The sequence below is a fragment of the Bos taurus genome, chromosome 19, assembly GCF_002263795.3.
Source record: "Bos taurus isolate L1 Dominette 01449 registration number 42190680 breed Hereford chromosome 19, ARS-UCD2.0, whole genome shotgun sequence".
NCBI lineage: Eukaryota > Metazoa > Chordata > Mammalia > Artiodactyla > Bovidae > Bos > Bos taurus.
The window spans coordinates 10,296,409-10,440,587 of record NC_037346.1 but is presented as its reverse complement, the minus strand read 5'-3'; the positions used below and the strand labels follow the sequence as shown (position 1 = coordinate 10,440,587).

At 45.6% G+C, this 144,179-nt stretch overlaps 1 protein-coding gene, 1 non-coding gene and 1 pseudogene across 7 annotated transcripts; 2 read left to right on the top strand and 1 right to left on the bottom strand.

Annotated features, from left to right (window-relative positions):
* Positions 1–36,208: 36,208 nt before the first annotated feature.
* LOC539693 (adenylate kinase 4 pseudogene) lies at positions 36,209–37,243 on the top strand (annotated as a pseudogene).
* A 36,185-nt stretch (positions 37,244–73,428) lies between these two features.
* YPEL2 (yippee like 2) lies at positions 73,429–141,299 on the bottom strand. 6 transcript variants are annotated; one of them, XM_024980450.2, is made up of 6 exons: positions 141,196–141,299; positions 131,752–131,976; positions 117,176–117,489; positions 83,235–83,278; positions 82,113–82,221; positions 73,429–78,232 (listed from the first exon to the last, which is right to left on the bottom strand). In XM_024980450.2, exons 3-6 carry the CDS (start codon positions 117,290–117,292, stop codon positions 78,143–78,145), a joined length of 360 nt encoding a protein of 119 aa, XP_024836218.1. In that variant the 5' UTR covers positions 117,293–117,489; positions 131,752–131,976; positions 141,196–141,299; the 3' UTR covers positions 73,429–78,142. The 6 variants fall into 6 exon arrangements, with proteins under 6 accessions (XP_024836218.1, XP_024836217.1, XP_059734234.1 ...); XM_024980449.2 differs by lacking the exon at positions 131,752–131,976; XM_059878251.1 differs by lacking the exons at positions 131,752–131,976; positions 141,196–141,299 and adding an exon at positions 124,964–127,189.
* TRNAE-UUC (transfer RNA glutamic acid (anticodon UUC)) lies at positions 109,133–109,204 on the top strand. The gene has a single exon. It is a non-coding gene; the product is annotated as a tRNA-Glu (tRNA).
* Positions 141,300–144,179: the final 2,880 nt, after the last annotated feature.

Here is a 144,179-nt window from a genome sequence, read left to right as displayed (position 1 = left end):
TACTATCAATTCCAGAAGGAGATGAAGTTAAATCTCCAACTCGTAACCTACTCCTAAGTACAGCACTAATTTATTTAGAATGAATCTGACTTTTAACTTACCTTGCAGAAAACAGAGCAAATTAACCATACAGATTCACTTACGTATTATAGATTTGTTTGTAATGAAAAAAAATGTATAGATAGATATATACAAACACATGCATACATCTATATACACACACACATATGCACACGGAATTAACATTATAAAATTAGTGGGTTATTTTGTAATGAAACCACAGTAAGCAAACAAAATTTTTGAACTGGCACCCAGGTGCACCTTGGACATTTCTTTAAAATTCAAATTAATTTCTTATATTTCCATCATTTTGCCTAAGCAAAGAAGATATTAATTTGTCATTTCATTTAGCTCTTCTCATTTCCAGCCTAAGAACAAAGCCCAAACTCTAAATGTTGGTCCAGAAATGTGCCCTGAGATTACTAAACAGTGTTGCATAAAATACTAATGTTATTTATTTCTGTAGCAATTTTGCCATGCAACTACCTGGAATTTAATGCCAACTTCCTCGATATTTATGTACCCACGCCAATTTCCTTGGTATTTTTATACCCAAGTGAACAGAGTTCAGTATTGTATATGGTACCTTCTGAATCAAAAGGCCTTTCTTCAGAAAAGATTAAAAAACCATGAAAAGAGTGTTTCAGTGCCGAGTCTCATAAACCTGCAAAAACATGAAGGAAGTTGGGGGAAAAGGCAACTGGGATGTGAGACAGTGTCTTTACTTATGCCATGCCTAAATTTGTTCTGTGTGTGTGTGTTTTAAAATTTTTTACTGAAGTATAGTTGATTTACAATGTTGTTTTAGTTTCCAGTGTACAGCGAAGTGATGCAGTTATACCTAAATTTGGATCAACAAGTTCCCTTAGGAAGTGGGGTGGGTGGGTAAATTAAGAGTATGGGATTAACAGATATACAATATCATATTAAAAACAGAGGGACTTCCCTAGGGTGGTTAAGACTTCATCTTCCAATGCAGGGTGTGAGAGTTTGATCCCTGGTCAGAAAGCTAAGATCCCACATGCCTCATGGTCAAAAAGCAAAACATAGAACAGAAGTAATATTTTAAAAATTCAACAAAGAATTTAAAAATGCTCCACATCAAAAAAATCTTTTAAAAACTGAGTGCATAAAAAACAAATCTAAAATAGATAAACAACAAGAATTTATTGTACAGCACAAGGAACTATATGGAATATCTTGTGATATCCTATTTTGCAGAAGAATTGGAAAAGAAAGGAATATAGATATATACATATATATGTATAACCAAATCACTGTGCTTTATCCATGAAATTAACATGTCAACTCTACCTCAATTAAAAAAAAGCCATTTTGATATTTGGCAAAACTAATACAATTATGTAAAGTTCAAAAATAAAATAAAATTTAAAAAAAAAAGCCAAATTTCCTTAGATGGTGTAAGAACAGTGTCCAGCACTTAGCAATAGTGCTTGAGTCAAATATTTGTTGACATTTTTAATAAATGATGCTGCTTAAATGAAAGTTAGTTTGCATATAAGTGAAAAATTGGATGTATAATGTAAAAAATTCCACTTTTTGTTATTGATTAGAAAATATTAAAACTAGAAGGATTATTAGAAGTGACTTAAGTTGCTTCTTATACCTCAATCATAAGCAAAAACTTTCCATAAGTCATTAAAATCAGACAGTACTTATGTTTTCAAAAAATGAAAGGCAGTTTTATTGTTCTATGTATCCTTAATTTTGGTTCTTCTACCTGATTAGAGTTTCAGTTACAGTTGCTACATAATAAATTACCCCTCAAATTTAGTGACGTAAAACAATTATTTGCTTTTGCTTGTGACTCTGTGAGTCAGGAAGCTGACGAGAGCTCTAGGGGGCACTTTTATCTCAGGCTCTCTCACCTGGATGCAGTTAGCTTTTGGCTGGGGCTGAAGTCATCTGGAGACCCGATTGGATCCAACATGAAAGATGGCTCATTCACATGTCTGGCAGTTGCTGCAGGCAGTCGTCTGGGAGCTCAGTTAGGTCCTGAACCATTTGCACATGATCTCTCCAGCAAGATGGTCTCAGGGTTTTCAGACTACTTCATTGGTAGCTGACTTCCGGCAGAGCCATGTTCCAAGAGAACCAGGAGGAAGCTGCAGCACCTTTTATGACCCAGCCTCAAAAGTTGCATACCATCACTTCCTCTGATTTTTATGGGGCAAAACAGTCACAAATTCGCCTAGATTCAAAAGGCAGAGACATAGAGGCTACCACTTAATGGGAAAACTATTAAAGAATTTTGAGGCTATGTCTTTAAAATCACCACAGCCACGTTAGAAAAAGGGTAAGCTATGACCTTACCCTTTATGAGACTTACTAAGGTAAGCTATGACCTTACCCTTTATGAGACTTTTCATTTGATTTGGGGCATAACTATCTCTAGGTTACAGTTTTTACACTTTTTATTATAGAGAATTTTAAACATATAAAAGCACGCAAGGACTTCCCTGGTGGTCCAGTGGTTAAGGTCCATGGTCTGGGAAGCTTCCACCCACCACAGGGCAACTAAGCCTGTGCACTGAGCCTGCGCACCTAGAGCCTGTGCTCCACAACAGGAGAAGCTGCTGCAACGAGAAGCCTGTACATCCCGATTAGAGAGCAGCTCCCACTCACCACAACTAGGCAAAGCCCAAGTGCAGCAACAAAGACCCAGTGCAGCTAATGAACAAACAAACAAAATCAAACCTGAAAGTTAAACTTTCAGTCACCAACTCGTGTCTGACTCTTCACGACCCCGTGCACTGCAGCAGGCCAGGACTCCCTGTCCCTCACCATCTCCCAGAGTTTGCCCAAACTCACGTCCATTGAATCGGTGATGCCATCCAACCATCTCATCCTCTGTCGCCCTCTTCTCCTTCTGCTTTCAGTCTTTCCAAACATCGAGGTCTTTTCCAATGAGTCAGATCTTTGCATCAGGTGGTCAAAGTACTGGAGCTTCAGTATCAGTCCTTCCAAAGAGTATTCAGGATTGATTTCCTCTAAGATTGACTGGTTTGATCTTCTTGCAGTCCAAGGGACTCTCAAGAGTCTTCAACACCACAGCTCAAAAGCATCAATTCTTCAGCACTCAGTCTTCTTTATGGTCCAGCTCTCACATCTGTACATGACTACTGGACAGACCATAGCCTTGACTACATGGACCTTTGTCGGTGAAGTGATGTCTTTGCTTTTTAGCACACTATCAGGGTTTGTCATAACTTTCCAGCCAAGAAGCAATTGTCTTCTAATTTCAGGGTTTTATTTTTTTTTTTACTAAAGACATCTTTTACTTGTTTGTCTACCAGGAAGCAATAAAAATCCATCTGTCTACACTACAGATAGTGGACCCCCCACCCCTAGTGCTGGATCCTGGGGTCTCAGGATACTAAAATCAAAGCACTGGTATTTAAGGCATCAATTCTTTTTCTTTTTTTTTTACACAATGTATCTTTTATTTTTGTGATTCTGGAATGTACATTAAAGTGTCTCATTGTATTTTTATTTTTTATTTTATTTTTTTGGTACATATTTTATTTTATTTTATTTATTTTTGGGGGGGTTCTTTTTTAATTTTTTTTTTTACTTTACAATATTGTATTGGTTTTGCCATACATCAACATGTATCTGCCACAGGTGTACACATGTTCCCCATCCTGAACCCCCCTCCCACCTCCCTCCCCATACCATCCCTCTGGGTCATCCCAGTGCACCAGCCCCAAGCTTCCTGTATCCTGCATCGAACCTGGACTGGCGATTCGTTTCTTATATGATATTATACATATTTTAATGCCATTCTCCCAAATCATCCCCCACCGACAGAGTCCAAAAGACTGTTCTATACATCTGTGTCTCTTTTGCTGTCTTGCATACAGGGTTGTCGTTACCATCTTTCTAAATTCCATATATTATGTGTTAGTATACTGTATTGGCGTTTTTCTTTCTGGATTACTTCACTCTGTATATAATTTCAGGGTTGCATTAACAATCCAGTGATTTTAACATTTAACAATCCAGAGCCCCAAAAGAGGAAATCTGTCACTCCTTCCACCTTTTCCACTTTTATTTGCCATTAAGAACTATCATATAATCCAGAAATCCCACTACTGGACATACACCCAGAGAAAAACATAACTCAAAAAGATATGTGCCCCCCAATGTTCATTGCAGCACTGTTTACAATAGCCAAGACATGGAAGAAACCTAGATGTCCATCGACAGAGGAATGAATAAAGACGATGTGGTCCATGTATATAATGAAATATTACTCAGCCATAAAAAGAAAGTGAAAGTGGAGAGTGAAAAAGTTGGCTTAAAACTCAACATTCAGAAAACAAAGATCATGGCATCCGGTCCCACCACTTCATGGGAAATAGATGGGGAAACTGTGGAAACAGTGTCAGACTTCATTTTTCTGGGCTCCAAAATCACTACAGATGGTGACTGCAGCCATGAAATTAAAAGACGCTTACTCCTTGGAAGGAAAGTTATGACCAACCTAGATAGCATATTCAAAAGCAGAGACATTACTTTGCCAACAAAGGTTCGTCTAGTCAAGGCTATGGTTTTTCCTGTGGTCATGTATGGATGTGAGAGTTGGACTGTGAAGAAGGCTGAGCACTGAAGAATTGATGCTTTTGAACTGTGGTGTTGGAGAAGAGTCTTGAGAGTCCCTTGGACAGCAAGGAGATCCAACCAGGCCATTCTGAAGGAGATCAGCCCTGGGATTTCTTTGGAAGGAATGATGCTAAAGCTGAAACTCCAGTACTTTGGCCACCTTGTGCGAAGAGTTGACTCATTGGAAAAGACTCTGATGCTGGGAGGGATTGGGGGCAGGAGGAAAAGGGGATGACAGAGGATGAGATGGCTGGACGGCATCACTGACTCGATGGACGTGAGTCTGAGTGAACTCAGGGAGTTGGTGATGGACAGGGAGGCCTGGCGTGCTGCGATTCATGGGGTCGCAAAGAGTTGGACACGACTGAGCGACTGATCTGATCTGACTGATCTGATCTGATAAAAAGAAATGAAATTGGATCATTTGTAAAGACATGGATGAACCTAGAGACTGCCATACAGAGTGAAGTCAGAAAGAGAAAAACAAATATTGTGTATTGATGTACCTATGTGGAATCTAGAAAAATGGTATAGATGATCCTATTTGAAGAGCAGAAATAGAGAATAAATGTATGGACACCAGGGGAAGAAGAGAGTGGGATGAACTGGAAGACTGGGACTGACGTGCATACACTATTGATACTATGTGTAAAATAGACAGGGGTTCCCTGAGGGCTCAGTGGTAAAGAATTCACCTGACAATGCAGATGAGAGTTCGATCCCTGGGTTGGGAAGATCCCCTGGAGATGGAAATGGCTACCCACCCCAGTATTCTTGCCTGGAGAATTCCAGGGACAGAGGAGCCCGGCAATCTACAGTCCATGGGGTCACAGAGAGTTGGACCCGACTGAGCAACCAACACTTCACTTCATAAAATAGATAACTAACGAGAATCCACTGTATAGCTCAGGGAACTCTAATCAGTGCTCTGTGGTGACTTAAATGGGAAGAAAACCCCCAAAAGAAAGGATATATGTATATATAGAGCTGATTCACTTTTTTGTACAGTAGAAACTAATACAACATTGTAAAACAACTATATTCCAATAAAAATTAATTTTAAAAATACAAAACGTGGTATTTTATTTCAAAGATTCTTTCTCCACTTATTATCTGGAAGAGCTCCATAAAGAGGAATTTTTCCTTATCTGCATTTGGTTACCCAAGGACTCATTTAGCACAGGAAAAGCAGAATGGCAGAACAATGCTTGGTTCATTCCCTATGTTTTCCAGGATTTAAAACAGTTAGTCGATTACTTTATAAAATTCAAATAGGAATTTATTATGCAAAAAAAAACCTTTAGAGGGGATAGTGTATATACATCAGTGGCTTTTTGTTTTGTTTTTACATTTTAATGACATATAAAAATAAAATCTAGGAATTCTAAAATTGGCAGTGGTGTATGGCCCCAGGGAACATTCTGTCTAGTCAAGCACACAAAGGAAGATTTTGGGAGAGATCTGGAGAACTATGGAAGTGGTGTGTATGAATATTTGAGAGACATGGTTGATTATATAGAGATGATGTGCGTGCATGCATGTTCAGTCGCTTAAGTCATGTCCACCTCTTTGCGACCTCATGGACTGTAGCCCACCAGGCTCCTCTGTCCATAGGATTCACCAGGGAAGGATACTGGAGTGGGTCGCCATGCCCTCCTCCAGGGGATCTTCCTGACCCAGGGGTCGAACCTATGTCTCTTATGTCACCTGCATTGGCAGGTGGGTTCTTTATCATTAGGGTCACCTGGGAAGCCTCATGAGGACGACAGGGGTATCAAAATGCTTGGGGTAATTTGGATGAGTTTATAGACAAATAGGCAAATGAAAAAAACATGGCAGTTTTTAACAAAGGAAAAATGCAGACTGTGTGAAAAAGGAGGTATGGTTGTCGATACTACTTGGCTTATCTGTCAACAACATTTGCTTGGTCATAATAATGTAAAGACTGACTTTCAGTTCATTTCTCTTTTATTGGCCTTGCCACTCAGCTTTACAGAATCTCAGTTCCCTGACCAAAGATTGAACCCAGGCCATGGCAGTGAAAATACTAAATCCTAATACCACCAGGGAACTTCCTAAACATTGACTTTGATATAACAAAAAGTATGCAGATGACACCACCCTTATGGCAGAAAGTGAAGAAGAACTAAAAAGCCTTTTGATGAAAGTGAAAGAGGAGAGTGAAAAAGTTGGCTTACAGCTCAACATTCAGAAAACTATGATCATGGCATCCGGTCCCATCACTCCATGACAGATGGGGAAACAGTGGCAGACTTTTTTTTTTCAGCTCCAAAATCACTGCAGATGGTGACTGCACCCATGAAATTAAAAGATGCTTATTTCTTGGGAAAAAAGTCATTACCAAGCTAGACAGCATATTAAAAGCAGAACATTACTTTGCCAACAAAGGTCTGTCTAGTCAGTTCAGTTCACTACAGTTGCTTAGTCATGTCCAACTCTTTGCGACCCCATGAATCGCAGCACGCCAGGCCTCCCTGTCCATCACCAATTCCCGGAGTTCACCCAAACTCATGTCCATTGTGTTGGTGATGCCATCCAACCATCTCATCCTCTGTCGTCCCCTTCTCCTCCCTCCTTCAATCTTGCCCAGCAGCAGGGTCTTTTAAAATTAGTCAGCCCTCTGCATCAGGTGGCCAAAGTATTGGAGTTTCAGTTTTAACATCGGTCCCTCCAATGAACACCCAGGGCTGATCTCTCTTAGGATGAACTGGTTGGATCTCCTTGCAGTCCAAGGGACTCTCAAGAGTCTTCTCCAACACCACAGTTCAAAAGCATCAATTCTTTGGCGCTCAGCTTTCTTTATAGTCCAACTCTCACATTCATACATGACTATTGGAAAAACCATAGCCTTGACTAGATGGACTTTTGCTAGCAAAGTAATGTCTCTGCTTTTGAATATGCTGTCTAGGTTGGTCATAACTTTCCTTCCAAGGAGTAAGCGTTTTTTAATTTCATGGCTGCAATCACCATCTGCAGTGATTTTGGAGCCCAGAAAAATAAAATCAGCCACTGTTTCCACTGTTTCCCCATCTATTTGCCATGAAGTGATGGGACTGGATGCCATGATCTTAGTTTTCTGAATGTTTAGCCTTAAGCCAACTTTTTCACTCTCTTCTTTCACTTTCATCAAGAGGCTCTTTAGTTCTTCTTTACTTTCTGCCATAAGGGTGGTGTCATCTGCATATCTGAGGTTATTGATATTTCTTCCGGCAATCTTGATTCCAGCTTGTGCTTCCTCCAGCCCAGCGTTTCTCATGATGTACCTTGCATATAAGTTAAATAAGCAGGGTGACAATATACACCCTTGACGTACTCCTTTCCTGATTTGGAACCAGTCTGTTGTTCCATGTCCAGTTCTAACTGTTGCTTCCTTACCTGTATACAGGTTTCTCAAGAGGCAGGTCAGGTGGTCTGGTATTCCCATCTCTTGAAGAATTTTCCACAGTTTATTGTGATCCACACAGTCAAAGGCTTTGGCATAGTCAATAAAGCAGAAATAGATGTTTTTCTGGAACTCTCTTGCTTTTTCCATGATCCAGTGGATGTTGGCAATTTGATCTCTGGTTCCTCTGCCTTTTCTAAATCCAGCTTGAACATCAGGAAGTTCACAGTTCACATATTGCTGAAGCCTGGCTTGGAGAATTTTGAGCATTACTTTACTAGCATGTGAGATGAGTGCAATTGTGCAGTAGTTTGAGCATTCTTTGGCATTGCCTTTCTTTGGGATTGGAATGAAAACTGACCTCTTCCAGTCCTGTGGCCACTGCTGAGTTTTCCAAATTTGCTGGCATATTGGGTGCAGCACTTTCACAGCATCATCTTTTAGAATTATCTGTCTAGTCAAGGCTATGGTTTTTCCAGTATTCATGTATGGATGTGAGAGTTGGACTATAAAGAAAGCTAAGCGCCGAAGAATTGATGCTTTTAAACTGTGGTGTTGGAGAAGACTCTTGAGAGTCCCTTAGACTGCAAGGAGATCCAACCAGTCCATCCTAAAGGAATTCAGTCCTGAATATTCATTGGAAGGACTGATGCAGAAGCTGAAACTCCAATACTTTGGCCACCTGATGGGAAGAACTGACTCACTGGAAAAGACCCTGATGCTGGGAAAGATTGAAGGCAGGAGAAGGGGATGACAGAAGATGAGATGGTTGGATGGCATCACCGACTCAATGGACATGAGTTTGAGGAAACTCTGGGAGTTGGTGATGGACAGGGAGGCCTGGCGTGCTGCAGTCCATGGGGTTGCAAAGAATTGGACATGACTGAGTGACTGAACTGAACTGATTGATATGCTTGGGTTTCCCACATGTCCCAGTGGTAAAGAATCTGCTTGCCAGGCAGTAGATACAGGTTCAATCCCTGCATGAGGAAGATCCCTTGGAGAAGGCAACCCACTTCAGTATTTTTGCCTGGTGGTTACAGTCCATGGGGTCGAAAAGAGTTGGACACAACTGAGCGCACACTTACACACACATACACACATTGCATGTATAAATATAGTAATTAACCTTAAAAAAGGATATATTGTCCATGTAATATGAAAAATATAGAAAAAAGAGAGCTGCAAAGTAAAGCTTACTCTAAGATCAGAAAAAAACACACACAGAAATGTTTCTGTTTATATTTTACCTGTGGGTTTAACAATGATCTCTTTCATCCACTTATAGGGGCTTTCTTAAAAAATCAATATTTTTCTTTGCTTCCAGTACATTCTCAATCATAATCACTAGCTTCCAAGTCCTTCACAGCTTATTTCAAGTCACTTTATCTTATCATCTCATTCCTAATTCTAAACCTGATTTCAAGCTGAATCCTCTTCTGGAAATGGCCTACCAATCGAACTTATCTCTCTGAACTGCCCCAATCCATCATGGAGTAGTGGTTAAGGGCTTTGAGCTCTGGAATCCAGCAGACCCAGTTTCATGCCTGCTGGGCCACCTGGGGATTGGATGATCTTGGGGAAATTACTCTGTTTGCCTCAATTTCTCCAGTTCATGAGGATAGTATTAGTAATTATTCCACAAGTGCAGAGGTTTAAAGAGGCTTTCCAGGTGGCTCAGTGGTAAACAATTCAACTGCCAATGCAAGAGATGACAGAGACTTCGGTTTGATCCCTGGGTCAGGAAGATCCAATGGAGGAGGGCATGACAAGCCAATACTCTTGCCTGGAGAATCCTGTGGACAGAGGAGCCTGGAGGGCTGTAGTCCATGGCGTCACAAAGAGTCAGACACCACTGACTGACTGAGCACAGCACAAAGAGCACCGACCCAGCTCTCAAGGACTCAACTCCACTGGCTGGGAATGAAGGGAAGAATAGGATAGAGTTAAAGGCAAAGCCTTCAGCAACACACAGACCTGGCATACAGTCACGGCCTCCCTAGAAAGATGACAGTAAGGAAGGATGTACTACAAGCGATTTCCTCCAAAAGGGTGAGCTCGGGTAACCACAGGGCATTGGGCAGTAGCCTGGAATAGCAGTCCCAGACTCAAAGTCCCAAGGAGAGAAAAAGGAAGAAGAGGATTCTGCAGAGACAACACAGCCAGATGAAACCACGTCTCCTTACTTCCCCCTTATCTATGGGGCTATCCTGTACAGCAGTCCCCATCCCTTTTGGCACCAGGGACCAGTTTCATGAAAGACAATTTTTCCATGAATTGGGGGAGGGGGATGTTTTCAGGATGATTCAAGCCCATTACACTTATTTTGCACTTAATTGCTATTATTATTACATCAGCTCCACCTCAGATCATCAGGCATTAGATACCAGCTAAAACAGACTTCATCAGAGCCAGGGGGGCTGTTGATGCAACTGATGCAGGTCGGCCTCTGGAGTGCAGAAGAACAGAAAGTGGGTCTGGAGGGAAAGATGGAGATAGTCAGCACTGGGGTTCAGATCCTTGCTCTGTAACTCCCAGCTGTGTGATCTTCAACAAGTCCCATAAGTTCGGTTCCTTTGATAAAACAGAAAGTGAGGGTGATGGTGTTAGTCGCTCAGTCATGTCCAAATCTTTGCAACCCCATGGACTGTAGCCTGCCAAGCTCCTCTGTCCATGAAATTCTCCAGGCAAGAATACTGGAGTGGGTAGCCATCCCCTTCTCCAGGGGATCTTCCCGACCCAGGGGTCAAACCTGGGTGTCCTGCATTGCAGAAAGACTCTTTACCTTAGGAAACAAGAATCACAAGGAGATGAGGCCCATGAAGTACTTGGTGTGGCACTGCCTTCACAGGAGGAGGGACTCAGAATTTGCCAGACAGCCTTGACAATCCCAGGGACGGGGGAGCCTGGTGGGCTGCTGTCTATGGGGTTGTACAGAGTCGGACACGACTGAAGCGACTCAGCAGCAGCAGCAGCAGCAGTGCCCAGCTCTAATAACCAGGCTTCTGACTTGTTTCTGAGAACAAGTTGCCCCCCTCCCCATATCCCAGGTGGATCACTGGATCCAGGTTATTTTCATTGTGCCAGCGGCCCTTTGTTATTTGCCTAATCCGAAGCCCTCTAGGAACGACATCTTGCTGTGTGCTTGTAGGTAACCATGGAAACCTGCTGCCTTCCTCAGGTGACTAAAAGACAGGTTGGTAACAGCCTGATGACGATGAGGGAGAGAGAGGCTGAGAACAAAGACTTTCAGGATCCAGGTAAACAAAACCGTGACTTGGGGGTTGAATATTTTAATCCCTCTAGAGAGCAAGCACCCAGCTCTTCATTGGGGCACCCCTCCCTCAGGCCACAGTGTACATAAGATAGAGTGTCTCTAAAGTGCAAGGTAGGGCTGGAGGACTCTGTGCCATTCTGGCTGCTGCCTTGCGGTGAGCTCTGCAGACCTTGCAGGCTCTGAGGGAGCCATTTTGTTTGAAACATTCTCTTCAGCGCCACTTCTTCTGAGGCTTTGGTTCAGGAAACCAGGAAGCAGAATGGAACCAGTTTATAATTTTAGAGAAAGGAAGTATATTCATCTCCTCAGGCTGCTGTAATAAAGTAACACAAACCGTGTGGTTTCAGCAACAGCTATTTATTGTCTCACACTTCTGGAAGCTAGAAGTCTGAGACCAAGGTGCTGCAGCATCGGTCCCTTCGGAGAGCTGAGAGGAACATTCTGTTCCCTGCTAGCTTCCGGTGCTTTGCTGGTGATCTTTGGCATTCCTTGGCTTGTAGGAATGTTACCCTGATCTGTCTTCATCTTCACATGATCTTCTTTGTGTGTGTGTGTCTCTGTGTCAAGCTATCCCTTTTTTAAAGGATGGCTGCTGCTGCTGCTGCTGCTAAGTCGCTTCAGTCGTGTCCGACTCTGTGCGACCCCATAGATGGCAGCCCACCAGGCTCCCCCGTCCCTGGGATTCTCCAGGCAAGAACACTGGAGTGGGTTGCCATTTCCTTCTCCAATGCAGGAAAGTGAAAAGTGAAAGTGAAGTCGCTCAGTCGTGTCCGACTCTTAGTGACCCCATGGACTGCAGCCTACCAGGCTCCTCCGCCCATGGGATTTTCCAGGCAAGAGTACTGGAGGTGGGGTGCCATTGCCTTCTCCGTTAAAGGATGGCAGTCACGTTGAATTAGGGCCCACCTTGCAAGTGCATACATAGCTGTTCAGTTGTGTCTGACGCTGCCATCCTATGGACTGTAGCCCACCAGGCTCCTCTGTTCATGGGATTTTTTCAGGCAAGAACACTGGAGTGGGTTGCTATTTTCCTCCTCCAGGGAGGGATAGAACCAGTGTCTCCTGTATCTCCTAAATTGTAGGTGGATTCTTTACCCACTGAGCCATTAAGGAAGCCCACCTTAATGACCTCAATTAACTAATTCCATCTGCAAGGACCCTATTTCCAAATAAGATCACATGAAATACTGGAGCTTTGGACTTTGAGATATGAATTTTGAGGAGACAACGCAACCCGTAAAAGGGGAGATGGGTGGGGGAAGGCCATCCCATGACCCATGACACCTGTCCTGGTTCTTAAATAATGGACCTTCTTGAATTTCCTCACTAGCAGATTGCCTGTCAACAAGCCCTTGCTATTCTGGGGTGCGCCTTTTGCCCTACAACACATAGCTTTGCCTGTCTACGTGTTCCCTTTCAGTAAATCTAGTTCCATCTCCAGCTCTCACCGCTGAGCAGACATCTCTGTATTCCTATCTGCCAGCGCTTCTTCTGTTTGCTTGGAGATGGAAATGGTAATCCACTCCAGTATTCTTGCCTGGGAAACCCCATGAACAGAAGAGCCTGGTGGGCTACAGTCTATGGGGTCGCAAACAGTGGGACGCGACTGAGAGACTAACACTTTCCGTTTGCCTGAGGAGACTTCCTCAGAGTTGAGCGTACTCCTCTTAGAATAGGCCTCACCTCAGGGCGCGTGCTAATCTGGGTCCCCACGTCTTTAGCAGGGCCCTGACCTCTGCAGTTACCCGGGCCACACCCAGCTGCATTCTGAGGGAAGTGAGCAATGCTTTTTTGTTATTGTTTTTCTTTTGGCAGCACTGCTCAGCATGTGAGACCTTAGTTCCAGACCAGGGATCATAGCTGAGTCCCGTGCTGTGGTAGCATGGAGTCTTAACCACCAGACCACCAGCAATGTTTGACGTTTGTGGAAGTGAGGACATTCGGATCCAGACAGGCAGGATTCAGAGCCAGGTGGAGAAAGCACAGGTAAAGAGAGTTAGCATGCAGCTTGGCAGATCTAAGTGTGTCTACTACTCCCCCTTGTATGGATCCAAAATCACTGCAGATAGTGACTACAGCCATGAATTAAAAGACACTTGCTCCTTGGAAGAAAAGCTATAACAAACCTAGTCAGTTCAGTTCAGTTCAGTCATTCAGTCGTGTTTAACTCTTTGTGACTCCATGGACTGCAGCACGCCAGGCTTCCCTGTCCATCAACTCCCAGAGCTTGCTCATCCAACCATCTCATCCTCTGTCATCCCCTTCTCTCCTGCCTTCAATCTTTCCCAGCATCAGGCCCAAACCTAGACAGTGTGTTAAAAAGCAGAAACATCACTTGACCAACAAAGATGCATATAGACAAAACGATGGTTTTTCCAGTAGTCACGTATGGATGTGAGAGTTGGACCATAAAGAAGGCTGAGCTTTTGAATTGTGGTGTTGGAGAGTCCTTTGGACTGCAAGGAGATTAAACCAGTCAATCCTAAAGGAAATCAACCCTGAATATTCATTGGAAGGACTGATACTGAAGCTGAAACTCCAATACTGTGGCCACCTGATGCAAAGAGCTGACTCATTGGAAAAGACCCTGATGCTGGGAAAAATGGAAAGCAAAAGGAGAAGGGGTTGGCAGAGGGTGAGATGGTTAGATAGCATCACCGACTCAATGGACATGAATTTGAGCAAACTACAGATAATAGAGGGAGGACAGAGAAGCCTAGTGTGCTGCAGTCCGTGGTGTCACAAAGAGTCGGACATGACTTAGTGACTGAACAGTGACAACCTCGTATTGACGGTCTGGTCCCACAAGGCTGGATTATGGCCCATAAAAAATTCTGCAGAGCCTGAAAATGTAAGCATTCAACATGTTAACTATGGGGACCATGATGGCCATTTACAGACATTTTACTGCTTCCACAAAGTTCCGTGTTGATGACTAAGGAGTTTCAGGGTATGACCCATGAGAACTTTTCATTTTTTCTTGACATTAAGTACCCGCATAAAATTACTGAAACTCTTGTGAAAATGCTGGTATTCTCTGGGATATTTCTACATGGTAGTATAACTGAGTTATAACCATTGACCCAGAACAGGGCTATCAATTTGCAATCTACTTAGATATTTTAAGTGGGCTTCCCAGATGATGCCAGTGGTAAGGAATTCACCCGCAAATTCAGTAGATGCAAGAGACTTGGGTTTGATCCCTGAGTTGAGAAGATCCCCTGGAGTATGAAATGGCGACCTGCTCCAGTGTTCTTGCCTGGAAAATCCCATGGACAGAGGAGCCTGGCGGGGCTACAGTCCATGGGGCTGCAGAGAGTACAACATGACTAAGCAAGTAAGTAGCAGCAGCAGCAAATATTTTAAGTAGTTTTTCTGTAATGATCAGGGAAAGGGTAACAGAGATCTTTTCCTTTCCCTCCATAGAGAGGAGGAATTCTGTGGGTTCCTGAGATTTCAACACTGGGCTAGAACTAGGCCCTCTGAGTGCTAACAATTATCCTACATGCTTCCTAACTTAGCTCAAAAATACCCACACTCTGTGGAACAGGGTCAGGAGCACCATGATCATTTTGAAAAGATAATTTCCTCGGATGAGAAGTGAACCACTTAAGTAGTCATTATGTGCATCCCCTCCTCCCCCTACCCAAAGCCAAAGTGTGATTTGATGTATTTTAGGAACTAAAGTTCAAACTGTGAATTTCCTGTGTAGAAAAAAATAATCTGTCAGAAAGCACTTAGGGAGAGGCAGAGCAGACAGATTAAACAGGTTCGAAGATCTGCCCTTGGTCTCCTTTTCTGTTTTCCTTGACAATGTCATTCAACCTCCAGCTCGAGATGGAGGTCACGCCCTGCCTGTGTCTGGGGCCTCGCTCAGCCTCTGGTCCCTGTGTTCTCCATCACTGGTGGCCTCTGGAAGGTTTGCCTACAGCATCGTGGAAGCAACAGTTCTCAGGGGGAAGGGATCATCTCTATTGAACCCTGCCTCTTCACTTTTTTTCTTGCAATCTCTTTTTCCTCAATGCTACTGCCATCCTGCTGGATATTTGGGCTCGAAGCTGCTAAGTCAGTGGTTCCTAGCCTTTTTTGAAGTCTCAGACACCTTTGAGATTGGACTGAAGTTATGGACATTCTCCTCCAGAAAAAGAAATCTGTGGCTATTCCCACAATTATGAACTCAAAATTTCAGGGGTATTTTAGGCTCAAATTTTCATGAGTTCTTTAGGCTCCCCTATTCAAGCAATCTTTATTTTTCTCTCTTATTTTCTCTCTTATTATAATAACTGCTCAAAAACCTTTAGTGACTCCCAACTGTCAATAAAATAGAATGTGTCCATATTCCCTAACCTGGCACTTAGAACATACCATGATCCAGTTGTAGCCCATCTTTCTAAAATAATATATTAATGTAGGTAATTTCCTGGCAGTCCAGTGGTTGGGACTTGGGGCTTTCACTGTCGGGACCTGGGATTCAATCCTTGGTTGGGGAACTGAGATCCCACAAGCCATATTTTTTGGTATGGCCAAAAAATTAAAAAATAAAATAATGGGTTAATGCAGGTAAACACAGCACACAGTCAGCACTATGGAAGTGTTGGCTGCTATTAATATTGTTATTATTATTATCCTTTGTTTCTGTCCAACTAATCTCTCACTTCTCCCTTCACCTTTGGTGTCTTAGGTTTCATTCTTTCTTTATCTTTTTATTCTCTCCCTACAAACCATTTACTCCCCTTGTGCCTAAGCCCTCCAGCCTTCTCAGATCACAATTCCCTTAACTCATGCCCCCATCCTATAAGAAATTCAATCTCTTCCTCAATATTTCTGAATCAACCCAGGGCTATTTTACCTTCTTCCATGTGAGGCTTATCACCTCCTGCCCCAAAGCCCTTTCCTGCCTTTTTCTCTCCAGGTTCTGGCTGTTCCACAGCTGTGGCCACTCCCCACACCTCATCACCATCGGTTTGCACATAGCCCCTCTTCTTCACGTCCTCACTAACCCCATGTTAATTGCACAGAACCCAGCAGCCAGAGCAATCTTTCTAAAATATCAGTCAGTTCATGTCATGTTGTAACCAAGAACTCTTTTAACAGCTTCCCATCATACCTAGAAGGAAATCCAGATCCTTCCCTCAGCCAGCAAAGCCAGGCCTCATTTTATACCCATGGGCAGATCTAGGTTTTGTGCAGCTTGAAACTTCTACAGCCGAAACCAACACAATTCTGTAAAGCAATTATCCTTCAATTAAAGAATAAATTTAAAATTAAAAAAAAGAAACATACAATTTATCTGGGTTTGGGGGAGTAGACTCTTTAAGAAAAAATATAAAATCACAAATAAAATATTAAATTGAAAGCACATGATCAATATGTGCACTGATTCACAGTTACTGACAAATATGTATACTATTATGAACCTTATAAAAATTAGTTTCAGCTCTGCTTCATTATCACAAATTAATAAACACTATTGTATATTCTAATTGTTCTTGCTGGATAATAAATAAACAACTTATATTAGATTTATACCATTTTAATCTGAATGTAAATTTCTTTGCTAATCCATTTCATATAATGTATCCAAAAAGTTGGATCTCTTTTCCAAAAAATTAAACTGAAAATGAACAGTTATTTAGCATCTGAATGGAAGCGATAATAAATTTCAAACTAATCAGTGAAAAGGCTTACAAGTATTATAAATATCACTGAGTTCAGAAAAATAACAGAATATAATATTTTATAATTAATTGATTAACACAACTATAATACTTTTTTTTACATTTTGGGACTGCTAATTCTTTGTCCCTTCAAAAGACAACACATTTTAATATCATTTGATATTTCATTTCCTAAAGAGAGGGTAGAAAGATAATTCATTCCTCCTCCAGCATAATTGCTCAAAATTTGTTTTTTAATAATCATTTAGAAGAGCTTCTTTCAGCTTAATATTCATTATTATGTAAATTTTAGGATTGAAGTCAAATTTAGCAGATGAACTGTAAGATTTCAGGGCATTTTATGTTTTCTTTTTAAAAATTACTCTTAAGCTAAGAGTTGGACGTGACTGAGCGACTTCACTTTCACTTTTCACTTTCATGCACTGGAGAAGGAAATGGCAACCCACTCCAGTGTTCTGCCTGGAGGATCCTAGGGACGGGGGAGCCTGGTGGGCTGCCGTCTATGGGGTCACACAGAGTCGGACACGACTGAAGTGACTTAGCAGCAGCAGCAGCATTCTTTGATTTGGGGCTTCCCAGGTGGTACCAGTGGTAAAGAGCTCACCTGCAAATGCAGGAGACATAAGAGATGTAGGTTCAATCCCTGGGTCAGGAAGATAGGAGGGCATGGCAACATACTTCAGTATTCTTGCCTGGAGAATCCCATGAACAGAAGAGCCTGGCAGGCTACAGTCCATAGGGTTGCACAGAGTCAGACACGACTGAAGCAACCTAGCCTGCACTTACATTCTTCAATTTGACAATAACTGTTTAACCTGTTTGTTGCTGAAATCCTTATTTTAATGGTAAATTCTGAGAATTACGTCACTTGCATTGATATCAGTATTTCACACCAACTCAGCAAGAACTGAAAATCTTTGGTTCTTGTTTTCATCAACTGGATTATCAGACAATTTAGGAGTGTATTTATAACTTCTATTCAGGTTTTGTCTCTTCCTCCTAATACACAGTACTTTCTGTAGAATCTCTCCTTTTTGTTGCTTTCTACTTCACTTCTCAGAGTATTTACTATTGAATTATCTTCATATTCTATAATTTTCACTCTGGATTTTTTTTCAGTCTTTTGATAATTAAATGTAAAAGATTTCAAAAGAAGATGCCCTTCATATCCATATCAGAGGTCTGTAACTTCTCTCTAATTTATTGTAATGTTGCAAAATGTCATTCTGTTGACCTCATGGTAAATCAGCCTGGGATTACAGGGTCTGCTCCACAGCCTCCACCTCATCATGCTCCAGCCACTTGGCCATTTGCTTCTCTGAACAAGCCAACTCTGTTCCTGCCTCGGGTCCTCAGGGCCTTTGCCCCAGCTGAGCTCTCTCTCTTAGAATGCTCTTTCTGCTGATCGTCACATGGAGCTGAGATTTAAACCCAGTCTGGTCTAGGTTTTGGGGTTCTAGGGTTTGGGGGTTTTTCAACTATGTAACCATTATGTCTATTCATGAATAAAGATTTTAAAAGAAAGCAGTCTTATAAATGAATATTTTATTTGATTATTTTACTTTTTCTTGATCTATTTAGAAAGGTTAAAAATACATAAAGCCATAACATGCACGGTTTTCAATGAATTTTACCAGATAATCAACTATGAAATTTGGCGAATGGCCTATCTCCCGATTCTCTATCCTCCCCTAACCAACCCCCATTTAAGAATGTGTAGCAATGGCTTAAGTGTTGAACAGAAATTCCTATCACTTAGTTATTAGAATGGATTCTCTGCTACACTGCCTACTTGGTGGCTCAGTGGTAAAGAACCTGCCTGCTAATGCAGGTGACATGAGAGATGTAGGTTCGATCTCTGGGTCGGGAAGATCCCCTGGAGGAGGGCATGGCAACCCACTCCAGTATTCGTGCCTGCAGAATCCCATGGACAGAGGAGCCTGGTGGGCTACAGTCCATGGAGTCACAAAGAGTCAGACATGACTGTAGTGACTTAGGATGCACTGCCTACCTAGATTCCTTCTTTAATGACTGAGCACTCAATTTCCTACCTGCTGGGAGAGTTGACTAACAGCTCTCAGAAGAATGTCTCTCCAAGAATTGCCCAACTGTCTTGTCCAGGATCGTGCCCCTGTCCCTGGGGGCAGCCACTTCTAATGACTGGCCAATGATGAGTGGTGAGGGCCAGATGAGGGCGGTAGTAAGGGGTGTCTTTATTTAGGTGTTCAGTGAGCAGATTGTGCTAGGGAGGAATGGGCTCCAGGTTCCAAAAGAGCTAAAGATCCCAGAACAGGTCAAACCCTTCTCCCTCCAGTGGTCCCACCAGCAGCGGCAGGCATTCCAGCGCCGTTGCTCAGCCTCCCTTACAAAAGATACTGCGTGCCTGAGTCTGTGGGGGTGACTACCAAGACTGAAAGAGAGGACGAGGACTCACTGACTCCACGGCGCTGGGTGATGTTGGCCGAAGTTGTTTACCTTCACCTCTAACTGGAAAAATTGAAGTTGCGGGCAGAGGTATTTTATGACTCAGGGCTATGTGCCAGGAACGGTACCATTTAGCCATTACGATGCGAAATAGCTGCATTTTACAAGATGTTTTAGGTTTTGTTTTTATGGTGGCTTACCTACTAAAAGCCAGTCACTGTGCGTGCATTATCTCATCTAATCTTCACAACAGCCCTTTGACACCAGGGTCATATTAAATGATTAAAAAACAAAAGTTTAGAAAGACTAAGGAATTGCCTCTAGGGCTCAAAGCTAGTAAAAGCAAACAAAAAAACATTTAGTAATCGGAAGCTAATTATATCAGGAATTCGCTTGCCTACTGCTCTCCCGTGAAGCTATCAGTCACTTCAGTCATTCAGTCGTGTCCAACTCTTTGCAACCCCATGAATCGCAGCACGCCAGGCCTCCCTGTCCATCACCAACTCCCGGAGTTCACTCAAACTCACGTCCATTGAGTCAGTAATGCCATCCAGCCATCTCAACTTCTGTCGTCCCCTTCTCCTCCTGCCCCCAATCCCTCCCAGCATCAGTCTTTTCCAATGAGTCAACTCTTCACATGAGGTGGCCAAAGTACTGGAGTTTCAGCTTTAGCATCATTCCCTCCAAAGAAATCCCAGGGCTGAACTCCTTCAGAATGGACTGGTTGGATCTCCTTGCAGTCCAAGGGACTCTCAAGAGTCTTCTCCAAGACCACAGTTCAAAAGCATCAATTCTTCAGTGCTCAGCTTTCTTCACAGTCCAACTCTCACATCCATACATGACCACAGGAAAAACCATAGCCTTGACTAGATGGACCTTTGTTGGCAAAGTAATGTCTCTGCTTTTGAATATGCTATCTAGGTTGGTCATAACTTTCCTTCCAAGGAGTAAGCGTCTTTTAATTTCATGGCTGCAGTCACCATCTGCAGTGATTTTGGAGCCCAAAAAATAAAGTCTGACACTGTTTCCACTGTTTCCCCATCTATTTCCCATGAAGTGATGGGAACAGATGCCATGATCTTCGTTTTCTGAATGTTGAGTTTTAAGCCAACTTTTTCACTCTCCTCTTTCAATTTCATCAAGAGGCTTTTGAGTTCCTATTCACTTTCTGCCATAAGGGTGGTGTCATCTGCATATCTGAGGTTATTGATATTTCTCCTGGCAATCTTGATTCCAGCTTGTGTTTCTTCCAGCCCAGCGTTTCTCATGATGTACTCTGCATATAAGTTAAATAAGCAGGGTGACAGTATACAGCCTTGATGTACTCCTTTTCCTATTTGGAACCAGTCTGTTGTTCCATGTCCAATTCTAACTGTTGCTTCCTGACCTGCATACAAATTTCTCAAGAGGCAGGTCAGGTGGTCTGGTATTCCCATCTCTTGAAGAATTTTCCACAGTTTATTGTGATCCACACAGTCAAAGGCTTCGGCACAGTCAATAAAGCAGAAATAGATGTTTTTCTGGAACTCTCTTGCTTTTTCCATGATCCAGCGGATGTTGGCAATTTGATCTCTGGTTCCTCTGCCTTTTCTAAAACCAGCTTTAACATCAGGAAGTTCACGGTTCACATATTGCTGAAGCCTGGCTTGGAGAATTTTGAGCATTACTCTACTAGCGTGTGAGATGAGTGCAATTGTGCGGTAGTTTGAGCATTCTTTGGCATTGCCTTTCTTTGGGATTGGAATGAAAACTGACCTTTTCCAGTCCTGTGGCCACTGCTGAGTTTTCCAAATGTGCTTGCATATTGAGTGCAGCACTTTCACAGCATCATCTTTCAGGATTTGAAATAGCTCAACTGGAATTCCATCACCTCCACTAGCTTTGTTTGTAGTGATGCTTTCTAAGGCCCACTTGACTTCACATTCCAGGATGTCTGGCTCTAGGTGAGTGATCACACCATCATGATTATCTGGGTCATGAAGATCTTTTTTGTACAGTTCTTCTGTGTATTCTTGCCACTTCTTCTTAATATCTTCTGCTTCTGTTAGGTCCATACCATTTCTGTCCTTTATCAAGCCCATCTCTGCATGAAGCCTACCATAATCTTTGTCCAAGGAGCCTGTATGATGAGCTTAAAAAGATCCAGAAACTATCTTCCTATCAGCAGCGACTCGCCTAGTGTTTTGTACATGGAAATGGAATTGAATTAAAAGGTGCTGAGAGATTTCTGTAACACGAGATGTCAACGTGATAGACCACAAACATACTGAAAAAGGCAACACTGACTCGTTTTTCACACCGTGGAAAAGAACTGAAGTCCCATCCTAATTTATCAAACCTTTCTGTTTCTGGCAACAAAGCAGAATTCACAAAATCAAGATTCCAAGGTGATGTGTTTTCCTCTGGCGAAAAGTACAGATGAGTCAGACGCCGTCATTGCTGTTTGAGACAAATGGTCAGGTGGGCTTCTCAGCCTGCGTGAACATCCTTCTGAGCAGCTCCCATGCTGCGAAGCGGGAGTGGGGAGGTCTCGGCTACCTGCTTTAGCTCCTCACTGTATCCCCAGATGCTGACACAGTTCCTGGCACAGTGGGAGAGCTCAGGGTGAATCTGTACTGAAGGTCAATGCAATGTCTAAGGGACGTCTCAGGGTACTGGGAAGGGGAAGAAGAATTAACCTTTGTTGAACCTCCATGGAGCACCATGCTTAGTGCTGGGCTTACAAAGCCGGATTGAGGACAGCTACAAAATGTGCAGGGCCCAGTGCAAAATGAAAATGAGGGATGCCTGCACCTTGTTCAAAACTTTTTAAGAATTTCAGGATGGTGACAGCAGAGCATTCAACCAAGCATAAGGCCCTTCTGAGTAGGAGGTCTCACGTGACTCAGAAGTTGCCCGCTCCAGAAGCCGGCCTCGGGTGAAATAGAAAGTTGCTATTATCCGGGGACTGTGGGTTCAGGGGACAAGACAAAGGCATACTCAGTGATGATTTGATGCTGCATGTTTGGTGAGGATGGCATGGGATGCTATGAGAGCAAAGACTCATTTAGATCTCACACACGTATTTCAATCTCTCTTTTTTCTTTTAGTCTAAAACATTTTTTGAAAGGTTTTTTTTTTTTTTTTGGCTGTACTGTATCTCTATTGAAGCGTGTGGTCTTCTCTCTATTTGCGGTGTTCGGGCTTCTCAGTGCAGTGGTTGCTCTTGTGGAGCGCAGGCGCACTCGGGCTGCAGTGGTTGTGGCCTGCGATCTCAGTTGCCCCGAGGCGTGTGGGATCTTCCTGGATCGGGGATCGAACCTGTGTCTCTCGTAATGGCAGGAGGATTCTTAACCACTGGACCACCAAGGAAGCCCTAGCCTGAAATATTTTTAAAATATCACCTGCTTGGGAATTCCCTGGCAGTCCAGTGGTTAGAACTCGGTGCTTTCACTGCTGTAGCCCAGGTTGAGTCCCCGGTGGGGGAACTAAGTAAGATCTCACCAACTGCAGAGCATGGCCAAAAAAAATTCACCTGTAAACAGTTCTGTTGTAATATAATTCACGTACCATAAATTCGATTCACCCATTGAAGTACAATTCAGTAGCCTTTGGTATATTGATAGGGATATGCAACCATCACCACAATCAATATTAGAACATTTTCATGACTCCAAAAAGAAACCCCATATCCATTAGCAGTCACTCTCCATTTTCCTCCATCTCTCCCAGCCCTAGGCAACCTAATCTGCTTATTGGTTTTCCTATTCTTAGGAGTAGAATTGCTGGGTTATATGGTAATTCTATTTCTGAATTTTTAAAAAAGCAGCTTTATTGAGATGTAATTAACATGCCATAAAATTTACACTCTTAAAATGTACAATTCAGTGGTTTTTAGTATATTCACAAAGTTGTGCCACCACTAATATCTAATTCTAGAACATTTTTATCACCTCCCCCTCCAAAATCTTATATTCCTTCGCAGTCATTCCCCATCTCCTCCTCCTCCAGACCCTGGCAACCATTCATCTGCTGGCTGACTCTATGGATTTGCCTGTTTGGGAAATTTCACATAAATGGAATCATAGAATATGTGGCTTCTATCTCTAGTTTCTCTCACTTGGTATAGTGTTTTCAAGGTGCATCCATGCTGTGACATGTGGATAATCTGCTTTTTATAGATGAGGAAGCCAAGACTCTGGGAAGCTAAGTCATTTGCTCAAGGCCACATAGGTGACAAATGGCAGAACGGTTGGGGTGGCCAACCATTCCAGTTTGCCCAGGACTGTCCCTATTTTAGCCTTGATTGTCTCATGTCTTGGCAAATCCCTTAGACTTGAGCCACCTAGAACAGCTGGTCACCCTAGAAGGATTCAGCCTAGCTTGCCTGTGATACAACTGAAATGGCTGTAAGGGATAAAGATGTCCAGTATCCTTCAAGTGGAAGGAAACCAGCATCTCCTAAAATAATATAGAAAACTCAGACATTATCTCAATATCACCTAAATCAATCTCTATTCTCCTTTCACTTATTTAAGTCTCTTAAAAAAAGATATTTTCTATTTGGCTGTGGCAGGTCTTAGTTGCATCACAGGGCTCTTCAATCTTTGCTGCAGCATGTTCGGTCTTTCTAGTTTCCTGACCAGGGACAGAAGCTGGGCCCCCTGCACAGGGAGCACAGAGTCTTAACCACTGGACTTCCAGGGAAGTCCTCTCTCTCTCTCTCTTTTTTTTTTTTTTTTTCGAAAAGTTTTAAGTTTCCAATTAAGTTGAAAGAAAGAATAGTTCAATAAACTTCCTAAATTCTTTACATGCATGCATGCTAAGTCGCTTCAGGAGTATTCAACTCTGTCTAACTCTATGGACTGTAGCCCACCAGGCTCCTCTGTCCATGGGATTCTCTAGGCAAGAATACTGGAGTGGGTTGCCACACCCAGCTCCAGGGGAATCTTCCCGACTCAGGGATCGAACCTGCATCTCTTATGTCTCCAGCATTGGTAGGATGGTTCTTTAACACTAGTGCCACCTGGGGAGTCCAAATCCTTTACATAGATTTACCAGTTATTAACAGCTTGCCACAGTTGCCTCTGCACGCAGAAACACACACACACACCATATTTCGTTAAAAAGTAGGATGGAGCTATCATGACACTTTATCCTTAAATATCTCAATATGTATCTCCTAGAAAAAGAACATTTTACCAAATACGATAGTACCCCTACTATCACACATTAAAAAATTAACATTAATTCAATAATGTACTTTAATATTTTATCTATATTCAGATTTCTCCAAAGGTCTTTGAAATTTCTTTTCTAGTCAAATTTTACCCCTTCAATCCAGAATCTAAGCCAAGTTTGCTGTGCATGCTCAGCTGCTAAGTCATGTCAGATTCTTTGTGACCCCATGGACTATAGCCCACCAGACTCCTCTGCCCATGGGATTTCCCATGTAAGAACACTGGAGTGGGTTGCCATGCTCTCTTCCAGAGGATCTTCCTGACCCAGGGATCGAACCCACATCTCCTACGTCTCCTCCTCTTGCATTACAGGTGGATTCTTTACCACTGAGCCAACAGGGAGGCCCTACATATTGCAATTGGTCATTATCTCCTCAGTTTCTCTTAGTCTAGAAAAGTCTCCACCTTTTGGGTTTTCCATGATGTTGAATGTTTTAAAGAATCCTAGCCAGTTGTCTCGCAGGTTTTTCTGAATTCTGGATTTGTCTAATTGCTACCTTACGGTTAGATTCAGGTTAAACATTCCAAAAAGAATTCTTCATAGAGGGTATTGGGTACCTGTTAGCGCACAAGATAAGAAGGCTGTCTATTATCTTGTCATTGGTAATGTCAAGTATTAGCTCTCGGTTAAGATGGTGTTTGACCAATCTTTCCATGGTCAAGATACATTTTCCTTTTGGAATTATTAATTAATCTAGAGGATGCTACTTTGAAATCATATGATTATCTTGTTCCCCAACATTCCTTCACTCAAAGACTTTAGCATTCATTAATGATCCTACCCTGAGCCAACACTGGCAATTGCAACTCTCATTCTATCGTTTATCTATATATTAGCTGATATGCTTGTGAATCATTGTGGACTCACAATTTTCTTTTTACTTTTCTGTTAATGTGTTACAATCTATACCATCGTTTTTTGTTTTTGTGTGTGTGCTGAAATTGTCCAAAATTTGGCAATTTTCTAGCTTTTTTTTTTTTTTGGTGCTGAAATTGTCCAACATTTGGCAATTTTCTAGCTTTTTTTTTCTTTGGTGCTGAAATTGTCCAAAATTTGGCAATTTTCTAGCTTTTTTTTTCTTTGGTGCTGAAATTGTCCAAAATTTGGCAATTTTCTAGCTTTTTTTAAAAGCTAGTGCTTTTAAAAAACAAAATTTGAAAGATCTTTATAATAACCTAATGTATATGTCACAAAATCTGGTAGCTTTAGGGGCCATGAAACTTTAAAATGTTTAGAATATACTCATATATTTTTAACTACTTTTGGGATAGTTTGTTAACATAAAATATTTGCTACCTAACTAGTTCAAAAAGAATCTATCAACAGTATCTTTGATTTTCTTAGAAGCTGTATTGTAGAACATTTTCTTTGAAGTTGATGTTGATGTATTATAAATAGGACTTCCTAGGAAAACCAATGAATTTTGATCTTTACATATTATTTGGGTTTGTATCAAGATTTAGAATGTCCTTAGCCCAACTCTTTAAAGAGGCATAGGAAGAGTTGGAAAACTGATACAACTACATTAGATGCCAGAAATTTCATTTCCTGAGCAGTAGTGATGAAGTGTGAGACTAGAAGCAACCTCTAAATAGCCCCAAATAGATAGGATTGGGTTGGGTTGCAAGAAATAGAAAACCAGGTAATAATGGCTTTGCCTCTCAGGGAAATTTTTTTTTCTTCTCAGGTAATAAGAAACCCAAAGGTGGTAAGTTATGGGCTAGTGAAACTGGGGCTTCCCTGGTGGTCCAGTGTTTAGGACCCCGAGCTTCCATTTCAGGGAAACTAAGGTCCCAAACACTCCTCAGTGCAGCCAAAACAAGAGCAACAACACGTGGTTAGTGCTAGCTGCTCGGTGATATCATGGAACCTTCCTTTTTCTTTACACTCCACCGTTCTGTCTCTTGCTTTTGTCCTCATGGTTTTGAAATGCTGCAGAACAGCTAAGGTATTATGTCTGTGTTCTGGGTTAGGAAGAAAAGAGAAGGGATATGAGGTCAGACTGAATCAGTGCCTGTTAGGAAATATTCTTTGAAGCCCCCAGCAGGTACTTGGATTTATGTCTTGTTGGTCAGAATTGGGACATATGGCCCCTTTCCCAGCAAGAGAGTCTATAGTAGAAGAAAGGAAAGGAGAAAGAGGCTTTAAAGAGCTTCAGTAACCAATACACGGGCTTCCCAGGTGGCGCTAGTGGTTGCCTGCCAATGCAGGAGACATAAGAGACATGGGTTTGATCCCTGGGTTGGGAAGATCCCCTGGAGAAAGGCATGGCAACCCACTATAATATTCTTGCCTAGAGAATCCCATGAACAAAGAAGTAAGACAGGCTACAGTACATAGGGTCACAAACAGTTGGACACAACTGAAGTGACTTAGTACGCACACACGAAAATACCCAGCATCTACAGCCATACAAATAGCTAGGCATCTTTAGTTGACATTTCATAAACATGAAAGAGTCAGACATGACTAAGTGACTAATCACTTTCAAACATACATCAGAAGAAATTAACATGGACATACTGCCTCCTATTCATAAAGCAAAAAAATTTTGAGCATCTTCTATGTACTATTATCTCATTAAGAATAAAAAGATGAAAGTGATATTGCTTCGTTTGTTCTCTTTAGAACACACTTATGAAAGTTCCAAGTAGTAAAGCCTAGGACTCAGGAAACAAACAGGTGTGTTCAGTTTTATGTTGTCTCTTTACAACAGATTCAAATGCCAACAAACAAGCATTTAATCACTCTATTGAGATAACTGGCTCAGTCGATGGTCTCCTGTATAAATAATTCTCTTTGTGAAAAAATTTTCCTACACTAAATTCATATGCAGACAGCCTTGCCAAACTAACTTCAGTAGCTAGAATTATTTCCAATGTTTATAGGAACTTATTTATGTTTACTGGGCTTCCCTGATAGCTCAGTTGGTAAAGAATTGGCCTGCAGCGCAGGAGACCCCAGTTAGACTCCTGCGTTGGGAAGATCCCCTGGAGAAGGGATAGGCTACCCACTCCAGTATTCTTGGGTTTCCCTTGTGGCTCAGCTGGTAAAGAATCTGCCTGCAATGTGGCAGACCTGGGTTCGATACCTGGGTTGGGAAGATCCCCTGGAGAAGGGAAAGGCTACCCACTCCAGTATTCTGGTCTGGAGAATTCCATGGACTCTATAGTCCATGGGGTCGCAAAGAGTTGGACATGACTGAGTGACTTTGGTGGCTCAGACGGTAAAGCGTCTGCCTGCAATGTGGGAGACTTAGGTTCGATCCCTGGGTCAGGAAGATCCCCTGCAGAAAGAAATGGCAACCCATTCCAGTACTCTTGCCTGGAAAATTCCATGGACCGAGGAACCTGGTAGGCTACAGTCCATGGGATTGCAAAGAGTCAGACATGACTTAGCAACTTCACTTTGTTTATGTTTACAGAATAGTTATGATCATTTGTATTCTACTAAATGATAATAGTGGAGAAGGCAATGGCACCCCACTCCAGTAATCTTGCCTGGAAAATCCCACGGATGGAGGAGCCTGGTGGGCTGCAGTCCATGGGGTCGCGAGTTTGAGTGAACTCCGGGAGTTGGTGATGGACAGGGAGGCCTGGTGTGCTTCAATTCATGGGGTCGCAAAGAGTCGGACACGACTGAGCAACTGAACTGTACTGAACTGAACTGAAGGCTGCTTTGCAACTGTAACTGGAAGAGTTGAACAATTTTGTGGGAGACCATACAGCCCTCAAAGTCTAAAATATTTATTCTCTGGCCCCTAATAGAAAAAGCTTTATCATTACTTAGCACATATTAAGTGCTCAACAAATGCTTCTTGATTTATTGAATGAATACATTCAAGACTTTGCAGCTGGATCTGAAAAACTAACAGATGAACAAAGTCTAAAAGCAAAGCATTTTATACTTCCCCAGTTTATCTGGTATTTGCCTGTTTGATGGTAGTTTGCTATTGTTGACAAAAGACCACAAGCCTTGCCAGGATCATGTTGGTGCTTTGAGATTCCAGAATGCAAATTTCTCTGGGTCCAGCTTTTCAAAGGGTTGGTCTTTGGGCTAAATATGTCTCACCAACATGTTTTATTTGGCCCACACAATGCTGCTGTTTGTTTTCAAAGCGACATTAGCTGCCAACATTTAAAATAAGGGGACTTCACATAATAATTCAAAGTTCCAGCTTCTCTTTAAAATTTGAAAGATCAGGCAATACAGGTACACATTTTGGTTAGGGCCATAACCACTTGTGGCTGAGTAGCTGTTCCCTTCTTGGATGGGGTAAGTGCCCTCCAATTACCACAATCCCCACTGCTCCTTATAGCCTAACCCTGGGCTGCCCTCATCCAGGTAATTTATCTACCTGGCCCTTCTGCAACACTTGTATCTAGGATCCTTACTCCAGAGGCCTATCATTTGCTACAAAGTTCCCTGAATTACAACACTAGCTATACATTTACTTGGTTTTCCTGGCTTGAAAACAGATTGGTACATCTGAAGACAAAACAGGGAAGAACAGCAATGCTCTTAAGACCATTACCTTCATTCCAACTAGAAGGCTGCCTCATTCTCCCACCCCGCCCCCTTTCCTTTTTCAAACCAGCCTGAAGACTCAACCTGCTTTCCGTTCAGCTCTTGGGCTCCATCCACCCCCTCCATCTCCTGCAGTTGTTTACCTCAAACCCGGGAGTGCAGTCTCCCCAGTTCCCTGCTTCCTGTCTGCCCTGGAAAACAAACACCTTGGCCCTTTTTTGTTTTTAGAGTTTAACTGCTAATCACTACAGGGAAACAGACAGGAAATAACATAAGGAGGAAATTACAAAGCTTAAAAAGCGCTTACAGTTCTAACAGTCATAGTCCTTCTGGAAGTACTCTATTTTTACTCTCTCTTGTTGCATTCTCATAGATGAAGGATTGTAAGGGCCTAAAGTGATACTGAAAGTGAAGTCGCTCAGTTGTGTCCAACTCTTTGCGACCCCATGGACTGTAGCCTACCAGGTTCCATCATCCATGGAATTCTCCAGGCAAGAATACTGGAGTGGGTTGCCATTTCCTTCTCTGGGAGATCTTCCCGACCCAGGGATTGAACCCGGGCCCCACATGGTAGGCATTGTAGGCAGAGGCCTAAAGACTACAGTAAACAAATGGTTTACTTTCCTGATGCTTGAAGGCAGGAGGAGAAGGGGACGACAGAAGATGAGATGGCTGGATGGCATCACCGACTTGATGGACGTGAGTTTGAGTAGGCTCATGAAGGACAGGGAGGCCTGGTGTGCTGCAGTCCATGGGGTCGCAAAGAGTCAGACATGCCTGAGCAACTGAACTGAACTGAACTGAAACAAACGGTGCTGAAGTATCACCTTGATAGCAGAGGAACCGTTAGGTGGCAGCACAGGGCATATCTTTTCCAGTCTTCCCACAACAGGCTGGCAGATGTGAGGCACCCAGTTGTCTAGGATGGGACAACTGAGCACCATATCAGGGCAAGCCTTTGGGCTGAGATCAGGCAGAGGTTAAGAGCCAAGAGGCGCCCAGGCATGCTGTGCCCTCAAGGAGCCAGGTGTGGAATTCTTGTCTCCTGTGCCTTCCCCTGATACGTTGATTAGAATCACACACTTTAAGGAATGATAAGATTCTTCCTGGCTTCCCAGGCGGTGCTAGTGGTAAAGAACCTGCCTGCCAATGGAGAAGACGTAAGAGACATGGGTTTGATCCCTGGGTCGGGAAGATCCCCTGGAGGAGGGCACAGCAACCCACTCTAGGATTTGTGCCTGGAGAATCCCATGGACAGAGGAGCCTGGCAGGCTGCAGTCCATGGGGTCACAAAGAGTCGGACACGGAGGCAACTTGGCATCAGCAAGAATCTTCCAGACCAACATCTTGATTTTATGACAAGTAAATCGAGGTCTCAAGAGATTTGACTTGTCCTAGCTGTCTGCAGTTTCAGTGGTGTCAGCTTATCTTTCTGATCTGTCCCTCTGGTTTAAAAGCATTTATTGAGGTCTACTTAGAAATAAAGACTGATTTTACTCATTTCAAAGGTGAAATGAAAAGGGGCATTTTGCCTCTAACAGAGCAAGACTTTATATAGGAAACAGAGACTTACTGGATACAGGTAAACACAAGTGAGCTTTGTTTCTGCTGCTGCTTACCTAAGCCATCGGGGAGAAAAGTGAGGGCCCCTATTCCAGAAGGGGAGTTGCAGCTCTCAGCCCTCTGGGCGGGCTGGTATGTGCTCCCTTCCGTGGGACCAGATAGTGTAACTGTGACTCTTATCAAGAGTGGCCTAGGGAGACTTCCCTGCCAGTCCAGTGGTTAACACTTCACCTTCCAATCCAGGGGCTGTGGGTTAGTTTCCTGATGGGGTAGCTAAGATCCCACATGCCAAAAAACCAAGACATTAAACAGAAACAATGTTGTAACAAATCTAATAAAGACTTTAAAACATGATCCACATTAAAAAAAAAAAAAAAAAAAAGTGGCCTAGGGACTTCCCTGGTGGTCCAGTGGCTAAGATGCCACACTCCCAGGGAAGGGGGCCCAGGTTCAATTCCTGGTCAGGGAACTAGATCCCGCAAGCCACAACTAAGAGTTTGCATTGGGCAACCGAACAGCCGCTGTGCTGCAATAAGACCTAGCACAGCCAAACTAACTAAATACTTTTTTTAAAGGGATTTTGCTTAAATGAAAAAAAGAGTGGCCTAGCATGGCAGGGCTGGGCCATGCACACCCAGTGCTCGCCCATGCTCTCAAATTACTTCAGTAAGACTACCCATATTCCTAGAATTTAAACACAAATCCAAACTGCACTGTAATAAAAGCATGTCCTCAGGCTCTAAATGGTTTAGAGAGCAGCCTAGTGATCAAAGGATAAGGCCTTATTGGGAAGTAACTTTTGCTTGAAAGGGTCAGGCCTCAGTACAGGAATTTTCCCAGAACTACACCTAATAGAAAGTTGAACTTGTTTACTTTGAAACACCGTACTGGGTGTTATAGGGCCTTGCCACTCAAACTGTGGTCTTCCAACCAGAAGCAACACCTGGAAAAATGTTTGAGAATAGAGAATATTGGGTCCAATCCATCCCTGCTGAATTAGCCTCTCCATTTTTAGCGAGATCCCTTATTGATTCTCCTGAATATTCAAGGGTGAAAAATGCAGCTTTAGGGCACTTTTTAGAAGAAAGATCCAAAACCACCAACACCTCCCTCTACTCTAATAGTCCCTACCTCAAGGAGCTTATAGATGGGTTTAAGAGTTCAAACCACACATGTGAAAAATGTCATGAAAATAACCATTTACAAATGTGTTATTAACACCATAGGGACTGCCCTAAGACATACATTTTGAGAGGGTGCAAGACAATGATTATCTTCCCAGCTGGGTCAGTGGTAGATAATCCGCCCGCAATGTACAAAACTCGGGTTTGATCCCTGCGTCAGGAGGATCTCCTGGAGAAGGAAATAGCAACCCACTCCAGTATTCTTGCCTATGAAATCTCATGGACAGAGGAGCTTGGCAGGCTACAGTCCATGGAGTCATAGAGTCAGACACGACTTAACGACTAAACAACAAAAAGAATGATTACAGGTGAGAGCAGTCACCCTGGGCAGTCTTCCCCAGAGTGGTAAAATTTGGATAAGTATATATGAATGGAAAGGGACAGGGAAAGACCTTCTAGAGGACAGGTCAGGGGCAGATTATAAATTCTAGGCAGTGGCCTCCAGACACTTTATTATCTTATGCAGGTCTCCTGACTCACTGGATCCTTCCAGCCTGCCACGTGTTGCTGTGGCTGCACACACAGCTAATCTTATCTCATGTTACAAATTTTGGTTTAATCAACAGTTTTCATGGGAATTCTTCAAGGGTTCTCACCAACAGGCAAACATTTTTTTCCTTCAGATTCAAAAGGCAACAGGTCCTCACCCCTTTCTTGGATAGTTGGCTGTGATTTCTAACTCTTCTTTTATAATCAGGTAAAAGGAAATTCCTTACATGTACACTCTCCCAAATTGCTGGAGCCTTTAATGTGGTGCAAATCTTCCCTGTAAAGCTCTTAATCAGATCTCATAAACGATTAGCACAGTGTGTTTACAATTTCTCGATGAAGTTAATCATCCTCGAAAGCCAGGAATTAACAGGAAAATGGGAAACGTAGTGGTTTCCCTGTCTTAACATCTAGATTTACTTTGCAAAGCAAAAGTGATAGCACCGAAGATGAAATCCAGAGTTTCAGTGTTTATTTTCCGAATGAGCTGGTATGACTGTAACCCTCTTCTTGTCACACATAGTGTATCCAGTAAACCAGAATTGTTCCCAGAATTAAACAACTCTTTGTGACCCCATGGAGTATACAGTCCATGGAATTCTCCAGGCCAGAATACTGGAGTGGGTAGCCTTTCCCTTCTCCAGGGGATCTTCCCAATCCAGGGATCAAAGCCAGCTCTCCTGCCTTGCAGGCGAATTCTTTACCAGCTGAGCCACAAGGGAAGCCCAAGAATTAAACAGTGGGGATGAGGTGGAGGGTATGAGAGTGCCTCCACTAGATGCCTGTAGGAAACCATGTAAGAAGCCCTCTCTCCCACCCTTATCTCCAACTTCCTGAAGAGGCACAAGTAAACTGGTAGACTCCAGAAGAGAAATATGATCAGTAGGAGGAGATAGTGTTGTCATTGTTTAGTCGCTAAGTCGTGTCTGACTTTTGTGCAGCCCCATGGACTGTATGTAGCCCGTCAGGCTCCTCTGTCCATGGGATTTCCCAGGCAAGAATAGTGGAGTGGGTTTACCATTTCTTTCTCCCAACCCAGGGATCGAATACGAGTCTCCTGCATTGGCAGGCAGATTCTTTACCACTGAACCACCAGGGAAGCTTATAAGCTTTAAATAATTCTTTAGATAATTAAATAATTCTTTAAACCCTTTAAATAATTCATTGCTACTGCTGCTGCTAAGTCGCTTCAGTCGTGTCCGACTCTGTGCGACCCCATAGACGGCAGCCCACCAGGCTCCCCCATCCCTGGGATTCTCCAGGCAAGAACACTGGAGTGGGTTGCCATTTCCTTCTCCAATGCATGAAAGTGAAAAGTGAAAGTGACGTCGCTCAGTCATGTCCGACTCCTAGTGACCCCACGGACTGCAGCCCACCAGGCCCCTCCGTCCATGGGATTTTCCAGGCAAGAGTACTGGAGTGGGGTGCCATTGCCTTTAGACCCTTTAAATAATTCTTTAGAATAGTTCCACCATAAGCTCAAGGGCCCTTCGCCTTGTCTGAGCCCCGTTAGAGGCCCCTGAAATCAGGATGGAGCTGAGTCTGTCGGGTGGGTGTCTGCCTCTTGGCCTCAGGGCTGCAGACTCAGGGCTGACTGAGCCTATCAGTCATCTCTGTCAGAGCCTATCACCAAGGCGCTTGTCACCAGCTGCCCAGCACACGGGGGAAAAAACACTTCCTATACTCACAGAGATAATTTGGGTTGATAGGAATAGCATCAGGGAAGAGAATGGCGTCACCAAATCAATACTTGAGCTTTGCGAATTAATATCTTTCTTGGCTCTGGCTCTCTGTTTATATCCAGGAGGCCATTGCTCCCAGACAGAGATGCTAAATGGAACAGACGTTTCGCTCCAAACAACAGCAAATTCCCTTTCCTTAACGAGGAGTTGACTTGAGGCTTAACATATTAAAGAAAATTCACTTAGTACATCCACTAGCTGTGAATGTTATCATTTTCCTTGTGGCACACTACTAGGAAATAGTGTGGATAAGCTGGGAAAATAAGGAGCTGCATGCCTGGCATGAATGCTGGTCATAAGAACGAATCTTTCTACTCCCATGTTCGTAGTAACACTACTCACCATAGCCAAAACATGGGAGAAACCCACATGTTCACCGATGGATAAATGGGAAACAAAATACAATATATACACAGAATGGAATATTACTTAGCCTTCAAAAGGGAGGGAATTCTTTTTTATAATTTTTTAAAATTCATTTATTTGGCTGCATCGGGTCTTAGTTGCAGAGGTCTTAGAGAGCAAGCAGCTCTCTAGTTACAGACTTAAGTTGCCCCACGGCATGTGGGATCTTAGTTCCCTGACCAGGGATCACACCCACAACCACTGTATTGGAAGGTGGATTCTTAGCCAGGGAAGTTCCCAAAATGAAGGAAATTCTGATACAAGCTACAGCATGGATGAACCTCGATGACATTATGCTAAGCGGCAGGGGGGCGGAGCCAATCACAAAAGCAAAATACTGGATGATTCCACTCATAGGAATCTAATTTCCTGGCCTCAGCACTTACCTAAGCCTTAGTCCATCTCTAGGCTCAATTCTAGACAGGTGTTTCTAACAGCCCATGGGACTTCCCCATCTAAGGTCATGTGCGTATCTTGAAGGCAGTATGTCTTATCTTTCCTCTCAAACCTGTTCTTCTATTACCTACTGTAGTTAGTGGAACCCTCATTTCCCTAGTGGCCCTGGCAATGGGAGTTACTGTTTAGTGGATACAGAGTTTCAGTTTGGAAAGATGAAAATGTTCTAGAGATAGATGAGTGTGATGGTTGTACAACAATGTGAATGGACTTATTGCTACTGAATTGTACACTTCCAAATTGTTAAAATGATAAATGTATATTATGTATATTTTGTCCCAATGGCACAAAAACAATGAACCTTTCACCCATCAGCCAGAGAGCGAGCCCTCCATCTCAAGGGATCTCAACCTCACTGGCTCTAAGGAGATTTCTTGGAAATGTTTGAAGTGAAGTGAAGGGAAGTTGCTCAGTCATGTCCCACTCTTTGCGACCCCATGGACTGTAGCCTACCAGGCTCCTCCCTCCACGGGATTCTCCAGGAAATGTTTAGTAAAGTACAAACAGTTTAACCCTTGACTGAGTTTACTTTTGGACATAAATCAGACTCATAGGGGCTGATAAATGGATTACATATCAATTAGCCATGCAAAAAAACTTAAGATTGCAACATGGTAACAGGCTTTACCAGTTAAGCAGTTTTCCTATCTTTTAAATCAGGGCTTTTCAAACTTGCATGTACATGGGAATCACCAAGGCATCTGGTTAATAATGCAGATTCTGAGTCAGGTTTGAGGTGGAGCTTGAGATTCTATTTGTCTAACCAGCTCCCAGGAGATGCTGATTCTTTTAGGCCAGGAGTCTCATTTAAGCAGCAAGAGTGTAGACCTCTCTTCAGTGAAGATTCCTGTCCACACCTTGGAGGTAACAGTCTCTCTGATAAGAATTATTTCTGGAATCTTGTCAGTCTTTTGCCAACAAAGGCTCAGGCATCTCCAACTCCTTTCCTCTAGCCTGAGCATGAACAATATATCGTGCCCTTATCCTTTAGGTACAGCCAGATCAGCCGCGATGTCCAAAAGCAGGCTTGTGGGGAGGACTGAAGGAAGGAAGAAGGATGGAAGGACGGGAGGGAGGGAGCAAGGGAGAGAGGAGGAAAGGAGGAGAGCAGAGAGGAAGGGGGTGAGGACAGAAAGGGAAGAAAAAGCCCCTGCAGGGGCGGCGGCGAATCTCCGCGCGAGCCCAGGGTGTCAGAGGCAGGGGCAGAAGAAACAAAGTTCCCAGGGCTTCTCCGAGGCCGCTGTCCCGGTTGTCAGTTCGGCCTCCCCCTCCTCTCCGAGGCAATGGCTTCCAAACTCCTGCGTGCGGTCGTCCTTGGGCCGCCGGGCTCGGGCAAGGGCACCGTGTGCCAGAGGATAGCCCAGAACTTTAGCCTTCAGCATCTCTCCAGCGGCCACTTCTTGCGGGAGAACATCAAGGCCAACACGGAAGTTGGTGATATGGCAAAGCAATACATAGAGAAAGGCCTTTTGGTTCCCGATCATGGGATCACACGCCTCATGCTGTTGGAGTTGGAGAACAGGCGCGGCGAGCACTGGCTACTTGATGGTTTTCCTCGAACATTAGTTCAGGCTGAAGCCTTGGACAGACTATGTGACCTGGATCTAGTGATCACTTTGAACATTGCATTTGAAACGCTCAAAGATCGTCTCAGCCGACGTTGGATTCACCCTCCCAGTGGAAGGGTATATAACCTGGACTTCAACCCACCTCATGTACATGGCATGGATGACGTCACTGGTGAGCCACTTGTCCAGCAGGAGGATGACAAACCGGAAGCAGTTGCTGCCAGGCTAAGGCAGTACAAGGATGTGGCAAGACCCGTCATCGAGCTGTACAAGAGCCGAGGAGTGCTCCACCAGTTTTCAGGAACCGAGACTAACAAAATCTGGCCCTATGTTTACACGCTTTTCTCGAACAAGATCACACCTGTTCAGTCCAAAGAAGCCTACTGAGCCTGCGCAGTGGAAGAACCAGGAAGATATGGTCATTTGTTCAACTGTATGTGTAGTGTTGGTGCCATGCCCCAGTTAGCAGCTAGCTGAGATAGCTTGCAGTGTCTTTTCTAGTTTAAATGGTGAACAGACATGAAAACTAATGAATAGAATAAGTTAATGACGAGGCTCTTCTCTGCCTTTCTAAAAGAGGGGCCACCTACATGTGTTTAAGATGTCCCTGCACATGTCTCAAGTTCTTTATAATAAAGGAAGCAACACAGGCTGGAAAAAAAAAAAAGAAAGGGAAGAAAAATGTCAAAAGCAGAAGACTTGCTTTAAAGTCCTCTATAAGAAAAAAAAAAAAAAAGTCCTCTATAAGAATCCTTCGGTGGCTCTGTTGCTTTCAAGCTAAAAGTTCAGATTTCTTATAAAGGCTTCTAGTGGCCTGATGAAATCCTTGTCTACCTCTCCCAGCTCATCCCTTAACATTGCCTCCATCTAGTCTATGTCCAACCATCATGAATTCTGTTCTTCCTTGCCTTTATTTCCCTCAGGTGGTAAAGAATCTGCCTGCAATGCAGGAGACCCCGGTTCAATCCCTGGTTGGGAAGATCCCCTGGATAAGGGAAAGGCTACCCACTCCAGTATTTTGGCCTGGAGAGTTCCATAGACTGTATAGTCCATGGGGGTCACAAAGAGTCCGCCACGACTGAGCGACTCTCACTTTCACTTGCCTTTACAGTTGATCTCCCCGTGATCTGGAACCTTACCCTCTCCTTACATCACCTAGCCCAGGTGTGATCTCTTCTGAAACGATTTCTCTAACCATGTCGCCACTCTCATTTCGCACCCTCTGAGTGAGGTAGTCCTTCTCTGTCTTCACTGCATACAGTGCTATCAGAGCACTTCACAGTCTACTTGAATTGTATTCCCTTCTCTACATCCTCCTACCCCCAGCTCCACTGGACCGTGAGCTCTTTGAGGGATGGGAAGATGTCTTTTGTCCCTAACACGGTGTCTACAGCATACAAAGTACTCAAACAGAGTTTGTTGAAAGAATGAGCAAATGCAGAACTGTGACATTGTGTGACACTTGATGAAGACGTTGCTTAGTTCCTCAAACACCACGAAGCTGCCCTCAGAATGACTTTGCTGAGGGTCAAATACATTGACACCAATTTCTGTGTTCCAGCAACTGCTACCGAACTCCCCTATTCTGATAAATTATACTTCCCCAGCTTCTTCATTTGGAGAAGGCAATGGCACCCCACTCCAGTACTCTTGCCTGGAAAATCCCATGGACGGAGGAGCCTGGAAGGCTGCAGTCCAGGGGGTTGCTGAGGGTCGGACACGACTGAGCGACTTCACTTTCACTTTTCACTTTTATGCATTGGAGAAGGAAGTGGCAACCCACTCCAGTGTTCTTGCCTGGAGAATCCCGGGGACGGGGGAGCCTGGTGGGCTGCCGTCTATGGGGTCGCACAGAGTCGGACACGACTGAGGCGACTTAGCAGCAGCAGCTTCTTCATTTGATAGTATTAACCCTGTATCTTTTCTGCAAGACCAAATGCCAAGATATACTTCACAAGGGGATAATAATACTTTTAATGGAATTTGGGGGAAGGCTAGAATCTCTTTGAATATTAGTATGGTAGTTGAACTCTTTTTTAAATTGAAATACAGTCGATTTGCAATCACACAATTGCACTCATCTCACACGCTAGTAAAGTAATGCTCAAAATTCTCCAGGCCAGGCTTCACCAATACGGGAACCGTGAACTTCCAGTTGTTCAAGCTGGTTTTAGAAAAGGCAGAGGAACCAGAGATCAAATTGCTAACATCCGATGGATCATTGAAAAAGCAAGAGAGTTCCAGAAAAACATCTATTTCTGGATTATTGACTATGCCAAAGCCTTTGACTGTGTGGATCACAATAAACTGTGGAAAATTCTGAAAGAGATGGGAATACCAGACCACCTAACCTGCCTCTTGAGAAATCTATATACAGGTTAGGAAGCAACTGTTAGAACTGGACGTGGAACAACAGACTGGTTCCAAATAGGAAAAGGAGTACGTCAAGGCTGTATATTGTCACCCTGCTTATTTAACTTATATGCAGAGTACATCATGAGAAATGCTGGGCTGGAGGAAGCACAAGCTGGAATCAAGATTGCTGGGAGAAATATCAATAACCTCAGATATGCAGATGACACCACCCTTATGGCAGAAAGTAAAGAAGAACTAAAGAGCCTCTTGAGGAAAGTGAAAGAGGAGAGTGAAAAAGTTGGCTTAAAGCTCAACATTCAGAAGACTAAGATCATGGCATACAGTCCCATCACTTCATGGCAAATGGATAGGGAAACAGTGGCTGACTTTATTTTTCTGGGCTCCAAAATCACTGCAGATGGTGACTGCAGCCATGAAATTAAAAAGACACTTGCTCCTTGGAAGAAAAGCTATGACCAACCTAGACAGCATATTAAAAAGCAGAGAGACATTACTTTGCTAACAAAGGTCCATCTAGTCAAGGCTATGGTTTTTCCAGTGGTCATGTATGGATGTGAGAGTTGGACTATAAAGAAAGCTGAGCGCCAAAGAATTGATGCTTTTGAACTGTGGTGTTGGAGAAGACTCTTGAGAGTCCCTTGGACTGCAAGGAGATCCAACCAGCCCATCCTAAAGGAAATCAGTCCTGAATATTCATTGGAAGGACTGATGCTGAAGCTGAAACTCCAATATTTTGGCTACTTGATGAGAAGAGCTGACTCATTTGAAAAGACCCTGATGCTGGGAAAAATTGAGGGCAGGAGGAGAAGGGGACGACAGAGGATGAGATGGTTGGATGGTATCACTGACTCAATGGACATGGGTTTGGGCGGACTCTGGGAGTTGGTGATGGACAGGGAGGCCTGGCGTGCTGCAGTTCATGGGGTCACAAAGAGTCGGACACGACTGAGCAACTGAACTGAACTGATTTACCATATTATATTAGTTTCAGGTGTACAAAACAGTGATTCAACATTTTTATAGATTACACTCCATTTAAAGTTATTACAAAATAAGGGCTCTGTTTCCCTGTGCTGTACAATATATCCTTGTTGCTTATTTATTTTATACATAGTAGTTTGTCAGCTATACTCTTTTATTGCCCATTTGATCCTAAAATAAGTCTTCAAAATTACAGTGACTTCAAACTTGAGGTCTCTGGGCATCTAGCTATTACTAGCAATTTCCAAACTGTCATGTCTTTGTATATTTCTGTAGATTTTTACATAGATACTGCTTGCTTTATGCAAAGTACTATGTTAAGGGTTTGGGGGACTATCAAGCTACTAATGTCAAAAACTTTGCTGGCCAGTGGTCTGATCTGTGCCGTCTAATTCCATAGCCTCAGCACCTATCTAAATCTTAATCCATCTCTAGGCTCAACTCTGGACAGATATTTCTTTTTTTTTTTTTTGGACAGATATTTCTAACAGCGCATGGGGCTTGCCCATCTGAATGTCACGTGGGCATCTTAAAGGCAGTATGTCATTTTTCTTCCCAACCTGTTCTTCTTCTTTTACCTACTGTACTTAATGGAACCCTCATTTCCTCAGCTGTCCTGGCTACTGACTCTTAACTTCTTAAGTCATCCTTAACTTCTTCCTTTCCCACATCATCTCCCGCCAGTCAGTCATTAGGTCTTATTGGTTGCATCAATCTCTCACGTCTTCCCTGAGCCCATTCTGTTCCCTTTGTTTCAGCTATCAAGGCCTTGTCACTTCTCACCTCCCTGTTGATTTACCGCCTGTTGATTTAGGTGTTGAAATACCTCCCTGTTGATTTCTTTGCCTCCAATCCCTCCCCACAATAACTCTTCCTTCAGACAGCTGACAGAACGTCTTTTTAAAGCCCAAACCTAATATTGTCCTTCTTTTACGTAAAGCCCTTCAACAAATTCCTTTTATCTGTAAAAATAAAGTCCAATGCCCACAGTAAGATCTATGTATGAAGCTCTGGTGACTTATCTCTTACCCTCACCTACCTTTTAAACCTCCTCTCCTGACACTCTCCCTACATACTTCAAGATCTTTCCATACCAAACTATTTACCATTTCCTCACACACCATGCTGGCTCCTCCCTTAACAGATTTTTCAGATAATCTGCAATTTCAGCCTAGAAAACTCCTGTTATCTTCAAGTTCAAATGTCGCCTCCTTTGTAAAGACTTCACCTCCAAGCACTCAGTACATGCTTCTGTTAGGGCACCTTTCCTGTTATAATTATTTTTTCATATGCTCCTAGAAGGTAGGGCCCATGTCTCACTCTGTTTTGTATCCTGGTCTTCGACACTGTACTTGATGCATAACAAGCCTTCCATAAATCTCCAGTGAGAGTCTGACCAAATAACTGAGTGAATAAATAAGTGACTGACAAATTCAGAATAAGAATGATAAGAAATGTGCAAATAAACTGTTGCTGTTTAATGTTCAAAGGACTGAGTCACATTCATTTGGGAGACCAAAAAAGACTTTCATTGATTACAATCTTTCAATGTAACCCTATTTATTTGTTTCTATCTTAAACCAAGATTCACTTAAATCTGGCCACAGCCCCCTCTGTCTCCAACATCTGACCCTAAATGAAATTAGTTTTACTGCAATCTGTCTCTGGTATAAAAGGAGGTCTTTAGTTCATTTTATGCAGCACATAGTAATCTGATTTCTTATAATAATTTACCTATGTACAAATGGAGATTCCTTCTTTCTTCCAAAAAAAAGATTGAAGTGGCAGCCTTGATTATGTGTTCTTACTGTAACTTCTTATATAGAAAGTACCCGTTAAATATTTGTTGAATGAAGAGGTGAAGGATTGCTCAGGCCTGCTGGTATTCTTGAGCTACCTGGCAAGTACTGTGAACTCTTGAGAAGTAGCTGGGTACTTAGTAATCTTCCTACCCCGCATGTCTGATGGCATTTCTGTCTGTTTTCAGCTCATTTGGGTGACATATTCTTTTACACAGATCTTTTGAACCTTGCACATTGACAAACCGCTTCCCAGGTGGCAGTAATGGTAAAGAACAAGCCTGCTGATGGAGAAGACATGAGACTCGGGTTCGATCCCTGGGTCAGGAAGATCCCCTGGAGGAGGGCATGGCAACCCACTCTAGTATTCTTGCCTGGAGAATCCCATGGACCGAGGAGCCTGGCTGGCCACAGTCCATGGGGTCGAAAAGAGTTGGACACGACTGAAGTGACTTAGCACACACGCACACACCCGCTGACAAAGAACACTGAAGGCCTGTGTATCTTCAGGGCTCATGTCTCCTGTGGTCCCAGTCTGCCCCAGTGTGGTTAATGTTTAACCCCTAACTGCTGGCCGAATGTCCATAAATCAGAAAGAGTAGCAAACACAGGCCAACTTAGCTTCGGTTTATTTAGCGACAGGCACTGTGTGGCTCTCACCTTGGCCCTCTCAAGCACCTTAGCCTCCTTTCCAGAAAGAAAGGAGGGATCACAGAGCAGAAGAATCCAATAGGTGGGGCAGTTCCTGAGGGGCCAGATCAAGAAGCACAGTCTACTAACCTCCATGACTTGAGGGCCCGCCGTGCAAAGGAGCCCTGCACAGAAATGGCAATCCAGATCTCTGATTCTGAGGCTTGTGCTCGACCGCCCAGGTGAAAATGCGATATCTGTGTTTTCTGTGAGGTGAAGTGTACCCTCGGAGCAGAATTACTTTACTTATTGCCTTTTCCTTCTATCATGGACAGTTATTGGTTGCTGCCTCTTCCTGAGACCTGTCCCCCAATTTTTCTTTTTTCTTCTTCAGTTTTCTCTTTATCTTTATACCCACAGCTGTAGGAAGGGAGGGCACAGCCTAAAGCTCTCCCTAGGGCTGTCCCCTCCCATACTGCCTCCAGGAAGGTCCTGGGCCCATCCCATCTGTAGGTGGGCCCTCCCACACCTCCAGGGGCCCAAGGCAAGGCCTCAGGAGCCCCCAAAGCCACACTCACTATGACTGTGGGGGTGCTCTGCTCCCAGCTGCCTGGACACCCACCATGCCCCACACCCCACAGTTCTTCACCCTGGGTGCCCGGCCGCACTGAGGGTCCCTGAATTTCAGTGAGTTTAAGCCCATCAGTACATAAGTGCATCCGTTACACTGAGCCCCAGTCACTGCTTTAGGAATGGCCTGCTCCCCGGTTGGCACTAGTGGTAAAGAACCCGCCTGCCAATGCAGGAGATGTAAGAGACCAGGGTTTGATCCCTGCGCTGGGAAGATCTCCTAGAGGAGGGCATGGCAACCCACTCCAGTATTCTTGCCTGGAGAATCCCATGGACAGAGGAGCCTGGTGGGCTATGGTCCACAGGGTCGTAAAGAGCTGAAATGACACAACTGAAATGATTTAGCACACATGCACATGACCTAGAATGGTCTCATCAGAGTGGACCTCCAGAGTGTGTAGGGAATTTTGGGACTTGGACTTTTCTTAGCTCAAATGGTAAATGGTATGTCTTATTTCCACTGCAGCCATTGTGGAAGCTGCCAGAAGAGGGGAAGGGTTGCATCGTGTGGCCACAAATGAATGGATCTCACCCAGGGAAAGCAGACCAAGCAATGGAACCTGTTGTTTGAGTCCTGGACCAAATTGTGCCTGCCTCCCCAGTGAGCCAATAAATTTTCTTTATTGCTTAAGCTTTTCTGAGGTTGTTTTATTTCACTTAGAACATTAAATTTTCTGATAGCTAGATTATAAACTGTGTGATAACAGACGGTCCATCTTGGTCACCCCTGGCACATAGTAGGCATTCAATGAACAAGTTCTGAATGGACACATTTCAACTCCAAGGAATACATGTAAAAGCTCCTTTATTCATTTGACAGCCAAGGAATTCAGTGATGTGTAGGGAAGTAGTGATGTGGATCTAGATGCCAGGATCTCACCCCAACACAAAGCTTTTTCTAACCACCAGGAGGTCTCCAGTCAATGTTGAGGTCTTCGAGGAGGCTCCCAAGTAGTAGTCACCCCCTTTTCTCTGCAGATTTTAAAATCAATCAGAGATAAGACGGCAGTAAGCTAGACAAGGACCAACAATGCCCTTTCTCACTAGTACAGCTGATACTCAGGAAAGAGTGTTAGCCGCTCAGTCCTGTCCTACTCTCTGCGACCCCATGGACTGTAGCCCACCAGGCTCCTCTGTCCATGAAATTCTCCAGGCAAGAATATACTGGAGTGGGTTGTCATTCCCTTCTCCAAGGGATCTTCCCGAATCAGGGACTGAACTCACATCCGCTGCATTGCAGGCAGATTCTTTACCATCTGAGCCACCAGAGAAGCCTTATATTGTCAGGCCAGTGAACACTGAAAAAGCAAAAGAGTTCCAGAAAAACATCTACTTCCGCTTTATTGACTATGCCAAAGCCTTTGACTGTGTGGTTCACAACAAACTGTGGAAAATTCTTCAAGAGATGGGAATACCAGACCACATTTCCTGCCTCCTCAGAAATCTGTATGCAGGAAGAAGCAACAGTTAGAACTGGACATGGAACAACAGACTGGTTCCAAATTGGGAAAGGAGTATGTCAAGGCTGTATATTGTCACCCTGCTTATTTAACTTATATGCAGAGTACATCATGACAAGTGCCAGGCTGGATGAAGCACACGCTGGAATCAAGATTGCTGGGAGAAATATCAATAACCTCAGATATGCAGATGACACCACCCTTATGGCAGAAAGCAAAGAAGAACTAAAGAGCCTCTTGATGAAAGTGAAAGAGGAGAGTGAAAAAGTTGGTTTAAAACCCAACATTCAGAAAACTAAGATCCTGGCAACTGGTCCCATCACTTCATGACAAATAGATGGGGAAACAGTGATAGACTATCTTTTTGGGCTCCAAAATCACTGCAGATGGTGATTGTAGCCATGAAATCAGAAGACGCATACTCCTTGGAAGAAAAGTTATGACCAACCTAGATAGTATATTAAAAAGCAGAGACATTACTTTGCCAACAGAGGTCCGTTTAGTCAAGGCTATGGTTTTTCCAGTAGTCATGTATGGATGTGAGAGTTGGACTGTGAAGAAAGCTGAGCACTGAAGAATTGATTCTTTTGAACTATGGTGTTGGAGGAGACTCTTGAGAGCCGCTCGGACTGCAAGGAGATCCAATCAGTCCATCCTAAAGGAAATCAGTCCTAATTATTCATTGGAAGGACTGATGCTGAAGCTGAAACTCCAGTAATTTGGCCACCTGATGTGACGAACTGACTCATTTGAAAAGACCCTGATGCTGGGAAAGATTGAAGGTGGGAGGAGAAGGGGACGACAGAGGATGAGATGGTTGGATGGCATCACCAATTCAATGGATATGAGTTTGAGTAAGCTCTGGGAGTTGGTGATGGTCAGGGAGGCCTGGCGTGCTGCAGTCCATGGAGTCGCAAAGAGTCGGACAAGACTGAGTGACTGAAATTAACTGAATTGTACTGAACTGTACTGAACCCAGTACTCAAACTCAGAATCTGACAGATCTGGCCACTTAGCAATGGACAGGTGGGCCAGAACGGGCCTACCCTTCCCACCGTGCAGGAGCAGTGTGAACTCTGAAGAGGAAAGAAAGAGAGGCACAGACTTTCCTGGGAAATGCAACAGTCCTATTAAACCACTCTCCCTTTCCAGGTAAGCAAAAGGGAGTGAGTGTTAATTAGGCTTCTTTCACCAGGAAGCAAACAGCAAGAGTAGAAAGAAGATATCCCCCCACCCCCAACACACATCAAGTGTGATTTGATCAGGTCAGTTGTTTCCGCTCTGTTTTCAATCAAAATGGATTCTTTTTCAAAGTGGTGAAATTTGTTTGCTGTTTAAAATATCCTTCTCCATGGAATTAACTCACACACCACCGTAACATAAGGCCCCCAAAGGAGCTGGAGATCTTCATTAAAAATCATGCAAAGTTCAGAGGAAGAACCCAAGAATTCATGATAAAAGGACATAGTTGAGGGCACTCGATGGCAATCCTCCTTGCTCCTGCGCACCAGGCCCATCTAAGGCGTCGCAAGAGCCCTGAAATCTCACACGCTTCCCACGCCGACTGTCAGTTTCTTTCTCGCTGAGCTCAGAGCCACACGGTGCCTATTAGTCACCAGAGAGCAGAGCCAAGGTTTAACTCCTTGGTGATGTAGGGGAAACAGCTTTTCAAATTGGATTCCAGGAAATCTAGGGAAGTATTAGACAGGAAGTCTCGTACAGCGTTCCCAATTTGCCCAACGTCAAGGCTGGAGCTGGAAGCATTTTTCGAAACAATTAGTCAGTTTAGCAATGGGACTGCACATGGTTTTCATTTTATTCACCAGGGCACTCTTTCCAGATCCAGGTTTTTTGGGGGGTTTTTTGCGTTTGTTTTTTACAGTAAACATTTACCATTCACACTTCAAGAGGCTTTCCCCAGAAAACCATTGTTTATAATTTTGAAGTTTCATAGGCAAATTATCATATCAATGGGACAATAATAATTCCCCACATTAGCTAATCATACATGTCAAATTCATCAGGTTTCACTAAAAACTGTGGGGTTGGCTCTTTAATGTGACTCTGAGCACAGTGAGGACCAGAATGCCCTGAACCCAGCATGGATGTCCTCTGGTCTGGCTGCTAAGACAAAGCTTTGATCTCATCTTGAGAGGCTCCCGGGCGGACTTCTTGCTGGAGGTCAGGAAATAGGCTTCCCTGGTCAGTCCTGGGAGAGAACCCACGCTGACAGTGGAAACCCAGATTGAAACAATATGTTCCCAACCTCTCTCCTCAAATGCAAAGCTCTTTTCTCATCTATTGTCTGCCCCTATTTTTACCATGAAAAACTCTCCAATGTCATTTTAGCTATCAATAATTGGCAGTGAGTTTTTGCAATTAACAGCTGCCCAGAATCAATTTCAATGAGCTGCACAGAAAAATCATTGCCAAAAAAGCCCATTTGGGGATTACTCAGCTGCTTACCTGTTCCTCAATCCTTTTCTTATCCTACACGTCATCTCCAGGAAGAATCTGAAACCTGAACCATGTGCCTAAAGGCCCAGTTCTGAGTATGTGGTAGATATTTGAGAAATTCTCTGATCAATGTGTACCTAGAGGAAAGGAATGGGCAGTTCCACAAGGAGCTACTGTGTAATTCATAACAAAGAGCTGACTCATAAGTCCTGTCTAATTTCAGACGAAAGACCCCAGGGAAAGATTTGGGTAAATAAGTTGGCCTTAAAGGAAAGCCACTGAGGATTATTTGTTCCTTCAAAGGAAAGCAATAAAGAATCGCCAACTGTGATGGGCACATCTCAAGCTTTGCTGGTTTATCTCCCTCATCAATAATACCAACGATGGTCTTTTGGGAAGCTGAACTTCCCACCCACCACACCCAAGCCAACTGGAGACATAACTCAAAGCCTTGGTGAGTTTCTCAGCTTCGGAGGGAGCCAACCCTCTAAATGACACTTTCCAATGCTGAAGACCGCAGGGCTGCCAATCACTTGAGAACTAGGAGGCATATATTTTTAGAGACATTCCGTCATCCGGGCAGCCTCGAGTGGATTTTGTTTTTTTCTATCTCTTCTCAGTTCCTTATCTGGTGGGCTTGGGGCAAGAAACCCTCCAACGGCAGCAGCCTGGGAGGAAGTGCTTGCTAAGGCAAGAGGTCGAGCAAGAGGGAGCCGGAGGTACACAAGCTCCCGGAACCCTCAGCTGCTCAGTCTAAGACTCTCCTTCCTGATTCCACCTAGATCTTCTTTAAATCAGCCTCAGCCCAGGAATTATCCTGGGGCCTGGTGTTTACAGCCAAGCCCCAGATAACAGAACCATGGAGATGCCACCCCGGTTTCTATACTGACCAGGTGGTCAAGGATCAGCCGCTGGGCCCAAGGACAACCTGTATTGTTTCTTCGCTGCGCCAGAATGCCTTCGCCTCCAAGACGTCGACCCTATTGTGGGGAAAAAAAAACAGCCGCAGTTGCTATTTACACCCTGAACTGCAAGCTGGGTAAAAATAGCTCTAGCAGCTTGGTCCAGCTTTAAACCCCGCTACAGAAAGACATTATTTTTGGAAGAGAAGATTTTCCTCCCCACCCACAGATCTGAAAACGGTCACCTCCCCGGAGGAGAAGAGGAGAGACAAGCCCACATAAAGGTGAAACGTAGCCCCCTTCTCCACCCCTCCTGCTGGGGACAGCAAGAGCCAGATTAGAAATTCTCTTCCTCCCTAGCAGCCAGGTCAGGCCCGGCACAGACCTGCGGGTGACCTAGTTCAAGGTACAGTGGAAATTAATTAACTTTGACTACAGTGAGAGGAGGCGGCTGTCTGAATCTGGGTGCTGACACCATCTTGCTGACTATTATGGCTGGTAGGTTACTTGTTTGCCTTTCCAAAAAAGGAAGAAAACAGAATTGACCGACAGAGTCTATAAGGCTTCCCCGGTGGCTCTGTGGGAAAGAATCTGCTTGTCAATGCAGGAGACACAGGTTTGATCCCTGATCCAGGAAGATCCCCCATGCCAAGGAGCAACAAAGCGTGCACCACAACTATTGAGCCTGTGCTCTAAAGCCCGGGAGCCACACCTACTGAGCCCATGCGCTGCAGCTTCTGAAGCCCGCGTGCCCTAAAGCCCATGCTCTGCAACAAGAAAAGCCACCGTAAAGAGAAACCTGAGCACTGCAACTAGAGAAAAGCCAGTGCAGCAACAAAGACCCAGCACAGCCAAAAAAAAAAAAAGAGTACATAAGACCCCAAAAGAACAGCTCAGATGATCTACTGCCTGAGAGCTTGGAAATTATCAGGCTTGGTCTGGTCCCAGGCCCCTGACAGCTGGCGGCTGAAACTCTTCCCTCACTTATTTGCAAGCGCTTAGGGCCTGGTGTTTGGGATCCTGGAATTTCCTTCAGGTTCAGGAAGTAGTCTATATGACAATCAGTGGAAGGAAAGTCACCTCTCTTTTCTGTGAAAAGGTATTTGGTAGATGCACGTATGTAGATTACGACACCTTTGTAACTCTCAAGAGATAAATATATATGGATAGTTTCTAGGATACATGAAAAACAGCAGAGAAAAACACCAGATCCATGATGTCATTCAATTGTCCTATCATTTGAAAGTACCCAGAGCTGAGCTCAATAGGTGCTTAATAAATATTTTTAGGAAGGAAGGGAAAGAAATCTTCCACATCCGATCTCAATCTGAACCTCCTTCTTCAGAGATCCAGGAACCAAAACAAATTTTCTACTCTGAAACATGCCTAGGCATGTCTAACCAACTAAAAGAAGGGTGACAAGATTGTAACACGTCAGTCCCCCACTTCTCAGCACCTCCCAGCAACACACATACAGACTCTACCACCTTGACTTCAGTGTCAGTACTGGGGTAGCTACAGGCGTAGGGGGATGGCGGGGTCAAGGCAGAAGAAGCCAAAAAGATGGGGGTATGCTTTGGGGGTATGCAGGGAGCCTGGCTCTCCCCTGGCCTCAGACAGACCCAAGTTTTAGTGCTATCTTTGTCACCCACTGTGTGGCCAAGTCACTTACGTTTCTGAATCTCATTTTTTCCCTCTGAGAAGAGGGGTGATTACACCCCATTGTGGGGGTTGGTGCAGACTAAATGCAGCAGCATACGCAGAATGCGTGCGCATTCAGTGCCTGGTTCAGAGTGAGGGATATGCCGAACGCAGCATCCATGGCATGCCATGGCTAGATTGTTTTTTTGTTTTTTTTTGGCTGTGCCATGTGGCATGCAGGAGTTTTCGTTTCCTGACCAAGTATGGAAACCGTGTTCCCTGCTATGGAAGCTTTGAATCTGGACCACCGGGGAAGTGCCCATGGCCAGATTTTGGAACGTATCCTGTTTCCAGCATCCAGAGGTTGACAAATTCTACTAAATGTCAAAAATCTTAACTCCCTGAAAAAGGCATTCCATCGACAAATTACCGAAAAGTTTCTTCCGCATTATTAGGCCCTTTTGCACCATGCCCTTCATTCTCCCCTTGCACCTTTCTGTAACACCCACTTCCCCAAGCCTTATCAAGCAGCCAGAAATAGAATCTCCCTACTCTGACATCTCTGCCAGTGGGAAGGGCTGGCCAGCCAAGCGGCTGGGTCAGCACCGGCTTGTCAGTTGAGGGAGACCACAGAAATATAGCCCCAGCACCTTTCCAAGTCTCGCTGACTGATGACATAGCTATTTAAGCTATGTGTTCTCAGGGCTCCAAGACTCCCCAAGGACCTGGGAAAGACGGCTGGATATCCTTTTGATCAGGACCGCTTCGGGTTTCTATTTCCAAAGTTGAGAAAGCCAGATAGTGCTGACTGCGGCCCAGGAATGAAAAGAGCTCAGGCCTCTCTTTTTCTCTCTCTCACTGACCTGTGTCCGAGGACTGTGGGCCAAGGTGGCCAGGCTCTTCCCTCCAGTCTAAGTCCGCTCCCTCCTTAGTCAGCTTTCCTCGCCTCCCTATTAATAGCCACTGCTTTGACTGGCTCCTCTCGCAGTCTGATTACAGTTTAATAAGACATCTCGAATAAGGAAGCGGCAGACTTCCTGGACTGCCGAGGGCCGAGAGAGTTCAGGTTCCCTCCCAGAAGGTAGAGGCAAGGTCTTACCTGCAGAAGGACAGAGGCCCAGGTGACCGAGTCACTGGTCCCAGAAACCAGACACTGCTCTGGGGTTTCTGTCTTGCTGAACTGCCTCTGGTTTAGGGCAGGAGACAATCACCCAGGCTACCTTGCATTTTATTGAAGTCTTTATTCCCATGGATATCCCTGGGCAGGACTGAAAAAGTGTGGTTCTTATTCAATGATACAGTAGCAGTAGCTACTCTATCAAAAGTAGCTGGAAAGCTAACTTTGGACTAAGATAGCATTGTGGTTTGGTTAGTTGCTCAGTCGTGTCTGACTCTTGCAACCCCATGGACTGCAGCCCACCAGGCTCCTCTGTCCATGGGATTTCCCAGGCAAGAATACTGGAGTGGGGTGCCATTTCCTTCTCCAGGGGACCTTTCTTACTCAAGGATCAAACCTGAGTCTCCCAAATCCAAAGGTGGATTCTTTACTGACTGAGCCACCAGGGAAGCTAAGTTAGCATTAGTCCCTACCAAGTCATCTTTTCTCTGACACTACAGAAGCAAGGTAGCATACCTAGGTTCAGGTTATCTGTATGGGACAGTGGGCTAAGAACAGATTGAATCCCAGCAAAAAAAATATTTTCATGCCCCACTCCTCCCCCTCCTCTGTCTCTCCCCAGTAAATGCAGACATGCTTAACAATCTTTAGTGTTAGATTCATGCTGATAAGTAATGTATTTGGGTTACCGTGTAATTTATTCCAGCATTCCTGTTCTTCCTGGGCCCTGGAGGGGAAGAACACACAAAATTTAGGAGCAAGGCAACCTGAGTTCATATTCTGCCTCAGTCCCTCAGCTGAGGGGCTATCTTTACTTTATTTTTCTGAGCCTCCATCTTCTCATTTATATAAAAAAATCACAATCTATCCTGAAATGGTTTTATACAAATGAAACTTTGGAAAATTCGCCCAGTACAGTGCCTGGAATATAGTAGGTAGTCAATAAACAGTCTTAATTTTCTTTTCTTCTTCTTCTTTTATATTTTTAATAGTTTCATTTCCATTCTATTTTTCAAAAAAAAATTTTTTTGACCGCACCAAGTCTCAGTTGCTGCAGCAGGATCTTCAGTACGGCATATGTGACCTAGTTCCCCAACTAGGGATTGGACCTGGGCTCCCTGCATTGGGAGCGTGGAATCTTATCCAGTGGTCTTACTTTTCTTTCCAGAAAATAAAAAGGAAGGGAAATGTGAGGGCAAATCAGGGTCATCCAAGTCCCTCAAACCAGCGGGGAAAATGACCAGCATCAAGACCATCTCTGCTATGAAATCTCATAAGAACAAGTAAAACTTTTTTTCCCTTCTCTAGATTCATACCATTCAGAAGTCCCAAAGAGAGGCCCAATCTGGACTGTGATGCATCTTGCTGAGGCCATAGTGAGGAGTCTCCCAGCCCCATTCATCATCCCTCAGGACATTTATCGGAGGTCTCACAGTTGATAAAGGAAGGATGACATCAGGAAGAATGGGTTGACTGTACCCTTAGCTACATTTCAAGGCCCCCTTAGAAGAACCAGGTCAACCTGACCTCATGGGTGAACCCTGCTATCGGCAAGGCCAAAGGACAAACAAAACATCACGCCTTCCCTGGCTTTCAACCTGCTGAGAAATAATCTGACCCTCAAACACCTGCTTATGAGATGGCAAATAATGGTCTCCTTACCCCAGGGCCAGCTGACTTCCCTCGGCAACTACTTCAAGTTCTGGGAGGGTGACAGACTTTGTTCCTGCTGCAGCTTGCTTCCTTCCCGCTTGCCAACAGCCGGCGTATATCTGATGGGAGCCAGCCAGAGCTCCTGGCAGCCCTAAGCGGGGCAAGCCCCAGCATGACCTGCCCCCCAACCAGCACTGAGTGGGGGTTGGTGTGCAAGGAGAGATGGGAGCTAAGCTGACTTTCATTTTCATAAAAGAGCCCAGGATTCCCTGCACCTCAGTAGGCAGAGGGTAGGACTTCCCAGACACCTCTTGGGGAGCGGCCTTTATTTCTCCTTTGGACCTATGCTTGGTATGAACCCTAATACGATTTTATCTCTACATAGATGTTGAGGGAATGAGCACACTGTAATCTATTTACTTGCCACCAATACCATCCTGTTTGAGGATTAACCACCCAGACATCATTCACACCTTCGGTCATGCAACAAATACTTTTGGACATTGCCTTCACACCAGCCCTGTTCTGGGTTCTGAACACATGGTAAATAAAACAATGATGGTTCACCCTAGTGGGTGAACCAGACACAGGATGTGAAAATTAATAAGTACATCATTCAAATCGTAAGACATGCTGGTAGGAGACGTGCTCAGGTGCAGTAATAGAGAAGGACGCACCATTCTCAGTTGCTTCAGTCATGTCTGACTCTTTGAGACCCCATGGACTGTAGCCCGCTAGGCTCCTCTGTCTGTGGGGATTCTCCAGGCAAGAATACTGGAGTGGGTTGCCATGCCGTCCTCTAGAGGATCTTCCCAGCCTGGGAATCGAACCCATGTCTCTGGCATCTCCTGCACTGTAGGCAGTTTCTTTACCCACTTAATCATCTGGGAAGCCCATTAGCACACTGCTGCTGCTGCTGCTGCTAAGTCGCTTCAGTCCTGTCTGACTCTGTGCGACCCCATAGACGGCAGCCCACCAGGCTCCCCCATCCCTGGGATTCTCCAGGCAAGAACACTGGAGTGGGTTGCCATTTCCTTCTCCAACGCATGAAACTGAAAAGTGAAAGTGAAGTCGCTCAGTCGTGCCCGACTCTTAGCGACCCCATGGACTGCAGCCTACCAGGCTCCTCCATCCATGGGATTTTCCAGGCAAGAGTACTGGAGTGGGGTGCCATTAGCACACTAAGACCCCCTAAACCTTGTTCCTGTTAGCTCATGGTATCAGAATGCGGAGAAGCAAATCTACAGATCTGTCTCCTGACTACTTTCATAAGGCACGTAACTGTCCTGTTATCAACTGGACACAGGCCTCCTGAATGCATGGCTTCTCCAGCCTGGCAGAGCCCCTTAAACTGCTGCTGTAAGGACATATGCAGTAAGCAAGGGCACCAGTATAAAGACAAACGCTAATTGAATAGCGTCAAAGCAACATGTCACATACTCCCATCAAGTACAGGATATGAAGTGAAGGACAAAACCAGGAGAAATCACATCGTAGAGCAGGGCTGGTGGGCACTGCAGGTGGGCTGGAGAACGGTATATGGTGATGATAGAGAGCGATAGTGGGGGGAGTTTCCTGGCAGCCCGGTGGTTAGGACTCCGAGCTTTTACTGCCAAGAGCCAGGTCCAGTCTCTGATCAGGGAACTAAGATCTTTGCAGGATCCATTAAAAACAAAAAACAAAACCCCAAGAAACAAAAGAGAGAGAAGAGAGAAGGAGAGCTGGTAGGGGTGAGGGGTGACTGATTTATGACCTTAGAGGAGGTCAGGGGAGGCCACTCGGGAAATTAAGAACTCGATGGGATTTCATTGGAAATTGTCTATGAAGGTCACACACCCCCCACCCCCACCTCAGTGTTCAGCCAAGTTCCCTTCTCTCCGAGTGAAACACTCTAAGCAGAACAAAAGGGAACCTCAGCCAGGGATTCAGTGAAGACCATCCTGGGAGGAGGAAGGGGGCTCCCACACTCGCCTTCCCAATCTCATGCCATGGGCATGTCTCCTTCTCTTCCCTCTCCTGAACCCCATCCCGAGCATCTGTCTGTCCTCTGGCCAGGGCCTTGCTGATGCCACTTGTCTCCGTACAAACTCTTCTTGTTCCTGTCACCCAGCAGGGTCTCATCATGGGGGGGATGCCGAGGAGCCCATCACAGGCTCTCTGTCATTGAAAACTGTTTTCTCCAAGGTCCCCACAGGCCTGTCCCCGAAGCTCCAGAAGCCAAATAGCTCTGACCTGCAATAGATCAAAACTCATCATTCCAGCTAGGCCAGCAGGCTCATTACAGAGTTTTCTTGCTGTAACTCTTTATCTCAGGGTTGTTTTCCTAAATTAGCATCAGCTAGGTTGACATCAATGCCATCTACCACCTGCATTAAGGAGTTGGCCCTCTAGAATGCTGGGGAACCAGCCCAGACATCAGAGCCAGACATGTGTCTGAACCACAGCTCCCCACTTTAACCGGCCCTGAGACCTTCGGCAATTATGCTCTGTGGGCTTCAGGTTCTTTATATGCAAAACGAGGAGGAGGGAAATGCTTACTCTGCAGAGTGGGTGTAAGAATGAGCCAAGAGGGAGGCAAGGTGGATGCGATGTAGCAGGTACACTGCAAATGGGAGCCTTTGTTATGATTTCAGCTATAAAACATCCTCAGGGAAGTCTGGCAGTGCCTCTTGGAGGAAGGTGACTGATTGCTCTCTTAAGAGAGGCGGCCAGGTCTCCGTTTCACCAACCATTTGGCCGCAGCAGCGCTTGAATCTGAGTATTTCTAAAAACCAGGTGAAAAGAGGACACTTCAGGACACGGTAAAAGGCATGGATCCCAGAATCTTGGATTGGAAGGAATTCTGAGAAAAATTCTAATCCAAGTTCTTGCTACCAGGCAGGACTGAATTTCAATTTCAGACAGATGGAAGTCTTTTCCAATACATAGTTGAGCAGGCATTACTCCGCTGCCCTAGCCGTACTGTTCTTGTGATCACACAGACTTTATTATGCACTCAGCCCTTCAATCTTTAATTCAAAAAATATTTTTGGAGCAGATACTATGGGCCGCGTCTTATTCAAGGCACATGGATATGGAGGCAAGAAGGCAAAGCCCTGCCCCTCATGGAGACCAGTTATATGTAGAGATTTTAAAAAGTGGGATAGAAGGACTTCCCTGGTGGCTCAGTGGTTTAGGCTCTGTGCTCCACTGCAGAAGACACAGACGGGTTCAAACCCTGGTGAGGGAACTAAGATCCCACACGTGTGTCAAAAAATTAAATTTAAAAGGAGGGAGAGAGATAGAGAACAAAAGTGATATCAAGAAAATAAAACAAGGTAATGGGTTAGAGTGATGGGGGTGGAGTGGGGTTGGAAGCGGGTAATGGGGTGGGGCCAGTGTAGTTAGGGGGCCAGGGACCTCCTCTCTGAAGAGAAGACATCTGAGCAGAGACGCAGTGGGTGAGGAGGAGGCACGTATGGGAGGATGGGTAAGAGCTTCGTGCATTCAAGGCACAGCAAGATTGTCTGTGTGGCTGTGGTTGGTGAGATTGCAGGTGTGTGAGCAAGTAAGGTTTTGAAGGTTGAACTTTATTGTAACTTCAGGATTTTAAGCAGTGGACGTGCAACACCTGATTCACACTTTGAAAAGATCGTTGTGGCTCTTCTTGGAAATGTGCTGTAAGATGCATGAGTGAAAGTAAGGTGACCAGTTACAGAGCTCATTGCTGGAGTCCAGACAAGGGAAGATGGTGAAAACTGGCCAGATTTGAAATATCTTTTGAGGGCAGAGCTAACAGGACTTACCTGTGGATTAGATATGGGGACTGGGTGCAGGGGGAGGGGGAAAGGGGGGCAGTTGTAAGAAAGGAATCAATGATGACCCTTTGATTTTAAACCTGATAAACTGGGAGAATGGTAGCTGTTTAATGAGATGGGATTATTTGGGAGAAATTACTAATTCCATGTCTTTCTCCTCCTCCAGACTATATATTCCATGAAGACAGGGCCGCAAACTCTTGTTCACAGCTGTGTGCTCAGTGACTGGCACAGTGTCTGGTTTGCAGAATAACTGTCACTTCATGGCAAATAGATGGGGAAAAATGGAAACAGTGTCATATTTTATATTCTTGGGCTCCAAAATCAATGCAGATGGGGACTGCAGCTACAACATTAAAAGACGCTCACTCCCTGGAAGAAAAACTATAACAAACCTAGACAGTGTATTAAAAAGCAGAGACATCACTTTGCTCGCAAACGTCCGTCTAGTCAAAGCTATGGTTTTTCCAGTAGTCATGTATAGATGTGAGAGTTGGACCATAAAGAAGGCTGAGCACTGAAGAATGGATACTTCAGACTGTGATGCTGAAGAAGACTCTGAGAGTCCCTTGGATTGCAAAATCAAACTAGTCAATCCTAAAGGAAATCAACCCTGAATATTCATTGGAAGGACTGATGCTCCAATACTTTGGCCACCTGATGTGAAGAGCCGACTCAATGGAAAAGACCCTGATACTGGGAAAGATTGAGGGCAGAAGGAGAAGGGAGTGACAGAGGATGAGACAGTTGGATGGCATCACTGACTCAATGGACACGAGTTTGAGCAAACTCAGGGAAATAGTGAAGGACAGGGAAGCCTGGTGTGCAGCAGTACATAGGGTTGCAAAGAGTTGGACATGACTTAGTGACTGAACAACAGCAGCAAAAAACAACCACATACCAATATTGAGTATGTAATCAATGCCCAGTGCTGTGCTCCATGCTCTATAGTCATTCTAATTTAATCCTTACAAGAGAAATGTGAGGAGATACTTGTTTGAATCCTCATTTTACAAACAAGGAGTTGGGTTCAGAGGCGTTACATGACAGCCTCAAGGTCTCATAGGTACTAAGTGGTAAAGCTTTATAATCGTGGGTCTGGCTGCAAACTCTAGGCTCAGATGGGTAGGTCGGTGGATGAATGGATCCAAGGATGTATGAATGGATGGATGGGTAGAAAGCAATACCATATGCTGAAAATCATTTGTACCGAAGTGTCCCTCTGAAAGTGAGAGATTCAAACTGGAAGGATCTATTCCTAAAAGCAAAAATTTGAGGAACCAAGCATGAATTCCCACTAAAGTTATTCCCAGGGATTCAGAGGTAGAATTCATTTGCAGGGGATGGGAACAGAAAGTTCTAGAATGCTTTGTTAAGCTAAAAAAAAAAAAATCCAGGAATTTGAAGAAATAATCTTTTTCAGGGGGTATTTCCTAGTACTTTTTTCAATGATCTGAGGTTACTTTAAGAGCATTAGAATCACATGAAATACTTTTGACACTTGAAAAATATCTTCTAAGAATAAAGGCATAAAATCTTGCTTGCATCAGGCAGCCCAGATCCTGGAGCTACTCAGGAGTGTCACTTATTACTTACATGGCTCGACAAGTATATCAAATATTAGTTGTGGCCCATTAGGATCAGCTTCACAGTGTTTTTTTCGATAAGTGCTCTTTTGCTTTGCTTAGTCACTCAGTCGTGTCCGACTCTTTGCAACCCCATGGGACTGTGTCCCTGGGGATTCTCCAGGCAAGAATACTGCAGTGGGTTGCCATGCCCTCCTCCAGGGGATTTTCCCAACCCAGGGATCAAAGTCTCCCGCTATTGCAGGCAGATTCTTTACCAGCTGAGCCACCAGGGAAGCCCAAGCGCTCTATTAGATTACAACCTTTTCCGGGAAGGTAGCCTGCAGGTAGTCCACGTTGACACAGTGAGCCTGGTCAGGAACCTGGAATCTAGCATAGATATCTCCCCTTGTCACACTAGAATTACGTAAACAGAGAATTTGTTGAGCTCTTACTCTTTTTTTTTTTAATTTATTTTTGGCTGAGCTGGTCTTCATTGCTTTGTGAGGGTTTCCCTAGATACCGTGAGCGTGGGCTACTCTTTAGTCGTGGCGCACGGGCTTCTCTTGTGGAGCACGGGCTCTAGGCTTGTAGGTTCTGCAGTTGTGGCCCATGGGCTTAGCTACTCTGAAGCACATGGAATCTTCACGAACCAGGGACTGAACCCTGTCCCCTGCATTAGCAGGTGAAGTCTTAACCAATGCACTGCCAGGGAAGTCCAGCACTTACTGTTCTTGACGCTTGGATCTCATTTGACTTTTGCGACAATCCTTTGCTGTAAGTACTATTGTGTCCTCATGTTATGGATGAGGAGACCGAGGCAGATGGATGGTTTAAGTACCTTGACTGAGTCACACAGCTATGAAATGAATGGAATCGATGCTATCTGGAGCCACATGCAGTTAACCACTACAATACCTCATGGTGAAGCAATCCTCAGTCCCAGAGATCCTGCCTTCTTAATCTCCTTGTTTGTCTCTTCCTCCCTATCCCTTTGGGCACTGCCCCCAAGTTAAGCATTTTATCTTTTCTCATCTTTGAAATTGTCCCATCCTAGATTTTTTTTCTGTTTCCATGTCTTCTTCCATAACTGACCATGCTGGAATCTGATACGTATCTTTTTTTTTTTTCCTTTGGCTGCACCACTCACCTTTCCCACCATGTGAAAGCTGAGTCCTAACCACTATACTGCCAGGTAATTCCCTTGACACCCACCTGACCATGTCACTGCTGCTGCTATTGCTAAGTCGCTTCAGTCGTGTCCGACTCTGTGCAACCCCATAGACGTCTGGCAGCCCACCAGGCTTCCCCGTCCCTGGGATTCTCCAGGCAAGAACACTGGAGTGGGTTGCCATTTCCTTCTCCAGTGCATGAAAGTGAAAAGTGAAAGTGAAGTCGCTCAGTTGTGTCCGACTCTCAGCGACCCCATGGACTGCAGCCCACCAGGCTCCTCCATCCTTCTGCTCAAAATCCTTTAATGGTTTCTTGTTGCCTGTGAGTTGAAGGCCCTTATAAGGCCTTTCAAAGACCTGGTCCCAACATCCTTGTGCAGCCTTATCCTCCTCTCCCACTGTCTCCATCGAAGCCCCTGTTCCAAGTATACCAAATATGCACTCTCAAGTATGAATACTATGCTTCTTCCTTTTCTCCTCTGTGCAACATCCCACCCCCGTATACACAAGCCCTGTGCATGTACACAAACATACAGACACACACCCTATTTATTGCCTGAGTCCTCTTTATTCTTTGAGCCTGCCTGCTAAGTTGCTTCAGTCATGTCCAACTCTTCCTCTCTCCATGGGATTTTCTAGGCAAGAATACTGGAGTGGGTTGCCATTGCCTTCTCCAGGGATTTGCTTGACCCAGGGATCAACCTCGAGTCTCTTGTGCCTCCTGCATGGGCATTGGTAGGCAGGCTCTTCACTACTAGCATCGTCTGTGCTGTGTGTAGTCGCTCAGTTGTGTCCATTTCTTTGTGACCCTATGGACTGTAGCCCACCAGGCTCCTCTGTCCATGGGGATTCTCCAGGCAAGAATACTGAGTGGGTTGCCATGCAGGCGATCTTTCTCCCTTGCCTCCAGGGGATCTTTAAGTCCCTATTCTTTGAGACTCAGCTGCTAAAATGTCTTCTCCAGGAAGCCTTTTCTCATACTCACAATCACGTCTAGGCACCTCTTTCTTCTCCTTGACATTGCACCTTCATAGGTCTGATAAAATACATCAATTTTTACTGTAATTTTCCCTTTACAAACTGTTTCTCTTTTAGATTGTAAGATCCATGAGGGCAGGAACCATAGTTATAACTATTGTATGCTCAACATCTGTACATGCTCCTACATTTTTGTTAAATGAATAAATGAACGACTTATTTAAGTGAATAGATTTTCCAAGTAGATTTCAAAATCTGGGCAATTTTGATCTTCACATTTTCCCATTGTTAGACTTATCTACCTGTGGATTTTTGCTGCAATGGAGCTCTGGCTGAGATAGGATGTAGTAGCAATTTTGGGGGGTTTGTTTTGTTCTTTTAAAAAATAATTATTTATTTATGCTGTACTGGGTCTTAGTTGCGGCACACAGGATCTACTAGTCGTGGTGTAGACTCGTCTGTGGGATCTAGTTCCCTGACCAGGGATTGAACCTAGGCCTCCTGCATTGGGAACATGGAGTCTTCGCCACTGGACCACCAGGGAAGTCCCCTGAGAATACAGTAGTTGTTAAGAATGAAGACTCACATCATCTATTAATACCTTTAAAACTTAGCTTTACTATCTGCTCTGGAGAAGGACATGGCAACCCACTCCAGTATTCTTGCCTGGAGAATTCCATGGACAGAGGAGCCTGGCAGGTTACAGTCCATGGGGTTGCGAAGAGTCGGACACAACTGAGACACACACACACACACACACACACACTGCTATCTGGTAGCATTGGGCCCTTAGGTAAAAGTCACTCTCTCACTGAGCTTCAGTTTTCTTTACTGTAAAACTGAGTTAATAATAGGATTCATGTGAAGAAAACTGAGTTAATAATAGGAGCTATCATAGGGTCCATGTGGGATCTAGTAAGGAAACAAACGTGGCAATTCCCTGGCTGTCCAGTGGTTAGGACTTGGCGCCTCACTGCCAGGGCCCCAGGTTTGATCCCTGGTTGGGGAACTAAAATCCCATAAGCCATGTAGCATGGCAAAAATAAAAAGAACATGTGGAACATTTGGTGGTTGGCGCAGAGCTAGGGCTCAATACATATGAGCTATTCTTAGGAGCTATTTTCCTGACAGCTTCTCTTGACCCCATTGTGTCACCATCACATTTTGAACCAAACGTCTGGAGTCTGGCTCTCAAATATGAACAGTCAATGTCAGCACACTCTTCGTTTGCCAAACTATCGGGTCACCCTGGATACAGGGCCGTGGGGAATATGGATGCAGATGACGGCGGAAGACAGGAGTAGCCTTTTGCTTATAAATCACGACTTATTGCCTAGAAACGAAAAGTAAGCCTTGTCAACCAGTCAGCAGATCACCTGAATTCTTCAAAATGCCGACCCCTCTGCCTGCTTGCTCTCCCTTGCATTTGGTAAAAGAGAGGTGACTGGTGCAGGCAAGTACGGCTACAAGCAGCAATTTCTCCTTGCAGGAAAGGAACAGGACACAGACTGTCAGGGCAGGATGTGGGGTGCTTTGTTCCTTTTGTTGGCTGCACGGAGGTGTTTGAAGCAACCCTGAGTAAACAAAGCCCCCGTGTGTGTCCCAAATCCAGCTGGAAGAAATGCCTTCCTTTCCAATCTCATGCATAAGGAGGGGGCTGTAGTCTCTATTTCACACCTGAGGTTTCTGGATCTTGATTCAAGCAGCCTCTTTTAGAGGTCATAATAGTCTCAGTGGAGCCTGGAACTAAATGGCCAAGAAATAAATTGCAAGATTATCCTGCAAATGTGTGTGTCGATGAAGTGAATGAGGAGTGACAAGGAAAAGGACAGGATGAGTCTTCAGAAGAATTCGAAGACTCTTTATGTCAAACTACCTTCTTAAGAACTGAAAAATAACATAATTTTGGGTCAAGGGTGAGGTATTCCTTTGAATGTGCAATCTTTTATAATAATTTTACATGTGGCTATTTTAGTGATGCTATTGTCTCACCTGTCTCTGTGAGCGCTGACATTTCTGGTTTATAGGAGACTAAGTTGGAAAACAGAAGTTAACAAAAAGTGGTTGGTTGTATAACCATTGCTCAGAGCAAAAGTAGATTTTTCCAAATGGATTAGTCAGAAAATCTGGCCAAAGGTATGTGTCCTATCTGAGTCCCTTGGACAGCAAGGAGATCAAACCAGTCAAACCTAAAGGTAATCAACCCTGAATATTAACTGGAAGGACTGATGCTGAAGCTCCAATACTTTGGCCACCTGATGCAAAAAGCAGACTCATTGGAAAAGACCCTGATGCTCTGAAAGATTGAGGGCAGGAGGAGAAGGAGGCAAGAGAGGATAAGGTGGTTGGATGGCGTCACTGGCTCAACGGACATGAGTTGGAGCAAGCTCTGGGAGCTGGTGAAGGACAGGGAAGCCCAGAGAACAGTTCACGGGGTCGCAAAGAGTTGAACCCAACTTTGTCACTAACCAATGACAGCATTGTGTCCTGTCTAAATGGATGAAAAAAAGAACTATACTGGAAAGGTTATGAGATCACATACCTAGGTCCCACTTCCCAACATTGCTCCTCACTTCTTCAGTTTTTCATTCTTACCTTTATGTTTTCTTATGAAGCAAGATATATTTTTGCTTATTATGTAAAGTTACTCTTAAGTTTCCTCTTGGCTTTATTTGTCAGACAGGATTTTCTGCACATTTATCCCAAAGGAGAAATGTGTCAGTAGAAATCAGAAAAAAAAATACGTGAGCGTCTATCATCTATCAGAAGGTCTAAATTGAAAAATAAACAGACAATTCTGAGTGCTGGCGATGATGTGGAGCAACCAGAACTCTCATGCACTGCTGGTGGGAATGCAAAACGGCACAGGCTTTTTGGAAAAAGTTTGATAGTTTCTTCTAAATTTAAAACATCCACTTGCCATATGATCTAGCAATCTCATATCTAAGAAACCCAAGAGAAGTCAAAGTATATACAAAATACATACCAAAACCTGTCCACAAATGTTAACAGCAGTTTTTCCAATAATAGCCAGAAACTGGAAACAACACAAACGTTTATCAACTGGTGAACACACTGTGGTACGTCCATACAATGAAATACTGCTGCTGCTGCTGCTGCTAAGTCGCTTCAGTCCTGTCCGACTCTGTGCAACCCCATAGATGGCAGCCCACCAGGCTCCTCTGTCCCTGGGATTCTCCAGGCAAGAACACTGGAGTGGGTTGCCATTTCCTTCTCCAATGCATGAAAGTGAAAAGTGAAAGTGAAGTTGCTCAGTTATGTCTGACTCTTAGCGACCCCACGGACTGTAGCCTACCAGGCTCCTCCATCCATGGGATTTTCCAGGCAAGAGTACTGGAGTGGGGTGCCATTGCCTTCTCCACAATGAAATACTATTAAGCAGTAAAAACAAATGACTTACTGATCCATTCAATGTTGTGGATGAACCTCTAAAGCATTATGTTAAAGCATTATGAAAGAAACCAGATTCAGAAAGCTATTTATTATATGGCTTTCTGGAAAAGGAAATACTATAGGAACAGAACAGATCAGTTGTTGTCAAGGGGCTAGGGATGGGAGAAGTGGGTTCATTATAGAAAAGAAAGATGAAAAGGGATTTTTGAGATGATAGAAATTAATTATATCTGATTTTTCTTTTCAGCCATACTATGTGTCATGTGGAATCTTAGTTCCCCAACCAGGAATCGAACCTGTGTCTCCTGCACTGAAGTACAGAGTCTTAGCCACTGCACTGCCAGGGAAGTCCCAAATTATATTTGATTTGAAAAAACATTTGTATTTCTTTGGCTTTTGAGTTTCAAAATCCTAGGTCACCAAGGGTAAGAAAAGAGGACTTTAGGCAAGAACAAATTATGTGGGAGAAAACACTATGAATAAAAGCAAGATTTCCCCACTTCTATCCTTCACTTGAAAGGGGTTCCCTAGATCCTAAGAGATTAGGGAAGCGAGAGGAAGAAGAAAGGATAAATGGGGCCAAGAGATGTCTGTTCCCCCAAGATGTTGCCCAGTTCTCGGTCGAGCTTACTCCCTGTGGAGATAGCCTCCTTCTTGCTTTTACATGAGTGACTGCCAGCCACCCCATTCTCCTACCACTTGTGAAACCGTTTACCTCAGATTGGGACTTGAACCAATGTAGTGGGAACTCAAACCCAGCCAAAACCCTTCTTGGGACTTGAAACTACGTGACTGGGACTCGAACCTACGTGACTGGGACTCGAGCCCAGCCAAAGCCCACAGCACATGGTACAGACCTAATGAAGCTCAGTTTCTTGATGTCTCATTGCAGAAAGAATACAGTGAGAGACAGAGATAGGTAAGAAGTGGATTTATCCAGATTCAGAGAGAAGCGGATTTAGATTCAGGCAGAGTGTGGGCCATTGCAGAGGGTGAGTGTGGCTGTGAAATGTGGCGTGGTTAGTCTTTATAGGCTGGGTAATTTCATATTTTATAGGCTGGGTAATTTCATGTGGCCATAGCAGTGGCCAAAGGACTGGAAAAGGTCAGTTTTCATTACAATCCCAAAGAAAGGCAACGCCTAAGAATGTTCAAACTACTACACAATTGCACTTATCTCACACGCTAGCAAAGCAATGCTCAAAATTCTCCAAGTGAGGCTTCAACAGTATGTGAACTGTGAAATTCCAGATGTTCAAGCTGGATTTAGAAAAGGCAGAGCAACCAGAGATCAAATTGCCAACATCCATTGGATCATTGAAAAAGAAGAGGGTTCCAGAAAAACATCTACTTCTGCTTAATTGACTACACCAAAGCCTTGGACTACGTGGATCACAATGAACTGTGGAAAATTCTGAAAGAGATGGGAATACCAGACCACCTGACCTGCCTCCTGAGAAATCTGTATGCAGGCCAAGAAGCAACAGTTAGAACCGGACAAGGAACAGCAGACTGGTTCCAAACTGGGAAAGGAGTACACCAATGCTATATATTGTCACCCTGCTTATTTAACTTATATGCAGAGTACATCATGAGAAATGCTGGGCTGGATGAAGCACAAGTTGGAATCAAGATTGCAGGAGAAATATCAAAAAATAACCTCAGATACACAGATGTCACTGCCCTTATGGCAGAAAGCAAAGAGGAACTAAAGAGCCTCTTGATGGAAATGAAAGAGGAGATGAAAAAGCTGGCTTAAAACTCAGCATTCAAAAAACTAAGATCATGGCATCCCATCCCATCACTTCATGGCAAGATGGGGAAACAATGGAAACAGAGACTTTATTTTGGGGGGCTCCAAAATCATTGCAGATGGTGACTGCATCCATGAAATTAAAAGATGCTTTCTCCTTGGAAGAAAAGCTATGACCAACCTAGACAGCATATTAAAAGGCAAAGACACTACTTTGACGACAAAGGTTTGTCTAGTCAAAGCTATGGTTTTTCCAGTATTCGTGTATGGATGTGAGAGTTGGACTATAAAGAAAGCTGAGAGCCGAAGCATTGATGTTTTTGAACTGTGGTGTTGGAGAAGACTTTTGAGAGTCCCTTGGACTGCAAGGAGATCCAACCAGTCAATCCTAAAGGAAATCAGTTCTGAATATTCATTGGAAGGACTGATGTTAAAGCTGAAACTCCAATACTTTGGCCACCTGATGCAAAGAGCTGACTCTTTGGAAAAGACCCTGATGCTGGGAAAGATTGAGGGCAGAAGGAGAAGGGGAAAACAGAGGATGAGATGGTTGGATGGCATCATCGACTCTATGGATATGGGTTTGGGTAGACTCCAGGAGTTGGTGATGGGCAGGGAAGCCTGGCGTGCTGCAGTCCATGGGGTTGCAAAGAGTCAGAAAGGACTGAATGACTGAGCTGCTGAAATTCATATGCTAATGTGTGGGAGGATTATTCCAGCTATTTTGGGGAACGTGTAAGTTGTTCAGTCACGTTCGATTCTTTGTAACCCCATGGACTGTATGTAGCCTGCCTGGCTCCTCTGTCCATGGAATTCTCCAAGCCAGAATACTAGAGTGGGTAGCTGTTCCTTCTCCAGGGGCTTTTCCCAAACCAGGAATCAAACCCAGTTCTCCCGCATTGCAGGTGGATTCTTTATTGTCTGAGCCACCAGGGAAACCCATTTTGGGGAAGGGGTGGAGGTTTTCAGGAATTGGGCCACTGCGTACTCCTTGGTCTTTTGACAGTGTCTTGGAACTGTTACTGGAGAAGGAAATGGCAACCCATTCCAGGATTCTTGCCTGGAGAATTTCATGGCCAGAGGAGCCTGGCAGGCTGCAGTCCGTGTGGTCGTAAAGGATCAGACATGACTGAGCGACTTTCACTTTACTTGGAATTATCATGGCGCCTCTGGGTGCGTCATTTAGCTTGCTGATTGAGGATCAAGGTCTAATTAAAATCAACTTGTCTGCCATCTTGGACCCCTTTGATTCTAATTGGTTTATGTTGTGTCCTTGGGCTATGTGGTTCTTTGAAAAGTTGTGTCCTGCCCCCTTCCCTCCTGTTACACTTGTACTTGGTTAGACTACAAGAAACCATATGACAGGCTTCACTCCCACCAAGAGATATAAAATATGCCCTCTTTAGTTATCTTACCTGGCAAACTTCTCTTTGGGACTTCCCTGGCGGTCCAGTGGTCAGGATTTGGCAATTCCACTTCCTAGGGCCTGGCTTCAGTCCCTGGTCAGAGCGCTAAGATCCCACAAGCCATGTGGCATGGCCAAAAATAAATAAAAAATAAACCAACTTATCTCATTTCCCTTATTGTTTCAAATGGAATGAAGGTGAACGCTAAAGCAATCTTTCCTTTATCCACAAGCATTCAATAAGTACCACATTTCCTTTTGGGTTGGGGTTGAAAGGAATAATTCTTTTGTTAACTGACCATACCTTACATCCACACTTTTTTTTTTTTTTGGTCCACGCAGCTTGCGGTATCTCAGTTCCCCAACCAGGGATTGAACCCAAGCCACAGCAGGGAGAGCCTGGAATCCTACCCACTAGACGATCAGGAAACTCCCCACGATTATTTGTTCATCAAACGTTCACTAGTCGGCTATAAAGAGTTCGGGACTTCCCGGGTGGTCCAGTTGTTAAGACTCCACACTTCCAGTGTAGGGGGCGTGGGTTCAATCCCTGGTCAGGAAATGAAGATCCCACATGGGGAGCAGGCCAAAAAAAAAAAAACCAAAAGAGAACCTGGGTCCCTGCCCAGGAGGAAGTCCTACGAAAGGAGTCAGACAATAAACCTGGTAAGGACCAGAGAAGAGGCCTGAGTTAAGTGCTACGAGGACCTAGTGGGAGACAGGCAGCAAGGAGGCCTCTGGGAAGCCTTTCTAGAACTCTACTTTCTAGTCTAAACCAGTAACTGCTGTGGTAACTCTGACTTTTTTTCCACTGGGCAACCCTTTCTCCCCCTTGTAACACAAGCACTCCCTAAAGAGATTGAGAAAACTCCCCCAAGGGCAGGGGAATTATCCCTAAGCCTGGCTCAAAAAGACTTATTGAAAGAATGGGTAAATTACTGTCCTTGGGGATAATTGCCCAAATATACAGAAATGAATAATTGCCAAATATACAGAAATGAATAAAATATGTTCAGAAAGTGCATGCAAAGAAAAAGGAAAATTATAAACCAGCCTACCAGTAATCCTTGTCATTTGGCCATTGGAGCACATGCATTTTTCCACTTTGAATAACACACAGCCATGCTCTGCCTTTACTACTATTCAAGCAACAATAACCAACATTACACCAGCTTCCCTGGTGGCTCAGTCAGTAAAGAATCCACCTGCATTGCAGGAGACCTGAGTTCGATCCCTGGCTCAAGAAGATCCCCTGGAGAAGGAAATGGCAACCCACTCCAGTATTCTTGCCTGGAAAATTCCAAGGACAGAGGAGCCTGGTGGGCTACACTCCAAGGGGTAGCAAAAGTCAGATATGACTTAGGGACTAAAACCACCCATCCAACCAACATTTCTTTAGCTTTAGGGGTGCCAGGCACTTGAGATACATTATCTCTCTTAGTCCTTACAACAACCTTCTTTTACAGATAAGTCAACTAAGCCTCAAAAGGTAACCAATCCAAGGTCACACAGCTGCTAATCAGAGCCTGGAAGCCTGCTTTTTAATCCCCAAATGCCTGGTAGTCTTATGCCCACAGGCAGAAAAGATCTTTACAGGCTTTCTAATGTTGAGTTCTGCCTGCCTTATCTGCTTTTACAAGTAAGTCTCCCTTAGGCTAAATCTAGCTCTACCCAAGGCAAGATGAAATATCTGATGTATAGGACACAACAGGTCCAAACCAGTTAGCTCAGTGATAACTCTAACCTTTTCTTTGCAAGTCTTGTTCCTGTGCTCAGCCGTGTCCAACTCTGTGCAACCCCATGGACTGTAGCCCGCCAGGCTCCTCTGTCCATGGAATTTTCTAAGCAAGATTACTGGAGTGGGGTGCCATTTCCTACTCCAGGGGATCTTCCCAAGATGACTCCCTAACTCCCCCTGGTTAAACAGAAACTTCCAGAGTTCCCTCCTATAGCCAGGGCTCCAGAAGGTCAGTGATGCTTCCTTTTTTCAATTTCTCTCCCTGATGTGGTTAACATTCTCTCTGGTACTATTTCTTTATAATATCATTGAGAAATAAGAACAGAATGAAACCTAAGCCCTGGGCATGTCTCATCACCATGGAAACAACTTCAAGCCTGAGTGCCTCCAGGAGATATGGGTACTGTTCATCCAATGGGTGTGGAAATAAGGCTCTTGGAACTAGATAAAGTTCAAACAAGCCCCTGTTGGCCTAGTGGCAGTTTTGGTAATAAAGACCATATTCAACATAGGATTGTATCAGCAGCCACATTATCAACCTATATCCTCCATTCCTGACACTGTGCTGGTTTGGTACAGAACATACCAACCAAATGAACATCAGCTCAAATTATCCTTCTTTTGTGAAGGGATGTTTGAAACTCTATTAAGGTGGCTCAAAGACTGTGGTAGGAGAAAAAAAAATGTAAACAGCAAAAAAAATTTCAAGAACATTCTGTAGATGATTTTTTGCTTCTGGGAATGGGAAACCAGTTTTCCCAAGAGACTCCATTATTAAAGTCATAAATAAAACATCCCTGATTCAACTGCTTGTTCGGTGGCTGTGCTCTGGAAAAGTGGCTCAGAATCAGAGGAGGCTGGGGAGGCGAGCCCGTTTGAGAACATCTTGCTTCCCCCACAAGCTGACCGCTCATCAGTCTCGGGTGTAAGGATAACGAGCGAATTTTGCTGTATGGAAGATGACCAAAGATGGGTACATTTCAAACAGGATCCTAAAATGCAAGGATGCTTTCCTAGCTGACACCCTTTCTTTTTTAAAGGTACACACTCTCCTCTCGAAGTAAAAGTAAGTAGTGTGGTGCAGGGACTCCTAGTCTGATTGCCTAGGTCTTCTGGGTTCCAGCTCCAGTTCTGGCTACATACCAGGCCCGTGATCAAGTGTAGGTTACTTAACCTCCCTGAGCTCCAGCCTCCTTGGTAGAGATGGGAAGGATGACTGTTGAACCTTAAGTATCCTATGTGCTGGGACTTCCCAGGCAGTCCAATGGTTAAGACTTGGCCCTTGCAATGCAGGGGGCACGGGTTTGAACCCTGGTTGAAGAATGATGATTTTGAATGCTGAGATAATATCAGGGCCAATAATAATAATAATAATCCCATGTGCTAGTGGTACCCATCACAGTGAGTTTCAATTACTCAGCAAATAAAGGGCAAGTGACACCTGCTAAGGCCCACTTGGTCTGGGCAAAGTGCTGAGCACTTTATGGCTGTTATTGATTCCTACAATAACTTATGCTTTCTGGTAGCCCCAACTTACAAACAATGGAAACTAGTCCTGAGAATTTCAGTGACTTCCTCGAAGTGATCAATGCATGTCCAACTCTTGAGACCCTATGGACTGTAGCCTGCCAGGCTCTTCTGTCCATGGAATTTTCCAGGTAAGAATACTGAAGTGTGTTGCCATTTCCTTCTTCAGGGGATCTTCCCGACCCAGGGACCAGACCTGGGCCTCCTACATTGCAGGTCAATTCTTTACCAAGTGAGCCATCGGGGAAGCTATAAGCACGCAGTCAGGCTTCAAACCCCCATCTGTCCAACTCCAAAGTAACCTTCTTTTTATTTGACCTTGCTAATATCTCAGCTTGGGAGAAATCATTAATATGATTTTAATTCGAAATAAATATAACTCGATAGATCGGTCATAGTTTTCAAATGATTTGCTCAGGCCTTGAAAAATTCAGCTTCTCTAGCTATCCTGTCTCTCATTAAAATGATCCCACATCACTTGGGAATTAGAAGAATCTTCATGCAACATGAACTTTTAATCTTTGGCTTGTTCAAACAGGCCTGGAGCATCGCCCCCTATGGCTCCAAAGAAATATCATGTGTTAGGACACTTTAGTCATATCCAGATGGATAAGTTTTGGGGTTTCTATCTTTCAGTCTGAACTGAAAGTAATACTTTTTTTTCCCCTCAAAAGAAATAAGTCATAGTACTGAAATCAATAGTCATGAAATCCTGTGGAATAAAGGTTTAACAAACTATGCTTCCTCAGTTCTAAGCTCTTGGCTTCTAATGGAAAAGCCAGGGTTTCCATTTCATGAAAATAGAATAAAATATAAGAGAACAAAATAACATGACATTTTGGGTGTGCTTAGTCAGACCTGCCAGAGAGTTTCCGATTTGGTAGTTATTCCTTTTTCCTGAATGGCAGGCTGGACCAGATATGGTGTGGACTTCAGAATCAGAACAACAGTTCAGAGCTCTTCCATGTATATATTTATGCTCACTGAACCTCAGTTTTTCCCTCTGTAAAACGGGGAAGCTTCATGGGATTGTTGTGAAATTAAACAAAAAATATAAAGAGCAAAATACAGTAGTCCTTTTTTCCCTACTCCAAATTCAAAACGGACTTAAGCAGCCTGTAATGATAACAGTTATTTTAATATCATTGACTCCTCCCTGGATTCCTTTTTTTATGAAGGGAAACCAGTATTTGAAACCAGGTGCTCTAATTCCAGGACTTGCCCTGTGCCCTGCTCTAGAACACAGCCATTTACTGGGTTCAGATGAAAGGATTTATGAGCAATTGCTTCTGCAGGAAACAGCTGCCTGAGGGTCGTGGTCCCTGTGGCTAGGTATTTGGCCAACGGTAGGGAAAGCCATGCATAATCCTTTGTTCTCACTCAACACAATTAGTAGCCCTGCTCTTCTCCTCCCTGGGGTTAGTTTCCTGACCAGACTAGGTACATAATAGATGCCCCCAAAGTGCCTGCTGAATAAATAAATGCAAGTTAAAAAACTGATTGCTCATGGTGTAACAATTTATGGAACATTTAATACTAACCTCCATTCTTCTCTTATGGAAATAAACATGTTAAAGAGATTAAAAAAAAAAAACACAAACCTGTTAATTCTCCACATTAATTCAGTGTTCACCAAGCACTTATTAAGGACCTCCTATTAATCAAAGGGCCAAGGATTACATATGTAATTCATTACTGAGTATTAAAGAAGCAACAAAGCTCAGCTTATATTCAGCTGTGGAATACACAATACTTTTCAGGTAGAATTTAGCTTTGTGGCTTTGTTTGCACTGCTTTTCTAATTTGCATTCCTCAGTCCTTATTTATTAAACAGTCATGGTGGGCAGACTGGGCAAGTGTCCTGTGAACCACGCTAGAATGAGGGCAGGAGAAGACAGAGGCTAACATTTGGGACACGGTGTAGGGAACCAAGAGCATAAGGTCAGATGGGCTACAATTCCTCACCCTGTCATGAGAAACCTCGGTTTCCTCATCTACAAAACGAGAATGATCATTTGCCCTGCTCTCCCACGAACTCCTAGGATGATATGAGGAAGCACTTCCTTGTGAACATCCTACGTTGAGGTCATGTAAGCAAAGAGCCCAACACAGGCTCTCACGCAAACCAGGCACTCCATGAATATCTCTGTTTCCCCTCTTTCTTCGGGAGGCGTCCCTGGTGACTCAGTGGTAAACAGTCCCGCCAATGCAGGAGATGCGGGTTCAGATCCCTGGGTCAGGAAGATCCCCTGGAGAAGGAAATGGCACTCTCACTCACTGAACAAATAGTAAATATCTATTCAGTTCTAGGCGGCTTCCCTGGTAGCTCAGACTGTAAAAGTGTCTGCCTACAATGTGGGAGACCTGGGTTCGATCCCTGGGTCTGGACGATCACCTGGAGAAGGAAATGGCAACTCACTCCAGTGTTCTTGCCTGGGAAATGCCATGGACGGAGGAGCCTGGTGGGCTACAGTCTATGGGGTTGCAAAGAGTTGGACATGACTTAGTGACCAAACAACAACAATCCCTTCTTCCAGCCTGATCTCCTGGACAGCTGCCGTGGTTTGAGTCTGGTCCTCTCCTGCACATGTTATCTTTTCTCCCCTCCTGGCTGCCAAAGGCAAACACAAATGAAATGGTAACAGGGTAGCCACTGAAGCAAAACAGGTCACAGGAAGGAGATAATGCATTCAAGGACAAATAAAAGTCAACTGTAGCTGGGGCCAGAATGGGTAAGAAGTCCAGGAAAGTAGAGATGGTATCTCCTATTTTAATAGGGAATAGGCTTTTAAAATATTATGACCAACGTGAAAACATACAACACATATATTTGTGTGGCTCTAATATCCTCTTTGCTGTTTAGGTTGCTTGCACAAGGTGGGGACTCTGTAAGTTGTGGATGCAACCTTCTGAAAAAATGCTTTAAAATATAGAATAAACTGATGATGTTTAGGTAAAAATAGCCTTGTTAAAACTGTACTTATAATGAATGGCTATGCAAGGCTGTGTGTGCATATAGACAAGACTAGAGGGAAAGGTATTTGGGAAATAAACAGCTGCAATGTTAGGATGGTTGAATCGTCTCACCCAGTCCCTAGAACTGAATGTGAAAGTGAGGTTGCTCAGTCGTGTCCGACTCTTTTCGATCCCATGGACTGTAGCCTGCAAGGCTCCTCTGTCCATGGGATTCTCCAGGCAAGAATATTGGAGTGGGCTGCCATTTCCTTCTCCAGGGGATCGTCCCGACCCAGGGATCGAACCCAGTCTCCCACATTGTAGGCAGACACTTTTACAGTCTGAGCTACCAGGGAAGCCGCCTAGAACTGAATAGATATTTACTATTTGTTCAGTGAGTGAGAAGACTTGCTTTTCCATATATTGTATCTATGCTTATTTCCTTTTGTTAGTCAACCATTCAGAGGTAATGTTGCCTCTTTTTGACATTATTTTATTGATTCACCTGCTTTTTTTCCCCTTGGCCTAATGCAATTCTATCTCCACAGAAAATTGGTGTAAACAGAAAAGGTTGCAGAGACTAACAAGGGGCTTAGTAGACAGAAATGATAAAGGTCACTCCTGCATTTCTGATCTCCAAAACCAGGGGACGTGTTTATAGATAAGCAGGAGACCTGAGTTTTATTCATTAATCAGCCAAGTGTCCTTAGAGAAAATAACCCCCTAGGGCCTCAGTTGACAGATCTGTGAATGGGCTTAGACAGATGGCCTCCTTCTGACCTTTCAGTTAACTTTTATGTGTTAAAATGTCGAGATAAAACATGCTGGGTCAATTAAGACAGAGGAGCCCTGCAAATAATTCATATTTGAAAACTTTATTTTCTCAAATGAGCACCAACACAGATTGGAAATATGACAGAAACAATGCACTTTTCTCTAATACTGAATCACTATGTACAAATACAGGAAATGGTGAAGACAAATTACTTGAAAATAATTTTGTTATTGAAGCAAAGTGACCTGAAAATGCCACTAAAAAAAAAATAATAATAAAGATAAAAGAAAAACAAAACCCAACAAATACAGTTTGTAAACACAAGCATAAATAGGCAGAGTCTGTATTGAAAGATAGTCTCTGCAGGTTGGAAAAGGGAACTGACTCTCACTTTCACCCAAATGTTATACAAAAACATACGGGCAGGTAGAATTTGATACTATGAGAACGGCTTGTTTCTTCTTGGCTTTATCTTTCACTGCTGGCTGATTTCATGACGTTATCTTAATTTTAAATATTAAATATTAATATATCTCTTTCCTCGACCTAGACCACTAGCATGTTTTCTCATTTGAGGCAGACTCATTTTTTAAAAAAATATCTAAGTTGATTGTGTTCAATATTTGATTTCCCAGCCTCTTCCTGAACCTGAGGCAATGTGACCTTAAAAAAAAAAAAAAGCTATTTACCTACAAAATATGTGTATTATTTTATTGACATTCTTTTCAACCCAAACCGGTTTAATGTTTAACATGATGTGGCTTCCACAACAACTGGAGCCCCGGGTCCATGATGAGTTCCCTCACCTCTCAGTGAGGGACACAGCTGTGACTGCTGGGTCTTCACAAACAACAGATTTCCTTTACAGTCTGTAAAAGCTGAGCACACAAAGACGAAGGAGCAAACTCGCAACAGCTCCGTGCTCGGGGAAACAAACTCCTCGAGGGTTGTGCTGCTGGTCCACTCGGAAACAAAACCAGCAGAAAGAAAGAGAAGAAAAATCTTATGTGCCCAAGGTGTAAACTGTAGGTATAGTGTCCCCCCAAAAAACGAAAACCGCAGGCACGATGCAAAGTGCTTTACACACACACACACACACACACACACACACACACGCACACGTGGGCGCACACACACACACACAAACAATTAAAAACAAGACTCCAATCTGTTGGAAATTCTTCCAACAAGAGGAATCGCTCTAAGTTGTTACTAAATTTATTTGATTTATTTTCTTTTCTGGCCAATAGCGGTACAAGAAAATATTTCAATTCTCAACCTGGTAATGAATGTACTGCAGAGTCTGTTCCATTGGGAAGAAATACAGAGACATTGCTTCATTTATTGCCTCTGTCCAAACTAAAGTGATGGAGATCTTTTTTTTTTTCCTTTCCTTTTCTTTTGCAAGAGTATACTGGTGATCACTGTTTCCCTTAAAATATACTTCAAGAAATGCAGAGGAAACTAGAGAATTTAAAAATGAAAATAAAAAGTGCTCTCAGGGGATCTGAGAAAACAGCACCAAATATATTATTTAAAAAATTAAATATTATTTACAAAAGTATATTTCACAAGCAACTGTTTCTTATATATCCTCTTGAAAATCTTTTTATAAAGGGGACACCTGTCTTTGACACACTGATCCACCAGTAAAGATTGACTCTATCCTATCTCCGTCATCTTGTTGTCCGGGGAATTGGGCAGGCCCAGCTGACGTTCCGTGGACACTGAGCTTGGCTGGATTGGATACACGTCAAATCAACCCACCAGTGGCCTGAGACTAATATCCCAGCAGGCTGGGTGTAATCCAGGGCCGCCCACGCCATATGACCTGGGGAGGCACGAGGGAGATGGAACTAGAATCTGCCGGCTGGACTTCAGCTGAAAAGGAAGACAGCTGCTGGCTGAGGTCTAGCACGTCATGCCTTTTTCCTTTCCCCTTCTCCCTTTCCCTACTCCGGGCACCCCACCTAAGCCTTACCATCGAACTCCAGTTCCCCAAACCCACCAGGGGTGAACGGATGAGGTCTTTGGTTATGCTCTGAGTCCATAATTTGGTGAGGAAATTAAAAAATGAGCCGACTGAGGCATCTCCCTCACTCAGCTGCGGTCTCTCGGATACTGCCAGACATTAGTAGACAAGCCATGAACGGAGCTCACGTTATAAGAAGCACTTTCGGTTCTTCTTAGGGAAAGCCTAATGAGTTGGTTCTTTCTTACCCTTGTCATTATGGAAAAACCAGCATTTTGTGCAGCTCTCTTGCACCATGTGCCCACTGGATGCTCAATGGATAGTAATTTAAATTAAAGCAAAACAAAACACCAAAACCCGGGTCTAACTGGAGCCTGCTCTGATCCATGCAAGAGTTAGAGGCCCCATCCCCAAAGACGACCAGTGGCACTTCAGTCTCCTCTGCCCCTTGAACACTCTAGGGCACCTCACATCCAATTCCTATATGACCATGCTCGGTTTTTACACACCTACATGTTCCCCCCACCCTGACCCTGCCTGTTTTCTTTTCCTGGAAAGGATTATCAATAGCCAGGACATTCCCTGAGTAAAGGGGCTAATCAAAACACAGAAATGAGAGCCACTACCTTCAGCAGGGATGCAGAGGGGAATTTATGATTTCTGGGCTGGCAAACCAGCTTAGGAATGTGAAAGTTGAAAATGATTTTTTTTTTTAATCGAGATCTTGGGCCTGGGAGCCAGAGGAACTGTTTTCTCTGGGATTGGAAATGAAAGACTTCTGAATCTCAGTCTGCTTTTTAGTAATGTGGAGAGAACAACTTAATCTCCCAGGGTTGCTAAAGCACCAAACGACGTGGGCCAAGAAGCTTTTGGGAACAAAATTTGCTTTTGCAGAACCCTCTTTGTTTCACGGAGGCTGTCTGCTGCTAAACGCAGGGCTACCTGGCTTCCCGTTAGCTCTCCACCCAGGACTGCCAGGGCAGGACCATGAGCATCTCAGGCCCTGTGCTCCACCAGCAGCCCACAGAGACGCAAAAAGGCATTTCCATGACAGACTCACCCTCTCTGGGAATCTGGTTCCATTTTGAAAACGTCCCGGGTTGGCTGCTTTAATCTTGCTTAACAATTTTACAGGTTCTCGTCTCCTTCAACTCACTCTTTTGTGACTTTTAAGGTGAATTTTCCTATAGGATCAGCCTACTGGGAGAATGAGATGCTGAGAATTACCTAACATAACCTACACATATCTTAGCAATGATAATATTTTCAGTCTAAGCAATGAAATTATCTCAGTTAAATGAGTTTCGGTCATGCACTGCGTACTGGCTAAATTGCTGGAGAACAGACTTCACAGTGTTGATTAAATGCAACAAACTCTTCTCTCATGAGCCTCACAGAGATGCGTTCCCCACTTCCCTAATATAATGAGCTTTGGATGGGGAGGTCGGGGGTGGGGTGTAACACTGGAATTTATAACTTGCCGTCTGACATCAAATTGAAGACTTTCCCGTTGCTGGATCACACAGACAGATTTCTCTCCACACAAAAACATTCAAGTACAAAGAGAAGAAGCTAGGGGCATGAGGAATCTGTCAGCCAGGTCATCACTAAACTCGAAGGCTTGGGACTTTGTTTTCCGCAACTACAATGATAGAACTGGAGGAAAACACCCAAAAACTCATACGCGTAAAGAACTGCTGTTCTCAGTGAAGCCAATGCATACCAAAAAAAAAAAAAGATGCACTTAACCTGTAACAGTTCAAACCTAAACTATTCCAGGCTCTGCCCCACCCACCCCCTCTTCCTTGCCACAGTGCTCTTCTCTTATGAAGGTTCAGAAAAAAAGGTCAGTCGGAATTGCTAACTGGTTCTACTTTTTTATTTTCTCTGGCCCAAGATCAAGGCCATTTCTGCAAGAGCTCCCCAACTGCACCTCCCTCCCCTGTGTTCCCTGTTATCCTCAATCATTGATTCTTTTTTTACTTGATTGCTGGTCAAAGCCTTTGGGATATTTGCATCTCGCGCACATTGCAAATGACAGTCCCCTCTCCTGTCACCTACAGTGGCTGAAGAGGCAGAGATCACCCAGAGGAGCAGTGAGGCGTCAGTCATCAAAACCTTCTGGGCTTTTCCCAAGTCATCCCCTGCTGCCAGGACACACTCCCCCAACCCCCACCAGCTCGGCCCGGGAGAACCAGGCCGGCCCCCTGCCCCGCCAGCGAAGACGAGGGGCCACCCTTCTTGTGTTCTCATTGGCTAATCTGGCACATTTGGTGGCAGGAACAGAAGCTTCTGATCAGAGAGAATGCAGTCATGAGGTATTTTTTTTTCCTCTTTGTCCTCTTAGACAAGTCGATTATTTCAAGCCTAAGTTCCCAGGTCTCCAGGAGCAGCACAAGTCTGTTCCTACCTCTCCCCTCCCGTCCCCTGCCCACCCGGGACCCTCACACCCCCGGGCTGGGCCACTGTACTCCTGCCCAGCGGCCTTCGGGCAGCTCTTCAAGGGCCCTGGGGCCTTCGTCAAAGTGGGCTGCCGCCATGCGGGCAGGCGTCTGTTCCTTTCGTTGTTTTGTTTTTTTCAGCCAACACTAGAACAGAGAGAGAAGCCAGGATCAACTCACAAACAGATACAAAGCAAAGAGACAGAGAGACAGCGGTTTAGAGGCCGGTCACCAGAAAGATGGCGTCAGGGTGGGAGAATGCCCCAGATGGCAAGGCCCCTAAATGGATGGAACCACGTGTTCAGTCACTCTCTCACGCTTGGGTAGAATGTTCGGTTGGATGGCATTCACGTGGACGCTGGGTTGGCTGGATGCTCTCCCATCAGTCCCAGCCATTGTCCTTGATCATGTGTGCTAGCTCAATGATGTATTTGCCTTCTTTATATTTCTGGCTGCTTTCAAAGGCGTGTTCCTACGGAAACACAAAGGAAGAGAAGACATGGAATGACCAAAGATGCGCAGGTGACTTCTGGCATACCAGAGCAAAGGCAGGGCCAATGACAGGCCTCGGGGCCTCTCAAGTCTGACCCCAGCCTCACCCAGACTCACTGAGAAGGCCCACTGCTCAAGCACGCCATGTCCCCTTGGCTTAACTGCAGGACTGAGGCATCACCAGGGCTTTCTCCATATTTACAAAAAATTTAAATGTTTTTAAATTTAAGTATTCTAAATATTTTCTCAGTATTTGCAGTAGAGTTCCTTTAGCATCTTTGCTCAAACGTCATCATTGCAGTAAGGTCTTTATTGAAAACCACAACCTCCCCTGCAGCCACCTCCCTTGCCCTCTGTCGCTTCCTGCTTTACTTTTCTCCACAGCACTTAACCACATTCAAACATACAGCATAACTTGTATCTATTTTGTGTCTTTCCGTCTTGTTCATTGTATATCTATTTTGTCTTTTGTCTGCCTTGGTTTTTGATGTTAACCAGAAATCTGTCCTATGGAGGTATCCATAGAATTTCTGTGCCAAATTTTTATTATTTTGGGGGGCTGTGCCAAGCAGCTTCCGGAATCTTAGTTCCCCGACCAGGGATTGAACCTGGGCCCTCAGCAGTGAGACCACAGAATTCTAACCCCTGGACTGCCAGGGAATGCCCACTGTGCCATTATTTTAAACCGTGCTTGTTAGGCTGAGAGAAGAGACATTGGGGGAGAGGAACAAAGTGTACTGTATTGCCAAACAGGTCTCTCTTTTATTTCTTATCTTGCTATTTCCATGTCAGATGGGTTAAGTTTGTTTTTCCATCATTGCCTTTCTCTAGGGAGAAAGGAGCTGTATGAACTGCAGGCTGAAGGACCTGCCGGCCCTTGAGCCCCACTCAGCTGCGAGGCCTCCAGAGGACAAACCCAGCACAAAGCAGCTGGGAGGTGCCCATCTGAAACAGTGCCACAGGCTCTCCCAGCTAACAAGCCCCACAGAAATAAGTCCTGCATCAGTGTGGCAGCAAGGTGATATTCTATTTGCAGGTACAGATACAGAAAGCCATCTTGGTGTGTCATCTAAAAAACAGTGGGTGTCAGGGTCATCAGATGGCAAAGCTCAATGGGCAGAACAGTGGAAAAACTCTCCCTTCTGAGCCCCCCAGATCGGGAAGGAGCTAAATCTTACTGCTGATAGGTGCTGGGCAGCATCTGTATGAACTGTATCTTCTGTTCTAGAGCTCAGGGGCTCTGGGTCTCAGAATGCAAGTTCAGACTTGAGTCTCTCATTCAGAGAGGAGTCATTCCCCGTAGCAGAGAGGGGAGGGGCGCCAAGAGAAAGTGCAAACACACACACACACACACACACACACACAAGAGCTGTGGGCTCAGCAGTAATTTCCCTGACACCTCATTATTCCCCAGCTCCGTCTGCGTGAGTGCGATGTGTACACAACAGAGGAATACGGTTTAGGAACAAGACCTGTTGTTCCATGGTAGTGTGTTCAGAATACAGGGGGAGGAAAAAAGTAAAACTAGGAAAGTGACAGTGTGTCCCTATTTAAAAAAACAGAGAGAGAGAGGGAAAAGAAAGCCAATACGCCCACCCCTCAAGCCTCAAGGCACTTGCAAAATGTCACAAGTGGACTCTAGGAGACAGAGCCCTGGATCTGGAATTGACACAAACATCGCAGATTAAACCCTGCTCCTACTGCTTCCCAGCATCAAAAGCATCATTTAAGCACCTGACTTCCATTAATAGTTTGCAAAATTATAAACTTTCCATTTACAAAGTTGGGATAATTACAGGGTCATCGTAAGGGTCAGAAGGAATAATAGAATGAAAGGTTGGAGCACTGGGGTTTGTGAGAGGGGATCAGGGAATGTTTGGGGAGACGGATGTTTCTCTGTTGTCCTGTCCAGCTGTTTGATCTTCACTTGTGGCTTTCCTCCCAAGTATCATGACTATAAGCATCCTGAGAGCAAGAACTGTCTCTCGTCCACTTTTGTATCCAACACAAAGGCTCTTAATAAATAAAGCTTTGTCAAAGGACTGGATTTTTTTTTTTTTTTTTTGGCCACTCTGTGTGGCCTGTGGGATCTTAGTTCCCCAAATAGAGATCCAACCTGTGTCCCCTGCATTGCAAGGTGGATTCTTAACTGCTTAACCGCTGGTCTGCCAGGGAAGTCCCCAGGACTTAATCATTTTACCCGAAGTAAGGAGCCAAGCCGGCCAACTCAGGATTATTTTCTGTCTATGATCCAGCACAACTTCAAGGAATAAGATAATCAAGAAGCTGGGAAACAAAGAAGGGGCAGAACATTTCTGGGTAATCAAAACCAGAACTGATGCCCCAAGACCACACAGTGGGGACCAGTGGCCACATGGGAATCAGAACGGCCCTTTCTCCCAGATGAACCTGTGGCTAAACCTTCTCAGCATTGTGAAACACAGCATCTAGGTTTTTCTGTTCTCATTCTGAACATTCCAAGGAAGACATGAAAGACAGACTCTAAAGGCTGTGCTCCTTCCCTGGACTCTACCTGCTGCAGCTTTTATGCTCTGAGTATTTTTAAACTTTATTTCAACAGAATCATACTTTCATGGCTGGCTTCTCTTGCTCGATATCTTTTTTTTCACACAGACTCATATTTTTAGAGCAGTTTTAGACTCATCGAAAAAAGGAGCAAAAGACACAGATTTCCCCTATGCTCCCTGCTCCCACATATGCAGAAGCTCCTCCACCAGCAAAGTCCTGCAGAGTGGTGTCTTTGCTGCCATCAACAAACCTACATGACACATCCTTATCACTCTCCAGGAGGTTCTGACTGCTCCTTCAGGCTCCTCCCCAAGCAGGTCCTACGAGCCAGCCCCACACCGACCCTCTGCAACAACATGGAATAAAGTTCTCTCCCAGAAACAGGAAGACTGACTTTTCAACATCCCCACAATGACAGAGAGGGGAGAGAAAAGCACTGTGAAAAGATCTACCGATAATAATAGCAGCAACAACAATAATAATACAAGTTGACTCTCACTGAACACACATACCTCCTCTCACCCTGGCAAGGCTCTGAGCACTCTCCTAGCTGCCAAGGAGACGTTACAAGTATCTGTCGAGGGACTCCCCTGGCAGTCTAGTGGTTAAGACTGCACTTCCAGTGCAAGGAGTGTGGGTTCAATCCCTGGTCAGGGAACTAAGATTCCACATGCTGCATGGCATGGTCAAAAAATAAAAATAAATAAAAATTATTACCCTGCCTAAGCCTCAGTTTCCTCATCTGTAAACTAGGGATTAAATTATGGCTCACACACTAAGGATTCTGTGAAGAGTAAATAAAATCACGTATGCCTGGAACACGCGGTCAGGAGGTGTTACGTGCCATTGTTACTACTACTACTATTACTACTGGGCTTCCCTGGAGGCTCAGAGGGTAGAGCGTCTGCCTGCAATGCGGGACAGCCGGGTTCGATCCCTGAGTCAGGAAGATGCCCTGGAGAAGGAAATGGCAACCCACTCCAGTACTCTTGCCTGGAAAATTCCATGGACTGAGGAGCCTGGTAGGCTACAGTCCATGGGGTCGCAAAGAGTCGGACACGACTGAGCAACTTCACTTTTCACTATTGCACTGAGAGGGCGAGTGACTGTGTGTCCGTGTGTCAGGAGCAGGTGAAGGATTGAGTAGGAAGAGTGGACTATCAATGCAAAGAGGATGCTTGGATGCCAGGAACTGCTCTTTGAACTCGGTTTCCCATGCTCATTGCAGACAAGCCCACAAGGCCGGGGAAGCAAGTGGGAGAATGCATTCCAGTGACTCTCATTAGTTTCTTCACAGCGCGCTCTCCACCCACAGACCCCTCGGTACTTACATATTTCCAGCCCAGGGTGGTTTTGCAGTTTTCACAGTAAATGTCTGCGACGGCGTGCAGTCCTGTGAGCAACACTCGCTCTTCTGCCGGCCCGCAGCCCACGTTAACTCTGTGCCGGGGACGGGGAGAGAGAGAGCGGGGAGTCAGGCAAATGCCCATCGGTTGTTGAAGCTGAACTCCCAGCAAAAGATTAACTGAAGAAGGCTGCCCAAAGGAAGCTAACGCTAAGCGCATCATCTCTAACTGAAACTAGAAGCAACCTCAAAGGCAGCCACATGGACACATCTCCATTGAGCTATCTGTCAGATCTGAAAGTTCTGATTCTGTGAGTCAACTCAAAATAGTCTTTATGGTTGAGACTTTGCTTGGAATTTTTCTTTTTTCAGAGCTTTCCTTAACAAGTGCTTTTAGGCTTGTGATTTAAGGGGACAAACTGACAATCACACTGAAGCCCACAGCCATAAGCACAGGTCCTCAGAACTTCCTGAGGACAGACTGTGGCCGAAGAGTCAATCATGACAGCAGAGTCCTGTCCTCATCACAGGGACGGGTGAGCCCCATCTATCAGCTCTCTAGACTCCTACATGGAGCTCCTATTATTTCAAGCTGGACATGCTAGATTTCCACTTTCACAGTTCATCAGGCTTGCCTTCCCAGAGAAAGCTGTAAATGCTGCTGAGGGCTGTGGCAGACCATACGAGGGGATGGAGGCTCTTAGCTCACTCCACTTTACAAAGCCTCCTCCAGCCTCAGTCCTCCAGTGGATCCCGGGGTCTTCTGTTCATCCTCCTTTCTGCTTCGGAGACACGTCTCAGGTCTAGTTCTGAGACCTTTGTGGTCAGGCTTCAGGAGAAGCACTCCAGCTTCTTTGCTAGGAGACTACAGCTCTCTGTGCTTACTGGAGTACTGCCTACATTATTTTTAGCCTAAGATGATGCCCCCCCACCAAATTCCCCAAGGATGACTGGCTAACATGTGTGGTAAATAATGTTCCATGGGGTTCTGTGTGTGTGTGTGTGTCAGAGAGGACAGGTTCCATTGTGTAATCATCACAGAGTGTTGCTTTTCCCCATCCCTCAAAATTTGCACCGAACAATGGATGTACCATTCAGAGACACTCACACTGAGTTAAAGAGGTATGCTCGTCCTTGACTTCCTTGGAACGACTGAAATGCAAGAAGACAAATCGATGGTTAGAGATCCATTTCACCCACCCAGGGCGGGGAACCAGCCCCAAAGCACAACAATCATGACCTTGCGGGACTGACACAGCTAAAAGGGAGCAGTGAGCCAGTTAACTGTCCAGCTGGCAGATGGCATGGTGGGAGGAGGAGGAGGCAGAGTAAACAGAGGTACGGAACCCGGGGCACCCACACTTGGATTGGCAAGAAGACAGTATTAATCCACATTGGCCTTTCCTGGACCCATATGATTTTGGCCATCTGTGCTGCCCACAGTTTTCCTCGAGTCGGCCAGGGCACGGTCACAGGCACGAGTACCTCTCCAGGCCCTCTTGGTACAACCCTCAGGAGACAGCAAAGAATCCCCAAGGTAAGAATGAACCACCAAACCCACACTTCTCACTGGTCTTACTTTTTTGGAGATCCTAATTGCTCGAACCGTCACTGTCTTCCTAATTGGCAGCACGAGGACTTTCCTGGTGGCCCAGTGGTTAAGAATCCACCTTTCAATGCAGGGCACACAGGTTCGGTCCCTGGCTGGGGAACTAAGATCCCACACGCTGTGCAGCCAAACAAACAAACAGAAAAACCTGCAGTGCGGGAGTTCTCTCTTTTTGAGGTGCAGGCAACTTGATCTCCAGGTCACAGGAATACCCACTAGAGGGTAATCCCACTTTAGGAGCTTCTTTCTTCTGGCTGGAGGATGGCAGGGACTGGGAGAAACTGGAGCCTGAAAGCTCACAGTGCGATACTTCCACTAACACGGGCCCTGTCCATGTTTTCCTCCTCTGGTCGCACTGGAATGTCTGGCTGACATGAGCCAGCCATGTCCTGCACTGCTGCCTGCATTTTTAATGCGGCTTGACAACTGTACCCTGAATTAAACATTCTGCTCTCAAGACCACTTGGAAAAGAAACAACCAAACAAAATAAGGGACTCTCCCGTGACCTCTGTTATTCAGTGGCTGGAGAGATCCAGGGCTGACTGGTTAACAGATGACCAGAGGGCAGGAGAGAACCAGACAGGACACAGATCACTGCGCCCAAGACAGCTGTTGTCAGAAGCAATCAATGGACTTTAGGAATCGGGGCCGCCAGCCACAGAGAAGGGTTAAAATTCTTGACTTGTGGAAAAACTGTCTTTGGGGCAGCTGGATGGTTGGCTGCCTCCAATGTGCAAATGCACCAGAAGCCTTGGCTCCCGGGTGCAGCTCCAAGGAGCAAGCAGGTGTTTCCCAGCTGCTGCTTGGGCAAAGCCAGCTCTCTTTCCTCTGGGTCTTGAAGCATCTCTGGGGAACACATGAGCTCCAGGCTAGAATTGAGCATGAATACAAGTGTTACAGCCTTGAGACCTGGAACCTGGAAGTCCATGCCACATGTTCAGATGAGACAATGTCTCAGCGAAACAGACCATAGATTTGGCCAACCAGTTAGTTCCGTCTTGGAGCACACAGACACCCAAGCACCACCAGGATAGCAAAAGTTTCACCATCTGGTCCCACCACCCCCTGCAGTCGCTTCTCTTGCTACTCTGCCACTGTCTTTTGCTCTAGTCAGGCCAAACCATGTGCAATTCCTGGAACTTGAATTTCACCAACTTTGCCCACGATCCTCCCTAAGATGGGGAGGTTCCTTCACTTGACCAATCTCAAGCCTCAGCTTGGCCTCCTCTCTTCCGTAAGGCTTTCTCTGACCTCCCCAAGAAGAGGCACCCACTGGTACCCATGGACGGGACCCGTCTTGCTCACTGCCTGTTCCTTTTTTTCTCAGCTCTCAGCACACTTGATTTCAACTGCCTGTCTGACTAACTCCCTCACTAGACTGTGAGCTCCCTGAAGACATAAACCGTGTCTTCAATGTCTCTCTGAACCCGCAACACATAGCATGAAAAATCTGGCATCATTTACAAAATATTTATCCCATGAGTCAATTGCCTCTAACTTCCTTTAAAAAAAAAAAAAAAATTGCTGCTTCTGTGCTTTAAGACATCAATAATGAGACTGATGTTATAAAAATAGGATCTTAAACAGTAGGATCCTTGCAATTTTTTACAATGGGATAGAGTAGCCCAGAGAGGTTCATTTATACTCAAGTACTTAAAAATGTAAAGATAAAGTTATGCATTTTTCCTTCGCCAAAAAAACATTCCAAACTACCTGAACAAAAAGTTGCTGAAAAAATGCTGACTTGGCAATATTTTTTAAAAACACACACACTAAATCTGCCCCTTCAAAGTAAAGGCGACATTTTGACAGGGAATGGAAACGTAACTCCTTTTCCAAAGAAACTTGTACTACAGAGAGAACTGGTATTTAGCAATGTTTTCATTTTATATGATCTTTGTAGTTCAAAATTGAAATGTCTGTACAAAAAAACTAATTCAAAATGGAGGCTATTAAGAAAAAAAACGCAGGAGAAAATCTTTGTGACTTTGCATTAGAAAAGACTTCTTAGATACTACATCAGCAATACAATTTATAAAAGAAAAAACTGCTAGATTTCATCAAAATTTTAAATTTGTGCCCTGAAAAACACTGTTAAGAAATAAATCATAGACTGGGAGAAAATATCTACGAATTGCTTTTCTAACAAAGGATTTTTATCTAAAATATATAAAGAATTCTCAAAATTCAGTAATAAAATAAGAAATCCAATTTTAAAATGGGCAAAAGATTTGAAGAGACTTCACCAAAGATAAGCAGATGGGAACAGGCCCATGAAAAGATGCTCAACATCTCTAGCCATTCAGTTCAGTTCAGTTCAGTCACTCAGTCCTATCTGACTCTGCGACCCTATGAATTGCAGCACGCCAGGCTTCCCCGTCCATCACCAATTCCCGGAGTTCACTCAGACTCACGTCCATTGAGTCGGTGATGCCATCCAGCCATTTCATCCTCTGTTGTCCCCTTCTCCTCCTGCCCCCAATCCCTCCCAGCATCAGTCTTTTCCAATGAGTCAACTCTTCACATGAGGTGGCCAAAGTACTGTGTTTCAGCTTTAGCATCATTCCTTCCAAAGAACACCCAGGACTGATCTCCTTCAGAATGGACTGGTTGGATCTCCTTGCAGTCCAAGGGACTCTCAAGAGTCTTCTCCAACACCACAGTTGAAAAGCATCAATTCTTCAGCACTCAGCCTTCTTTATAGTCTAACTCTCACATCCGTACATGACCACTGGAAAAACCATAGCCTTGACTAGATGGACCTTTGTTGGCAAAGTAATGTCTCTGTTTTTGAGTATGCTATCTAGGTTGGGTGTTGGTCATAACCCTCCTTCCAAGGAGTAAGCGTCTTTTAATTTCATGGCTGCAGTCACCATCTGCAGTGATTTTGGAGCCCCCAAAAATAAAGCCAATGCAAACGAAAAACAACTGACATAGCCCTATTAGAATGATCCAAAAAAATTTTTTTAACTGACAAAACTAGGTGCTCTCAAGGACACTGCAAAATGGCAATGTCTGGACAGAGTTTGGCAGTTTCAATTACTCAAATGTAATGAAAACCTATGTTAATACATTTAACAACATGGATGAGCTTGAAATGCTTTAGGCTAAGAAGATCAGTGGTTGCCAGAAGTTATGGGTAAGGGGTGAGTTTGATTACAAAGGAGTAACATAGGAGATGGAATTATTTTCTCATCTTGACTTTGGTGGTGTGTAAGACTACGCATGTGTCAAAACTTATTGAATTTTTTAAAAAATTATTTTGACATACACTAAAATATACTCCTGTTGGTGAAATCCAGTAGAATCTTTGTTCCCCAATCAGGAATTGAACCCAGGCCCCTAGCAGTGAAAGTGCCAAGTCCTAACCACTGAACCACCAGGGAATTCCCACAAATATTCCATTTGAATCTACCTTTCTTTGTAAAGAAGTTTTCAGCAAGGCCAACAGTTAAAATGAAGTACTGAAGAGGACTGTCTTTAGGACACACCTCTGAATTAATGAGGGCTTCCCTGGTGGCTCAGATGGTAAAGAATCTGCCTGCAGTGCAGGAGATCCGGGTTTGATTCCTGGTTTGGGAAGATGCCTTGGAGAAGGGAACGGCCACCCATTCCAGTATTCTGGCCTGCATAATTCCATGGACAGAGGAGCCTGGCAGGTCCTAGTTCATGGGGTCAGAATCAGAAGCAACTGAGTGACTAACACTTTCACTTTCTGAATTACTGAATCATAAAGTGATAAATGAAGATTTTTTTTTCCCTCCTGAAAAGAGAACAGATTCAATCATATATACTTTCAATAAAATAAGTTTAAAAAGTTATAATTGTGCTATTTTTTCTTCCATGCTTTTAAATTGCATAAATTATTAAAAATTACTAGTAAATGTTTATAATGTATAAATTAGCAACCCTATGTATACCATTTATAAATAAATAGACATATTAGGAGTACACACTCAAAACACTTTCCTGGTAGGGGTTTGTGACTTTAAATGCTTGGAGGTGACTGTTCTGGGGGTTCTAAGGCAAGGCCTAAGACTGGCTTTCTCTCGTCAGTGTTTTATAGTTTTCTATATATAGAGATCTTTTGTTTTTTAGGTAGATTTATTCCTAAGTATTTTATTCTTTTCGTTCCAACTCCAGTGAATGGAATTGTTTCCTTAATTTCTCTTTCTGTTTTCTCATTGTTAAGTGTATAGGAATGCAAGAATAAATTAATTTAAAAAACATCATATGAAAAGTAAAAAAAAGAGTGGCTTTCTCTAGCCTGACACACATTCGAATTTCTAGAGAGTGGGGTGGGGGAGGGCACATAGAGAAGAGTCTTCAATCAGGCCCAGCGGCGCCTCCCAAGGCCACCCTGGCTCCTCCAGGGGTCTTCTCCGAGGGTGTGCTGGCAGCGGCCCATGCTCTGCAAAGGCTGCTGAACCCATCAGGCGGCGAAACCTACAGAGGCACCCCCCCTAGCGACAGCATCGATGAGCCGGTCTCCCCAGGCCCGCACCCGGGACCAGCTGAGTCTCTGAGGACAAGAGAGATTCTGCAAGCTCTTCCGCCATGGCTTCCACACTGGGCCGCTGCCAAGCCAACATTTATGATGAGAAAAACATTCACGGAGAACAACAGGCATCTTGCAAATAGACACAGACAAGAATAGCCCGGCTGGACCGCTGTATCCTGTGGGGCCTGGCCCAGCCTGGTACGACCAGGCGCGGCCTGGCGCTCCCTTGAGGGAGGGTGGTACCGAAGGTGGGGAGACTGAAAGTGGTGAAGGGAGCAATCAGGATGGAGCAAACAGGATTTCAGACCAGGAGATCCCAGACAGACGGTCAGACACATTTGTTTGCTGTCGTGACTGCCAGGCAACAAGGCAGCTCTTTTCCATGTTGTATATCAACCAAGGCTGGTATTCAGGACTCCAGGAAAGGGTTTTTTTTTTTTTTTTCGGTTGTTGTTGTTTTTTTAAAAAATTACCCCAAACTTCTCTTCTGTCCTTTAAAGGAAAGTTATAGTTTCAGACCCAACCCTTCCAGCCAGCTCAAAGGAACGGAAAGGCTTTGAGTTTCCTGTTTGGTAGCCAAAACCACTGATTTCTGGCCCCTTTGAAAGTCTGGAAAGCAGCAATTCCTTTCAAATGCAGGAGGACCATTGAAAAACGAATATTTGTCAGGGGAGGTGGCAACAGAGCAAACATGTGGATTCCTCCTTCTCTCAAACAGGCTCAGGCTGTGAAGTCCTCCTAGCATAAAGAGGGCCTCTCAGTCTCCTTTCTCTGGGAAGGTTACCCATGATCAATTGAGTTCGTGCCCCAGGAGGTGCCCAGGGATGAGGCAGGCAGAGGCCCACCTGATTACTCAGCTGTAACAACCGGAGCTAGCCCTGGGGTATCTGCACATGATGAGAGGATCTCATCTCGGCTCAGAAATTCAGGATAAAATCCTGGCTTCACTGGGAGAATTATCTACCCTCTGGGCTTCCACATCTTTTACAGCTGTGGATGGAAAACATGCCCAAGTCCTAAGTTGTTGAGACCAAGAAGTAAAACAAGGTAAACCAAGTGCAGAGGGAAAAGGAGATGAGTTCTCCACCTTCCCTCTCTGGCCTTTGCAGGAGCCTGCAGCAGAGAGAAGGTTGACTCAATCTGCTTCTTCAAAATCCATAAAAATACAGGGATAGCGCTGCAGCTGCCGATGACTCTTTCCAGTTACAGTATCGTCCACAGGCACAATGTCCATTACATGGGCTTTGAAGAAGTGGGACTGCTAGAGTTGGAGCTTGGTGTGGCCATATATTCACAATGCTACTAACGTGGTCAAGCCAATTTACTTCTCTGAGACTAAACTTCCTAATCTATGAAATGGGCACAATAAAATTGTATTCACACTCACACCAGATTTGTATAAGAAATAAATAATACTGTGTACACTTCATGGCATGAGAGACAGAACCTTACCATAAAAGTCACCATTAACAAAAGTTAATGTATACAATTCAGGGGCTCTTGGTATATTCCCAAGGTTGTGCAACCATCACCACTATCTAATTCCAGAACATCTTCAGACCCCACAAAGAAATCTCGCATCATTATCAGTCACCTTCCATTTCCCTTGTCCCTGGCAGCCACAAACCTCCTTTCTGTCTTTACGGATTTGCTCATGGTATTATATGCTGTACTCTGTACCTTGTCAGAGAAAACGTAACATAGGTATTAGACAGAGACACAATAAAGGAGAAGTAAAACTCCTCCCTTGGGTGTTGGCTGAACACCCCACCTCAACATTCTCCTGGGGAAGGTCAGGTCAGTCCTTTTTCCTTTCTCATTCCTTTATGCATTCAAGCCTGGTGGAGTTTGCTATTCAGGGTCAAAGTAAACCACAGGCTCCATTCCAAAGAGCTGAAACTCAAGCAAAATAATCTTGTCTAAATTTCACCCTTGAGGAAGCATATGGAGAAAGTGGGAAGGGTAATAATAAAGAACAATGAAAATGATGAAAACTTCCACAATTAGAACCCGAGTGCAGTTTAAAGACTCTGAGCAATTAGCTAAGAGGAAAGACAATCAAAGGGGATTTCTTCCATTTTCTCTGCAAATAAGGAGGAAGCGGACTGATACGGAAATAAGAGAGACTTGGGTTCATTATAAGGGAAGAATTTCCTGACTGTGTAGGACTTCCACACTGGGACACAGGTCACCAGGAAAGATTAGGAAAGAATAAAGCCATCTGTATGTGTTTATAGTTTGCAGAAAGTTTTCACACATCTGTCTGGAGGTCTACATGGGGTAAAAAGCAACGTGTGTGCTGCCTAGGGGGAGAAGCTTGGCTGCCTCTGAGCTCTGGGAGGTCCTCTCATTCCTGAACCAGATGAAGGGAGGGGCAGGGAAGAGACTGGCTCTAAAGGAGGAAATATCTGCAGTGTGGAGTCATGAAATTCCAAGGGCGTGGGAGCATACACGATACAAGGAACTGAATGGCAAAAACAAAAGGTGCTGTGGGGCCTGGGTGCCACATTTTATTGCTGAAATGTGGAGACTTCAGGATCTAAATTACTTGATGATCGGACCCTTCAATTTCAGCAGATGCTGGCAGCTCCCTACAACCTGTACTCCTCCTCTCTCTCCACAGAGAAGGCCTGGGACACTTGCATTCTCTACAAGGATACAGAGGAGGGGGTTACTATGAGCAGACAAGCCCCTGTCCTCTACAGAAGAGAGCCTGACATGTCTGCTGGGGGGGATGGCTTCTGAGACAGAGAGATAACAGGTGGAATCAGGATGCAATGGCAGCCAGTCATTAAAGCTGGGCCCTTTGCAATTCAAATATAAAACTGAAACTTCTGGAGGGGGGCCTTCCCTGGCAGTCCAGTGGTTAAGACTCTGCACCCCAGTTCGATCCCAGGCTGGGGAACTAAGGTCCCATGTGCTGCAGAGTGTCACCTAAAAATAAATAAATAAAAATAAAACTTCTAAGGGGGCTAAAATAATGGAGCTCAAATTTCTCTCAAAACCATCAGGCCCTTCCACTCTTGGGTATACATCTGAAAAATAAAACACTAATTCAAAAAGATACGTGCACACCCCTCCCTACCCGCAGTGTTCACAGCAGCATTATTTATAATTGTCAAGGTATAGAAGCAACCTAAATGTCCATCAACAAATGAATGGATAAAGAAGATGTTTTATATATATATATGATGGAATACTACTTGGCCATAAAAAATAATGAAATTTTGCCATTTGCAGAAAGATGGATAGACTTTTATTCTAAGTGAAGTCAGACAAAGAAAGACAGATACTGTATGATATCACTTATATGTGGAATCAAATTAGTGAATAAAACAGAAGAAGCAAATTCACAGACATAGAGAACAAACTAGTGGTTGCTGGTGGGGAGAGGAATGCAGGGAGGTGCCGGGAGCCGGCATATTGCATATTGAGTGCATAGTGCATATTGCATATTGAGTGCAGCACTTTCCACAGCATCATCTTTCAGGATCTGGAATAGCTCAACTAGAATTCTATCACTGCTGGGAGCCAGCGAGGAACTCCGCCCATGACAAAGGTCATGAGGAAGGAGGCTTGGCATACGCAAAGACGGGATCAAGCCTCAGGAGTCTCCCTGGAAATTCTCGAGCAATCTACCCCCAAAACCAGAGTCTGCCTACTTTCTGCTTTGTGCTTTCACCTACACCTCTGACTTTACGGGGGGCTGTCCCCCACTACCTCTCTGAAAAAAGAGTTAGCTTACAGCTCCAGTTAGTAATTCTTGGGTGTGACAGTGTTTCAACCTACAAACTCCTTTGGAAATCCTCTAGCCTGCCTGAATAGGTTTTCAGGCCACGTGTGACTGTTCAGAGCCTCCCAACTGTGAGAGGCAGGAGATGTTCTAAACTGTCTAAATACAGATTCCTTTGAGCAGTCAAAAGATTGATTAGAAATTGTGTTGGTGAAGGGTTTTTCATTTGTTGAGCCAATGTTTGTCTCCACATCCCCTGCCCTTACACACATTAATGAATATATAGAAGGAATAAGTATTAACCTTTGATATTAATCACGTTAGACCTTAGGCTAAGTAAATTCTTTCCTTAACTAAAACCCACTACACCCTCACCCTGTAGGAATGTAACTTTATTTGGGTGGCATCTGTTTTGAGAATAATCAGCCCTGGAGAAATAAGTGTCCTGGTTGACTGACCGCTGTCACAAGGAGAGGGTTGTAAATTGTCAGCAGGCCCCCCTGGCCAGAAGATGATGTAACACCCCTAAGACCTCTGTATACATTTGTATGAAGCACCTGACTTTGATAAAAGTCAGGACTGCTGACCCCGCGTGACTTTTGCATAACATCTCAGTGTATAAAAAGTAGACCATGGAAAATAAAGAATTGGGATCAGTTTCTCGAAATACTGGTCTCCCCATGTCTCTCTCTCTTTCACTCTGGCTGAGTCTCCATCTGGAGCGCGGAACCCACCATGCTTACTAATTATGCCTGGGCTTCTAAGATCCGACCAGGGAGGCCTCAGTGTCTCCTCTCCTCCGGGAGAACGGAAGGACGCCTGTGGCCTACGTAAGTGGTGCAAACTTCTTGTCTTGAAGTTTTATTGGTCTCCCGCGTAAACCAAGCCACTCAGCCTCTTTTCTCCACTGAATTTCCTCACTGAGCTATCCTCATCCTATTACTCTTTATATCCTTAATTAACATTTAATTAAGCAGTTGTTTCCTGATCTTCGCCTACGTGAAGATCTCCTTCGAATACCCTGGATCAGCCGGGGCTGGTCCTCGGCAGGGAGGGGCAATATAGGGGGAGAGGGATTTGTTTTTTTTTAAGGGTATTTTGAGATCATATGAAATCATGTGTGTGAAACCTTTTCAGGCCTTTAAAAACAATTTACTATGAGCCCCTGAAGTTAAAAAGAAAGCAAATTAATATATCTAGGAAGAACATGATCAGTTTCTTGGATTTAGGTTTCCTTCAGTTCCCAAATCCAACTGGGCATTGGCAAACGAAAACGTCCTGACACTACAAAGGATCTCTGGAAAGCCAGTGGGCAAAACTTTACAGACTCTCAAGGCAAGACTTCCCCTTCGACCAATCCAGACAGAAAGAGTTCCCTGCAAGACTGAAGCCACATGCTATGGGGGTGGGGGGGTGGGTGGGGGGGTTGTTTTCTAAATATCTTCTAACAAGCAATCATGATAGTGAAATTAGAGACAGTTTATAGGTGTGAAGTGAAAGTCGCTTAATCGTGTCTGACTTTTTTTGACCCCATACAGTCCGTGGAATTCTCCAGGCCAGAATACTGGAGTGGGTAGCCATTCCCTTCTCCGGGGGATCTTCCCAACCCAGGGATCGAATCTGTGTCTCCTACATTGCAGGCAGATTCTTTACCACTGAGCCACCGGGGGAGCCCAAATTGAGATGGCTCATTAAAATAAATTGGAAATGGTGAAATACTAGTCATGGCTTATATTTACATAGTGCTTGCTATTTGCCATACAGGGCTTCCCTGGTGGCTTAGCTGGTAAAGAATCCACTTGCAATGCAGGAGACCTGGGTTCTATTCCTGGGTTGGGAAGATCTCCTGGAGAAGGGAAAGGCTACCCACTCCAGTATTCTGGCCCGGAGAATTCCATGGACCATACAGTCCATGGGGTTGCAAGGAGTTGGACACGACTAAGCGACTTTCATTGGACAAGGGAATGGCAATCCCCTCCAGTATTTGCCTGGAGGATTCCATGGACAGAGGAGCCTGGTAACCTACAGTCCGTGGGGTTGCAGAGAGTTAGACAGGACTGAGCAACTAAGCCAACATATGCCAGACAGGATTCAAACTCTTTTACATAAGCCAGGTAATTTAATTCTGTCAACAATCTAATGAGGGAGGGACTTTCATCAATCCCATTTTACAGATGAGGAAAGCAAGACAAAGAAAGGTTAAAACATATGCCAACACAGGGTCAAATTCCAACATATGACAGTGACCCAGGCAGTCTGGCTCCAAACTCTAAGAAATGATTATGTCATCCCATCTAATGAAGATGGGATGACAAGGATGCTGTAAGTGACTTCCTAAAAGAAAGGAGCTCAACAGAATTAGACTAATATCGACATGTTTAAAGGACCTCTGAATGTACAAAGATCTTTCACATATATTAATTGATTTACCTCTAAAACAACAGAGGTGGAATCTGAGGTCCAGAGCTGTTCAAGTGACTTACCCAGTTTCCCAAAGCTTGTAAGTCAAGGTCAATACATAAACCTATAGCTTCTGACTCCAGGTCCCAAGATTTTTCTAGAATGTGTTCACTTGGAAAACCTGTCTCTTTGAAAAAGGAGGATGGATCAAGCTGTCAAAACTGATGAAAGTCTCTTAAGCTAGTCACCCTCCTCTGCTCTGATTCCATATTTACTCAGCAACTGCCTAAATTTAATTCATTCGCTCAGTGGGTTTCCACCTTCAAGGAAGATAACACACATCTAAGCTTTCGGGATTATCTGTTCCACTGTAAATTAATTAGAATTCTGGTCTACCAATTAGCTTCCTGTGAGTTATGTTAGGATGAATCACTTCACCAGGGCTTGGTCACTCTTGGGAGAATGGATAAAATTTAATTTGTAAACTTAACAATGCTTAAGGCTGATGGAGGGCCACCAAGAGAATGCTCTCTGCAACCTAGCCCGAAACCAGCCCTCCCAGGTAACAACTGAATGAATGATTCTCATTTCACAACCCATGGAAAAAGAAAAGCGAAGAAGCCCTTAAAAATCCACTCCCCTTTTTTTGGGCTCCTGGACTTCATGATGCAGAATGAGCAGAGAAGCTGAAAGAATGCTTCGGGGAGCTTTCAAAAAGAGAAGTAACTACAGTCCGTAGGAATCTCATGAAGTGGACTGCAGGTTAGGTATACTGGCAAGAGGCCTCCACAGCCATGGAGGATCTCCAAACAAAACAAAATATATGTATGACTTTATCCAGTTTCAATTTCAGAGACCACTGGGCTTTGAGGAGCCCCGGGGTCAACCACTCACCTGCTGTATGGCTCTTGTCCACATCTCCACTAAAGACTAACGTGCGCTCAGTTGTGTCTGACTCTTTGCGACCCCATGGACTGCAGCCCGCCAGGCTCCTCTGTCCATGGGATTTCCCAGTAAGGATACTGGAGTGCGTTGCCATTTCCTACTCGAGGGGATCTTCCTGTCTCCTGTGTCTCTTCTTGTCTCCTTGCATTGACTGGCAGATTCTTGACCACTGTGCCACCTGGGAAGCCCTATTTCCACCAAACTTCTGCCTAAATACTTTCAGGGATAGTGAACACCCTGCCTCCCGAGGAACCCCATTCTGCTGCCAGCCACTCTGATAATCCTTCATCTTTACATCCTTAAAAAATACTTCTGGTTATAGCTTTACATCGCGGTTTCCTTCCACAGGCCAAGCTTCTCCCAGTTTAGCAGATGAACTAGATTCAAATTCCCTTTCTGGCATTTTCTCTATTGTGTGTTCTTGAAGATGCTCCCCTTTCTGGTCTCAAGTTCCTCACCTGTCAAGTAGGGTAATGGTACCCACCTTGCAGAGAGTAAAGTGACTGGCATAAGCCAGGCCCTTGAAAAGTGGTAGCATCCTTCGAATTTCCTGTACGCGGCATGGTTTTACTCTCACAGAGTCTCTCACTGTCTCCTTAACCTGATTTTTTCATTTCATCTTTGGGGTTCCTGAACACCCCTTTCCTGTCCTGGAAATGCTAATCAAAGCACAAGGACTTGCTTCACCAGTCAGGCTTCAGGCTGTTCACACAAACTAAAGCAAACTGAGTAATGGTTTTCCCTGCCAGGCCACAGGTCCATTACCAGACTTTCCTCCCGTGAGTGTATTAGCATCTATCCACATTTAACCTCCGAATTCATGCACCCCCAGGGACTGGGCTTAGTCAGGAGCAGAGATATATGAAATAGTTATGAAGGAAGAGACAATGTTATTTAAAAGGGTTTGAAGAAATCACAGCCAGCGAGCTCTTATGAAAAAGACTCAAAGATACAAATATTAGAAAGATCTCTGCATTACGTGCTTGCCAAAGTGCAAAAGCTGGGCACTGGAGATTCTCAGTATTCCGTCTAGAGACAGAATACGAGCGGGTCAGAACAACCAGCCGGCCCGCTCCCAGCCCCGGCCAGGCAAGGCTTCATCATCTGCCTCCAGCTCCATGCCTTCCTCACGCAGAGCCCTGCCCCTCTGCACTGGGAGTTGCATCATCTGTGAAATGAGGGGGTTGACTGAGGTTTCTTACGAGGGTGAATATTGCATGAGTCCATATTCTCCAGAGAGTAGACGCCTTGCACAGTGAACGAACATTTCTGAGTCAGACCTCTTTTCTGGTGTTTTTTCAACTTCCTGTTTATCTGGATAAAAGGTCTTTTTTGCTCATCAGCTGGTCTATCTTATCTAATTCCTCAATAAGACTCATCCTCAAGACTTAGAGACTTAAATCCCTGCCACATATTCTGGTGCTCAACCTTCTTCCCTGGCCAATAGAAAAACCTAAGGCACACTGAAATATCAGGCACTGGAAAATCATCTCCTGGGCAAAGAGATTTTCCCACAGTAACACAGTCTATGATACTTTAAAAATAGGAGACATGGGGTGGGGTGAGAGCTAACTATTCAATATTATAGACATGGCTGAGAGCTTCCCTGGTGGCTCAGTGGAAAGAAGCTGCCTGCAAAAATGAAAAGAAAAGAAGAATTGGCCTGCCAATGCAGGAGATATAGGTTCGATCCCTGGTCCAGGAAGACCCCACACGCCGCAGAGCAGCAAAGGCCACGTGCCACAGCTACTGAGCCTGTGCTCCAGAGAAGGAATCACAACTACTGAGCCCACATGCTGCAAATACTGAAGCTCAGGTGCCCTATAGCCATGCTCTGTAGCAAGAGAGTGAAGTCGCTCAGTCGTGTCCGACTCTTTGTGACCCCATGGACTGTAACCCACCAGGCTTCTCTGTCCATGGGATTCTCCAGGCAAGAATCCTGGAGTGGGTTGCCATTTCCTTCTCCAGGGGATCTTCCCGACCCAGGTATCGAACCCGGGTCTCCTGTATTGCAGGCAGACACTTTAACCTCTGAGCCACGAGGGAAGCCACCGCAAATGAGAAACCTGTGCACTATAAGCAGAGATTAGGCTCAGCTTGCCACAACTCAAGAAAAGCCTGTGCAGCAATGAAGACCCAGCAGAGCCATAAAGAAAGAAAGAAAGAATGCTGTACCTCCATAACTTTAAATCAACAAATATTGAATGTCCTAGACCTTGCGTAGCCCCAGAGGGTATAAATAGTCTGCCCCGAAGATGCTTAAACTCCAGTAGAGGGCTTTCCTCCAAGGTGAAGATGATGAAGAGGACTTGAAACAGCTGGGTTACAACCTGCCTATATGCACACCTCTTTCCCAGGGAAGGATAATAACTCAGTGAGCAGCACACCCCAAATGCTCACTACATAATAAGAAAAACAACAATATCTTATATCTCCCCTAGTTTGATACCACCTCAGGGCATTGTCTCAGGATTATCCCTGTTTTATAAGACAGCTGATGGGGACTTCCCTCGTGGTCCAGTGGTAAAGAATCTGCCAACTCATGCCAACTCATGAGCCACCCCAATGAGAAGCCCGTGCACAGCGACGAAGACCGAGTGCAGCCATAAATAAATAATTTTTAAAAAGATAAACTGATGAGGACAGAGCCACACTGGAAGTTAAACTCAAAAGCGGCCCCCTCTCTGGGGGCAGCTCCTTTGTGTGGCAGTGTGGGTGAGCCTTGTCTATTATATACACATCACTCCCCTACCCACTGATCTTTCCTGTTGATGGGGGCAGAGAGAGGGTGTGGGATCCTTAACAGCACTGGACAGCAACTTTGAAAGCAGAACTTGTTAGTTTTTAAACAAGGACCAGCCAGTTGGACCACCGAGTGGGTGTTCCCATGCAAATTCCAGCGCTTTCAAGTTGCTCCATGAACAGAGCCTACCCAGGACAGCAAGCCCTGTTTTTCTGCAACCAGCTCTTTGATTAGGTCTAGTGAGGGACTCAATTAGCATCATGGAAACACAGAGCAGATTTCAGAAAGGAAAGGTCAGCTGCAAGCCCTAGCATTTGCTATCAGCCATCTGCCAAGCAGGAAGTTCTACTCAGATCTATTTTTAATCATATTCCCTAGGCAAAGGCTCCTGGGAGAGTGCACAGGCCAGACTTATTCCAAGAGAAACATTAAATTGCTACCTTTCTGAACACATTTTTAAACCTGTCTCTGGATACTTGGGCTATCATTTTAAATATATTTTGGACACCAACTTATATACAGAGGCCCAGTTCTTGGGTTCTCTCACACTGACACCTACCTCCAAGGAGGCCATGGTTGGCCTGTATTCTCCCTTCTTGGGAAAATTCCCTGGGACTGTTCGAAGGATGGACTAATTCCACATACCATAGCAATCCCTACAACCAGGTTCCAGGTATTTGATTTGGCTGCTAATGAAGGGGGAAGCGAAGACAAAAGAGGTGGTAGTTTCAGTCCAGCGTCCACGTCCACTTCCCAGAGCAATGAGACCGGCGAAGCTAACAGGGCAGACCTCCCGGTCACTCTCATTTTTCAGTCCATCTATCACTTCAGAAAGCTGAACTAACACCAGTTCCTCTGGCAGGGACTCGACCGTGACTCAAGATATGGCCTGGCTACAGAAAGGAGCAAGGTTTCAGCTCGCCTCCCAGGGACCCGGCCTGTGCCGTGGCTGGCTGGTCCGCCCAGGCGCAGGAACATTCTGTCCACTGGCTTCTTCCCCCCTCGACCCGCAGCAGCACTCGAGTCTCAGTTCCCGCCAGCCCGAGGGACGAGACGTTTCTGCGAGGCCTGGATGGGGAGTCTGGCACAGCTGTGGCAGAGAAGGTTCAAACAGGCCAGGCTTCTTCCAGCCTGTGCACACATGGAACAGAGTTTTCCTGTCTCTGGACGCTTACAGGCTTTCTGCCTCTGATTTCCAGCCGAAGGTAAAACCTAAGTGTATGTATGACTGTGCCTCAGCCAAGTCAAGTTCCCTTTGCCAACTAAGGCCAGGGGCCCCCACCCAGGGCTCACCCCATCAAACCCTGCAGTGGCGCTGAGGGGCCCAGTGTGCCCCATGACAAAGGGCACAACGGGGTCTGCCTGCTGGTTTTACCAGCCTCTCCACCCCCACCCCGCCCTCCTCTTAGGAGCTTATCTGTCAGCGAGCAGCCGATGGGAAAGCTAAGCTGAAAGGGCACCTTGGCTGTGGGATCTTTGCCTGAGAATGTGAAATAAGAGACTGGGTATTTGGGGCAACTTAACACCGGGAGGCGCCCAGCCAGAGGGCTGAGGAGGAAGGGATGGAATAGGCAGAGGTGAGCTCCACCGGAGATCTAACTCCCCTGGGCTGGGGGATGGGGAGACAGCAGGGCTGGGAACCCAACCCAGTGAGCCTGAGCAGACATGTCCTTGAAAAGAAAAAAAAAAAGGCCACTGCCCAGGGTCACTCCCCCTGACCCAGTTGGACCACAAATTAATTAGGGCTTCTGAGCCCTGCTGACTCTTGAGTTCCTCTTCTTTCTGGTTTCAGGAGCAAAGGGAGTTAATCGGTAAACAGCTTAAGAAAGAAGAACTCTTCTTATGCCCGTCTGAGGATCACTGGTGCCCTTCCTCTGCCCCTTCCCCAGTTTGCCACAACTGTGTGTGTACTGGGAACCCCAGAAACAAATGAAAAAACACCCCAAGGAAACATGGGGTGTTGGGTTTTGTCCAAGGGCTAAACCCCAGGAACAGGAAGTCACCTGGAGATTTCAGAGCCAGGCAGCCAGCCAGGGAAGGACAAGAGAGGAGGCTGAGCTCTCAGTTCCTCTGCTAATTCAGAGCCAGAAACAGGCCTCAAGGTAGAGCTCTTAGGGGAGTGGGCTGCGGAATGAAGGGGGGCAGGAGGCAGGGGTGGGGTATGCACCCCGCCTGAATTCTAACTCTGGTTCTACCACTTCCATTTCCTAGCTGAGTCCCCTTTAGTCAACTCAGTTCGCCCAAGCCTCACCTACTTCACCTGAAAATGGAAACAAGAGGAGAAAAGGGAACCCTCCTGCACCGTTGATGGGAATGTAAGCTGGTGGAGCCACTGTGGAAAACAGTATGGAGGCTCCTTTAAAAACTAAAAAAAAGATTTGCCATATGATCCAACAATCCCAGTCCTGGGTACATATCTGGAGAAAATTCTAATTCGAAAAAATACACGCAACCCAATGTTCACGTGCGTGCTAAGTCGCTTCAACTGTGTCTGATTCTTTTCAATGCTATGGACTGTAGTCCGCCAGGCTCCTCTACCCATGGGATTTCTAGGCAAGAATACTGGAGTGGGTTGCCATGCCCTCCCTCCTGCAGGGGATCTTCCCAAACCCAGAGATTGAACCCAAAGCTCTTATGACTCCTACATTGGCAGGCAAATTCTTTATCACTAGCGTGACCTGGGAAGCCCATATTTACAATTTGAGTACTGGAGTGGGTTGCCATGCCCTCCCTCCTGCAGGGGATCTTCCCAAACCCAGAGATTGAACCCAAGGCTCTTATGACTCCTACATTGGCAACAGATTCTTTATCACTAGCGCCACCTGGGAAGCCCATATTTACAATTTGAGCCAAGACATGGAAGCAACGTAAGTGTCTGTGCCAAATGAATGAAGAAGACGTGGTTCAACGGAAGACCACTCAATCGTTAAAATATAATGAAGGGCACTACGCTAACTGAGGCAGGTCAGAGAAAGACAAATACCATGCTAATCACTTATATGTGGAATCTAAAAACATGATGCAAATAAACTATTTACAAAACAGAAATAGACTCACAGACACAGAAAACAAACGTAAGGTTACTAGAGGGTACAGTGGGTGGTAGTGAGGGAGCAGGGAGAGATAAGCTAGGAATTTGGGATTAACAGATACATACGATCTGTTATGTATGTATAACATACATATAAAATAGGTAAACAATAAGGACTTCCTATACAGCACAGAGAACTACACTCCATATCTTATAATAACCTATAATGAGGGCTTCCCTCATTCATAGCTCAGTTGGTAAAGAATCTGCCTGCAATTCAGGAGACTCCGGTTAGATTCCTGGGTCGGGAAGATCCCCTGGAGAAGGAAATGGCAATCCACTCTAGTATTCTTGCCTGGAAAATCCCATGGACAGAGAAGCCTGGTGGGCTACAGTCCATGGGGTCGCAAGAGTCGGACACGACTTAGTGACTAAACCATCACCACCAAATAACAAGGACTTAGCACAGTAATATATATTGAGTACCGATACTCAATATCTTACAATAACCTATAATCGAGTGAAAGTGTTAGTGGCTCAGTCGTCTCCGACTCTTTAGCCCAAATAGAGTACCTCCTTAAACCTGGTGTCCTAGGAGACTTGTTTCCTTCCCCTAGTAGAGGCTTCCCAGTGACATTCAGACCTACAGAATAGGAATCTCGGGGACCTGGAGACCAGCCATTTTATCCCAGGTTATTCTGATGTACTCTCTGACTTGGGAATCACTGCCCAAGCATCTCCACTTTCCAAAGCCAGTTTCAATTACTCTCAGGCCAAAGACATGAAGGTTGTAGAAGCCACTTAATCTCCTCCTTCACTTTTCCCTGGCCTAAACCTCAAAACTACATACACCAAAGTCATCTGATTTCTGCAACTCGGTTCTCCCTTGAAAGTAATAGGAAAAAATCCATACATGCAGGCTGCAACTGCCTGCTTATGATGACTCAGTGAGTGAGCTCAAGAAGCTAGAGTTCACATGAGAGGAAGCATCTCACCCAGCGAACCAGATAACCCAGGTCCCAGAGTTCTTTGAGAGGCCTTCATTTCAGAGTCACGGGTGCTGGGTGTTGGCCAGTGATTTATCTGGATGCCGTTTAGCTGACAGCATCGCCAAGAATGGTCTGAGCCTGGTTATTAATTACAGCCACTGGCTTAATTATCAGCACTTATTAACTTTATACAATATCAACATTCCTCTTCACACAAAGCTCATAGGCATACAGTTTAGAGCAGTTAGAGGGAAGCTGAGTGGAACCAAAGGCTATTACTCCCTTGCTTGGAAACTATCCATGGCTCCCAGAGCATGCAGCATGCAGAATTGCATCTCAACTTCCCTGGCCTTCTGGGCCCATGTGATCCACCCATGCTGACTTCCTGCTTCCCTCTACCTGCCCTCTCCGCCTCTTACCTGAGGTCCTATAGGCTGGATCTCCTCTGCAAAGTCTCTATGCCTCCGCTGGAAATGGACTCCCCTTCCTTGTTCACTTAGTAAACACTCATCTTGCTCTCTGCCCCTGTAAGCAGCCTAAATAATCACCTATTCAAAGCCCGTGTTTCACTACATCCTGTAATAGTTAACTTGTTTCTTTTTGCCCACTAGATCATGAGCTGCTTCAGGGCAAGAATTTTATCGTGTCCAATTCTGCATCCCCAGTGCCTCATACAGTAGTACTCAGGACACGCTGAATGGTCAGAGAGGTCATGTGCCTTATCCAAGGCCACATTCAACATTCAGTGGCAAAGCCAGGCCCTAGGGCGGAGGCGCCCGACTCTTCATTCAGGGCTCGTAGGGTGGTGCCAATGACTCGCCACCCACAGGGCCCCACGCTGTTCTCCCATGGAAGTGATGAGACTGAAACTACGGGCACTGTCTGGCTCAGGCACTGTGTAACCAGCGCGCTAGATGGCTGAGGCTGCAGTTTGGCCCGTGCAGAGGAATTCTCTGGCACCAATCAGACCACGCCACTGAACAGCGTCCATCAACTCCTGTACTATCCCTACCAAACGGAGCCCCCTGTTGATCTGGAACACCTCCTGAAATCACAGTGACCCATTTTTCCAACACCGATCTCATAACAGTCATTCCAATCATCAACTCAGGGGTCAGCAAACAATCCTCTAGGGCCAAATGGGGCCCCTCACCTGTCTTGTAAATAAAGTGCTACCGGAACACAGGCTGACTCGTTTATGTATTTTCTAAGACTGCAGAGTTGAGGGGCTTCCCAGGTGGCGCTAGTGGTAAAGAAGCTGCCTGCCAATGCAGGAGACATAAGAGACAGGGGTTCAATACCTGGGTTGGGAAGATCCCCTGGAGAAGGAAATGGCAAACCACTCCAGTATTCTTGCCTGGAGAATCCCATCAACAGAGGAACCTGGTGGGTTACAGTCCACAGTGTCACAAAGAGTCAGCCACGACTGAAGCGACTTGGCTTGCGCACATGTAGAGCTGAGACCATACGGCCCGCAAAGCCTTAAATATGTATTATCTGGCCCTTACAGGAAAAGTTTTGCTGACCCCTGATCTAGCTGAAGGAACAGGGAATGAAGACTCCAAACAGGCCCGCCCTGCTACCAAGAGACTGGCTGCCCCTACTCTGGAAGTCAGTGGACCAGACTGGCTTTTGCATGATGTCATTGCTTTTTTTAGCTCTGGTTCCAGGCCTGGGATCCAGGAGGAGATTTTCCCTATCAGAGACACACACAGGGGCCCGGGGCACCCAAGCACATGACCTGGCTTGGTTTAATGGTGCTCAAGCAATGTTTATTAAATAAACAGACAAACAAAGGCTTGTGGAGTCCAGCTAGTCCGGGCCCCTAACCCTGAACAAAGGTCCACCCTCCCTCCCGTCAGTTTCAAGGTGACTAGTCACACAGGTGTCTGGCAGCAGCCTGGTGACCTAGATTTGTCAGACCTTATCTTATCAGCTTTCCTTCCTTACTTACCCAGCACCTGCCCCCACAGTGCCCAGGGCAGCCTGGCCTGGTGTTTTTATAGAGAAGGAGAGAGACTGGGAGGACCTCTCGCCTTCCCCACAGATATACTTTGTTTTTCTTTCTCCTGCAAAGGGGAGGACCAAGATATACGGAGACTTGGAGCTTAGAGGAGCTCCGGGAAGTCTGGTTTTTCTCACTTCCTCTCCCCTTGGGTTTCCTGGGTGAATCTGTCTGGGATGGACCTCAAAGGACTCCTCAGAGCCCCGCCTGCCAAGTGGCACGTCTGATACATACAGGGGAGGCACCAGCTGTGGGTGAAGCGAGCAAGGCAGCCACCACCCCAGGGCGAGAGAGAGGCCTGATCCTGAGAGCAGACATTCCTCCCATGACACATGATAACGCCAGGTCTGGTTCACCGGCCACCTCATACTGCCCGTGAGAGCCCAGGCAGCAGTTTTACAGCTCGGGTCCACACTGCAGCGGGGGAGCGGGGGCAATCAGAAGGCGAGCTGGACACATTTGGCATCTCCTAAAAACCAGGCAAACGGGACAGAAGGTGATATGGAAATGTTGGCTGCTCAGCTGCTCTGGACAACCCTCAGGACAGAGATCCCCACTTGTCCTGCTACCGGCTGCTTCTTCAGATGGTGGGCTTGTTAGGAACCAAAGGATTCTGGGTGCCAGCTGGGTGAGGGCAAGGCATACGTCTACATGCCACTGTCTCTCCAATATCTAACAGGTCAGAGGAGCTCACTGAACTCCAAACCGGCAGGGCTTAGGACAGGAGGTTTCACACGGAGACCTTTTGTTTTTCTGTGTGTGCTTGGCCGTGTCCGACTCTTTGCGACCCTATGGACCACAGCTCGTCAGGCTCCTCTGTCCATGGGATTCTCCAGGCAAGAATCCTGGAGTTGGCTTGCCATTTCCCCAGCCGGGGCATATGCTTCTCTGAGCACATCATTCATCTGTAAGAGCTGAAGTTACAGTGAAGGCTCTTGGTGGAACCAGTCCTAACAGGGAAGAAAAGGAATTTCCTGGGCCCTCCAAAGGTAGATGATTTCCCTTTTGACAACTGTAAACTGTCCCTTCAAAAACCCAAAGGTGTTAGGCGTGAGGGGTAGGGGAGAGTCAGGGCCACCTGCGCTGTCCCCTGTCATCACTGTGGTCTGGAGTGGAGGGAGGTGATGCACCGATGAGATGTTGTTTTTTGCAGCAGCTGGCGGAGCTGTCTCCTCCTCTCTTCCTCCCCACCTCCTCCTCCTCTGAGTCACTGTCCAGCCACCAGCAATAGGCAGGGAGGGGAGGGAATCCGGAGCTGAGGTTCTCCTTGGCAAGACAGCCCTAACCCCAGAGATAATACTCTGGGTCACCAGGTCAAATCCTCCCCTCGGGAGCTGGCTGAGTGCTTTGGAAAAAAAAGGTACCAGAGATGCTTTTCTTGGTTTTGTTTTTGAAAGATAAGAAAAACAGCATCTCGCCCTACCGCCTCCGTGAAGCATCACAAGGTGAACCAAACTGATGAGCAGTTCTGAGCTGCTGCTCACACATGGAGGCCCCGAATTCTCTCCCAGCTGCCTGGGCTGCTGCTGTTACCGTGGTAGTTCGAGGTCTCTGAAACTGCCTGATGTGTGGTTCACAGGCAAAATCACACCACCGCACAGACTGGAGGGGAAGGGGGCAGGGGGCTGGTTTTTCTGTTTAAACTCTAGAGAGGACTCCCAGCTACCTGCAGGTAAACCCCACCAAGGGCAGGATGGAAGCTGCTGCTGCGGCTGTCAGCCCAGCACTGTGACAGGACCTGCATCTCTGTGAGTGCCACTTTCTGTTTGGTTTTTGCTTAGGGCTTCCCTGGTGCCTCAGGGGGTAAAGAATCTGCCTGCAATGCTGGAGACCTGGGTTCTATCTCTGGGTCTCAGAGTTTTCCCCTGCAGGAGGAAATGGCAACCCACCCCAGGATTCTTGCCTGGGAAATCCCATGGACAGAAGAGCCTGGCAGGCTAGAGTCCACAGGGTGGCAAAGAGTGGGACACCACTGAGCAATTAACGCTTTCACTTTGCTTAGTGATGTGCAGATAACAACATTTACCGAGCATTTCTGATAGGTCAGGCACCATGAGAAGTACTTTATACTGATCACCTCACTTAAAGTCCACAAATCAATCTTAGAGACATCTAAGATGAACATGATTCCCATTTTTCCCAATGAAAGCACCGAAACAGGCAGGAGTTGCTTAGCTGCAAAACTATTTAGGTGAGGAGGCCAGGTTTGGACCTGGGTAGCCTGACTCAACGGAGAAGGCAATGGCACCCCACTCCGGTACTCTTGCTTGGAAAATCCCATGGACGGAGGAGCCTGGTAGGCTGCAGTCCACAGGGTAGCTAAGTCAGACACGACAGAGCGACTTCACTTTCACTTTTCACCTTCCTGCATTGGAGAAGGAAATGGCAACCCACTCCAGTGTTCTTGCCTGGAGAATCCCAGGGACGGGGGAGCCTGATGGGCTGCCGTCATGGGGTCACACAGAGTCGCACATGACTGAAGCGACTTAGCAGGAGCAGCAGCAGCCTCACTCAAATATTACACTGTTAACCACTGAGTTATGTTGCCTCGCATCATCTGCCGCTGCTATCTTATTAACAGAATCAGAGGATGGGGAAGGTGGAAGGAAACTTCTGATCTAATGCCTCGTTTGGATGGATGAAGGAAAAGGAGAGCCTGAGAGAACAGTCTTGCCCGAGATCACACAGCCTGATCCTGTCCTTCTCCCCCTGCCAGCGCTCTCTTCCAGGGCTGCCTCTAGCATTTTCGAGCGCCCGTTATGTGGAAGGTGGTAGGTGGTGTGTGTGGCGGGGAGGAGGTGGCAAAGTGCAGAGCCAAGAGGCACTCAGTTTCTCTGGGCCTTGGTTTCCTAACCTGATGAGTAGAACTAGAAACACCCCAGTTCAAAGCCTCTAATACTCGGAGAGTCTATGACTCCAAGTCATTTAGAATCTTATTAGGAAACCAGAGGATTACACATAAAAGTACAGGTAACCACAAAAATATAGACCATATTATTACAAGACAGTCATGAGTAATTGCTGAATGAACAACCAGGCAGTGAGTACTACTGATGTTCAGTGGAGGGAGAGGATCCTATAGTCCAGGAGGACATCCTAGAAAATACTTAAGCTGGTATTCAAGAATGAGCAGACATTAGAGAAAAAGAAGGATTCTCCAGGCAAGAAAAATGACAGGAGGGGAAGAGGAACAGGATTGACCACCAATATTAGCAAGACCCAGAAAACAGTCAGTGCCAAGGGAGCTACCTAGGTCAAACCTAGGTCAAGAGGGCATAGACCCATCTAGACCTGTATCCCATTTTGGACTACGCCATCGCCTTAGGCAAGTCACTTAATTCCCACCTTGAAGGACTGTTGTAAAGTAAGGAGTCCCAAGCACATGATAGATCTTCAATAAATAATAGTTAACAGCAACAATGCAGATTTTCCATCCTGTGTTTTTTTAGGTCACCAATACAACCTCATCTGTAACATTCTTGTGCCCTCCCAGTGAGCCTTACATTTCCATGCACCCCAGAGATCACAGGCTCCCTGAATGTTGTGATCTTTGTAGGCTTCTTCTCCCTATCCCTAGTACCCAGCCTAGGCCTGGCATGTCATCTGAAACACAAAAAATATTACTGAAGTGAACAATCAGCATATGATGGTGGATTCCAGTCAGGTCCCCAAATACAAACAACCAAAGAAGCAATGGTGTAGCTTTACCATTCCAGAGACCTCGGGAGAGTGGGTGCTCCAACAAAAAACATGGGGATGGGGTTCTGCATCCACCGCCTGCTTCCCAGGGAAGAGTGCCCTGGTGAAAAGAGTTTGGATTTTCACGAGGAACAAAGCTTGCTACCACGGGTGTCCTTCCTGAAGGCCAACACACAAATGCACAAACCAATCTTAGGACTGGAACCTTACAGGCATCTGCAAACCACAGAGTTAATTTTCAGGGTACGCCTCATAGCTCAAGTCAACATTTCCTTTTGGTATTTAAAGCAACCACATAGAAAGGACGGCACTTGAGCAGATTTGTGCTCCAGCTGCCTGCAGTCTGCAGCAAACAACACAAGATGATTCACTCGACTTGATCTCCAGCAGCTCCTTTCATAATAAATTGGTGAGCAATTCTGCTTATGCCCAGATCATTAATTTTCACAGAGTGTAGGACAGGTCTGCCTTCCATCCAAAGAGGGTGACTTCCTGAACTCAATTCCTCTTGTTTGTGGCTATAAATGATAGGGCGAATTTTTCTAAGCCCTAGAATGCTTACAGCTCTTTCGCAAGCAGTGGTCAACAGTCTGCACCGGATGATCGCCACATGCACGAACCGCCTGCAGACCACTGCGTGTGCATGCGTTTTCCCATGTCTGGTTTCCTCTTCAGCAGTTGAGCTACGACACCGTGATATCTGCCACCTGAAAGCCAGGCTCTGGTCACGGCGTTACTTGCTCAAAAGCCTTCAGTGGCACCCAGCTGCCAGCAGAATAAACTCCCAACTTCTCCCAACAACCTGGCTTCAATCCGTATTCACACAGTTCCTCACTATGTTACCCAAAAGGATGGCTCCTCCCCCACATGCAGGGCCTTCACTTCTTTGTTCATGACGCTCCTTTTACGAGTCCCTCCCCATCAACTTCCACACATCTAAGTTCTTGCTTCATGGGACGTTTCAGTGTCACTCCTACCAAGTCTTCCCAGAACTTATAGACCTCAAGGGGTTTTTTGACCAAGGATCCTTTGAGAACCTAATGAAAGCAACGGAACCCTCCCTAGAAAAATATACACATATGCAGAATTAAACATACAATTTCAGGGACCCTTTGAAGTCAGTCCAGAGACCCCAGATGTAGAGCCCCTTATTCTGTCTTTCTCTGAGAGAACTAACAAGTTATTTGCACAGATATTCACTGGAAATTGGCCAGTATTTAAGAGCTGTGCCAGGGGCTAGAGACGCAAAGATGACATCACAATCATCTCCATGAGTAGTTCATAGGCTACTGGGAGATATGAATCATTACACTATGATAAATGCTTTAAGATAAACATAAGGTGTGGGATTCCCTGGTGGTCCAGTGGTTACGACGTGGCACTTTCACTGCTGGTGCCCAGGTTCAATTCCTGGTCAGGGAGCTAATGTACCATAAGCTTTGAGGCACAGCCAAAAGATGAGAGAGAGAGACAGCACCTAAGATAAACATAAGGTGAAACACAGTTATTCTACTGTATCTGAAGGGGATTGGTCCACCTCACAGATCAAAAAAATCCACCTCACAGATCAAAATTCAAGGACGCTGAAGTCCCTTATATAAAAATGGCATAGTATTTGCATATAAACTAGTAGATTCAAGTTGGAACCTATGATAAGGAGTTTGGGGACTTCTCTGGTGGTCCAGTGGTTAAGAATTTGCCTTCCAATGCAGGGGACATAGGTTCAATCCCTGGTCGGGGAGCCAAGATCCCATGTGCCTTGTGGCCAAAAAAATAAAATGTAAAACAGAAGCAATATTGTGACAAATTCAGTAACGACTCTAAGGATCTTCCAGACCCAGGAATTGAACCAGGGTCTCCTGCATTATAGGAGGATTCTTTACTAACTGAGCTATGAGCCACCAGGGAAGCCCTCTCTCTATATATAATTCATTAAAATTGTTCTAAGGGAAAAAAAGTGGAGGGGGTAGTGAATGACTTATCTGCCTGCCAATGCAGGTTCACTCCCTGGATTGGGAAGACTCCCTGGAGTAGGAAATGGCAACCCATTCCAGTATTCTTGCTTTGAAAATTCCATGGACAGAGGAGCCTGCAGGCTCTAGTCCATGAGGTCACAAAGAGTTGGACATGTGCACACATGCGCATGCACACACGCACACACACATACACACCCCATAACTAGTACCGTGCGTCACCACCCCACAATACATATTTCATATTCATGCAATAACAGAACACAGCCAATGAAACAGATGACCAATTTACAGGCACAGCCCCCACCGCCATCACCCACGTGTACCAGAGGCCTCTGATATCCAGTGAAGGTGGTCCCAACTCTGAACAATTATGCTATACAAATTATACCAGCCTAACTTATTATTTATCTTACCCTGAATTGATTCAATCTCTGCCTCATGGGGAGAAGATACCGTAAGAGATTATATTTTACAATCTCTTTTCACCGAGAAACACTATAACCACATTCCTTTGTTTGGAGATTTGCTGTATAGACATGGTTCACCTGTCACCCCTTCCTGGGTGGTCAACAGCTCATCTGCAACTCCACCCCCACCCCACACCTCTCCGCCCCCCCCACCCCCCCACCAAGTACTAACACTTCATTAGCAGGAGATTAGCGCTTTCAAAGATCAAACAGTTGAGCAAAAGAAGTTTTAGGTTGCATATGTGATTCTCTTTGCAAAAGCAAAATTGATTGTGTCTTTAAACTGGGGTATTGGTGTATGCTGGAACACTTCCATAACTTATCACTTCTGCCTTTACTGGGCCTCAGAAACGCTCTTTAGGAAACTGACAAACATATGACGGTGTTTTGCAAACATTGCAAAACAAGCAAAGGCACCTGCTATTTGGCGTGGGTCCCGAAATGGCGATTGTTCTCAACCTTTTGTTTCTTAAAACCCATCAATCACTCTGGTCCTGGGTCTCCAAGATTTTAGGAACAAAAAAAAGGACACTTTTAATGAGATAGACATTTACATGTTTATATGCAATCTGCCTTTTTCCCCTCCTGCTAGAATGAAAAATAAATTTTACTAATTTTTTTTTTTTGTAAAAAATGACTGTCATCACTGGATACCAAAACCGCTCAACTAATAAAATTACAATTTGACGTATTTTGCAAATTGGGTAAGCTCACAGAATTATCTTCAAGACCCATGTCTTATTGCATGTGTTCTTTAGGAATTATGCCATTTAATGTGACATAGCAGTCGTTAATACAACTAATGCAATCCAATGCTCATTATAGCATTTTCCAGGGTACTTAGAGAAAAAGAAATGTGTAGTTTTTTTTTTTTTTTTAGAAATTCTGTTCCTGTATTTATTTTTCACATGAGGTTTTCAGGACAAAAATAACTGCATTAACATTTTGGAGAGTTCATTTTATTACATGTTGAAGACAAGCTGGCGGGTAGTGGGAATGAAGAGAGACATGTCCTTGACAGGTAGAGTTGATAGGACTGGACGGTACCCCGCTTTCGTCCACAATCTCTAAGTCGTCATTGTGTTGGTGGTACAAGACTTTTGTGGAGTCACGGGTGTAGAACGCTAGAGCTGAGAAGCCGCGGTGGGTGAGTGGGCCTCTCAGCTGCCACCAGGTCAATACAAGACTTCAGAGCATCTTCCTCCCTGCCACTTTTCTCACAGTGATGTTGCATTTAGTGTCTAGGCAGGAAGGAAAAACCCAAAGGCCACCACTGTGAGCCCAAAGGAACCCCACAGGGAACAAAAAGAACCTGCCTCCTAATTAGGCTGCAGCCTCACACAAGGAGGCCCAGCTGCTCACATGCAGAGCAGTGGAGTGGGTGAGGTGGAGACTGGGCTGGTCACGGAGTTACCAGCCTCCGACACCTTCCCTCTAAGGACCCAGGGCGCTTAGAGCAACCTGTGTCCTGGAATGAAACCAACATGCTCAAAGTGGGTTCACAGGAGATTAGTCCAATTCACTGTTCTTAAGTGGCCTCCTTGCCAGGCCATCCAAGGGCTAGCAGGAAAGAGGTGAGGGAAGGACAAAAGACAGTTTTTCAGGAAAGGCTTTGTGAAGATCCAGGTTGCCAGAATAGACAGTATCCACTGAAGTGAGCATTAGATTGTTTTCGCTGGGGGCAACTGCTCTGATGGAAACTATTATTATTTTATAACCAAAGTGTATTCTTATACTGTGACTTGCACCATTAAGTGAGAAACAACAGCATGAGCAATTCCTCGTGCCAACTCAAAATACCTATGAGTGCAAACACTTCAGCATTTAGACCACAACACCCCCTAAGAAAGCAACTGTAGGAGGCCTCAGCACATTCCCTAGATAGCTCTGTCATCGATTCAAAAAGCAGCACCCCCTCCCGGCACCCCCCTCATCCCCAGCATCCTACAGAGCAAATGCTGTTACCTTTCTGCCAACACACACAGCTTTGCTGTCCTCTTCTTAGCCTTGCAAATCCAACTCCTGTGCTCCACGTTCTAAAGCGAAACTATCTTGGTATAAAGTCAATTTGCTTAGTGTCAGGCAGGAACAATCCTGTCCACCCATCTCCTTGCCTTTTTGGTTTTTTTTTTTTTTTTTGGACATCAAGGCCAAGAGAAGCCAAGGGACAACTTTATATTTGCATAGAGCTTTGTGATTTGCAAACCACCCACACATCCATGATCTCATCCAGTCTCGTAACAACCCAATGAGGTAAACCTGCTCCCTCGATACTCAAATAAGGTAGGGCTACCTCCTAGGGCTGTTAGGGCCATGGCATGTAGTAAGTTCGCAGCAAGCACTAACTACTTGCCATAGACACAGCAAATATTACTCATTTTATGGGTGAGAAATTGAGACTCAGAGGTTGGACAGCTGATTCCAGGCAATGAGCCCTCTAGGAATCTAGAGAGAGCTGGGAAGACAGAAAGCCTAGTGCAGAGTCTTTCCACCACCGTATCAATACGGACCCTAACTGTTTAAAACCTGACAACTACACGTCTCCATGGAGGCTTAGCTATGTTGATAAGAAGGAAGCCTGAAGTCCCGATTCTGTTCCCAGCTCTCTGCTAGCCCCGGAGCCTTAGTTCTCTGTACCTTTATGTCGCCTTCTCCATAATGAAGGCAGACTCACTTAAAACAAAACAAAAACCCAAACAATGGAACCCCAAGCTTCCAGATGAAAGGCTCTATTACAAGGACAAAGTATCATTTAATTACACTGCTGCTCCAGTTAGTTGCTTCCCAGCTCCTAACTCCCACTGGGTGGATTCTGAAACTGCATAGGAGATTATGTCAAGAGGGGAGAACAGGAGAAACATTCTCTCCCTGAACTTTCTTAAATGGAAGAGAGAAACAAAATGAAAAGAAAGGCCTATTTTCCAGGGAGGGGGCTGGGGCAATGATCTTTCCATTAAGCGGACTTGCATAAGAAATCTATAGATTATTTAACACCGGGGGTGGCTGTGGAATGAAATAAAGGAATCTTTGTGCGATGCCAGCCACAGTTCCCTCGCTCTCCCCGCAGTCAGGAATTTAACCCAGCTCTTTAAATCATCAAGCTCCAATGCGCCCCATCTGTGCATCGGTTGTAACCAATGAAACTGAAGCCTGTGCTGACTTTGGCCCGGACTTGTGAAGGAGGCTTTCTGCCCCAAAACAGGGCAGGAAGGAGGACATCAAGTCTTTTTTTGCTCATCACTTGTTTTCTCCCAAGGCTCAACAAGAGCCATCCATCTGTTTATTTGATCATTTATTGAGCTCTTGACGTGGGCCAGGTTCTGACCCAGAGATACAAAGCTCGTAGGATACGGCTTCAGGAGGAAACGGACGTGTAAGAGCTCCTGGGAGAGAGGGAAGGAGGTAAAGAAAAATGATAGTCCAGTGGTTAAGACTCTATGCTTCAGAAATGCAGGGGTTATGGGTTCAACCCCTGGTCGGGGAACTAAGATCCCATAATAGTGTGCAGCATGGCCAAAAAAAGAAAAATGGATGCTCCTGGCTGAGGCACAGAGGCCTGAAATACCCCCATCTGCATATCCAGGGAAATGCTGCTGGATATGCCAAGAGGTTAGAACGTTACGCAAGGAACTCTACGTCTAAAGCTAGGCTCTGCCAGATCATCTAAGGCCACAAAAAAAGTTAGTGAGACTGCAGGTATGTGCAAGTAAGGCTTTGAAGGTTGAACTTTTCTAACTTCAGGATTTTAAGCAGAGGACGTGCAACACCTGATTTACACTTTGAAAAGATCCTTGTGACTCTTGGAAATGTGCTGTAAGATGCATGAGTCAAAGTAAGGAGACCAGTTAAAGAGCTCATTGCTGGAGTCCAGACAAGGGAAGATGGTGAAAACTGGCCAGATTTGAAATATATTTTTTGAGGGCAGAGCTAACAGGACTTACCTGTGGATTAGATATGGGGACTGAGTGCAGGGGGAGGGGGGAAAGGGGGGCAGTAGTAAGACAGGAATCAACGATGACCCTTTGGCTTAAAACTCAGCATTCAGAAAGCTAAGACCATGGCATCTGGTCCCATCACTTCATGGCAAATAGATGGGGAGACAACGGAAACTGACAGACTTTATTTTTGGGGGGCTCCAAAATCACTGCAGATGGTGACTGCAGCCATGAAATTAAAAGACACTTGCTCCTTGGAAGAAAAGCTATGACCAACCTAGACAGCATATTAAAAAGCAGAGACATTACTTTGCCGTCAAAAGTCCGTTTAGTCAAAGCTGTGGTTTTTCCAGTAGTCACGTATGGATGTGAGAGTTAGACTATACAGAAAGCTGAGCACCAAAGAATTGATGCTTTTGAACTGTGCTGTTCGAGAAGACTCTTGAGAGTCCCTTGGACTGCAAGATCCAACCAGTCCATCCTAAAGGAAATCAGTCCTGAATATTCATTCAAAGGACTGATGCTGAAGCTGAAACTCCAATACTTTGGCCACCTGATGGGAAGAACTGACTCACTGGAAAAGACCCTGATGCTGGGAAAGACTGAAAGCAGGAGGAGAAGGGGACGACAAAGGATGAGATGGTTGGATGGCATCACTGACTCTATGGACATGAGTTTAAGTAAACTCTGGGAGTTGGTGATGGACAGGGAAGCCTAGTGTGCTGCAGTCCATGGGGTTGCAAAGAGTCAGACACAACTGAGTGACTGAATTGAACTAGAACATTAAGCCAGGAACCCTAACTCTAAAGCTAAGCTCTGCCAGATCATCTAAGGCCATGTGCACCAGGCCAAAGAGGTAAGACATCAACTCTGAAGGCCATTACCACCCCCACAGACTCCCTTCTGCTCACCTTACAAGGCCTAGCTCAAATTTCTTCCAGAAATTCTTTCAGAACACGCTCAAAGTCATTGCCCTCTCTTGTTTGAGAACTCAAAACTTGAGTTCTTGGACAACTTGTATGCGTCTCAACTTCTCCATCCATATATGACTGGCATCCCCTACCTCAAAGGCGTCTTAGGAGGGATGAGTGAGATAGTATTATACAGTGTTAGGCAGCAGTCCTTTGTACTCTGAAGGTACCTACATGGTTTACGGTTACCTCCATTTCTTAGGACACACAGCACCTCTCCCTGAAGTTAAAAAGACATCTTGGCTTCCGCTTTCTCTGGAGACTTCCAGGGACAGGACAACTCACATGTTTTTTCCCCTCCAAGCTTGCAGGCCCCCTTCCAAAGCAAAGAAGACTGACTACCTCTCTCTCCTCTCACTGACACAGCCTCCCTGCATCCAAACCTCCAGACTCAGGGGGTTCCCAGAAGATCCAAGAGGAATCTGGGAGGAGATGAGCCGGTTGACAGGGGAGGAAGCTGTAGGCTGGCTGGAACATGAGGGGCACCGAGGAGCGTGAGCAGCAGAGACCTAGAGGAGGGCAGGTGGGCCCGGGGCCTGGCCTCCGAGGTTCCAGCTCTGGGGTGACCCCAGAGCCTGGGAGGGGCCTCGGAGGAGCAGTTCCAGCCGCAGTCTTGACCTGAGGATCGCTGCCACCAGACGCGGCTGTTGGAGCGGCTCCTCCGCTTCCTGTCAGGCCGGCCAGCTGGACGGCACCGCTAAGAGCCTGCCGGACCTCCCTCCCTCTGGCGGTGGCTACCGAGCCAGAGGCGGGAGAGGGGCGCCATCTTTTCTAGTACTTTTTGGAAACAGATCAAGAACACTGTTTTTTGTTTTTTTTTTTTCTTTTTACTTGGTCTGAGTTAGCATAAAAGTTTTTCTCTTTTTTTACTTCAACGATATGAAGTCTATATTCTAAAAGTGTCAAAGTGAAAGTGGTGTCTGACTCTGCAACCCTGTGGACTGCAGCCCACCAGGCTCCTCTGTTCATGGAATTTTTCAGGCAAGAACACCGGAGTGGGTAGCCATTCCCAAAGAATGCTTTTTTTTTTAATTAGAGGATAATTACTTTACAAAATTGTGACGGTTTTTGCCACACATCAACATGTAGGAGCATGAGGGAGACGTATGTCCCCTTCCTCTTGAACCCTCCTCACACCTCCCTGTGCACCCCACCTCTCGAGGTTCCCACAGAGCACTGGCTTTGGAGTCCCTGCCTCATACACAGATACAGCTCCCACGGGCCACCTACAAAGAGACAAGTCCCCCTGAGCTCCTCTTCCTTTTTATGCAGCCTAGCAAAGCTGTTTCTCCTCCCTTGGGAACATAGAGCCAGGAGGGAGGGAGCACCCTTAAGAATGCTGCTTGCAGGAGCTGGGGACTGGACCACCACTGGGAGACTCGGCTGTTTGTTATGAATAATAATCCCCCACCCCAGCTTTAGGGAGCAGTTGCCAAGGCTCCTCAGGGAAAACGGAGTTCCCGTCTTTCTTCTGATTGTGACCAAATGTCATACCATGTTACCTCATGTAGAAGCCCTACAGGGACCACAAACCAGTGGGTCAGCTCTTCACCAAGCCACTTGTGATTCACCCAAAGGTCACCCACTTTAGTAACTAAATCATCTGGTAACCATCCCGGGGAGCTTAAAAGGCAATATTCCCTCTCTCAGTCATTAACTGCCCCTACCTTTCTCTCTCCTACCTACCACCTTTCTTAGAAGTCCTTTCCAAGCAGGCAGCCCCTTACATTGAGTTCATCTGCCAACCCAGGCCAGGCCACCTGGGTGAAAGGCTTCAATCACTCCTTGGCCCCTCTCCCCACGACCTGGGGATGTCAACAGCAATGACACCCACTTTCCAAAGTTACAGATTAAACTAGTACTGTATCCCCCCAACTCCGAGTTCTTTCTTAGTTTTGAGTGAGACAGCCATGCAGATCCGCCCTCCCTGGACAAAAGAAGGAATACAAACGTCCCGGGCCCTTTGGGAGAGCTTGTCCACGTCTGCAAACCCAGAAGCGCCCTCCCCCGAGGTCGGCAAGGAGGGCCTGCAGCGAACATGTACCTTGGAAATAAGTTCATCGTGATTGGCCAAGTGGGCTCTGCAGTGAATGCAGCTGTAGGTGCGGTGGCAAGAAGGCAGATAAGCCTGGAAAGTCTTGGATCTGGTCATCTTCACCATTGGCGCTGCTGAGCCGGGGGTGAACTCTGGGGTGGCCCACGAGGCACTCCCACAGGACGGGTCGCACGGGAAACACCGGAAGACGCAGGTAAAGGCCGTGGTTTGGCAGGGGGTGGGTGTGCGGCAGGCTCCACACACTGGTGATGTCTTCAGAGGAAGGACCCTCAAGCAGAGGTCTCGGGCTGGTTCTCAGCAGCCTACAGGGCCAAGATAAGCGAATATCATTAGCTAGATGGAGCTGAGCTTCCTGCAAAGCCAGTAGAGTCCAACTGCCACCCGAGAGAGGGCAACATTTACAGCATAAACTGATCCCCCTTCTGTGTTCTTACACTGTGCCAAGATGCCCAATGAGTAAGAAAGAAACCAGTGGAGATCCCACTGTTGCTGCAGTTCTAGAGCTGGAGATTCAGTGTCGCCTCAGGGCTCTCAGGAGTTAATCCCTGCCAACGACCAGCAAACTGGCACGATCACCACCCCCAGGAACCTCTAGACACGGTGGTCCTTTAGTCGCTACATTGTGTCCGACTCTTTTGCAACCCCATGGACTGTAGCCTGCGGGGATCCTCTGTCCATGGGATTTCCCAGGCAAGAACACTGGAGTGGGTTGTCATTTCCTTTCTCCAGGGGATCTTCCCGACCCAGGGATCAAACCTGCATCTCCTGCATTGCGGGCGAATTCTTTGCTGCTGAGCTACGAGGGAAAACTCACAGCTCTAGAAAAGGCCAGGCTTAAAGATATGCCACCTACAGCCCCAGGAGAGGACCCCTGGGGTCCTGTTTTCCCGATCCCACCAAGATAAATGACTTTCCTGCAGTCAACAATCACAACGGATTTGTATTCATCTCCAAATACTAGAAGTCCTCCAGCAGTTGAAATCACCATCTGAAGAGGCAACAAACCCCAAGTCTCTTTTGCGTATAAAGGAAACACAGGATATAAAGGATCAAGCTCCCGACCAAGAGGATCCCTCATGGCCAGGCAGTCCTTTTGAGAAATGATTCTTGTTGTAATATAAGGGCTTCCCTGGTGGCTCAGATGGGAAAGCATCTGCCTGTAATGCAGGAGACCCAGGTTCAATCTGGGTTGGGAAGATCCCCTGGAGAAGGAAATGGCAACCCACTCCAGTATTCTTGCTTGGAGAATTCCATGGATTGAGGAGCCTGGTAGGCTACAGTCCACGGGGTCACAAAGAGTCGGGCATGACTGAGCGACTTCACTTCGCTTTGCTTCTCTTTGTAATACCTTGCCCAGAAGGAGATGCTCAGCGCATTTGTTTTTAAGTAAGTAAAATGAAGACAACTAATGGCAGAATCAGACTCCTGCATCTCAAATTCACAATAGCAGTGAATCTGACCAGAATTTCTCTTCCAACACTTAAACTTTCCATTACTCACCCCACAGTACCGAGCATTTCTCCTACCAAAGCCTCAGCTTTGTGATTCCCATGGGGAGCAAGGTCACAGAGAAAGAGGGGTGGCTCCCGGGGTATGTCGAGTTAAAGGTCTGAGGGCAAAACCCCAAGCTCTGAGACCCACTCTGCTTCTCTGTGGCTCACATACCTGAGGCTTCTGGATCTACCTATTCCCTGGGCTTCACTCTTCACTAACGGGGGTGGTGTTCCCACTTGCCTACCTCCCAGGAGAGCCAGAGTGTTAATTAACGCCTGCGTCATGCTTTGAAGATAAAATTATTTAGAGAGACGGGGGAGGAAGACAAACAAACTCGGATATTCCTTGCTGCATTATGCCTGGGATCCATCTGGATGTTCGGACAAAGCCCGCCAATCAGTCTTTTCCCTCTAGAGCTCCACTGGAACCAAAGCTTCAGCAGGAGAGCCGCCCTCCTCCCTGGCCTCCTTCCCACTGCAGCATCACTGCAGGTGAAGAAGGACTTCATAGGGCCTGGACTCCATCTTAGGCCTGTTCATGCTGATCATGCTCGGCCACCTTTCCAATGGACTCTGAACTCTGTGTTTACTGCCTATGGAAACAACAACAGAAGGATAAGACCCCCTCCAGACAAGGGAACCTTGAAGATCGTATCTAGGTTACTCATCGCCTAAGAGAAAACATACACTAATCACCCCTTCCTCCAGATAGGCCATACATTTTTCTGTATCAATCAGAGTGTAACCTCGGGTTTATCGATTATTGGCTAATCATTTGACTGTTTGAGCACATGAGCACATAGCACGTGAATGATGGGGTTATTGGGACTGTATTTTCCTCGGTTTATGTAAGTCTCAAGGAATTTGGAGCGGTGGGTTCAGACATGTACACATGGGGTATAAAAGATTTTCACAAATGCTGGTTGGGGTCCTTGGCTAAGAGGAGACTCTGCCTTGGGCCTGCCGGTGTAATAAACTACACTCCACTATCTGCATTGTCCTTCTGAGTGAGTTTGTTTCCCGGAACGCGTGGCTACAACACAGGCCTCTAGGGCACTCTATAGCCTCCTGAGTGGCTAACACCCTTGGCCAGCACTAGGCTCAAGGACAGCAGTGGTCACCATCTCTCACCCTGCATGTCCCTTGAGAGCTGAGCCAAGTAAGCTCCATATCCAGAGTGACCAACTGGTCACCTGAAATGTCCAACTGCTGAAGGGGTTCGGACCTAGAGGGGCCCAGGCACAGTGTCTTGGCTGCTCGAGTCTCCCACCGCTAATTTTAAAGAGGACTAATTGGGGACTTCCCTGGCAGGTCAGTGGCTGAGACCTCATGCTCCCAATGCAAGGGGCCTGGGTTCGATCCCTGGTCAGGGAACTAGATCCTACATGCCGCAACTAAAAAGAACCCATGTGCTGCAACTAAGACCCGGCACAGCCAAATAAATTTTTTTTTTTTTTTTAAAAAAAGAGTCATCAGATTAAACTGAGCATCATAGAAATACTTGAAGAATATGGGAGGGGCAGGGGTAAGAGGGGCTTCCCAGGTGGCTCCAGTGGTTAAAAAAAAAAAAAAAAAGACAGAAAACCTGCCTGCCAACACAGAAGGCATATGAGATGAAGGTTTGATCCCAGAGTCAGGAAGATCCCCTTGGAGAAGGGCACAGCAACCCACTCCGGTATTCTTGCCTGGAGAACCCCATGGACAGAGGAGCCTGGCGGCCTATAGTCCATGGGGTTGCAAAGAGTCAGACACAACTGAAGCGACTCAGCACACGTGCATGGATGGGGGTCAGAATTCACCTGCTCAGCTTTGCCTCAGTGTGAGGCCTGGCCATAATAGGAGACAACACGACCCCTTGGATCAGAGCCCCCGCATCTCACCCCAAGCTTACTCTGCAAACGCTAAGGTTGAGTGTCCAAACCAAAGCCCACAGTAGACCAAGGCTGTTGGGTGTTGAAGTGTTGCAGGTGGTAGAAAGAGCCAAGGACCCTGCTTGGTGTTCCCTGAAAGATCCTAAAACTTTGCAACACTCCTGTGTCATTCTCAGGAATGGCAGCATTTCCAGGAAAGGAAGTGGTGAAAAGTCAGGGGGTAGGGGTCAGGAACAGGAAAGCCAGGGCAGGGGAAGCAGGCGGGAGGCCTGCCCCAGGCCAGGAGCTCCTGAAGGCCAGGGCCCCCGCTGCCCAGTGGAGAGCAGGAGGAACACCAGCTGGCCTGTCCGCCTTTGATCCAAACTTGCGGGAAGGCGAGGGAACAGTGAGCCCTGGCTGCCAGTCTGGGTTTACAGAGCAGCCCCAGAGTCTGTTTCCTTACACACGCAGACAGCTGAATTATGCATTTCCCCAGAGTAGAATTATTTCTTTTCTCACTTCTCTTCTGTAGGAAACCCCCCAAAAAAAGTTCACAGGCAGGGATTTCTGGTTGTGCTCAGCTTCAAATGTGAATCTCAAAACTTACGCAAACCTTTGGAGAAACTGGCATTCATAGTCTGCTTTAAACATGCATGTGTCACATACAAACACAGTCATCCAGCTCAGAACTTAAGAAGAGAAAAACGGACCATGCAAGCAACATCGCAGGCTGCCTGGTGCTAGAAAAGCCCCGAACAGCCTTGGACTTTGCTCTACAGTTGCTCTGCTCCTTGCAAAGTCTCCACTCATTCCTAGGAATTGACAGGAACCCACAAAAGGTGACTCCTTCCCCAAGATGGAAAGAAAGAAAAAGTGGCTTGCTGAAATATGAATCTTGTTCAACTGCTGCAGGGCAAACAAGAAGGAATAAGAGGGGGAAAGTGGAAAGTAACGTGAAGGAGGATCAAGAGGGGGGTCCTTGAACCTGAGAAGAAAGGAAAGAATGGGCTGAGCCAGAAAAAGTGAAGAGCTGGAGACCAAAAAATAATCACCAATTACTGTCTCCTCCCCTCTTAAGGCCAAATATTGAAAGCTGCTTCCTTAAAAAGCAGTCCATTTTTTAAAAGGAAGTAAAAAGAAGTCAGTTGTTAGGAAGGAAGATGAAATAGCTTTGTTTTTGTTTTTTTTTAAGGAAGAAATTAAGGCTAAAGGGCTGCAGAACTCACTGCATTTTAATCTCTGGACTCTGGTACCTGCTAATGGGGCCACAGGCTCCATGGGGCATCCTGAGTCCACCTTGCTGAACACGTTGTGGAGTTTAAATTGATTTCCAACAATAATCAAATGAACTCAATATTTAAAAGCCTCAGGGCACGTGTACAAATTAAACACCATTTTAAGCAAAGTAATAATCCATCACAGTAGAAATTAAAGGGAGATTTGCTACCACCTCCAGCTGGCCCCTGCTGGTCGGCGTGGAAAGAAAAGATGTGAACTATTATGATTAAAAACAAAGACCTCAAATACGCCATGCTGAGAGCCAAACTCAGAGGGAGCGCACAGCGAACCTAGACATCCCACCTCATGGACTGGGCTTTTCTACCAGAAGCCACGACTGCAGGTGGAATTCAAAACAGAAACTTCTGCGTGTCCCCAGGAGGGAGGGGAAGGAGGTACCGAGCCCTCAGGTAAGTCATGAAGGGACTGGGTAAGTGACAGTGAACAAGGTTGCATCCGATCTCACAGAGCCTCAGAAACGGGGAGGACGGAACTCGCTGGGGGAAGTGACCCCCCTACCAGCCACAGGACAGGACCACCGCGAGGCGTGCGTCAGTGCTGTCGCTTCATCGTGGGGTGTTGTTCTGGAGGAAGGCAGGCAAAGACGGCCTGGAAAAGAAGTGGGCCCTGCAATCAGAAACTGGTGATAGGGGACTTCCCTGGTGGTCCAGTGGTTAAGACTCCACGCTTCCAGTGAAGTGGGTGTGGGTTCGATCCCTAGTCAGGGAACTAAGATCCCACAGGCTGGCCAAAAAAATAAATTTAATAAAATAAAAATAAAATTGTGAAAATGGTAAACTAAAAAGAGAGACTGGTTCTGCTCCACTGTAGCTGAGGGACTGTGGCAAGTTCTTCAACTCCCCTTACCCCCAGCTTCCCCAGTTCTAATAAAACCGACATACTTAGGGTGAGAAGGATCAAACGAGAGGTATAAGTACATGCACAGCACTGACATACAAAACACCAGAATTGTAGCTATTACTATTTTTAGTGGTCAATGAATTTAAAAAAAAAAAAAAAAGATGCTGCTGCTTCAAAAAAAGAAGAAAAAGAAAAAGGAGGCCAGAGAGTTCAGAGACAGACATGGTTTTCCTGCCGCTTCATTAGGATTGTCTAGCTTGTCTTCAAGCAAGGTAGACGGTACCATTGGGATCATTGGGATGACATTTCTCTAAACCTAGAATTCTCCTCTCAAGGTGGTGAGCACACCGGAGGAACCGCAGCAGTGTTCCTTCCCCTAAGGGGCGATTTCCCTCGTGGCCATGCTCACAAAGGCCCTAAAGCACTGTCAGGAACACAGCATCGCTGATGCACACAGCCCTGGCAGACAGCTGAGTCTCCTTCCCCCCTAAACCCACCTTCTGCATTTCAGCCAGTGTTATGTATTTAAAAAGCAGATTTGACCATCTCATCACTTTCATGTCCTTCATAAAGGCAATACGAGGCAGTGGGTGAACAGATGGATTTTGGATATTTAACAACAAAAAAAAAAACACCTAATTCAAAAAGATCTATGTACCCCTATGTCCACTGCAACACCATTTACAATAGCCAAGATATTGAAGCAAGTGTGTTCACTGATGGATGAATAAAGATGTGATATATAATATATATATTTATTTATTCATATATACACACAATGAAATATTACTCAGTCATAGAAATGAATGAAATCCTGCCATTTGCAACTACATGGTTGCACTTGGAGGGTATTGTGCAAGGTAGAATAAGTCAGAGAAAAACAAACACCATATGATTTTACGTATATGTCTAAAAACAAAGCAAATGAACCAACATAATAAAACAGAAACAGAGTCACAGATACAGAGAACAAACTGGAGGCTGCCAAAGAGGAGAGGTGTGGGGGTACAAATAAAACAGGTGAGATACAAACTTCCAGCAGTAAAATGAGTCATCAGGATGAAATGTACACACAGAATTCAGTCAGCAATACGGTAATAACTTTGTACGGTGACAGGTCTTACTGTGGCGGTCATTTCATAATGTATGAAAATATTAAATCACCATGTTGTATACCTGAAATTAATATCATATTGTGCAATATGTAATTAATTACAATTCTATTTTTAAAAAGGGCTTTTGGAACCAGACTCCGAGGATTTCAAATCTCAGTTCAATAATTTATTAGCTGTGTGACCTTGAATAACTTAACTCTCTGGGCCTTGCTCTCTTCATCAAAATCTAGGAACACTAATAATGACCTCATAAGGCTCTTATGAGAATTAACTAAGCTAAAACCTATAAAGTACTTAACATACGCACCTGGCATATAGTAAAGAAAGAAAGAAGTGAAGTCGCTTAGTCGCTCCTTCTCCAGGGCATCTTCCCAACCCAGGGACTGAACCCGCATCTCCCGCATTGCTGGCAGACTCTATCAACTGAGCCACCAACGGAAGCTGTCTATCTATATATAAATGCATACATACATATATATATATCTGTATCTGTTGAGGTTACAGCTTAACCATTTTCCAGCTTTTCCATCTTGTACTTATTGTAGGCCCTAAAGGAGGAAATGGCAACCCACTCCAGTCTTCTTGCCTGGAGAATCCCATGGACAGAGGAGCCCAGCGAGCTACAGTCCATGGGACTGCAAAGTCGGACACAACTGAGCACAGACGCATGTATTGTAGGAACTCTTAGGAATCCTAAGGAGGATTTCATGCTGCCTTTAAGGATAGGAGGGTAGGCGCTTGTTGACTGACTAGCTTGTTCCAGGAAGAAAGAGAGAAGACCCAACTGGAGGCAATAAACAGGCTGCAGTGGAAAGGGGACAGGTGAGCCATTCTGGGACTGGGGACAGAAAACAAAGAGACAGAATGGCTGCGGAAAACCTCTGTCCCAGGAGATACCCCTCTCTCTTCCCCGTTTTCCTGATCTCACCAGAATCCTCGACCCTGACCAGGGAGCAGGGGGCCCAGTTTCCCTGGGCTGCCACCTGAGAGAAGAGGGTGGTGGTATCTTCCCCTGGTGAGGAGGACAGGATTAGAGGTGGACCTGGATTCTGTCTTGGTTCTTCTCACTAGCTGCATCGCCACTGGGCAAGCTGCCTGAAAGAGGCTAACAGCGCCTACCTCGTGGAGGAGACAAAAGCATCAAATGACATAATGCAAGGGAAGCATTCAGCAGAGCACCTGGCATGTGGCTGGCACTCCGTAACCTTGAGAAGCTGCGATCATCCTCACCAGCAAGAGAGAAAAAAACGCGGGAACCCTTCCTGTTCACGAGACCCGAATGAGCGGTGCTCCTGTCTGCCAGGTTGACTCATGGTGGTTAGAGGGTTAGGCCTAAATTAATCCACTTAAAGGTATACTGTGGTTTAAGCAGGTTCTGGTGGCTTAGCTGGGGATCTGACATTACTGCAGTGTCATTGTGAACAACAGACCACTCCATCACTTCATGCAATGGAAGGTTTCCTCTGCAGTCTGCATTGACTCTACTGATCCCAGGAGGGGGCTGCTACTGAAAACATTATTGAAACTCTGCATTAAAACTGCCACAAGCTGATGTGCAAGGCAAGTGGGAAAAACAATGCTATCACTTCATGGTTAACCACTTTATACCTCTGAACTCAGGTGGTACTTTAAATACATCTAGTTGATGAAAAATAAATAAATAAATAAACCATTTGGATATTCAGGAAACCACTCGTTCATAAACAAAACCAACCATTCATCTCTATGTTGGATACAGGGTCTAGTCTTGATTTCAGGGGGATTATCTGTCAGATGATAATCCTACATGATCTCTAGGATTCCTTCAGCTCTTAAAATCCTGATTACATGTTGTAATGATGTCTCTGCCAGCTGAACACTGCCCCAGAGTAAACTGCCCACCCACCAACCTTCTGTTTTGCGAGGTCACAGAAACATGCCAGCCTCACAAAGTCCACTGGCTCAACAGTGCTTTGCAACATCTGTTAGCAAAACAATATATTTACCACATGGCCCTTAGTTCAGCACTCTGCCTGGGAGGCCCCCATGTGAGGCTTACATCTGTTAGAACACCTGCATAGAGAAGAGGCACTTCCTCTTGAATATCCTGAAACTTGAAAGTAATTTACTAGTCATTACATACAAACAGCTGTTGCTAGCTGCCTAGGAAGAGATCAGATATTACTTTGGGTTGTTTCTACAACTCTAACCAAATACGATCTGTCTGAAGATTCATTACCAAGCACGTTTGGCTCAAGTTCATTGATGGCTCCCTTCTTTTTCTTATACAACATCAAGATCCAAAAAGGATTTAAGGGGGCTTTACAAAAGCACAAATCATACAATACTATTGAAATAGATTAAGAAATTAGGGTTGGAAGAATTAAAGAACACAAAGAGAGTTAGGACACAAACGCATGCTATTAAATTGCTAAAGATTTACTGAATTTCCACTGCAAATTTGGCTTTGAGCTCCCCAGGAACCAAGGCAGGAAAAGAAAATACCAGCCGTATTTCCTATGAAATAAAAGCATCTTGGTTGTTCAGGATACAGATTCTCTGAGAGACATTTCTCCTCTGGGTGGTTGCAGGAGACAATGAGCAAGCCAGGGGATACAGCCCCAGTGGGTCAGCCCTTTCCACCCCGGAATTCTCTTGCAAGTCTTTCTCAGAGGCCCCTCCATGAAAATGGACAGCATGAGGAACACTGAAGGGCGATTCAGTAACTGGGATTCTACACGGGGTCAAATGAGGGCGGCCCAAGAACGTGGCTTTCGGATGGTCTGGCTGGATCCAGCGATATCGACTCTCCGGAGGAATGGGAGAGCTACACAGCCTTCTGGCAGCGCTCCACGAATATCATTTATCACAACCAGGCTTTTGAGTAACAAAAATATGGGCAGCCTCCAACATGCCAAGTCCAAACACTAATACTTTTGAATGCTAGCACTTATTTGGCCCTGGTGCTGCATTCACTCTCTCGCTGGGCTGTTTTTTTCCCCTGAAACTCTCCCTTACAGGCCTTCTCTTGCCTCTCTGAGCCTCAGTCTCCCTGGCAGCTCTTCCATCCTCCTCCTTGGAGGAGCTTCCACCATATATGCCTGCCTGCCTGCCTGCCTGCCTGCCTGCCCTCTCCCCTCCCCCTCCAGCATTCTCATCCACACTCAAGTCTTCTAAATACCTTTCTGGATTCCTTTCTTTCTTTAATATTTATTTATTTTTATTTATTTGGCTGCACTGGATCTCAGTTATGGGATCTACTTCCCCGACCAGGGATGGAACCCAGGCCCCCTGCAGGGGAAGCGCAGAGTCTTAGCCACTGGATCACCAGGGAAGTCCGTGGATTCCTCTCTACAGGGGGACCCCTTTCTGGCTCCTAGGAAAGCGCTTCAAATTCCCAAAGCCAGCACCATCTCTCACCCTCCCCCGGCTCCGATCCCCTGTCCCCCTCTTCTGTCCCCTCCTCTTGGAGGCCCAGCTGCCCAGGCAGGAAACACCCTTTCTTCTCTCTCCCTTCTGTCACTCACACACACCCCGTCTGTCCCCTACACAGCTGACTGCCTCGACAACCCACCCTCCCACTGTCGCCCTCAGTCCAAGCCGCAGCATTGCGAGCCAGGCCCTCTCTCACCCTGCACTTCCTGAACTAGGCCCCCTGACTCAGCTCTTACCTCTCCAACCCAACTGTTCTAGAACTCTATTTATACAGCACAATCTGATCACAGTGCTCTTCTGTTTCAAACCTCCAGTGGTTTCCTAGCAGCCTGCAAGACAAGGTTCAACCCCCGTTAGGTGGCACTGAAACCTGGGCCCAATTCTCTGTATCTTCTTGTCAGCTTCCCACACTGCTGCAAACCTGTTTCCCCATCAGACTGAGCTCCTTCATTACCTTTTCTCAAGTTATTTCAGCCTCCTGCAAAGCCTTAACCTATGTTCTCTGCCCAGTAAATACCTGCTGCTGTTGCTAAGTCGCTTCAGTCGTGTCCGACTCTGTGCGACCCCATAGACGGCAGCCCACCAGGCTCCCCCATCCCTGGGATTCTCCAGGCAAGAACACTGGAGTGGGTTGCCATTTCCTTCTCCAATGCATGAAAGTGAAAAGTGAAAGTGAAGTCACTCAGTCGTGTCTGACTCTTCGAGACCCCATGGGCTGCAGCCTACCAGGCTCCTCGGTCCATGGGATTTTCCAGGCAAGAGTACTGGAGTGGGGTGCCATCGCCTTCTCCGCAGTAAACACCTACTCATCCCTTAGTACCCAGCTCGAATAAGACCCTGAAGAGGGACTTCCCTGGCAGTCCAGTGCTGCCAGTACAGGGGATGCAGGATCGGCCCCTGGTTGGGGAGCTTAGGATCTCACGTGCCTCACAGGCCAAAAGAAAAAGAGAGCCTAAGCAGAGCTAGGGGCCCCCTTCATCCAGCATGCAAAAAAAGCTGTTCTCTGGAATGGTACTTTTCCACTCTCAGGCTGGAAACTTTCTGTATCAGAGGTTCAGTCTCTACCCGCCCACCCCCCTGGGTTCCCAAGGACTCCTGGTAGCCAGCACACTGGAGATTCTTGATAAATGTTAATTAACTGAGTAAAGTGAGTGACTGTCATTGGCTCCGTGCTGCTCTATACAGCTGATATTTTTTATAGTCTCCTTACTTTGCCATTATCCAGTACATTTAAGATACTGAATTCTGGGCATTACATAGGACTCACACACCATTAATATTCCACAAACTCTTCTGATGTAAACTCACTTGGGCGGGCAGGTTGAAACCCAGGACTGTGGAGCCCTATCTCTGACAGGCCCCACCATAAAAACCTCTGATGGTTTTACCCAGCTGCTGTCTGCTGGCAGAAATACTTTCCATTCAGCCTCCCCTGGCCCTTCCCACCACTGCCCACCTAGGGCAACTTCCCAAGGCACCCTTCCCAGGCTGGCAGTGGCTTCCAGACCCCTAGAGAAACCCCCAGACTTCCCACCCAGGAACCTTCTCTTCCAGGATGGTCCCCACTAACGCCCCAAGGCAGTCTGAGCCGCTGCTCTTGGTAAGAATGAGTCAGAGAAAACGCAGTGTCAGACTTGGTTCAGGCCAAGAAGGAAAGGGTCCGTTGACCTTGCCTCTGCTCCACGTTTCAAAGAAACCAGATCGACCCACTTGCAGTCCCCAGGGCCTGGCACCTTCAGTGTCAGTCCTTCTTTTGTGCTTGGCCATGCTCAGAGAGGCTAATCCTGGTTAAAACAAAATGACTGCATTCCTCCCATGATCTGGGGCCCAGACAGGGATCCAGCCCATTCCTCTGTCCCAGACAAGGCTACATGTGAACTGTTATGTAAAGCAGCCATTTAGAAGATCTGTAAAGAAAACGTCTTGGAAAGCAGAGTAAGAGATATGGCCCGTCCTCAGATTACTTCTCAAGGGAACCCTCACCTTAGACTCCTCCAACCCCCACAAGGCCAGGCCCCCAGCTCCACGTGATAGCACTTGCCACTGTGGTTACTGAGATGATTATTTGATTGTTGCCTGTGTCTCACACACTCAAAGATCCAATATTATTTACTGAATAAATGAATGTCTTTTGGAACAAGGGCACTGTGTGACCTTGATTTCTCTTTAACTGCTGCTCCCCTAGGGCACAGCTGGGGCCCCAATTAGCTACAAGCCATCCATCCCAAATCTGCCAATACCATTCTATTGTTCCGCTGTCAGCATGCCTTTGGCTTTCTCACTTTAATCTCCCAATTCAAATAAATCCAAAACTCGACTCTGACATCTGTGGCTGGGCTCCCTGCCTTTCCACGATTGGAATTTGGAAACTGGACTTAAAACTCAGGAGAAAAAAAGGGCAGAGGCACTTTCCAAAGGCTGCCTGTATGTCCAAAGTCTCAGCCTTCACCACCCTAAAAATGGATGCATTTTGTTCTAAGAATTAAACTGTCACCTAGCGTGGCCATTTATTGAAGAAATGGAAAAGGAACAGGGTGGGGGAGACAGATTCATTCTAGAGCAAATTTCTGGATTCTTCCTGTTATGGGAATGGCAGATTTTAGTAAGAATGACAGCCTCATCTCCTTTTCAGCCTGGCACACTAGGGGGCCAAGCATGTTGCCAGTGCAGACTCTTCATATACTTTAAGAGGCCTCCACAGAGCTACTAGTTTATGGGCTAATCTTCCCGCTAGATTGTGTGTCATTCCTGATCACGTCTAGGAACCACATCCAGTTAATCATCTGTCATAGCTAGCCCAAAGCCCTGCTGGCACTACGAGCTCAGAGAAGGAAGGTAGGAAATGAGCAAAGGAGGTAGGAAGAGTCACTGAGGCCTTTCAGCAACTGTCAGAAAGCCTCCAGAACTCCACAATTTATTAATTTCTTACCATGGGCCCATGAGGGGTGAAGCACTTGATATGTATTATCTCAATCCTCACAACAACCTAGACAGGCAGGTATTATTATGATTACTCCTATTTGAAAGATGATGAAAAAGCCCAAGAGAAGTTAAGCAACTTGCCCAAGGTCACTCTGCTAGCAAGTACCAAAAAGTGAACTCAAAGTGTTTGCTGCTCGGTCGTACCTGACTCTGTGACCCCACTGACCACAGGACTCCAGGCCCCTCTGTCCACGGGATCCTTCAAGCAAGAATACTGCAGTGGGCTGCCATTTCCTTCTCCAGGGGATCTTCCCTAAACCAGGGATCGAACCCAGGTCTTCTGCACTGCAGGCAGATTCTTTACTGTCTGAGCCACCAGTGGCTTAAATAGAAAGTACCAAAACTGAGATTTGAATCTGGGAAACAACCCCCTCCAGGGGATCCTTCAACCAAGACATGATAGAAAGTGATCTGAAGAGGTTCATCCTTGGTCCTGAGCCCTCTAAGACAATACCTCCCGGAGAGAGAGACTAAGTCAATTAATGACAACGCGAAAGATGTCAAGTTCTCTCAAAACATCTTCAGACTCCCAGGGTTGGCCCAGTGCGTCAACTTTTAATTGCAGCAACCTGAGAAAACAAATGAGGGAAGAGAATAACCTGAACCAGAAGGTGGGACAGCAGATTGCTGCTGCTGCTGCTAAGTCACTTCAGTCGTGTCCCTCTCTGTGCGACCCCATAGACAGCAGCCCACCGGGCTCCCCCGTCCCTGGGATTCTCCAGGCAAGAACACTGGAGTGGGTTGCCATTTCCTTCTCCAATGCATGAAAGTGAAAAGTGAAAGGGAAGTCGCTCAGTCGTGTCCGACCCTCAGTGACCCCATGGACTGCAGCCTACCAGGCTCCTCCGTCCAGGGGATTTTCCAGGCAAGAGTACTAGAGTGGGGTGCCATTGCCTTCTACGGGGACAACAAATTAGGCACAAGAAAAAGCTAGTTTTCAGTTCTTATCATCTCTTCACGCTAACGGGATATTTGGCTTTCAGGCTGCAGTTATGGGTGGAAATACTTTTCCCCTCAAATCCTGAAGAAAACAAATTAAGAATCATGTAAGCAAAACTAACCAAAAGCCCTATCTAATATATATTTACATAATACACGTTTATACCATTAGCACAGCAAATACTGAAAGCGAATCCTTTCTACCTTATGGTCCCTTTGGAGGTGGGTCAGTTTAGGTAGGGACACCCCAACAAAGACGACAGTGCTCAAAGAAAACGATTAAGGGGAAACAAATACAATGGATGATACACAGGGACGCACAAACAAAAGAAGAATAGGAAGAGGCAAACACAGAAACTAAGGGAAAGGAGGCCAAAGGTTAAGGAGGTTTAGCAGCTGGTTTCTGCCTGGGAGAGCAACTGCCTTACTGATTTCCAGACAGAGTGAGGTGGGCTGCGAAGAAAAATCTAGGAAACGGGGATATGCAGGGGTATTATTTGTTTATTCTTATTAGATTCCCTATCCTGAAAATTCTGATTCTATAGGCCTTTAGCTGGGCCAGGAATTTTTAAGACAATCAAGGTCGAGAATCCCTAGGGACAGTCTCACTTTTGAGGATGCCGATTACCTACGTGTGGTTTTTCCAGTAGTCACGTATGGATGCTGAGAGCTGGACCATGAAGAAGGCTGAGCGCTGAAGAACTGCTTTCAAAGTGTGGTACTGGAGAAGACTCTTGAGAGTCCCTTGGACAGCAAGGAGATCAAATTCATTGGGAGAAGTGATGCTGAAGCTCCAATCCTTTGCCACCTGATGCGAAGAGCTGACTCGCTGGAAAAGACCCTGATGCTGGGAAAGACTGAGGGCAAGAAGAGAAGGGGGTGACAGAGGATGAGATGGTTGGAAGGCATCCTGACTCAATGGACAGGAGTTTGAGCAAACTCAGGGAGATTGTGAAGGACAGGGAAGCCTGGAGTGTGGCAGTCCATGGGGTTGCAAAGAGACACGACTGAGCAACTAAAAAACAATAATTATCTATGTCAGCCAGACCTGTTCACAGGTCTTCATCGTCCAGAGTTCTGCTGTGAATGTAAGTCACAGTCCACTTCTGTGGAGCTACTCGACAGCAATGGCAACCTAAGCAATTTCTCCCCGCATCACACACGCCTCCTGGCATTCCTCATACATTACCTCTCAAGCTCGTACCTCCGTGCCTTTGCACACACTGTTTCCCCTGGCATGTTTCTTTCTGCATGCTGAAATCCTCTTCGCTCTTCCCAGTCCTATCTCCAAAACGCCTACCCTTCTTTCTGTATCGCTGTAAGGACTTTAAACTCCTTCTACCTTGTACTCTGGTTATTGACAGAGACGCCTTAATCACTCCTATTTGAGGATTTGCTCTTAGGGGCCATATTATAACTTATCTTTTTCTCCCAAAGGTCTTATCATCTGTTGAATGATGATTACCCAGGGAAATAAAATAAAACCAAGGTTGAATTTCAGCCCCAGGCCAGAGGTTCCTTTTCTCTATCTCAAAAAAGGAATCAAAATTTTCCTGACTCAGGCAGGATATGTTCTCTTGCCCCAGGTATTCCCACCCAGAACACCATGGGAAAATTCATCATTAGGCAGGTCAATATTTCCTATAACAAAATTTCACATCAGCTAAAATAAAGCCACTTTCTTCTGCCCAACTGATCTCAACCCCTGTTCACACCCAGTGGACTCAGTCAGTGGCACATATTTGGCTTCCCCAGTGGCTCAGTGGTAAATAATCTACCTGCCAAGCAGGAGACATGAGTTCTATCCCTGGGTTGGGAAGATCCCCTAGAGAAGGAAATGGCAACCCACTCCAGTATTCTTGCCCGGGAAATCCTATGAAAACAGAGGAGCCTGGCGGGCGACAGCCCATGATGTGGCAAAGAGTCAGACACGACTTAGCGAGTAAACAGCATCAGGCACCCATCTGCCATCTGGATATCAAGCCTTTCTTTCATGGCGAGAAACAGCCACGGGAACTCCAGACACTAGAGGCTGATTTCATCCTGAGCAGGGACTCTCATTCCAGCTAAAACCCACTAAGTCTGGACACACTGCATTCCCAAGACCACAGGGGAGGCCTGACTGCCCCGTAACACAGGAGACCGGAGAGGTCGGTGACCCAGCCAGGAAACAGGGATTCAGGAGGCAGTGCCACACCTCACTGGCAGATGCTGCTCAGTCCCATCCCAAGAGAGAAGGGAGGCTTTGCCTAGTATTGAGACATTATGACTTCTTTAGAGTTTAAGTCAGGAGTTGATACTCTTCCAGAATGCACAGGAGTTGTAAGAGCCCTGGACCTGAGAAATAAAAGATACAGTTTACAGTCTATCCTGTGCCCTACTTAGTTCTGTGTATTAATAAGCAAGTTCTTATTGCCTGTTTGAGCCTCAACGTTTGTGTCTCTAAAATGTAACACATAAAATGAATTTGAATGCCCAATCCAGCAAATATCTAAATAATACAGAGTTATAAACCATTAGCTTGAAAGCAGGGAAAATAAAAGGATAAAGTTACCACTGGAAAAAATTGGGATACAGGGCCCAACAGTTACTAAAGTCAAGCCACAAATTTGTTTCTCTGCTTCCTGGCAGCCAAAGCAAAAAGAGAAACATGATCAGTTACACCCAATTGTCCACAAGCAAAGTCATGCCAGTTCCCTGGGACAGGCAAAGCTTTTCCTGGCACCAGATTCTGAAAGAAAATTTCTCCAATTTACTTAACAGAGACATTAAGTGAAGCTGTAGCTTAAGTCTTCCACAATGTAAACTCTTAGAAGAAATATAGTAGCAAGTTACATAAAGCTATTTTGGAGAGCATCAGTCCATAAAGCAAAGGGCAGGACGCCCATCTCAAGTTCATCTCAGTGAAAGTAATTCTGGCGGGGCTGAGCTAACATGGCCCAAGTATGCAGCTTTCAGTTGGCCCAACTTAAATCAAGGATAAAACTAAGACCAGGTAGACAACTTGTTCTTCCAAACACTTCTATAAATATTACTTCTTCCACATGGATGTTTATTAAGAGTTAGTTAGCAGTTTCCAATTAGATGACTTCTACATTCCATTCCAGTTCTGATAAATCTAAGTGACCTTTTTGGTCTTCATTTACTTATATTAATTTAAAATTTGGTAGTTTTCCCCGTCTTACTGCACTCCCAAATCAATGGGAATTCCTGCCAGTGAGAGAGAGAGAGAATCTAACTATTAACATTACTCTCGCTATTAATAGCTAATACCAAGTGCTTATGTACCAGGCCCGGGGCCTGGGTTCCCGTGCATTCTCTCATTTAATCCTCCCATCAACCCTGTGTGATAGTAACTATTATTAGTCTCATTTAACAAATAAGGAGTAGAGACTTAGAGAAAATGTCCAAGGTCACAGAGCTTTCTGGTTCCAAAGTCAAGATTCTTAGTTCTACTCACAGTGCCTAGTATTCATGAAACATGATTACTAAGTTTGTCCGAACAATGAAGCCTAGAGTGAGGCTAGTAGAGCAGGAAAGAGTTATTAACAACAAAAAAAATAACAGTAGAGCTTTTAGAGACTTTGGCAACCTATAAAAAGAATAAAAGGATGAAAAATTTGTGAGAAGCAGAAATCCCAAAAGAAAAGTAATTCCACAGGAACAGGAATTCTCAGGAAAGGGAAGAGAAAACTTCTTTTCCTCCTCTTCTCTTGAAAACAAAATATTATAAAATAGATAACCAATGAAAACCCACTACACAGCACAGGGAACTCTGCTCAATGCCCTGTGCTGACCTAAATGGGAAGGAAATCCAAAAAAGAGGGGATATATGTATTACATACACACACCTGATTCACTTTGCTGTACAGTAGAAATTAACAACATTGTAAACCAACTATACTCCAAGAAAACTTAAAAAAAACCAAACAAACAGAAAAGAAAGTCATTTCCTACTCTTCAGTTCAGTAGCTCAGTTGTGTCCGACTCTTTGTGACCCCATGGACTGCAGCACACCAGGCCTCCCTTCCATCACCAGCTCCCGGAGTTTACTCAGACTCACGTCCATTGAGTCGGTGATGCCATCAAACCATCTCATCCTCTGTCGTTCCCTTCTCCTCCTGCCTTCAATCTTTCCCAGCATCAGGATCTTTTCAAATGAGTCAGTTCTTCGCATCAGGTGGCGAAAGAATTGGAGCTTCAGCTTCAGCATCAGTCCTTCCAATGAACATTCAGAACTGATTTCCTTTAGGATGGACTGGTTGGATCTCCTTGACGTCCAAGGGACTCTCAAGAGTCTTCTCCAACACCACAGTTCAAAAGCATCAATTCTTCACCGCTCAGCTTTCTTTATGGTCCAACTCTCACATCCATACATGACTACTGGATAAACCATAGCTTTGACTAGACAGATTTTGTTGGCAACGTAATATCTCTGCTTTTAATATGCTGTCTAGGTTGGTCATAACTTTTCTTCTAAGGAGCAAGCATCTTTTAATTTCATGGCTGCAGTCACCATCTGCAGTGATTTTGGAACACCCAAAAAATAAAGTCTGTCACTGTTTCCATTGTTTCCCATCTATTTTCCATGAAGTGATGGGACCAGATGCTATGATCTTAGTTTTTTGACTGTTGAGCTTTAAGCCAACTTTTTCACTTTCGTGTTTCACTTTCATCAAGAGGCTCTTTAGTTCCTCTTCACTTTCTGCCATAAGTGTGGTATCATCTGCATATCTGAGGTTATTGACATTTCTCCCGCAATCCTGATTCCAACTTTTGCTTCATCCAGCCCAGCATCTCTCATGATGTACTCTGCATATAAGTTAAATAAGCAGGGTGACAATATACAGCCTTGACGTACTCCTTTCCTGATTTGGAACCAGTCTGTTGTTCCATGTCTAGTTCTAACTGCTACTTCCTGACCTGCATACAGCTTTGTCAGGAGGCAGGTCAGGTGGTCTGGTATTCCCATCTCTTTAAGAATTTTCTAAAGTTTATTGTGATCCACACAGTCAAAGGCTTTGGCGTAGTCAATAAAGCAGAAGTAGATGTTTTTCTGGAACTCTCTTGCTTTTTCGATGATCCAGCAAATGTTGGCAATTTGATCTCTGGTTCCTCTGCCTTTTCTAAATCCAGCTTGAACATCTGCAAGTTCACAGTTCACGTACTGTTTAGGCCTGGCTTGGAGAATTCTGAGCATTACTTTACTAGCGTGTGAGATGAGTGCAACTGTGCGGTAGTTTGAGCATTCTTTGGCATTCCCTTTCTTTGGGATTGCAATGAAAACTGACCTTTTCCAGTCCTGTGGCCACTGCTGAGTTTTCCAAATTTGCTGGCATATTGAGTGCAGCAGTTTCACAGCATCATCTTTCAGGATTTGAAATAGCTCAACTGGAATTCCATCAATTCCATTAGCTTTGCTCACAGTTTCTACTCTTAAAAGACTCTAAACTTTGACTCTCTTGGTCATTCATTCATTCATTCACTCCAGCAACAATTCGATATTTACCCTGTGCTACTCCCTGCCAGGCACTGTCAGCAGTGAGCAAGACACAGGAGCCTCCAATCCAGCCATCAAGTAGACAATACACTTCCAGATGCTATTAAAGTGCTTTGAAAAAAAAAAAAATTAAGGGGATTAAGAGAGGCTGAGGGGCAAGGAAGGAGGACTGTTCTAGATAACAGATCAGGAAGGGGCTCTCTGAGCAGCATTTGAGGGAGCCCAATCATGCAAAAATTTTGGAGTCCAGGCACCAGCAGAAAGGCCCAACGACAAAAACAAACCTTACATGTTTTAGAAACTTCAGGAAGGCCACTGCAGTGGACTGAGGCCAGACTGAAGAAGAAAAGACCAAGTGAAGACCGGTGGGGAATGAGGTGGGAGAAGATGGGAGATGGGGCTACAGGGAAAGGAGGTGGACGCTTTCTGAAGGGTAATGGGAGGGGCATAATCCTACTTTAAAATCTCTAGGGCTGTGGTCAAAGCTCCAAGGGACTCCAGAGAGATGTAGTATCACCTTTTGTTAGGGATAGTATCACCAAAATCAAAACTCTTAAGGGAATCCCTTTAGCCTGTAGGCCCTGGTTTTCCATTGTTTGTTGTTGTTTAGTCCCTAAGTTTTTTGCAACCCCATGGACTGTAGCCCACCAGGCTCCTCTGTCCATGGCATCTCCAGGCAAGAATACTGGAGTGGGTTGCCACTTCATTCTCCAGGGGATCTTCCTGACCCAGGAATTGAACTGGCATCTCCTGCACTGCAGGCGAATTCTTTACCACTGAGCTGCCAGGGAAACCTGCTTTCCATCACTAGATGCTAAAAGTAAAAAAAGCAGTTCCTTTTCCAGAGCTTTATACCCTCTTGTGATGAAGGGAATGCAATTGTCAGAGCAACTGGTGGTTTGGTTGACAGACTCTAGGGAAATGCCAAGATAATTTATAAAGAAAACTGATCCAGACCTCTATTTGAATCCCACCTGCTCTTCCTATCCTAGGATGTCGTATCCTTGGCTATCCTTTTGTTGCTTTCTTTTCTTTTCCAGAGGCTCAAAACTCAACACTCTCCATGTGAGCTGCCTGACCAAACTGAATATTATTAAAGTTAATTTCAACAATTCTACTGTTAGCCTTCCCAAATAAGGCATACCCTTGGCAGGAAGGACCACAGAGTATGAATTTGAATTTGAATCTTTTCTGAAGCTAAATTGCAGCTTTGATTAATTCGAGGAAACTTCTTTTACCAACGTGTTTGGACACAAGAACTAAGAGGGAAACATCCAACATGTGGAAGCAGCAGCTGTGTATGTTTCTGCTTGAAAGTAGAGACAGGTAAAGCGATGTGAAAGTGCTAGTCGCTCAGTCGTGTCCGAGTCTTTGCGATCCCATGGACTGCAGCCCACCAGGCTCCTCTGTCCATGGGATTTTCCAGGCAAGGATACTGGAGTGGTTTGCCATTTCCTTCTCCAGGATCCAACCCCAGTCTCCTGCATTGCAGGCAGATTCTTTACCAACTGAGCTACCAGGGAACGGGTAACAGAGACAGGTAACAGCATCAGAAAACGGTGACTAACAAGATACACCTGCACACAGGAGCCGAGCCATCACCCAGGAAAGAAGCTGGGCTGAGGTCGGCAAGGGGGCATGGAAACTTGTTGTCACTTCTTATTAAGAGACAAACCCCTGGCTCCCCTCCCCGCTCCCAACAACAACAAAAAATCACCAGTATGCCCTTCCTCCAGATTACACAGCCTGGAACACCCAGATACTAAACAAAATCAACCTTTCCTGCTGGCCAGACTATTAATGTCCCAGGCACAATGACTGTTACCATCAACTCAAAACCATTAAAATCATTCAAACACTGAAAATTCACCTAAATCTGGGAATAATGCAGCAGGTTCAACGGCACTACTCACGACCCCAACTCCACACACCTAGAAACATCCAGTCGTACAGAATAGTGAACAGCAGCCCTCAAATGGACTGGAGCAGGGTACTGTGGGAGTAACAGGGCCTATGCCTAGCTCTCAGGGCCAACGCGTCAAGCCAGGTGAAAGCAAACACTACACCCTTATGTTTCAAAGCCCAGGCCTGCAACAGATGAGTGGTCCTGGGTTTGAATACAGTGTGGGTCATATAATCTGATCAAGGCTTTGCATATCATTGTTCATTGCCCCAAATTCCCACTAGTTCAGAGTTTCTTATCAACCATCTGCCTCATAACTTCATGGCCCACTTATTAAAAATGTCCCCCACTGACAATAAACATCTCCTAACTGGACTTACAAACTACATGTTCAAACATTATCCAGGTCGTCTTTATGCACATTTAAGTCCGAGAACTTCAGCAATGTTTCTGCAAACTGTGGGCCATGAGTCATGACCAGCAGTTGATATTTTTTTTTAATTAAGTAGGAAAAAATTATAAATAGAACACACTGCAGGTAGTCAGGGCAATTATTGTTTCTGGGAACTTAAGCAGTTACGGGCCTCTGTGCAGTGATGTAAAATGTATTCATCACTGTGGTTCAGTTTGAAAACCACTCTCCTAGAGGGATGAAGGAATATTTTTATGGAATATTTTACGCTATTCCTATGCACGGTGTTTATTTTCCATTTTTCACCCCGAATTCCAAGCTTCTGGATTTTAGTTCAAGCACAAGTTATCAAGACACAAAGGCTGTTATCAAATCCTAAACTGATGAGGCAATGCCAAACTGAATAGGGGCATCAGCCCAAGGCTCCTTCCTGCCCCAGACCCTTCTCAAGGAGCTGCGGATACGGAAAGGTGCCAAAGGGAAGTTTGCACAACTCTCCCCAGGCTGGACCTGTTCCTTGGTAAAGAACTTGCACGCTCATTATCATACATTAGAAGAATTGAAGTGTTCCCTTAAGAGGGGGTAGGGAGCCGGGGGCAGGGGAGGCTCAGTCTCAGCCTAAGGAATAGAGAGAACTCAGCTTCAATCCATCAATGCAGTCCTGGGGCAGTGACTAGGTCAAAGGAAAGTCAGGGAAGGGTGAATCCAGGCCCACTGACCACAAGGCCCTGAGCTCTCAGAATCAGGACAGCACTGGACAGCATCGGGCATGTGAGGTCTCGTCTCACCCCAGAACCAGTGACATCAGTTGCCTTGGGCAAGTCACTTAGCTTTTCAGTCCCCTAGGTTCCTTGTATGGCCAATGTTCTGGGAGCAAGTGGAACACAAGGAATTCTTGCCCAATGCTCTAGGACAGGCAGCCCCATCTTGCTGGACCAGAAGAGAGGAACATGGGAGAAAGAGGGAGCGGGGAGAAGGAATAGCTGGGACTTCTCTGGTGGTCCAGGGGTTAAGGCTCCAGCTGCCATCGCAGGGGGCGTGGGTTCCATCCCTGGTGGGAGAACTAAGATCCCGCCTGCCAGCAGGATGTGGCCAAAAAAAGCAGCTAGCTGTCTTTTCGGCTTTTAGACTCATCAGAAGCAACGACTTTCTGAAAACAGACTCAAGACTCGAGGAGAGCAACTGACAAGGAGGCCAGAGCTCAAAAACAAAAAACCCAGCGAAGCCCAGGAGCGGTTTCCCCGTGCCATTCAAAGCCGCGGGACTGCGGGCGGGTCAGCTACATCACAGAAAAACGGAGGACGCTCACTCCCTTGGCTTTGTAAGCTCTTGTAAGCCGAGAGTGAAGTCAGAGGTGGCAGGCTCCTGGGCCCGGTCCAAAAGAACAGGTGGTTCCCCTCCCCCCCACCCTCGCCAACAAGAGAAAAGTCACCACTTGGGGTAAAGATACCCAGAGGAGGTCAGTGGCCAGGGAGGATGTACCTGAAGCAGTGCGAGGTCGGGGCTGCCCCGCCAGACCCACTTCCCGAGAGATACTCGCTGGAGAGGCCCCTTGATTCCGTCGGGCAGGAGTGAACTCGCGCCCACCTCTTTGGCAAGGGCGCTGGGGAGGCGCCGGGAAGCGGCCAGGCAGGAACTCGGCTGCGGTTACCTCTGCCCGGGGCCGGCCAAGCGCTCCTCGGAGTCTTGAGGGCGGCCAGTCCCCCAAAAGCCGGGAGGGGGGAGCACCGAGGGCGGCGCCCCGGGACCCAGTGTCTCCAGCGGAGACCCAGCGACATCGGGGACAGCAAACGCCTGGAACTCCCACCCTGGCCCCCCACCCACTTAGTCCCAACCCGCCGGAACTAAGCTGAAAAAGGCGCGGCCATCGGGTCTCCAGGTTCACACCCCCCACCCTCGCCCCGCGCGCTCCAGACCTGCCCGGCTCGTCGCCCGGGTCCCCGGCCCCGATCCGGGGACCTGAGCCCCCTTGGCGCCCGCCGCGGGCCACAGCCAGGGCCCCGGCAGTGTTTGTAAACAAACCGGTCACGTGGCCCCGGCGGCTCGCTCCCCGCCCCCTGTGCCCGCGGCCCCCCGACCCCGCCCCGGGGCGACCCCCGCGCCGGACCCCACCTCGGCCGCGCCGGCCGGAGGGTGCCGCGCTCGCTCCAAGGGAGCCGGGCCGCCGGGGCCCCGGGGCGGGATGGAGGGGGACGGGGACGGGCGCCCCGCGCTGACAGCGCGCCCCACGCCCACGCGCGCCGCGCTCGCGTCTCACTCACCAGGCAGCCAGCAGCCCCGTCCGGCCCGCGCCGCGGTAGGCTCCGCGGGGATGCGCAGCAGCGAAGGACCGCCCGGCCGGATCCCGGGCCCCGGGCGCGCTCTTAAAGCCACAGCCGCCGCCGCCGCCGCTCCGCATCCCTCCGGGCCGGGCCGGGGGCTGCCGGGTGACGGACACGCTCCCGCGCCTATCCCCTCGGCGCAGCACATAGCAACACGCCGCGGGTTGGCTGCGCCCGGCCGCAGCCCATGCGCCGCGAACCAATCAGCGAAGGACGGAACTCCGCCCCCTGCTTCCCAGACCTCCGCCCCCCACCCCCCACCACCCCTTCGGGCCCCGCCGTGCTTGGGTGCGGGGTGCGGGGCGCGAGGCGGGCGCCGGGATCTGGCCCCGAGGAGGCTGAGCCCGCCGCGCCTGGCAAGGCGGGGGGCGGCTGGCCCGAGGAACGGGAGAAAGGGTGATGACGATGGGGAGGCTCTCGGCGCCCGGGCGGAGACCGTTTATTTGGGTTTGGAGTTTGTCTCCAGGTCAAGGCTGGGATTTTTAGAACCCGGGGTGGTGGTGGTGTGGCGCTTTCTAGTGCTGCTTCTGCTTAGAGGAGCTAAGACAGTAACTCACTCCTCACGCCTTAGCCGCCCCCAACTCAGTCTAAGTTACCTGGAGAGGCTCTCGGGACCCAGGGCAGTTGAATGTAAAAAGCAACGCCAGCCCGAGGGGGCCCCCGCCAGGCCCCACTCCGCAGCAAGGCATTTCCCGTTGTCTCTGCTCTCCTTAAACCGGGCGCATTAAACTCAAGATAAGAGGCATTTACAGGCATTGGAAGACACCTCGCCCCCAATTGCTGCTGGTTTTTCTAAGGCTTTTGAAGAGAAACGATTCACCCGGGACACGAGGATGGTCAGTGAACACAGGAGAGGTGCGCCCAGTCTGGGTCAGTGGAGCGGTGCTTTTCACGGAAGAGAAGGTTAAAAAATAAGCCCAGGGCTATCAGGAAATCTAGGGAGGCACCAGGTGGGCGGAGTGGGGCAGTCTCCCAGCAAGAAAACAGGTCACTTTGAGAAAGAATGCAGCCAGGGATCAGGGGCAGAGAGCAGTTCAGCCTTTTCATTTGGCCTCTGGGATTCTGGGATTGCTCAGAGAGCAGTAGGAAACCCCGGGTTTCACTGAGCTGCTGTTAGAATGTGAGACACTTTGAGCTGCTACTGGCTTCAACCCTTTTCCACGCTGGTTTGCGCGAAAGTGGAGAATGGTACCCAAGGCAGATCCCCAGGTGGCTCAAACTTCACCACAACTCCAGCCAACTGTCTTTAAAATACATTTGATTCAGTTAATATATTTCTCATTTGGATTGTATTCCGATAATATATATTGCATGGTTGGATGTGAATCCAATCCTAATGTTAGTAAAAACAAAAAATATACCTGAAACACATCAGCATCTCACATATGTATCAGTCTTAGTGTAAGCATTTTCAGTGTAAACAAGATCACATTGTCACTGCTCACAGTTGATGAACTTGGAAAGTTTAAAACAAAAAAATTTTAAATACTTATCAGATAAAGAATCTAGAAAGGTTTAGCACTTAATCCTTAATCTTTGAAGAAGTGGTAGATTCTTTAGATTATTGAGATCTTGATTTCTGCCCTAATCTGCCTCTTGGGCAAATTTCTTCCTCTTTCTAGACCTTAGTAGCCGCAGTTTGAAACAAAGAAGATTGAAATAGATTGAAATAGTCCCCTCCAGGCACTAAAATCTAAGCAGGTCCCGAAAGTCAAACTTGTTACAATGTTTCAACAATATTCTAGTGAATATTCCTGTTGCCAGATCACCACTCCCCAACCGCAGGCCCTGCATGAGTTTAACACCCTGGAATATTGGTATGTTATGTAACAAGATTGGTGGCTACTGTTTAAATAAAAGATAATGTTAGCTAAGGAGGACGAGCCTGGTGAGGTGCTTCAGAGGGAGATCTGAGGACCCCTGCAGGCCGGCCGCGTATATGCCGGGGACTGGAAGAGGCATCCAGACTGCAAGACCGGAGACAATAGAACCAAGCCAGGCAGCCAACCAAAAAGATGAAATAAGCCTGATCATGCCTCCTCCCTGTCAAAAGAGCCAAGCATTGTGAACTATTCCCGGAGAAAGTAGAAGTGAAACAAAGTAGCAGAAACAACTTCTCTTCCTCTGAAAGCACCTTGAATGGCCTCTCAGAACACATTCACTCAGGGCCTATTCTGTGCCGCCTTGCCTGATTGGCTTGAATGGTAGTTTTCTAAAGAATCTACCAGAAGAAGAGACAGCTGAGCCTATGGAGAGTGTGTGAGAATGGACAGGTATTTATCCCATAGGGCAAAAATGAGATGGAAAAATACAGGGAGAGATGTAAATAAATTCGTTCAGGTAACCCCACAGACAGGTGTCAGCCTGCCTCTGTCAGTGGCCCAGGACCCTTGTCTCCTCTGTGTGTGGCTGAATTCGTTCATTCCCAAAGCTTTCACAGCCATTCTTTTCCAGCATCCGCTCTCCCCAACCCGGCATTCCTACTGTTGCCATATTGACATCACTGCTACTGTGAAAAGGTCACATTTTTTTTCTTTTGACCATGCCGCTCACAGTGTGGGATCTTAGTTCCCCACCCAGGGATGACCCCATGCCCCCTGTGTTGGAAGCACAGAGTCTTAACCATTGGACCATCAGGGAAGTCTCAAAGGTCACTTGTATATGCTCATGGTGGGCTTCTCTAGTGGCTCAGCTGGTAAAGAATCTGCCTGCAATGTGGGAGACCTGGGTTCGATCCCTGGGTTGGGAAGATCCCCTGGCGAAGGGAAAGGCTACTTACTCCAGTATTCTGGCCTGGAGAATTCCATGGGCAGAAGAGCCCGGCAAGCTGTAGCGCATGGATCACAAAGAGTCGGACACAACCAAAACTTTCACACTTTCTTCCTTTCCCTCACCCCCACAGCAGTGCATCAGGGGGTCCTGTC

Excerpts from the sequence above, each read along its gene's own strand:
- YPEL2 (XM_059878250.1), bottom strand. The coding sequence starts at position 140,712 with ATGTCGCTGGGTCTCCGCTGGAGACACTGGGTCCCGGGGCGCCGCCCT. Across the intron at positions 131,977-140,416 it reads CCGACCTCGCACTGCTTCAG|TCTTTCCCAGCATCAGGGTC; the intron begins GTACATCCTCCC and ends TCTTGCCCTCAG. Across the intron at positions 130,750-131,751 it reads GACTACTGGAAAAACCACAC|GTTGCTGCAATTAAAAGTTG; the intron begins GTAGGTAATCGG and ends TTGTTTTCTCAG.